Source organism: Pseudoliparis swirei, chromosome 10 (genome assembly GCF_029220125.1).
Source record: "Pseudoliparis swirei isolate HS2019 ecotype Mariana Trench chromosome 10, NWPU_hadal_v1, whole genome shotgun sequence".
In the NCBI taxonomy this organism is placed as follows: Eukaryota; Metazoa; Chordata; class Actinopteri; order Perciformes; family Liparidae; genus Pseudoliparis; species Pseudoliparis swirei.
In genome coordinates, this window is record NC_079397.1 from 7,776,644 (window position 1) to 7,893,996 (window position 117,353).

At 43.1% G+C, this 117,353-nt stretch overlaps 3 protein-coding genes, 1 long non-coding RNA gene and 1 pseudogene across 6 annotated transcripts; 1 reads left to right on the forward strand and 4 right to left on the reverse strand.

The window, feature by feature from the left end:
* Positions 1-1,002: 1,002 nt before the first annotated feature.
* LOC130200888 (uncharacterized) lies at positions 1,003-3,015 on the reverse strand. The gene is given in 1 exon segment (XM_056425461.1): positions 1,003-3,015. A coding segment is annotated over 1 exon segment (2,013 nt).
* An 8,393-nt stretch (positions 3,016-11,408) lies between these two features.
* On the forward strand, positions 11,409-61,213 carry tmtc1 (transmembrane O-mannosyltransferase targeting cadherins 1). Of its 3 annotated transcripts, none has more exons than XM_056424778.1 (19): positions 11,409-11,823; positions 20,574-20,751; positions 27,317-27,390; positions 28,359-28,535; positions 34,000-34,081; positions 36,174-36,277; positions 39,574-39,763; positions 41,286-41,407; positions 43,196-43,363; positions 44,095-44,208; positions 50,548-50,691; positions 51,391-51,499; positions 51,782-51,884; positions 55,264-55,399; positions 55,802-55,946; positions 56,247-56,384; positions 57,486-57,608; positions 59,217-59,294; positions 59,490-59,619. In XM_056424778.1, exons 1-19 carry the CDS (start codon positions 11,528-11,530, stop codon positions 59,523-59,525), a joined length of 2,517 nt encoding a protein of 838 aa, XP_056280753.1. In that variant the 5' UTR covers positions 11,409-11,527; the 3' UTR covers positions 59,526-59,619. The 3 variants fall into 3 exon arrangements, with proteins under 3 accessions (XP_056280753.1, XP_056280752.1, XP_056280754.1); XM_056424777.1 differs by having other exon boundaries at positions 11,413-11,823; positions 59,477-61,213; XM_056424779.1 differs by having other exon boundaries at positions 11,413-11,823; positions 39,574-39,652; positions 59,477-61,213.
* On the reverse strand, positions 55,482-55,821 carry LOC130200462 (uncharacterized). The gene is made up of 2 exons (XR_008833020.1): positions 55,733-55,821; positions 55,482-55,559 (listed from the first exon to the last, which is right to left on the reverse strand). It is a non-coding gene; the product is annotated as an uncharacterized LOC130200462 (long non-coding RNA).
* A 2,405-nt stretch (positions 61,214-63,618) lies between the features above and the next one.
* Positions 63,619-69,524, reverse strand: LOC130200889 (NXPE family member 3-like). Its single transcript, XM_056425462.1, has 5 exons — positions 69,012-69,524; positions 66,853-67,145; positions 66,151-66,221; positions 65,613-65,816; positions 63,619-65,529 (listed from the first exon to the last, which is right to left on the reverse strand). Exons 1-5 carry the CDS (start codon positions 69,522-69,524, stop codon positions 64,976-64,978), a joined length of 1,635 nt encoding a protein of 544 aa, XP_056281437.1. The 3' UTR covers positions 63,619-64,975.
* A 20,523-nt stretch (positions 69,525-90,047) lies between these two features.
* Positions 90,048-108,255, reverse strand: LOC130200890 (NXPE family member 3-like; annotated as a pseudogene).
* Between the last annotated feature and the right edge of the window lie 9,098 nt (positions 108,256-117,353).

Here is a 117,353-nt window from a genome sequence, read left to right on the forward strand (position 1 = left end):
GGTCTGATACGGATCCGTATTGCCCTCTTACGTCATTTTCAAAATGAGCGATATTGATATACATCAACCCAAGAGCAGTGGTCCTCAAACTAAGGCCCGCGGGCCGGATACGGCCCACCTCCACATTTGGCCCGGCCCTCTGAACAATACTAGAGTCAGTCAGTCTGGCCACGCAAATCCTAGACTAGCCCCTGTTAAATAGAACGGAATAAGAATTCTCTCTCTCTCTCTCCTCTCTCTCTTCTCTCTCTCTCTCCTCTCCCTCTCTCTATTCTCTCTTCTCTCTCTTCTCTCTCTCTTCTCTCTTCTCTCTCTCTCTCTCTTCTCTCTCTTCTCTCTTCTCTCTATTCTCTAAACATCAGTAAACAGCTGGACAAAGCTTTGAAATCACAGATTTCGTGAGTTTTTGTTTGTTTATTTTTTTAGGAATGGTTGGACCAGTTGTGCGAGGAGCACTGCGCGGAGGAGGAGGAGGGAGGAGGGGGCGGGGGGAAGAGAGGGGGGGGGGGGCTCGTGAGCGCCGTGGAGCATGTCGGGGCGAAATTCTCACAAGAACTCAAATAAATGCCCTGTTGGATATTAAAACACGTTTGTGGGGAATTTATGACAGAGAGAGTAACTTTTATTCTTAAATACTGATGAATGAAAAAAATGTGTCTCCAGCAAAAAGGGCACTTTTCTCATCCAGGGCAAAAGGGCTGGTGCTTGAGTATCACTAGGGCTCTATCTGTGCATGTGCCTGGTCTGTGTCACTGGTGATTTGTTTGTCAGAGGAATAAACGGCCACAGAGGTGTGCAGGCAAAGAGATCAACCTTGTCTGCTGTGTTCATTCCTGCACTCCTACAATAGTGTGTACATACATCTACTGATGCCTAATCTGGACACATTTTCAGTGATGTTCCTGGGATCATTGGACGTTTCGGGTCTTTCAACATCATACGCCCTCCTCCAGGTGACCCAGCCGGGGCTGATCAGACCCCAGCTTGTGTCCAGATGGCCAGCTAGCTACCATGACTCCATGGCTCCCCTCTTTTGAGCCACAGCCATCTTGAGGCTCTCTCTGCCGCATCGGTGGTACTGCGGATGGCTCTCCTCTTTCACTTAACCTCGATGCTTAAACTACTGAAGGCTCTGGCCAAGGAACGGGCTGCAAATCCTCTGCATCCAACCTCCACAGGGAAACACCGTGCTCTCCAGCCAGCCTGCTGGCAGTCACTGACCAGTCCTGTGTACTTGGAGAGCTTCCTCTCAAAGGCTTCTTCCAAGCGATCTTCCCACAGGACTGTCAGCTCCAGCAGCACTGCTTGCTTGGTGGACTCAGACACAAGGACAATGTCTGGTCGCAGGGTGGTGACTGCAATATGGCTGGGGAACTTCAGCTGATGTTCAAGGTCCACCAACAACTGCCAGTCTCTTGCAGACATCAGGATGCCTGCAGATGATGTTCTTCTGGCAGGAGTTGGCTTGTCCCCAGCTCTGACAAAGGCGATGGTTTTCTTGGAGGGTCGGAACTGCTTTGCCCATGCCAGTCCTGCGCTGATAGCTTCAGCAATGGTCTTGAGGACTTGGTCATGCCTCCACCTGTACCAACCATCTCCAAGTGCACTTGTACAGCAACTGAGGATGTGTTCCAGGGTTCCTCGCTTGGAACACAGTGGGCATGTTGGTGTCTCTGCTATGCCCCATATGTGCAGATTTGACGGGCTTGGAAGCACATCATACACTGCCTGGATGAGGAATTTGATGCGGTGAGGCTCGGCTTTCCAAAGCTCAGCCCAGGTCACTTTCCTTTCAACCGCATTCTCCCATCTCGTCCAAGCTCCCTGTTGCTTCATTCCCACTGCCTTGCAGGTTCTCGTCTCCTCCACTGCTGCTCTCACCCCCGCCTGAACAAGTCGTCACCCTTCCTTCCCCCTGGTGTTCATTTGGGGAGTTGGAAAGGATCCTAGCCCTGCTCGACCTCGTGTGACCACTCCCACCAGGCTCCTGTGACGCAGCCTTGCATCTGCCTCTTGAACTGCTTCCTCTGCACTCCATTTCCTGCCAGTCCTCACTTGGATCCCTGCTTTAGCCACCTTCGGATCGCTTGAGTCCCTGTACTGAACCACTTCTCTGGCTCTAGTTACCTTGAATTCCTCCTCCAAGGATTTGAAAGGCAGTCGCAGTTTGTTGGTGTTCCCGTAGAGTGCAATACTGCTCAGGCTCCTTGGTAATCCAAGCCATCTCCGGAGGTGTTGGCTGACTTTCCTCTCCAAGGTCTCAACTGTTGAGATAGGGACCGCATAGACAAGGAGGGGCCACAGGATCCTGGGAAGAATGCCATGTTGGTAGACCCAGGCTTTAAACTTCCCAGGTAGGCCTGACTTGTCCACAGATTTCAGCCAGCCATCCAACTCAGTGCAGGTCGACTGGATAGATGTTGTGTCTCTCAGAGAGCAGTCAAAAACCTTGCCCAAGCTCTTGACTGGCTTCTCTGTGATAGTTGGAATGGCTGTGCCTGTGATGTTAAAACGGAACTTGTCCTCCACCTTCCCTTTCCTCCGCGCCATTGATCTGGATTTGGCGGGTTTGAAACGCATCCGGGCCCACTCCACCAGCTTCTCAAGTCCCTTCAGAATCCACCGGCAGCCTGGGACGGATTCTGTCATGACTGTGAGGTCATCCATGAATGCCCTGATGGGTGGTTGCCGTTGTCCGGAATTCGTGCGGGTCCCTCTGCACTCTGGCTCAGCAGACTTAGTGAGCATGTTCATGGCTAGGGAGAACAATGTCACAGAGATAGTACACCCTGTGATGATACCGATCTTCACCTTGTGCCAACTGGATGTTATTGCTCCTGAAGAGACCATCATCCTGAAATTGCTGTAATAATCAGCGATGAGGTCTCTACACCTGCTGGGTACATGATGTTTTCTCAAGGTGAGCTGAACCAGCTCGTGTGGAATGGAACCGAATGCATTTGCCAGGTCAAGCCACAACACTACATATAGTGAGTATATTGTGATATTTTGCATCATTTCTCTTTATTAATGAACCAAATGTTTCATGTTGTTGAGTTCCGAGTTACCTGTGTGGTAATGTTTGTTGTCTTTTATTTACGTGTTGACAGAAGAGCTACCACTACCGTTATTTATGTACTGAAGTTATGCACTTGACTTACACACTGATTATTTGTACTGAGCGACAGTTTCAAGGCACATTGAGTTTTAATTAATTTCGTCAGATTTGGACCATATAAGTTAGTGACCCAGATTTGTGAAACATTTTAAAGTGGGATTTATTGGTTCACGTGTCAATGTACTGGAAAATCTTTGTTAAATCTAACACACATTGAACATTCCAAATGAATGAAATATTTTTTTAAGAGTAGTCAAGAAATAAAGATCCCTGAAGATGGCTGTGGTGTTGTGTCAAATTTCAACTTCCTCCATATGTAAATGGATCTTATGTTGGTCAGATACCCCCTATAGTCTTCAGTTTAAATGAAGACCACGTCCTCACATGACTGTGAAGTCGGTGTTTGTCCTCTCTGTAAACCAGAGTATTGAGTCATTGGTCCTGTCCTCTCATATCTTTCCACATTGTCCTTCATTTGATCCAAATTTGCACAGATGGCCTCCGTCCCAGCCTGTCTGCTCTCTTGTGTCCTGTCATTGGTCGGACCTTAGGTCTCTCTTTGCTTGAAGAAGGATTGAGTCCTTTGTAAACCAAATGTGTCTGTTCTTCTTCTCCGTAAAAAATCCAAGCAGGTCTAATATCAGTTCATCAAAGTCTCTTTCAACAAAACAGTCATTTTTGTCTTATAATTATGAGATACTATCTCATAATTTCAACTTATTATCTCATAATTTCGATTTACTATCTCATAATTAAGATTTAGCATCTCATAAGGTTGGCTGGAGCTCATGGAGATGAGTCCCTGTCTCGTAAGCACAAGGTACTAGGATTCTCGCTCTCCCCATAGTTGCATGTTGAAGTGTACTTGAGCAAGACACTGAACCCCCCAGTTACTCCCCGGGCGCTGCAGCCCACTGCTCCTTAATAGCTAAGGATGGGTCAAATGCAGAGAATAATTTACCCACGGGGATCAATAAAAGTGTACATTTCTTTCTTATAATAACTTCAGTCAATAGTTATATAGGAGCACGCAACCACCATCTCATAATTTCCACCTATACTATCTCAGAATTATGGTATGGTATGGTATTCGGTTTTATTGTCATTGACTAGAGTACAGGTACAAAAGCAACGAAATTGCAAAGAAAGGGTGGATGGAAGATTACAGCATAACATGAGGGAAGAGAGGCGAGAAAAAAACAACCCCCCGACTATGCCCCTAGAGGGGTACAGTGTGGGAGCAGGAAAAAACACCTTAGCACATAAGCACATACATCTTAAACATGACTTGCAACGAGTAGGAAGGGGGGAGGGGAGGTAAGCCAAAGACTGGGTGATCTAAGCCCAGCCATTGGGGGCAGAAGGTGACCAGCACCAACAATCAGCCAGCCCGGTCCGTCAGCCATTACAGCGCCAGCCACAGACCCCGTCCTGTCACACTGGGGGGACGAAGCAGGCGAAGGCGTGGGATGGGGGTGAGGGTAGTGAATGCATATCAGTGTGTGGAAGTTCGTGTGTGAGTGGCCTGGTATGTCGTCCTCCCCCAGGCCACAACAGACAGAGTTCTCAGTCCGCAAGATGGTCGTTGCCATGGAGATAGCCTTGAAAGGTCCTGGGGAGACAACAACCACAGGTGTCTGTGGATAGGGGGAAGGGAATGAGAGAGATTCTCGCTTCAGTGATCTTCGGGGGAGTTGTTGTTCCAGTAACGGCCTTGGCCAAGGCCCGTCCTGGTAGAGGGAGCCGAAAGCAGATAAGATTGGGATTGTTTGGTCTTCCAGTAGCTGCATTTCAATTTGCGCAACTACTATTCCTCCATTTTCCTCCCATTTCCCAATAGGATTTCAAATCGATCCAATTTCATTTGCAGAGCCGTCAGCTTCTCCACAATGTTGTCATTCTGGCGGTTTAATGCCACAGTCTGAGTGCCAACCACTCTACCCAACGCGTCAATCATGTCGGGCAGCCTTAGGGGGCTTTTAACAGCTGTCACTGTTTCCTTAATTTTCCGATAAGCCAGGGCAGCGCCAAATCCAAACAGCAGAAATCCTGTAATCAAAGTTCCGAATAGGTAGATGTCTTCTACGTCCTCCACGGAAAGGGCTGCTAGGCACAAGACACGCCACTTCCCCCACGCGTCCATCGTGTAACCAGCAACACACGTCCCGGCAGGACAGGCAGGTTCCCCCGAACCCGAGCTTCTCGTCGAGAAGACGGTGTCAATTGCGTTAAGAGACCAGTTGATCAGGTCCATGGTTTTTAGTTCGAAGAGCGATGCGGAGAGAGTCTCTCAAGTATAAAACAAGACGATAGGAGCCACGCAGGGAAGGGAAGGTCATGGGGAGGAGAGGGAGAGAAAAATGCGACCGCCTTCGAAGAGAGCCAAAAGAGAAATAGATGACAGATAGATAGATATATACTTTATTAATCCCCAAGGGGAAATTTGTCGTGACAGTAGCAGCACCAATAAACCAAACACACAAGAATAAAAAACAAAACACAAAATATAAGAAACAGGGATGAAAGATATAGAAGTATACAAAGTAAAATACAAAACAAAACAAAATATATATGTACATATACAACACACATACATACACAACACACAACACCAATGACAAATCAAATCAAATACAAAAATATTAAATATAGACAGTGTGCAAAAAGCAAAGTGTGTGTATATGTGCAGAGCAAATGAAATGAAATGTGTGTGTATGTGTGTAGTGCAAACAAATGAAATGTGTGAAGTGCAGATCAACATAGTGTAAATATTAAGTTATTATTGCACTACGATCTGGCAAGAGGTGATCTGTTATAGAGCCTCATAGCCGTCGGCAGGAATGTTCTCCTGTATCTGTCCTTGTGGCAGCGGAGCGTGAGGAGACGTCTGGAGAAAGTACTCCTCTGACCCTGTAGTAGGTGGTGGAGAGGGTGGTCCGGGTTGTCCAATATGGACACAAGTTTCTTCAACATCCTCCTCTCCACCACCTGTTCCAGGTGCTCCAGCTGGCAGCCGATGATGGAGCCAGCCTTCCTAACCAGTTTGTTAAGACGGCTGGTGTCACCGGCTCCGATGCTGCTCCCCCAGCAGACAATGGCAAAGTGCAGCACACTGGCCACAACCGACTGGTAGAATAACTCCAGCATCTTGCTGCACACGTTGAAGGATCGAAGCTTTCTCAGGAAAAAGAGTTGACTCATCCCCTTCTTGTATACAGCGTTGATGTTGGCCTTCCAGTTCAGTCGGCTGTCGATGGAGACGCCCAGGTACTTGTACTCCTCCACCATGTCCACGTCCACTCCCAGGACACTCAGAGGTGGAGGAGCTGTCGCCTTCCTCCTTGAAGTCCACCACCATCTCTCTGGTCTTGGCCACGTTCAGCCGCAGGTGGTTCTCATCGGCCCACTTTACAAAGTCACTCACCACTGCCCTGTACTCCTCCTCCCGTCCATCCCTAATACACCCGACCACTGCAGAGTCATCTGAGTACTTCTGCAGATGGCATGACTCTGTGTTGTACTGGAAGTCAGTCGTGTACAGGGTGAAGAGGAAGGGAGACAGAACAGTTCCCTGTGGGGCTCCAACATCACTGACCACCGTTCCAGACAGCACACGGCCCATTCTGACAAACTGTGGCCTGTGAGGTAGTCAGTGATCCAGGAGATGGTGGACGCGTCCACACCGACCACCCGCAGCTTCTCACTCAGTAGCAGTGGCTGGATGGTGTTAAATGCACTGGAGAAGTCGAAGAAAGTGACTCTCACAGAGACACCGGTTCCATCCAGGTGCCACTGAGCTCGTTGCAGCAGGTAGATGATGGCGTCGTCCACTCCCACATGAGGCTGGTAAGCAAATTGCAGAGGGTCCAGCGATGATTTCACCTGCGGCCGGAGGTGGGCCAAGACCAGCCTCTCCAGCACCTTCATCACATGGGAGGTGAGGGCGACCGGTCGGTAGTCGTTGAGGCCAGATGGTGTTGACTTCTTTGGGACAGGGACCAGGCACGACATCTTCCACAGCACCGGGACCTCCCCCTGCCTCAGGCTGAGGTTGAAGAGGTGCTGCAGGACACCAGACAGCTGGGTGGCGCAGGTCTTTAGGACCCTGGGGCTGATGCCATCAGGACCTTCCGCCTTGCGCTGGTGTAGTTTCTCCATTATGACTTTGCATCGCACTAGTATGACTTTCTATCTCGGAATTCTGAAATACTAACTCATAATTTAGATTCATAGGATCTGCCTAAAATATTTTTTCAATATTGGGAAATTATTAATGTAATTTCCTCTTTTTTAGCTTACTTTGACTTAGATTTGTTCAAAGACTACTGTAAAATCTCATAAAAATAACCATGGACATAAAAAGAGGTCTTCGTGAACATAGTGGAAATAGAATATAACCTTTTAAAGATATGCTTTAATAACAGTTAAAATATTTGAACATTATGAATATCATCTTTTAATTTGAGCCAAGTTTGCCTTTAATTATCACAAAAAATGTATAGTAAAATCTCAAAATAATAGACATGAACATAGCAGGGGACATCATGAACAACAATCAAGTGAAAATAGAATAAAACCTTTTAAGGATCTGCTTTAATAACAGTTATAATATTGTGATATTATGAATATAATCATTGGACTTGAGCTGACTTTCAATTAAAAACAATACGGTAGTGTAAGTTAATATGTTATTATAATATTATTTCGCATAATGGCCAAAATAATGTTGTTTTTGACTTGTTCTATCAAATTGGATAAATTATTGCTGAGAAATGGGTCCCTAGTGATGCTTTTTGGTCCGTACATGCCCTCGCACCGTAACACCATGAAAAGAGGTGCACTACATTTCAAGCGGCGGCTCACATGACCGAGTATCCGCAGATGCTGGCTCACATGACCGCAGAGTCTCTGCCGGTAGCTGAGTTTACAAGAGTTTGCCATTTTTAAGATAGCATAGCTATGTTACAAACTAAGCTAAACAGGTAGGTCACATCCAAACGGCTTTAGATTATTTATTTTACAACAAAGCTTAACTAGCGTAGGCTACTGTGATTTAGTAAAACACTGCGGTGAAAATAGTTTAACATATCGCTATTCTACATGTAGTTGGGATAGTATTTCATAATTATGAGATGCTAAGTCATAATTATGAGATAGTAAATTGAAATGATGACTTACAGAATCCACATTTTTTTTCTCACAATGGTGGAAATGGGCTTCAATCAGTGCCGTCGCTCCCATAACACGCACTACGCGATGTGCGTAGGGCACCAAGTCCTGAGGGCAGGGCCGGAGTGGGGCCACTTTTCAGCCCGGGAATCTCAGGCTCAAGACCAGCCCACTTTTTTCATGGTAGGCTATAGTGGAAATTGGATAAATGAAGCAACAGTTCAGCTCTTACTATCCTGTAGTTCTTTTATTAATACCATGGTCCAACAAATAATGTAACGGTTAAATACAACAATAATAATCCACTTAAGATAAGAAGTTAACAAAAAATATGCACAACATTAAAAAAGGCAGAAGGGCGTAGCAGGGGTGTCAGACTCAGATTAGGCAGTAGGCCAGATTTGTTGGAGTGAGACCTCGTGGGGGCCGTCATTGTCATGGTCATTATCATTTTTCTGCATGAGTATTATATAGTGGTGATTTACTCCTTTACTACACCCACTTCTGAGCAAACAATCCATATTGGTTCATCAAGTACTGTCCTGCTCTTTCTTAGAATATATAACTTTTGTCTTATCTGCTGCTCCGAAGCTACAAAGAAAAATTAAGAGTGATATTACTGCATACTTCAATATCAATATCAATAGTATATATCAATATTTGCATAATATTTGCAAAGTCTATGGATCGCCATATTTTGGGTGATATAAAAAGGCTAATATTTTAATTCAATTACATATTTTGCTTGGGAATAGGTTGACAACGCTACAATGATATTAAACAAGGCTACAACGTTAGCCGAATAGTTATGTTGCTAATCATTAGGCCTTTGTCTCTCTTTACCAGTTGCCACTTGTGTTTGTCCTCTTGAAAATAAATCTGTAAGCTTGGCACATTTGGCAGCATCCTCCTCCAATGCCTTTCTTTTTTTCAACCTGGCTTTTTCAGCCCCTCCTGCCCTCTTCCTCCCGTCCATCCTCCCTGACGCGTATCGTTGCGGTCGGGCCGGCCCAGCTATCCGTAGCTGAGAAAACTTTTTGGAAAAGACGGCTAAGGACCGAACCAACTCTATTTTGGAGGGGTGAAGTTCTCCTCTCCCAAATTGAGTTGGTTGGGTTCCATAATGGACTGAACCAACTCTATTATTTGGGAGGGGTGAACTTCCTCGCATGGTACAACCCATGCAGAGGCTGCGGTGTCAGAATGCTGAACGTGTGTAGCCCACTTTAAGAGAAGATGGACTAACGTGACAAATGTCAACAAATAAAATTCTCGACCGGCCCAGAAGTGAAGCGGCCCACCGGGAACTCTCCCGATTCTCCCGATTACCCACCCCGGGCCTGCCTGAGGGGGCACCAAAAAATAGGCAACTAAAAAAATCATCATAGTTATAATAATTATAATGCCGGTATTATTTCAGTCTAGAAATATTAGGCACCTTTTAGGTAGTGTTGTTACGAGATGTGCCGACGCTTCGAAGCGTGTGTCGAGTAATGGAGGGGGCGTTTCCTCGAAGCGCGTATCGAGGCTTGCTTCATTTAGGGGAGGAGCCAAAAATGATGACGTCCGAAGCCTCGCTGCCCGGCTGTACCACGTGACTGCTTCTGGAAGTGGTTCAGATATTGCCGGGAGGTTTGACAGCAATATAAACCCCTCAGGCTCCATTCAACATGTGGGTTGTTGGTTGAGAGTTTGGAGAGTTTAGAGAGAGAGAGATATTTTTGGAGAGTTAGGAGAGTGCGGAGAGAAGGATAGGTGATAAGATGGAACTGTTGAGAAACTGTTATTTCTGAATAAAAATGAATAAAATGTCCCCTGTCCTGTACATCACTGTCCAAGTTATACAAGCATATTCAGTCCCCTCTTCCTAGTTACACACACACACACACGTTCACTGTCCTCTGCCTGCTTAAGCCCATGCCATTTTCCTAAAGTGACATAATAACATTATTACACAACCTGCCATATCATATGCTACTACCATTTTGGGAACATTTAGACACACAGAATACATTCAAAAAATATTTTATTATGCACATATGTGATCATTTATGTACAGAAATGATTTGGTCAAACATTTTTGTCATTCATAGTCATTCCCAACAGCCATAACAGACACACACACATTCAATGCATCACATGATGTGGTTCAGAATGCCTGTGATTATACACTTGGCCAGTAGGTGGCTTCGTGTGCACATGAAGCTTCGAGAAATGAACCCTTTCTCGAACCAATTGGCTGAAGTGGTTCGATGCCTCATGAGGCTTCATCTCACCATCACTACTTTTAGGCATGTATATCACGAAACAGGCAGAACAAGAGATATATTTAATTGCTCAAAAAAAGTTACAATGGTAACCCGAGTTTCATTGATTTTCTGCAGCTGATATTTCTGTCGCTCCACAGTAGCAACGTCCTCTTGCGCATGCGTCTGCAGTCAGGTTCTCAATTGCTGATGTTGAGTTCTCGTACTCCTCTTAAACTCAAACATTCTAAAGGCGACTGGGGTTAGTAGGTCCGTCTTTCAATCAGGAGGTTGGCGGTTCAATCCCAGCTCTAGTCGTTGTGTCTCTTGAGCAATTAAACGTAACCCTGAATTGCTCCCGTCTACGTTGTATTAATGTAACATGATTGTAAGTCCCTTTGGAGCGTCAGCTAAAAGGACATGTAATTGTGGCACAGCGTGCCTTTTTTCTAATACTCATACTAATTTAAATTGTCTGCTACTATAATATGTATACTATTCGTCATTTTCTTCCTTTTATTATCCTCAAACAAACTCCAAGGGGCTTGTCATAACTCATTGCACATGTAAATATGTCAATGCTGTTCGGGAATACTTCCCACTCTTTGGCTGACACCCATAAAGCGAAATATGTCAATGTTGGCTCAAAAAACGTAATGGTCTTTTAATTGTTGTGTTTTAATACAATAAAGAATAGTGTCCGTTAAATAATAATTATATGTTAATCAATCCATATGATAATAAACTAATTCATGTTCAGTAATAGGCCAAATGAAATAAAATACAGTAAAGATAAATATACAATGTTTTATTTGGAGCTCACAAAGCCTTAAAGTCTGACGTTCACAGACTGTACTTGAAGGCAACACCACAGCCACCAGTCTCCGCAGTCCGCACTCAACAGCAGACACAACCGCTACCTGCTAGGCGGAATGAACAACGCTCCTCGTTTTACTCTTCGCGCAGCGGAGCCGCGGGAGAAGCCAGGCCCGACATGACAGGGCTGGGACGGGAGAAGAAAGCCCGCCAGCAACCGCGGTTGAACGTCCGGGCAGAGGCAGTGTGGGTTGCGGGTCGCTACGCCCTGTTGGCCGCCCTGTGCGCCCTGTGCTACAATAACTCTCTCCGCGGGGAGTTGGTACACGACGATGTGTGGGCTATCGTCAACAATCCGGATGTCCGACCGGGCTCCAGCTTTAGGAACATCTTCAGCAACGACTTCTGGGGGAAGCGGATGGCGGACAATACAAGCCACAAGTCCTACAGACCGCTATGCATCCTCACCTTTAAGTAAGTTATGCCTGATTTCCCAACGGTGCTATTTTCACCTCACCTGGAGCTCTTGAACCAGTACGTGTACTAGTTCCAGCGCAGTGTTAGTGGCATTAACCCGAGGTAAGGATCATGTCGCAAACTAGGGCATGGGAATAGCATATAAACACGCAGACAAAGCTGACGTCATACAGCGCTCCCCTTGTGGAAAGACGCTGTTGCAGGCTCACAGTGAACTTTACAATAAAACCAGTTAAATTTAGCTGGTTTTATTGTAAAGTTCACTGTAAAAATAAAGTTCACTGTAAAAAATCAAACTGAATTGAAACTGAATTGAAAATTTCAATATGTTAGTAATTGTTCTAAAGGTGCACAATCCATATTTTTTTTGTATGAATCGAATGACTTTTGTAAAATTGGATGGTACAAGCACCTTTTATGGTCTTAACCTCTCAAAGCACTTTGCCACTACATGTCATCATTCACCCCATTCACACATTGATGGCAGGAGCTACCATGCAAGGGGCCACAATGTCTTGCCCAAGGACAAATCAACATTGATTGGAGGATCAGGATTTGCATTGATAGATGACCCCGATAGTTCTAGAACTCTGTGGTTCCTCTTTGCCTAGGATCAATTAAAAAATCCTTTCAAAAGTAAGTGTAAGTTCAGAAACTGATTTTTATATATTTTATATTAAATCAGATACTGATGCTGATACTGCGCTTGAATTACATCTTTTTTTCAACCAAAAAGGCTTTCCGCTGGTTAGAGAGTACCTGGCTGAAAACATATTTTACAGTGGGTACATCACTGGAAAAAGGTTGAGAACCACTGAACTAGGGTATACACATGTTTTCTAAAATGTTTACTTTAATATCATCATTATTGCACCGAATCAGCAGCTCTGCCCACTTTGGTTGGCCTGTGCTTGTGTGTTTCAAGCAGCCTGACGCTTTTATTATTCGAGGACGGTCATTGTAATGGCCAATCATCTGCTGGCCAATTCACCATCTGGTAATACAGTAAAGAACACATTGGTGCCCTGATATCTCTCCTGAGAACAGACAGTGTGGCTCAAAAACACACATTCAAAACAGGTTTGAGTATGTGTTGGAATCACTGTAATGGCCAGAGACGATGGAGGGGTAGATTATCTTTTAAATACTGAATTAAAAGGTGAATCGGGTCACTGCTCTTCCCCTCCCTGTAGACATTTACAAGCATTGTTCACCTCTAAATGCCATCAATACTTTACTCATTCCACGTATTAAGGGCCACTGTTGCTCAGTGTTGGAGCAGGGTCGTCCTTGAATCAAAGAATTGTCGATTCGATCCACGGCTGTGCTAGCTCATGTCCGTGTGCCTTTGGGCAAGATGCTTAACCCCAAATTGCTCCGGTAGATATGCATATGGTGTGGGAATATTATAGAAATGTTAGTTAGTCCTGATGGGAAGGGGGCACCTTGCATGGTAGCTCCTCCCATCAGTGTATGAATGGGTGTGAAAGGGTGAATGATGTCATGTACCGTAAAAGTGCTTTGAGTGGTCGGAAGATTAGAAAAGCGCTGTACAAGTACAGGTCCATTTGCCATCCAAAGGGCTTTGAGTGGTAGACAGACTAGAAATAAACAAGAACAGTCCATTTACCATTTAATCATAAGGCCACCATTAAAAAGCAGACTGTGTTCAAGCAGGATAGTTTGCATATGACACATTCAGGGACAAGTTTTTCCATTATGAGCATGTCTGCAAACTTTTTTAATACGAACTCCAGCAAAAATGGTTACAGGCCTCTTTCGCGACGCCTCCTGCCTCCGTTGCCCTGTCCCCTGCCATGGCCCTGCTGATGCACCTCCCCTCTCTTCTTCTGTTTCATGGATTTAGGGCTGCAACTAACGATTATTTTGATAATCGGTTGATAATTTTATCGATTAATCGGATAAAAAAACAAAAAAACTTTAATTTTCAACCCTTTATTCAAAACAGGGTCCGTACGGTCATGGAAAACCTGGAAAAGTCATGGAATTTTTAAATGGCTATTCGCAGGCCTAGAAAAGTAATTGAAAAAAATAAAATCCCAAAATATTTGGAAAAGTAATGCAAATTTGTTTTATTCAAATGTTAATTTACACGGTATATATACGGTATGCTTTGGAATTCTCATTGTTATTTTAAATATTACATCTTCTCACTTTGTCACGTATAGACAGAGTTCTCACAAAATGTTTAATCATGGAAATGTGGTTTAAAGTCATGGAAAGGTCCTGGAGACCCACTGGTCACCATGGTGATGAACCCGTCACAAACAGACTGACAGCTTTCCTCTCCTGAGCAGTGGTCCACATTTGGACCGGCACCCTGAACAATATCAGAGACGCGTTCAGATTTATTATTTTTTTCACCTGGCCCGCTGCCGTTGAGATTGCAGTGAGACGCGGAAAAAATGTGAAGTGGTGCTCTAAACAATAAAACATATTTGATGGACGTGTCGCGTCTCGGCCAATCAGCGTTCAGATGTCGACAGCGTTTGGGAAGTTAGGTTAGCTTGAATGTTCGTCCGCTACATCTGCTGCTGTCACGCTGCACGGTGTAGCGAAACTAACAAAGTCCATGCCTAATACTAATAATTCATACATTTCTGTCATACTCATTGAATGTGTTGTAACCCTGTAACGCTGTTCATCTGTACACATGACATCTATTGCTTCTGTCCATCCGGGAAGGGTTCTTTCCTTTTTTTCCCCTGTGAAAGGTTTTTTTGGGAAGTTTTTCCAGATCCAATGTGAGTTCCTGGGACAGGGATGTCGTTTGTGTACAGATTGTAATTTTGAACTGAATTGAATGAACTCAGTGAAAACTATCAAACTCAAAATCTCTTTTTTAAAATGTTCATCTAATAGGGATTTATTTTCTTATGGATACAGAAATTTGCAACTTAGCTGACCTAATAATCTAATACAAGATACCGTTCACAAATTTCACACTTTAAAAGTCTTTAAAATATGTTGATTACTTTTCAAAATCCTCATAAACCACTCTTTACACAGGGTGTCCGCGGGTCCTTAAAAAGTCTTCAATTGCTTTTCCAAAAAATAAGGCCTTAAAAAGTCTTAAATTGTCTTAAATTCAGATTGGATTGGTCTTAAATTTTTTGGGTGTCATGTCACTGCGAATATGAGGCAATCTGTTCTGCCAGGTCTCATATTTTGCTCCGGTCGCTCTGCGGTGTCTCTGGTGTCACCGGGGCCACGCCCCTTCTCTTAAAGGGGCCCCGCGTATTCGGTCCCATCCCCTACAACGTGAAGCATCGGCTACTTTAGAAAACATGGCAGGATGCAAGTTCAACAACGGCTTGAAAAGAACGAGTGTTTCTGGTCACGGTCGGTGAAATGCTTCTGAAGCTGCGTTATGTGTCGCGAGACTTTCCAGCGGTGGAATCTCACGAGCAGAGCAAGAAGCACAGAGACTAGCGAAGGCCGCCAGCAGCCCGCGGGGCTAGCTCCTGCTCCGCCGCTAGCTCCTGCTCCACCGCCAGCAACAACGTCAACGCTACAACGTCAACGCTACAACGCTGGAGGTCACCGGAGGAAATCCAGCGCCGTGTAACAAAGAGCTCATCACCGAAGACCAACGCTGCAGTGCGTTCTTCATTCTGTTTGACGAGACTCTGGACCAGACCACCGCGAGCAGAACGCTGGACTTCATGTGCGCTATTGGTGAAATGACCACGTCCTGTCAGAATCCTATGGAGCACAGCTCATGGGCCATGACATCACCCAGGACCTACTTCAGCATCTCAAAGTAAGTCTGCCATAAATATATATGTATTAACTAACCTCATGTATATGAGTATGTGTATCATATAGTTAAGCTTTACTCGTGTGTCAAGTTAATAACAGCTATGCATAGGCGCACTACACATTAATTAGACTAATTAAAAATAGTTTTAGAATGGTAGTAAGTAGAGTGGTGTTTACCTGTCAATATGTATACATAGTATATACACTAGGCTCAAGAGATGGCTCGCGTTGCTTAATTTGTAAAAATAGTTTTCATTCATATTTATATGACATTAATCTGACGTGGTGGTGTCATGAAGAGATGTGTTGACTGTTGTTTGGCTAATATCTGCCTTTTCTTTCTTTTTTCCAGGAGAATGGACCAAATGTCAACTGGAAGTTTTTATATTAATACAGTTTGACAAGGATTGTTTTCCTAGGCTGTGTCTACTACCGCGCACTTTACGAAGTACACTGCAATGCAGTGCACTGCGTCGCTGATGAAGTGCTGTCTCAAATGGAACACTTAACTGTTAACCACTTGGCGGAAGTGACGGACGCAAATCTGTTCACGGCACCCGCGAAATTAAGCCGGGAGTGACATATGCAAATCAGCTTGCGATACCCTAACCCTTAAACTGACAAAATTAATGTACTTCTTGCCCTCTTGTTGTCCCTTGTTTACCCCTTTCTCCACCCCATGTGGAAACTGCGATACCTCCACAATCGCGGCAGGAGCCTCCGTGGTCTACCGCTTGTGCTACCGTAGCCATCTCGTCCGCCATTGTTTTAGAAATAAAATGAAAAGCTGGCGAAAGGGCTCCTCCTCTTCCGCTACGTCACCAAGATGGCGGCCGCTTAGGGCGAGTAGTGTCCATCGTTTTACACTACATTTTTTGCCCGTTTGCAGTGCACCATCCGGGTACTTTCAGTGCACTGAATTCTGCTGGTTTTTTCAGTGGCGCACTTCGAACACTGAAAGTCAGTGCTCGAAGTGCTCAAGTGCGCGGTAGTAGACACAGCCCTAGTATATTCACAAAAGCTCAGGAGTAGACGTATGAACCTGTGCACAAAAATCCATCACATAGAGACATGAGAACTCACTCACTCACTCACACACACACACACACACACATACATTCTATTATGTAAATGTGTTTGCATTTTAAAAGTAGCTGGAATTGTTATTTATGTTATTTTATAGATTTTTTTTTTTGTTCAAAAGGAACTATGTTGCTCGTATTTAAAAAAATATATTTACTTGATGTTATAAGCATTTGTTCATGGGACCTAAATGTTCTGAAAATGTTGTATTAATAAATATAATTTACAACAGCAATGACATTTTTGTGTTATCCTTTCGCATTACACCATACTGTTCATTTTGAACAAACAGTGTGTTTAGATTAATGTATATTTCCACTTTTGATTTGTATTTCCATCACAAGTTCGGTCTTAAATTTTATTTAAACGTGGTCTTAAAAAGTCTTAAATTTCACTTGTTTATTGCTGTAGACACCCTGTTTACATCTCATAATAAGATATATTATCATGCAAGTCTCATTGTTATTCATGTTTAAGAGTAGTGGTTACACAGGCCCATCTCACAAAGGTCACAGATCAGATTCCAGCCACACTTCCTGAAAAGATTTCCTTGCGTGGGACATTGAACTCTGACCTGTGCCATCATTGTAAGTCTCTCTAGATCTGCACATCAGCTAAATGCATTTTAATTTTTTTTTAAAATGTCTCTGAAGCCTTCATGGCTGGGTCGAGATCCCAGCATGGCCCTCTGGGAAATTTAATTTCACAGCCCTTCACTTGTTCTACACTCTTCTCAGCATCAGCTATTATGGCAGATCAGAATCAGCTACGGTGAGGTGAGATAATGTTGAGGGTTAACGCTCTCTTTCAAGCAAGTTTTACCAGCCCTCCTCATTCAATTCTAAATAAAAGATGGGTAGTGGAAACCTGAGTCTCCATTACATAATGGACTGGACGAGGGCTCTCAGAAGACCCCTTTTAGAACTAATAACAATCCCAGATAAGAAGTTAAGATGTGAAGCCATGATCTGTTCAGCTCTCCCTTCTTTTGTTTCTACAAAACCTAACATGAAATCGTTAATGATAAAGTGTTCACTCTTTTTCCTTTTTTAGTATTCTTAAGTAAGAGAAATTGTCATATTCCACTCTGACTGACAGTATCATATATGTTCTTTACGATCTTGTTATACTGCTATACTGACTGGATTGAGATTCTGTTCAGGAAAATAAGACACTTCATCACAGAAAGGTGTTTTGACCTTTAAAGATTCCCACTGTAATGTTATCTGATAAGTTCGTTTTTTTAAAACAATGATTGTCTTTAGATGGTTAGGTTTGATGGGAAACTGACTCACACCAAGTAGACGTATTTATCTATCTGGTCGGCTGTAGCTCGTGGAGATGAGTGGTCATACCTAGGGATGAGAATTGATACGATTTTAACGATTCCGATGTCGAATCGATTCTCTTATCGATTCTTATTGGGCAAGGGGTGAAAAAAAAGAGCACAAACGGGTTTATTTACATTAATTTTCTATAATGCTGCACACACCATATACAGTATGTATACATACACATTTACATTTTTTTAAATAACCAAAAACATTTATACATATTCCAATTGAACTTAAAATAAAACTTACATAACTTAAATAAAATGTATTATGTTTAATTTAAACATGTTCCTAGAAATTACAGTGCTCCTTCCTTTTTTTAAAGGGTATATGAACTGAGCTGCCAAAAATGAAACTAGCAGTGGCAAATACCAAGTGTGCAACCATCAATTGTATGGATCATCAACAATTCTTGTGCAGAAAAATAAGCATGTCTGCTTTCTCCGGGAGGATACGCGATCTCTCAGGACTTATTGTGTCTCCAGCCGTGGAGAACACTCTCAGATGGGTGGAGGATGCCTGAACACAAAGATATGAGGTGTACAAGACGTGCTAGCTGTAGCCTGTGACCCAGACAGACGACCAGCCTCTGAACCGGTCTGACTCTGAACGTCATCAGCTAAATTGGATGGCAATGGAGATTATTTATATAGTGAAAGCTGGTTTACACAATGAACGCCTCCACATTTGATCCGGCCCGCCTCCACATTTGGACCGGCCCCCTGAACAATATCAGAGACGCGTTCCGATTTATTATTTTTTTCACCTGGCCCGCTGCCGTTGAGATTGCAGTGAGACGCGGAGAAAATGTGAAGTGGTGCTCTTCGCAACAAAACATCTTTGATGGGACGTGTCGCGTCTCGGCCAATCAGCGTTCAGATGTCGACAGCGTTTGGGAAGTTAGGTTAGCTTGAATATTAGTCCGCTACATCTGCTGCTGTCACGCTGCACGGTGTAGCGATACTAACAAAGTACCCGTACGTTAAAAACGATGTGATTTAGCATAGTTTTAGTATCGATACTTCATTAAAAGAGCGATCAGAGCGCACGCAATGCTCCGCTGCGTTAAATGCTGTCTGCGCGCGCAGCGCTCAGCCGTAATGCGCGCACACAGGTGAGCACACTCACCTCACACTAGCACTTTTTGTCGTGTGAAATAGAGCTAAACTTTAGTACGCCTCTGCCTAGTTGCCATGTTTGCTGCAGTCTGAAGAAGAAACTAAAAAAGTTCGCGCATGCGCAACGCCACAGAGGACCGTTGGCAGAACCGTTAAAGAATTTGGCTGACAATCGGTTCACTGGGAACCGGTTAACCGGTTCTCGATGCCCATCCCTAGTCATACCGCAACAAGGGACCCGGTTTTGATCCCCACTCTCCCTAAAGTTGCATGTTGAAGTGTCCTTGAGCAAGACACAGGGATTGTACGGTCGTAGAAAACCTGGAAAAGTCATGGAATTTTGAAATGGTTATCTCCAGGCCATGCAAAGTCTTTGAAAAAAATGAAATCGCAAAGGTTTTTGAAAAGTCATGGACATTTGTTATATTCCTATGTTCATTTCCGTAGTTTGATTACAAGAATAAACATGTTTATATATAGTTATTCTTTGAATCAAACTATTGTCTCTCATTCATTTGTGTCATTTATGGTATACTCATGTATTGCACCGAGATTTCACAAAATGTTTGGTCATAGAAATGTGGTTTAAAGTCATGGAAATCCATTGGTCAACATAGTGGTGGACATTAATGTTCCTTCACCTTGTGAGGAATCCAAAGTAGTTTAAGCATGGTTGTTTTATAACACTTTATTACAGGAACAAGTCTACAAGTAATCAACAATGAGTTAAGTACAAACAAGCCATGAAAACATTTAGCTGAATGGAGCAGAGATCCCCGAGCCTTTTCTCAAGAACGTCAGAAATTAATGCTGTTGTTTAGTCCTAGTTTCTTGTCCTTTATACATTCCAGAAGCCCATTAAAATATCCGTGTTTAACCTACTTAGCTGATCTACTCAAGCAGAGCGCAATGATAGGACACGGCAGTCTTGAATTGATAATGTTTAGCTTAAGTCCATAAAGATAACCCCAGGATATGTTTGGTCATCATTGGTGTCTTGAACCCAGGACATGTCGGTCATCATCATCTTGTCACCCCACCCGTGAACTTGTCTCGGTTCTTCTGCCACATGTACACAAATGGTATATCGAAGAAGTCGCGCAAGTTATTATAACATAATAAAACAATGATAAGGATTTTCCTCTTACAAACACGTGTATGAAACCTGAAGACACTGAACCCCCAGTTGTTCCCCGGGCGCTTCACTGCATCCCACTGCTCCTTAATAAGTAAGGATGGGTCAAATGCAGAGAAGACTTTACCCACGGGGATCAATAAAAGTGTACATTTCTTCTTCTTTCTTTTCGTCTGAAGATATATAATTTTAATCGTATCTGATATCTTTTACTCACTTTCACAGATTCAGATGTAATGCAAATGTAGCGCCCATCTAATTCCACAGTACTGAATATTTCTCTCTCTCTGCCAGGTTGAATATCCTGCTGGGCGGCATGACACCTCTCTATTTTCACATTGTCAACGTGTGTTTGCACTGCGCTGTAACCTGCCTGCTCATGTACACCGGTGAACACTTTGTGTTCGAAGACTCTCGTCTGGCATTGGTCACAGCGCTCCTCTTTGCTGTGCATCCTGTCCACACCGAAGCTGTGAGTACAAAACACACACACGCTGTAATGCTGCGTTCACACTAAAAGCGTTGCGAATCTTTTCGCGTGAGTAGATCCCATGTGAACAATTCGCCTCATTCGCCTTAAGTTGAAATATTTCAACTTCGATGGAAAATTCGCCGGATGCCTAGTCGCGAAAGCCAATCAGCATTGAGATACTCCGCCGTTTGTGAATCTAACTGGCTGCTGTTGCTCTAATGGCGCTGGAAGCAGCAGTCATTCAGAAGTAGTCGGTGAAATTCACCGAGCTCTGTGAGCCTCCGGGTGATGTTATGTCTAAATATATATATGGTATTAATCTTATGAATCCAAACTATTCGCAACGCTTTTGGTGTGAATGCAGCATAAGAGTTCATGCGGGAGATGAACCTTAAATGTTCCATTTTAACAGTTACTACTGGTTTGCTTGTTACTCTTGTTATTTCCTTTTCTCAAAACACTGGCAATGAACAGCAGTAGTAGCCATTTTTCAATTATTTATTTTATACTAAAAAGTAAAGTGCTACATCATTTTTTGTTATTCAATGTATAGTCATTACAGCATAAAGTTTCTCTTTTTGTATAACACAGTAACAAAGTAGACAATAAAACACCCACTCAGTAATATATTTTGCCTTATCAGTGTCTCGAGGGAATTTCTTTCTCCCTATTATTAAAGTGTCCTACAGTATTATTGCTTAGTTGCAGATGTGTGGCCCTCATTAACAATAGACACAATAACAGGAACTGGACATTGAATGTATGTCGGAGTTGCGCAAGTGGAATTTCATGTCGAAGGGGATATAGTGCATCACCTATCAGTGCGTGCTAGTGAACGAGAAACAGCATAGCAGCTGTAACCTGTGAGAATGAGAGTTGTGTGAATGTGCTGAATTTCGCCAGCGTGAAGGAAGTTGTTAAAGTGACAGTATATAGATATGTTCTTTGTATATGTATAAGAAAAGAGCTTTCATTCAGTAGTTGACCTGCAGCATGCAGTTGCGTTGCTGATCTGAATGTATTTTTGTGCTTTCAGTAAAACTGTAAATGAGATCAAACACACACACGCACACACCGCTCAATACAATGGAAGAGAAATGGACAGTCGAGAGTTGAAAAGTTAATATTGGCTGTACTTGATGCGTTGTGCTTGAACGTTTTGCAAGTATTGAACCTTTTATTCAACCACGTCTAAACTATTGAGACCTGGCCTAGAAGGCAGCAAGAGTCATAGCATACAATAAAAAACAAAAGAATTAGTGCTGTGAAAAATAACGAGTTAACGCGTTATGATTAAATTACAGGATTAATTAGTTTTTTTTAACGCATTTAACGCATGCGCAGAATGAGCTTCCAATCCGTCTGTTGTTGGTCGTCTCTAACCAGCAGCATGTCATTCTGTCTCTACGTGTCGTGTTAACACGACTCCGATCTCCGTCTCGCGCGCCGCAGAGCTCGGATGCCGGCGTGTGCGCGCACATCGGGCCGAAAAAAGTCACTTCGGTTAAAAAAACAAAAACACTGTAATTTTCAACCCTTTATTCAAAACAGGGTTCATACGGTCATGGAAAACCTGGAAAAGTCATGGAATTCTTAAATGGCTATTTCCAGGCCTAGAAAAGTAATTGAAAAAAATTTAATCCGAAAATGTTTGGAAAAGTAATGCAAATGTGTTATATTCAAATGTTAATTTACACGGAATATATACGGTATGCTTTAGAATTCTCATTGTTAGTTTAAATACTACATCTTCTCACTTGTTCATGTATACACAGAGTTTTCACTAAATGTTTAATCATGAAAATTTGGTTTAAAATCATGGAAAGGTCTCGGAGATTCATTGGTCAGCATGTGGATGAACCAGTCACAAGCAGAACTGGCAGTGCTTTACTCTCCTGAGTTGGCTATTTATGGGTTAAACGCCTCATATGGTGAGGGGGCGTGGCTTATCTCCGTTACCTTTCTCCATGTAAAAATATTTTCAGCCCTCCGCTCCGCTCTTGTTTCTCCTGCGCCGCTCTGCGCTCAACTCAACTTTTGTTATACTCCGCGACTTATTGAGCGCCGTAATAATCGCGCGACACAATGAAGCGATAATGAAATTCGTTGCCAACTATTTTAATAATCGATTTTTATCGATTTTATCGATTCGTCGTTGCAGCCCTAGCTGTTTATTTCACTTTCTGCCCTTACTTCGGAAACACACCAAGCACTTTGACCAATCATTCTGTGAGGATTTGTTGGCTGAAGCCAAACCCCTTTTGACACATGACTTTTCAAACTTGTCTAACATTTAGGTAAGCATGCATTACCATTGGATCATACCGAAACATTATTTAAATATGTACTTTCATTATCTCCTGTAAAAAAAAAAGAAGATTTTTTTCTGGGCTTCAACTAGGTCTGAAAAAGAGTCAAGACACACAGCCAAGACGCACAATATCCAAAACACACAAAGTGAGCAAACTTTTTTCCCTATTAAGAGCTAACAAAACTACTGGTACACACAATACTGAGTACCTCAGTTACTGCGTAAAACAGTTTTCTTTAACTTTGACTGTTTTGGATAGTGTGGTTGACGAAGAGCTCTAAAACAACCAATGCAACAAAAGTTTTTATGATATTTTTATTATTATACAAAAGACAATACATAGACATAACGCCTAAAGGACAAGAAAACAGTGCGGTCGACAAAACAGTGGACAAAACATAAAGTCAGAGTATTGAAGATACAAATAAGAAGAATATATAAGAATATACACTTTTATTAATCCCCAAGGGGAAATTAGTTCTCTGCATTTAACCCATCCTTAGTTATTAAGGAGCAGTGGGCTGCGGTGAAGCGCCCGGGAAGCAACTGGGGGTTCAGTGCCTTGCTCAAGGACACTTCGACTTGCAACTAATGGGGAGAGCGAGGATCGAACCCACAACCCTGCGGTTGCAGGACGGCCCTCTTACCCCACTGAGCTAAAGCCGCCCCATTGCTATGCAGACTGGCAGCTTGTTGTGTTTTCCAAGATTGTGTGACGTGTTTTATACCACAACTTGTGAGTCGATAGCCTGCATACATCCTTGCTTGTTTTTGAGTTTCAATGACTTTGCGATGCCTTTAAAGCCCATCCGTGTCTAAATGGGAGGTTAGCTAATTCTAGGCTGTGTTCATTCAATCACAACATACAGTAATTAATGCTAATCTCCAGATCACATATTTTTAATTAATATTGGCTGATAATAATTGGCTGCTAATGAATCGGTGCGTCTTTACAAAAGGACAACAACCTCTTTTATTTGACTCCGAAGGTGGTGAGTCTAGTTTTGCAAATTGTAGAATCTGTTTAAAAAAGACACCTTCAAGCGTAGCTTATTATTTATCTATCTCGCTTTTACTGGTGAGATGAAATTATAAAAGTCTCAGTTCCAAGGAAAATTGCCAATGAGCTTGTTGGGAAGGGTATGATATTAATAGAGCAGAGCAGATATTAATGTGAAGCATGGGGAAATAGTTGAGCGAGGAAGGAGAAATGCACGAAAAGAGGTGGAAAAGACAATGAAGGGAGGAATCGGGCGAGGGAGAGTTTAATGAAAAACGGCAGGGGTTGTAGCAGGACAGGTCTCCTGCGAGCTTGCTCCCCTGACTCTGTACAGAGAGATGCTAAGACACAAAAAGGAGAGGGTAAAGGGAAGGTTAAGAGGAGAGGGAGAGCTACTAGGCAGTGAGGGAAGCAAGACTACGAGAGAAGAAGAAGCATGAAGGAGACCGATAGGAGTTTTCTAAGTCTCCAGGCTGGGAAGGAGATCATTTGATTTTCCTGCTCATCTCCCAGCATCCCAGTCAAACTGCCAGAAGAGGAAAAAACACTTGGGACTGATTGTAACCGGGAGATCTAGTGACTAGCTTTGTGTACCAACTAATTTGCTCAATGATCATATACCTGCAAATTAATGACATTTCCTTTAAATGGTAAATGGACTGTACTTGTATAGATCTTTTCTAGTCTTTCGACCACTCAAAGTCCTTTTTAACACTACATGTTACCCATTCATAAACTGATGGCAGGGGCAACCATGCAAGGTTTGACCTGCCCATCTGAACAATCTAACATGTATACTCATTCCTCCAATTTGGGGTTAAGTGTGTTGCCCAAGGACACATCGATATGGAGTAGTGGAGCTGGGGATCAAACCGCAGATCCTCTGATTAAAGGATAACCATGCTCAGCAACATACTAAACTATGATGGTGACCTTAGTACCTAAACATTAGCATGTATAGCTCAAACTCGGTAATTTGCGAAAGCCAATCAGTGTGTGAGCTGCGTTCACACTAAAAGCCGAGTGAATTGTTTCGCGCGAGTAGATCCCATGCAAAAAAATTGGCTTTGAAAGAATATGTGAATATGTCTTTCCATCCATCCATTTTCATCCGGCAACAGGTCGCAGTTGCAGCACGCAGACCCAGGCTTCCAGTTCATTCTAGAGGATCCCGAGGAGTTCACAGGCCAGCTGGGAGATATAATCCCTCCAGTTTGTGCTGGGTCTTCCCCAGGGTCTCCTTCCAGTTGGCCGTGCCCGTAACACCTACAGTGGGAAGTGCCCAGGACAGGCATCCTGACGAGATTCCCGAAGCACCTCAGCTGACTCCTTTCGACACAAAGGAGTAGCGCCTCAACTCCAATGTCCCTCCTGATTGCAATCATTTATGTTCTTTGTCAGCTATCATTGTTATGCATACATAACGTAAACAAACAAGTCCTCCATAAACAGCACTCATTATTGTGCAGTCATAGAAAAGCTTTAATACTCATTATTGGCTTGATAATGGCCTGCTGTTTGAGCCATGATCACAGTATCCAGATTCCAAAGAAACAGTGGTGTGCAGCAGGTCTGTAACGACGCACTGCCGTTACCTAGAAAACGGATAGTGTCTGAGATGTAGTGTCAAGGAGGACACAAGTTTATTGTATGTATTTATTGTTGGACTGTAAATGCTGGGAGCCATGTGTCGTTATATTTCCAGGAAATACCAACTGGAGGAAGCGGGTAGGGGGAAGTAAAAATATGTGTTGTGATAATTTAAATCAAACTATGGAATTATAATTGACTTTAGTTATACTTATACTTATAGTAAGTATAAATAGGGGTAAATCAATATCAATATTTTGGGGGTTAGTAAAATTGGGTACATAGTGATTGTACATATTTCTTTTTAGATAAACTGACCTATAGAGCATATTCACGTGACGTCAGCATCTCAATCGCGCCATCTTGGGGTCCATTTATTAAATGTCAGAAGAAGTTGACTTATCGTGTCCGCTGTTTGATTATGCGAGAGCCCAGCAACCTCATGTCCTTCTGCATTACCAAAGAAAGATTTCAGCGGTTGGAATTGAATATTCGCAACGCTTTTTTACCTGATTTTACTCGCTGGTTAATTCGCTAGTTACCCCTAGTTACCAGCACATAGCCCGGTCACATTCCTGTAAAACAGTTTTCATTTCCTCTATCGACCATGGGACATTAACAACTATTTCTGCGTTATACTTGCTGTGGAAATACCACAAATGTCGGAACATCAAGCGCCCCGTGTCTGGGTTCATACTATGATCCGTAGTCGCACAGCTCCGCCTCCAGGACGAGTGTCTGGATGAAGCCGCTTCCAGCTCCTTCAGGACCAGCAGTGCCTGGCTGGCCGTGCTGAGTGCTGTTCCCATGTAGCCAGTGTTTTATTTTATCTTGAAATTAATCAGAGTAAAGGCAGACATCTCCCGACAGAGTTGCCATGTTCATGGCTTCCTCCCAAGTTTCCATCCACAGCTCCTTTTGCGCAAGTGAAAGACATTGATTTTCGCTCGGTGAAAAAGCAAAAAGAGATTATTGACGAGAGTGTGTCAATGGAAACGTGCCCACAACCCGATGTATCAACAGAAACGCATGAGAACAGTCCTAACGTTCATACGCCGAGTGAAGCCGAAGTAGATGCATGACAAGTTGAAGAAATAGCCTGTCTTGTTGAGCTGATAAACCCATATTCTGAATCATTAGTCCCACATCCAACAGTGAGGCACAGTACCATAATCACAAGGCACACCGTTTTGAACTGAAATTGTATCTCCTTCAGGATATGATGGTCATTTCTAAAGAAGAGCGGCATAAAAAAAAGCAAAACAATGCCGTGCATGGACCCCAATATGGCCGCCAAAGGTTGTTGTGGTCACGTGAGTGAATACGCTCTATAGATGGTCGGTCTGGTCTAATTAGAGTCACCAGGGGTATAAAAATAGCTCAATTTGTTTGTGGATGGGAACGGGTGGAGACCAGTAGAGACTGGCAGAACTAGTGTGTGGTGGTTGAATGTAAAGAGAAATTAAATTAAACCTAATCCAAAACTGCTTTTTTGACGCCTGATCAGCTCATTTGCTTCCATGGCCGCTGGGGCATCCTAAGAAAAGTCAAGTTGCGAATCTCATGTTGGTGTCTCAACCTCATGGACATTCAGCACAGTCTCCTCCCCAGAGCTGGCAGACACGTGCGCTATCTCTAACATCTGTGTGTATCTGTGTTTGTAGGTGTCTGGTATTGTAGGCAGGGCTGATGTCTTGGCCTGTCTGCTGTTCTTGCTGACGTTCCTCTCCTACATCAGGTAAGATGACTTTGTAGAACCGCCAGACCTTGTACACAGTACACAGTACACACACACACACACACACACACACACACTATGACTCATAGGCTAACATTATACTTTTTACATCTGTTTTGTATTAAGTGATCATTCTGGTTTACGACGTGGGTCTTATTCCCTAGTTTTGACCATCCTTTGTATCTGTAATAATAAAGAGTTTACTCGACAAAACAAAAGCTGAGATCTGGGAGCCTTGTGACTTGCAATATATATTCATGATGAATCAAGAAACATGAACAATTAAATGTACAGACATGTTTAGAAACAAAATTCATAAACAACAATTCTGCTAGTTTCAGGTTCCAGTTTCTCCAATGTGTAGACTTGCTGCTATAGTTTTATACTATTGTAAATTGAATATCTTCAGGATTTGCGTGATTCTTCAGATAAAACAAAATATTTAGGATTTTCAATTTTTTGACTGTTTTCTGAAAGTTTATTAAGTCTATTGTGTAACCTGTTCAATTCAGTTTATTTTGTATACCCCAATATCACAAATTACAATTTTGCCTCAGCAAGCTTTACAATCTATACCTACGACATCCCTGTCCCTGGACCTCACATCGTATCAGGAAAAACTCCCCAAAAATGTAAAAAAACATTTCCCTTCAGGAGAGAAAGAGAGGAGGATCCCTCTCCCCAGATGGAACGAAGCAATAGACGTCATCTATACAGAAGAAAACATTACAGAGTTACATAAACACATTCAATGAATATGACAATGCATGAATAGTTCGTAGTAGGCATGGTCCACGATCCAGAGGGGGCAGGGCACATCAGCAGGGCCACGGCAGTAGGCCGGCCCACCAGGCAGGAGTCATCCAACACAGCCAGGTCCAATGGAACCTATGAGACGTGAAGTCACAAAGACTCCGGGGAGGAAACAGAGTTAATAATGTGTTCATCTGTTTCTTTCTGTCTCTCAGGAGTGTGGGTGTGTGTGCCTCCGAGGACTCTCTGCCCTCCACGGTATCGGTGTGGTTTCTGCTCGTCAGTTTGTTGCTGGGCACTTGTGCCATGCTGGTGAAGGAGACCGGCATCACCGTGTTCGGAGTGTGTGTGCTCTACGACGCCCTTGTGCTATGCCGCAAGCCTCTTGTCAAGTAAGAATGCAGGGTTTTTGCTCCGTTTTCATTCATTTATTTTTCGTTTCTTTTTCTCCTTCACATCATTAGAAGCCTGCTTTATTAGAATTGAAAAGTGCGAACACTAGAACAGGGATTTTTTGTGTGTGTTATATTTGTCTTTATTGTTTGAATATTTTGTATTTATTTTGGTAAACACATACTGAAATGAAGAGTAATGCCACCCCCAAGTAGTTGGGTATACAGAACATTACACCGTCAGTTGCTTGGACGTTGTCTAACTGTTACACGCTGTCACTATTTGCTTGTTTTTAAAAATCTTGATTTATCTGTCAATGGTTTAAGAAATGTTTGACTTTATTTATATAACTTCTCTGCTCCTGGGAGCTGCCCTAAGCCACAATCAACATATTCATTTTTTCCTTTGCATAAATAACTGGGATGAGGAGCACTCTTCTGCAGTTTTATTGCATATGTGGGTGTGTACTTTTATCCATGTGGAAACCAGTTTGACACTTTTGATGCTAGAACATTGGTCCACTGCCTTAGCGGACTAATTTTATTTTTGGGTTTAGGTTTAATTGAGGCAAATTGAGTCTTGTTTAAAACTGCTGGCTAAGGATAAGCGTAGATAAAGTAAGATTGGAATACACGCCGGTGATAATGACTCCCGACTACGCCGGTCGGAGGTCACTAAAATGAATGTGGAATCGGTGTGTGCTTATGCCAAGACATTGTCGGACACCGTAGTTTTCTCTGGTCCTCTCCCCAATTTGCTCAATGACGAATTCTATAGCCGAATGTCGTCATTCAACCGCTGGCTGTCGAGGTGGTGCCCAGCGAATAATGTGGGCTACGTAGACTTTCTGGGGAAAACCTGATCTGATGAGGAGAGACGGCATCCATCCCACTTTGGATGGAGCGCTTCTCATTTCTGCGAACATGACCAAGTTGATCGCCGGACTTAATCCATGACAACCCAGGGTTCAGATCAGGAACCGGGAGCAGAGTTGTAGTCTTACACCCTTCTCTGCTCTTCCATTAGAGCAGTTACCCACCCACAACTCTAGAGTAGAGACTGTGTCTGTCCCACGGCCACTTCAATTAAATAAAACAAAAGTAAGCAGGAGAGCATAACCTTATATAAGTTAACACCATTATTTCAGCAGTGCAACAAAACAGGACTATTAAATGTGGTCTCCTAAATATTAGATCTGTCATCTAAAGCTGTGTAAGTAAATGATTTAATAGATAATCACATTGATTTATGTTGTCTTACTGAAACCTGGCTGAGTCATGAAGAATATGTCAGCCTAAATGAATCGACTCCTCCAAGTCATGTTAATAGTTACATTCCTCGAGACACCGGCCGAGGAGGTGGAGTAGCAGCCATCTTTGACTCGAGCCTATTAATAAATCCTAAACCTAAATTAAACTACACCTCATTTGAAAGCCTTGTTCTTAGTCTTTCACATCCAACCTGGAAAACACTACAGCCAATTCTATTTGTGATTCTGTACCAGCCACCAGGTCCATATTCAGAGTTTATATCTGAATTTTCAGAATTTATATCAAGTTTAGTTCTTAAAACTGGTATTATTGTAGGAGATTTTAATATCCATGTGGATGTTGATAATGATTGCCTTACTGCTGCATTCATCTCATTGTTGGACTCGATTGGCTTCTGTCAGAGAGTACAGAAACCCACTTACAGCTTTGGCCACACGCTTGATCTTGTTCTTACTTATGGCATTGACATTGAGCATTTGAAGGTCTTCCCACAGAATCCTCTTCTGTCAGACCACAACCGTATAACTTTTGAATTTATACTACCGGAGTGTACTCCGTTAGTCAAAAGTTTCTACACCAGATGTCTAACTGACAGTGCTGTCGCTAAATTTAAAGAAGCGATTCCTTCTGCATTTGATTCAATACCACGTCTCAATATAACAGAGGACTCCTGGTCTAACTTTAGTCCGTTCCAGATTGATCATCTTGTTGATAGTGCCACAGGCTCACTGAGAATGACACTGGACTCGATAGCCCCTCTGAAGAAGAAGACAGTGAGGCAGAGGAGGTTTGCTCCCTGGTATAACCCTCAGACCCGCAAACGTCACGAAAGCTTGAAAGCATATGGCGTTCAACTAATCTGGAAGAATCCCACTTAGTTTGGCGAGATAGTCTTAAAACTTATAAGAAGGCCCTCCGTAATGCCAGAGCAGCCTCTTACTCATCAGTAATAGAGAAAAATAAGAACAACCCCAGGTTTCTCTTTATGATATGATATTCCTTTATTCATCCCACAGTGGGGAAATTTCAAAGTTTTTTTTTTAGCAACAAATTTCTTTAGCACTGTAGCCAGGCTGACAGAGAGTCACAGCTCTGTGGAGCCGTGTATTCCTATAGACCTCAGTGGTAATGACTTTATGAACTTCTTTAATAAAAAGATTTTAACTATTAGAGGCAAGATTAATAATCTCTTGCCCTTAACCAGTGCCAATCTGTCCTCAAGTGGAGTGGCCTTGGAAACCGCTGTATGCCCTGGTGTATATTTGGATGGCTTTTCTCAACCGTGACCAATTATCTTCAATAGTTTCTACTTCTAACACGTCTACCTGTCTCTTGGACCCCATCCTGACGAGGCTGCTTAAAGACGTTATGCCTTTAATTGGCAGCTCTCTATTAGATATTATCAATGTGTCTTTGCTAACAGGCCATGTACCACATTCCTTCAAAGTAGCTGTCATTAAACCTCTCCTGAAGAAGCCCACTCTGGATCCAGAGGTGTTGGCTAACTACAGACCGATCTCTAACCTCCCCTTCATCTCCGAGATCCTTGAGAAAGTGGTCGCAATTCAGTTATGTGACTTTCTACATCATAATTTGAGAAAATGTCAGTCAGGATTTAGAAAACACCACAGCACAGAGACGGCACTGGCGAGAATTACAAATTACCTCCTAATGGCATCAGATAAAGGATTGATCTCTGTACTGGTCTTGTTAGACCTTATTGCGTTCGACACTATTGACCATGACATCCTTTTACAGACACTGGATCAGTCTATTGGCATTTCAGGCACCGCATGAAGTTGGTTTAAATCCTATTTATCAGATCGATCTCAGTTTGTATTTGTAAACGATGACGCCTCGATAACCACCAACGTTAGTCACGGAGTTCCACAAGGTGCTTGGACCAATTTTATTTACCTTATACATGCTTCCTTTCGGCAATATTATCAGGAAACACTCCATAAACTTTCATTGTTGTGCAGATGATACTCGATTATATCGATCGATCAAACCAGAGGAGACTAACCAGCTCAGTAAAATGCAAGCATGTCTTAAAGACATAAAAACATGGATGACCTGCAACTTCTTGATGTTAAACTCAGAGAAAACTGAAGTAATTTTACTCTGCCCTGAGCGCCTCAGAGATCAATTATCTGGTGATGTGGTTTCTTTAGACGGCATTGCCCTGGCATCCAACACCACTGTAAAGAATCTTGGCGTTATCTTTGATCGGGACTTATCCTTTAACTCCCACGTGAAGCGACTCTCAAGGACTGCATTCTTTCATCTACGTAATATTTAAAAAATCAGGCACATCTTGTTTCAAAAAGATGCAGAAAAATTGGTTCACGCGTTCGTTACTTCGAGACTGGATTACTGCAACTCCTTATTATCAGGCTGCTCTAATAAGTCTCTTAGGTCCCTCCAGTTGATCCAGAATGCTGCAGCTCGTGTTCTCACTAAAACTAAGAAAAGAGATCACATCACTCCTGCACTAGCTGCTCTGCACTGGCTCCCTGTAAAATCAAGAATCACTTTTAAATTCTTCTCTTAACCTACAAAGCCTTGATTGGTGATGCACCATCATATCTTAAGGAGCTTGTAGTACCATATTGCCCCACTAGAGAGCTGCGCTCACTAAATGCGGGACTACTTGTAGTTCCTAGAGTCTTAGAAAGTAGGATGGGAGCCAGAGCATTTAGTTATCAAGCTCCTCTTTTATGGAACCAGCTTCCACCTTCAGTCCGGGAGGCAGACACGGTCACTTCATTTAAGAGTAGACTTAAGACTTTCCTGTTTGACAGAGCTTATAGTTAGGGCTGAATCAGGTCCACCTGGTCCAGCCCCTTGATATGCTGCCAGAGGCTTATAGGCTGCTGGGGGGACGTTTAGGATATACACCGAGCTCCTCTCTCCTCTTTTCTCTCTTCTTGTGGATGAATTTTCATCTCTCAATCACACATTATTAACTCTGCTTTCTCCCTGGAGTCCGTTTCACTTCACGTCTCATACGGTCATCGGAACCTATGAGACGTCATAGATCCTATCTGCCTGATGGATCATCGAGGTCTGGATCGTGGAATATGACTACTACCAACTATTCATACACTCTGTCATATTCATTGATTGTGTTGTTACTGTGTTTTAGTTTGTGTGTAATGATTCCTTCTGTACACATTACATCTATTGCACCTGTCCATCCTGGAGAGGGATCCTTCTCTGTTGCTGTCCTGAATGTTTCTTCCCTTTTTTCCCCCTGAAGGGTTGTTTGGGAGTTTTTCCTGCTCCGATGTGAGGTTTTGGGACAGGGATGTCTATATGTACAGATTGTCAAGCACTCTAAATTTGTAATTTGTGAAAATGGGCTATACAAATTAACTGAATTGAATAATGAGGAGTTTAACCCATACATTTGTACAAAACTAAAATGACTTTTTCACAATAGATGGTGTGTTATTTCTTGTGCATTCTATCTAAGTTCATGGTCACATGTGGAAGTGGAGTGAAATACTTGTTCCCTCGCTCTCCTGTCCTTTTTGAACATAACTAATAATACTTACAACTCCCATAACCAGATACCATACCATATATGCACTCACATGTAACATTCCATACACACCTGGTCTATTTAGGCTCTTTCAAAGAATAGAAACGGGGCGTCTGATAAAAGTTTCAGCACCAAACGCTCTCTAGATTACATTTTTCATAAACCTGTCTTGCTGGACTCTGCTTGCTAACCATTTGGCAGTAGGACATTTTTCTTAAATTAATTAAATAAAATTGCGGACACAATCAGTCAAAAATGATCCTAAGCCTTATGCTGCATTCACACCAAAAGCATTGCGAATATTTTTCACCAAAGTTGAAATATTTCAACTTGAGGCAAATTTTTCACTTTGCTCAATTCGGCTATAGTTGTGATTTTGATACAAACTAGAATTACAGGGCTACTTTGATTGCAGTGAGTGTTTTAAGGCTGCAGCTGCAGACCTGGATGAACTCTGTGACATCCTCCATGAGTTTTTGTTAGGATGCTTAAACTAATCATCAGGAGCTGCTGATTCTGTTCTATACTGCAATTATCATTCTGAGCTATTAAAGTACTTCTGATTGGAGGACCATGCACGTGCTGACTTCAGCCCAAAGAAGAGGTCTGACTGATCTTCTGTTTGTTTTTGTGTCCCTCACTCAGTCACCTGTCTGGCACCAGTTTCAAGGACCTCCACCACTTCTGCAGCCCCTTCATCAAACGAGCCGGTCTCATCTCAGGCTATGTGAGTTTTTGTAACATTCATATTATTTAGTATTATTATTGTGCTACCAATTGTATATACTTTATATCAGAATCAGAATCAGAAACAGGTTTATTGCCAAGAATGTTTTCACAAATGAGGAATTTTCTTTGGCGGAAGGTGCAAGATTCGCGCACCAAGACACGACTTGCAACGAGTAGGAAGGGGGGGAGGGGAGGTAAGCCAAAGACTGGGCGATAGCCCCGCCATTGGGGGCAGAAGGTAACCAGCACCGACAAGCAGCCAGCCCGGTCCGTCAGCCGTCACGGCGCCGGACACAGACCCCGTCCTGTCACCCTGGGGGGGCAAAGCAGGCGAAGGCATGGGACGGGGGGGTGGGGGTAGTGATTGCATATCAGTGTGTTGAAGTTCGTGTGTGAGTGGCCTGGTGTGTCATCCTCCCCCAGTCCACAACAGACAAAGTTCCCAGACCGCAAGATGGTCGTTGCCATGGAGATAGCCTTGAAGGGTCCTGGGGAGAAAACAACCACAGGTGTCTGTGGATAGGGGGAAGGGAATGAGAGAGAGTCTCGCTTCAGTGATCTTCGGGGGAGTTGTTGTTCCAGTCATGGCCTTGGCCAAAGCCCGTCCTGGTAGAGGGAGCCTAAAGCAGATAAGATTGGGATTGTTTGGTCTTCCAGTAGCTGCATTTCAATTTTGCGCACCTACTATTCCTCCATTTACCTCCCATTTCCCAATAGGATTTCAAATCGATCCAATTTCATTTGCAGAGCCATCAGCTTCTCCACGATGTTGTCATTCTGACGGTTTAATGCCACAGTCTGAGTGCCAACAACTCTGCCAACGCGTCAATCATGTCGGGCAGCCTTAGGGGGCTTTTAACGGCTGTCACCGTTTCCTTAATTTTCCGATAAGCCAGGGCAGCACCAACTCCAATCAGCAGAAATCCTGTAATCAAAGTTCCGAATAGGTAGATGTCTTCTACGTCCTCCACGGAAAGGGCTGCTAGGCACAAGACACGCCACTTCCCCCACGCGTCCATCGTGTAACCAGCAACACTCGTCCCAGCAGGACAGGCAGGTTCCCCCGAACCCGAGCTTCTCGTCGAGAAGATGGTGTCAATTGCGTTTAGGGACCAGTTGATCACGTCCATGGTTTTTAGTTCGAAGAGCGATGCGGAGAGAGTCTCTCAAGTATAGAGACAGACAAGACAGGACGAGAGAAGCCAAGCAGGGAGGGGAAGGTCATGGGGAGGAGGGGGAGAGAAAAATGCGACAGCCTTCGGAGAGAGCCAAATCCAAATATACCATTACTGTTTGCCATTTTCTGAGTTGCATTGTTGTTGCATGGTAATACAGATGAAAACAATAATAATAATAATAATAACTTTATTTATATAGCACCTTTTAAAAACAGAGATTACAAAGTGCTCTACAGAGAATTGAGGCATCACAAATGTAATCTTAAAATACAAAATAAAGACAAACTAAATTAGGGGTACCACAGAACTGAACCACAGAACATCACATAAAGGCAGTTATATAAAAAGAAGTGATTTAAAAGAAGTCACTGATTCTGTGAGCCTTATCCTTATATGATGACTGTTTGGAAAAGATTGCAAACTATTACATTGAAATGTTGTCAAGTTCCATTGGTTTTTACTTCTGTCAATATTTGCTTCCAGTTTTTTTTATTTATTATATTGTACACTAACTAGTCTACCAGAGGCCATTTAACTGTCGAGCAAAGTGGTTACCAATGGCAACCCTTACGGTTAAGCCCTGAATGTTTTATTGCTTTTTATTTAATTCTAATAATAATCATTTATTTTATATAGCGCTTCTCAAGGTACCCGAAGTCGCTTTACAGAGTCCAGTAGTCATACACACACACAGTCATACCGGTGGTGGTAAGCTACATCAGTAGCCACAGCTGCCCTGACTATTTGTATCAGTTGTGATAATAGACGTGTCAATTTTCAATTAAATAAATTCCTCATTTTATGATCTCCCCCTTCCCTCCATTCTTTTCTTAATATACATTTCAGCCCTGTAAATGGGAAACTAATCGTGCATTGGGACTGCACTTATACGTTTCCCCCTGCCTTTTCCAGGTGGCGATCATCATGTCGGTCAGGCTGTGGCTGATGGGAGGATCCATGCCCCTGTTTTCTGAACAGGACAACCCCGCCTCCTTCTCTCCACACCTGCTTACCAGGTCAGTGACACACACACACACACACACACAAATTAAATTACATTTTCAATTCAGTTTATTTGTATAGCTGTTACGACCTCTCGGTTACCTAGGGATGCACAGGCCGCAACATACAAAGAAGGGATACAGCTACGGGGGAAACAAAGGAGGCAAACAATGAAGTTAAATACATAAGCAAATAAGGGGTATTTATTTCACAGTTAGGGCTTAACAAAGGGTAGAATAATACAGAAGCAAAAGGAAAAGGCGTCAGGGTCTCCAAGGCCAACACAACAAACAAAACCCAGATGCTAACTAGAAATCAAAAGATACCACTGACCTACCATAGAAGAAAGGAAAAACAATACTAAGCTCCCTGTCTGACCACAAAACAGGAGAAAATGGACACAACAAAAATGGCAGAGAACCCCTGCAAGCTTGACCTGAAAATGCAAATAGGGCCTACACTTCGGCACCATACCACGGAATGGTCACAGTTTAGAGGTGAAGAGAGAGGGCAAGAGACACCTAGTCTGGGTGTATATATGTCCCACCCACTGATTAGGTGATCTCTCTCAGGTGGTGTTGCTCCAGGCATACCAGTCCTGAGAGAGATAGCTCCACCCTCTTCCTGAAAGAGGGCCCTCTCAGTCACGGGACGTAACAATAGCCCAATTTCACGAATTACAAATTTGTCTCGGAGTGCTTTACAATCTGTACACATCAACATCCCTGTCCCAAAACCTCACATCTGATCAGGAAAAACTCCCAAATAAACCTTCATGGGGAAAAAAGGGAAGAAACCTTCAGGAGAGCAACAGAGGAGGATCCCTCTCCAGGATGGACAGGTGCAATAGATGTCATGTGTACAGAAGGACAGATTTAGAGTTAAAATACATTCAATGAATATGACAAAGTGTATGAATAGTTCGTAGTAGGCATATTCCACGATGGAGACCTCCACGATCCATCAGGCAGATGGAGGTAGAGAGGAGGAGTGGGCGGAATTTCAACAGTGGGCGGAGTCTCAGCTGGGCCATGGCATAGGTGGTAGTAGGCATCCCACGATCCAGACCTCAATGCTCTTTGACTAACGGTGTACACTCCGGTAGTATAAACTCAAAAGTTATACGGTTGTGGTCTGACAGAAGAGGATTCTGTGGGAAGACCTTCAAATGCTCAATGTCAACGCCATATGAAAGAACAATATCAAGCGTGTGGCCAAAGCTGTAAGTGGGTTTCTGTACTCTCTGACAGAAGCCAATCGAGTCCAACAATGAGATGAATGCAGAAGTAAGGCAATCATTATCAACATCCACATGAATATTAAAATCTCCTACAATAATAACTTTATCAGTTTTAAGAACTAAACTTGATATAAACTATGAAAGTTCAGATGTAAACTCTGAATATGGACCTGGTGGCTGGTACAGAATCACAAATAGAATTGGCTGTAGTGTTTTCCAGGTTGGATGTGAAAGACTAGGAACAAGGCTTTCAAATGAGTTGTAGTTTAATTTAGGTTTAGGATTAATTAATAGGCTCGAGTCAAAGATGACTGCTACTCCACCTCCTCGACCGGTGCCTCGAGGAATGTGAGTATTAATATGACTTGGAGGAGTCGATTCATTTAGGCAGACATATTCTTCATGACTCAGCCAGGTTTCAGTTAGACAACATAAATCAATGTGATTATCTGATATTAAATCATTTAGTAACACAGCTTTAGATGACAGATCTAATATTTAGGAGACCACATTTAATAGTCCTGTTTTGTTGCACTGCTGAATTAGAGGTGTTAACTTTTATGAGGTTATTTTGGATGACTCCTCCTCTGCTTATTTTTGATAGAATTAATGTAAGTTTAAGTGGCTGTGGGACAGACACAGTCTCTATGGAGCTCTGGGGGGGGACTTGGTGAGAGAGGGTGGAGGGGGCGGGGGAGGGATGTGCTATGGGGGACACTGGGTGACAGGGGTGTGGGGCTACTCTGTTTCTGCTTTCTGACATGAACCAACATGAACACCAACTCTGCTAACAACATTAACAACTAAGCTGAATAAACCCATTTTTGAGTTTGTATCAACCGTCCAGTTTTTAAGTATTTAACCATGTCTTATTTATTTCTGATTATCTCATCAATGCAATGATGATTTTTTTTTTATTACAGAGAAGAGATAATCTTTTATAGATCTTTTCCACTGTGAACAACTGAGTGTTGTTTCAGATTGTGCGATCGTCCGAATGTTTTACCACAAACTGAAGAACTGATTGGCTTCACTCTTGTTTTGTCCTCTCTGTTGTCAGTTTGTGTGGACTTTTAGAACTGAGCTTCCTCTTAATCATCTTGACTCAGGAGGAAATGTGAACTTCATACCAGCCTCCTCCAGCTCTTGAAGCTGCTCTCCATCCTGAATGATCCTGAGTTCCTCCTGCTCCTCCTGCTCCTCAATGTGTGTGGGCTCTGGGTCTTCCTGGTCCAGACTGGAGCTCCAGTCAAGCTGCTCAGGGGGAACCTCTTGTTTAATCACCAACAGCTGCTGGACGTCTGTGGAGAATAATACATCTTAAGAATCTCATATTGAACTCTAATATTCAAGAGACTTATCAATGAGTGAGGACATGGTTTTGAGGGAGAACCGTAAAAAATAAACTTGCAAGTGAAATCAATGACAGTCATGACACAGAAAGACGAAGAGAAAAAAAACTATTCTGAAAAGTACACCATGTACCTCTGAGGTGTCGTACAGTAAAAAGTACATGTAACTCCGAGGTGTAGTTCAGTAAAAAGTAAAATACCTCTGAGATGAAATATGGTAACAAGTACAATACCGTATGTACATCTGAGACAATATGTGCCTTTGAGGTATAGTATAAAAAGTACAGTGTGTGCCTCTGAGGTGTAGTATAAAAAGTACAGTATGTGTCTCTGAGGTGTAGTACAGTACCAAGACACGTTTTCAAATGCCTGAGAGGAGGTCACGCGTTTGTGCACGTGTCTTTCCAAGAGCCTCTCGTGTTGATTTACGTTGTTATTTCACAGCCTCACTGACTGCTGACGTCAGTTTGGGATCTTGTTTCTGCAAAATAATATGTGTTTTATACATACTCTTTGTGTGTGTGTGTGTGTGTGTATGTGTGTGCGCGCACTCTGGTAAACTTTAGTATTGAGATAAGGACAGGATGATTCAAATGATTTAGACTTTATTACTGATCACCGTATGATTATCTTTCTTTTTTTTTCCATCCCTATATCTACCTCTCATACATTGTCTTTCTTCTTCTACATCCCTCATATCTCTATCCCCTCGCCACAGAATTTTGACCTATTCTTACCTGCTGTCCTTCAACGCCTGGCTGCTGCTGGCCCCCGTCATGCTGTGTTACGACTGGCAGGTGGGCAGCATTCCCATGGTGGAGTCTCTGGGTGACGTACGCCTCCTGGAGACCACGCTACTGGCCGCATTGATAGTTGCTCTATGCCTTCACTGCGTCTTCTCACTGCAGGTAAGAGCAATAACGTGCTAAGTAGCTGAGAAGGGCCTACACTTGCAATTCCCATAAACTCTTTTGCCTCCTGATGCCTGTCCTCATCACATCATTGGAAGAGTGTGAAGAGGTATAACACAACGATCCAGAGGAGGGTTGGGGGGGTGATGGGGGCATCAGCAGGGCCATGACAGGAGGTCGGCCCACCAGGCAGGAGGCATCAGACACAGCTAGGTCCAATAGACCCTATGAGACGTGAAGTCACACAGAGAGGAAGCAGAGTTAGTAATGTGCGATGGAGAGATGTAAATTCATCCATAAGGAGAGAGAGAAGAGGAGATAGGTGCTCAGTGTATCTTAAAATGTCCCCCAGCAGCCGATATGCCTATAGCAGCAAATCAAGGGGCTGGACCAGGGCAAACCTAATTCAGCCCCAACTATAAGCACTATTAAAGAGGAACGTCTTAAGTCTACTCTTAAATGAGGTGACTGTATCTGTATAAGAGTTGGTTAAGTCCAGAGTAAGATATCCCAACAGCTTCTGAACAAAATTCCATGATATTAGACATTCAGATAGATTCAGGGCCTCAACGTTTGAACACGAGGGCTACGGTCGAATAGTCATTAATATTACCTAACATCTCTTTCCTAACTACTTTTCCTTGATCTCTCTTGAAAATGTCACATGCTCATGGAAAGATGGGAAGGAGAATTCACGAGGACTTCGGAAAAGACAACTTCTGTGTTGAGAGAATCCGACTCCACTTTCACTAAACTACGTAGGTCTGATGTTACAGGAGGTGATTTTAGTGATGTCAGCGGTGAAACTACATTGTTCAGGAGATGGACTACAAAAAAGCACATCTTGGATACTTCTTCCGAGTTGTTATAGTGTTGTCTCATTCAGATGACATGAACAAGCCAGTTCAAAGTATTACTTTATTAACAAATGTCAAATCATTTGCAGTGAACTAAAAGTGACATAACCATTTATACAAGTAAAATTGGAATATGCATAGTAAAACGCTCAGAACGCTAACATTGTGCCTAATGTCTTTTACCACAGTGCTTCTTTCTTAATATGTAAGATGGGTGTAAAACACATCTCATTTAAACTGGACAGAAACATGTTTTTGTGGGTTTGTTTGAATGAAACGTATTACACGTATGTGCTTTTCATCCAAGCTGTTATAAGAGGTTTCATTTGGAGCCTTTTTACTTACCAATACTGCTAATTCTAAAATATAATATGCGTTTCTTCTTGTCTCTTGCGCCCTCTTTATCTCTCTGTGTGTGTGTGTGTGTGTGTGTGTGTGTGTGTGTGTGTGTGTGTGTGTGTGTGTGTGTGTGTGTGTGTGTGTGTGTGTGTGTGTGTGTGTGTGTGTGTGTGTGTGTGTGTGTGTGTGTGTGTGTGTGTGTGTGTGTGTGTGTGTGTGTGTGTGTGTGTGTGTGTGTGTGTGTGTGTGTGTGTGTGTGTGTGTGTGTGTGTGTGTGTGACCTTTTTCTCTTCCTTTTGACCTCTTTCCTTCTCTCTATACAGAGAAAGGAAAACAGACAGGTGTTGGTTGGAACGTTGTTTCTGGTCTTCCCCTTCATTCCTGCCAGTAACCTTTTCTTCAGGGTGGGGTTTGTTGTGGCCGAGAGGGTTCTCTACATGCCAAGGTGTGTGTCGGTGTGTCTGTGCACGCCTGTGTCTGTCTGTGGCTGTCTGTGTGTGTGCGTGTATCGTTGTTTCTTTATCATTCATCCTCTCACTCTTTTTGTGATATGACTTATTGTATCCATTCTGTAGGGTCTGATCAGGCTGGATATTCAATTCAATTCAGTTTATTTGTATAGCCCAATTTCACAAATTACAAATTTGTCTCGGAGTGCTTTACAATCTGTACACATAGACATCCCTGCCCCAACACCTCGCATCGGACCAGGAAAAACTCCCAAATAACCCTTCAGGGGGAAAAAAAGGGAAGAAACCTTCAGGAGAGCAACAGAGGAGGATCCCTCTCCAGGATGGACAGGTGCAATAGATGTAATGTGTACAGAAGGACAGATTTAGAGTTTAAATACATTCAATGAATATGACAGAGTGTATGAATAGTTCATAGTAGGCATATTCCACGATGGAGACCTCCACGATCCATCAGGCAGATGGCGGTGGGGAGGAGGAGTGGGCGGAGTCTCAACAGGACAGTGGCGTAGTCAGGAGCAGGAATTCCACGACCCAGACCTCGATGATCCATCAGGCAGATAGGATCTATGCCGTCTCATAGGGTCCGATGACCCCATGAGACGTGAAGTCAAAAGGACTCCGATATACATTGTTCAACTCAAATATATAACTTAAACAATCTGACATGCATAAAAATGTATGACACAGTTTACAATAAAGATTTTGGTGGAATAATTAGTGCCATCTAATAATCATTGGAGTTAATTATGAATATGATCCTCTGATCAAGTCACTGCCAGTCATTCTCATTGAGATTATTTTGAAAATAATTTTTACAACAGGAATCTCAATCTGACAAAGCAACATCACTAAAAAAGAACTTCATGAGAGAAAACCGTGACAAATAGTACAATTACAATACTAATTCATCGTAGTTCAGATCATAGTTTACAGACCCACCTTGCTGTACCTATTGTACTTGTTGTCGCTGTGATTATGGTTTTCCTATGCAATGGAATTTATTACTGACATTTAACACTTTTGGTTTGATCTCCAAATAAAATAGTTTAAATAATCCGGATTTACAACAGGAGTACATTTTTAGCACTGATTCATATGATTGGATGGACAAATGAGACCCAACTGGTAATAAACTGACTTGTTTCCTTTAAAATAAATGTTAACACACTGTCTCACCACATGGCCTTTTCCTCATACAGCCTAAAAACAATTAATAACTAATAACATATGATCAAGTGCAGATGCTTACTCTGTGGAAGAAGAAAAAAGATTACGACTACTGAGTGTTTTATTCAACATGTTAGGCTATTAATCATGAGTTATGATTCAAGATGTCCATCCTGGCTGTCTTCAGAATAAGCAGCTGTCACTAATTATCGGGTGTTTAGCTGTGGTCGAAGGTCAAGGTCACTGACCTCACAAACTGTGATTTGGGTCATAACTTCATATGCTATTTGTGACAATTTCCCACAATGCCGTTAAAAGTGATGACATTTCGGACAGACGTGGATGCAAACTGCTAATTGGTTGGTTGGCAAAGCCATACAACTGTGAGGCGGTAATTCTAGTTCCTATGTAATTCAGGTCAAAGGGTTTGGCAAAAGTGGTGAGAGATGTTTTATGGGAAGCAATGTGCACCCAGGGGATCATTGAGTGATGACAGTGTCAGTGAAAGGATGTAGGACTGCATTAAATAATACTTTTGCCTCATGTCTCACCACCAATCCCCCACTCCCACCCTTCCCCTTCTCCTCTTCTAGTATGGGTTATTGTATTCTGGTGGCTCATGGCCTCGGCCGGCTTTGTTCAGTGGTGGGCCGTTGGGGCACCACAGTCCTCAGTGTCTCCATGCTGCTGCTCATCCTGCTCTTCTCCTGGAAGACCGTCCAGCAGAACCATGTCTGGTTCTCCAGGGAAGCGCTCTTCCGGTAAGGAGACATCGAGACATAGTGTTGCTGTGTGTTTTTTGTGTTTGTGCATCTTTCACCTGTCATGTGGGGACATCAATCTGATAACAGTACAAAATTGAGTATGAAAATGAGGAGAATTGCATGTCCCAGGATGACAACTTTATACACTTCAGGATGATCCTGCAGTGTAAAACAATTGATAAAGTTCACCAGATACAACAGTTCCCTTTCCCAAAACATACTCTAGCATACTCATACACGGATTAGCTCAGTGGGGTAAGAGGGCCGTCCTGCAACCGCAGGGTTGTGGGTTCGATCCCCGCTCTCCCCATTAGTTGCAAGTCGAAGTGTCCTTGAGCAAGGCACTGAACCCCCAGTTGCTTCCCGGGCGCTTCACCGCAGCCCACTGCTCCTTAATAACTAAGGATGGGTTAAATGCAGAGAACTAATTTCCCCTTGGGGATTAATAAAAGTGTATATTCTATATTCTATAATCTGCAAGACAAGTTAACCCAGACACACACAGAATTAGCATTACATCTTACTTTCTTACCACATTTTTTATATATATGCTCTGTGTTCCTTGGCCTGATCTTACAGTCCAGTATATATGTTGTGCACTCAGGGCAGATCTTCTGGGATCTGAACTTTACGTGACAGAGCTTATTGTGGCTGTCATTATGTCTTTCTACAGACTGAAATCATTCCTCCTCTGCCCTCCTTCTCCCTCCTCTTCTTCCTTGTTTCAGCTCCGGTATCCAGACTCTGCCACACAATGCCAAAGTCCACTACAACTACGCCAACTTCCAGAAAGACATTGGCCGGCACCAGGAGGCCATTTACCACTACACCACTGCTCTCAGGTCTGACTGAACTAAAGCTCTCTGACTGTGACAATCCAATGCTTTCGAAGTCACAGAGGATGTTGGCGAAGTTGTTTCCTGTTGCTAATATAATAATAATAATAATACATTTATTTTATAAGGCGCCTTTCAAGGCACTCAAGATCGCCGTGCAACACATTAATTGTGTCTATAACTGTTTCATTCATGTCAAGCACTCTGTATTACGTCACAAAGGGAACGATTGCTTCATTTAAACCATTGGTGTGCCCTGTGGCCCCCCTGAGCTTAGTCATATTGAAAATGCTTCAAAATGTTTAATTAACAGTGTGCTGCTGATCAGCTTCAGAGCCTCTAGTTAAGTAACAGCTGACTGGCAACTTAAACATATAAAGCTAGGGATGAGAATTGATAAGATTTTAACGATTCCGATGCATTATCGATTCCTGCTTATCGAATCGATTCTTTTATCGATTCTTATTGGGCAAGGGGTGAAAAAAAGAGCACAAACGGGTTTATTTACATTAATTTTCTTTTATATAATTTTCTATAATGCTGCACACACCATATACAGTATGTATACAAACACATTTACATTTGTTTAAATAACCAAAAACATTTATACATATTCCTCTTGAACTTAAAATAAAACTTACATAACTTAAATAAAATGTATTCTGTTTAATTTAAAAATGTACCTAGAAATTACAGTGCTCCTTCCTTTTTTTTAAAGGGTATATGAACTGAGCTGCCAAAAATGAAACTAGCAGTGGCAAATACCAAGTGTGCAACCATCAATTATATGGATCATCAACAATTCTTGTGCAGAAAAATAAGCATGTCTGCTTTCTCCGGGAGGATACACGATCTCTCAGGACTTATTGTGTCTCCAGCCGTGGAGAACACTCTCTCAGATGGGGTGGAAGATGCCTGAACATAAAGATATGAGGAGGTGTACAAGACGTGCTAGCTGTAGCCTGAGACCCAGACAGACGACCAGCCTCTGAACCGGTCTGACTCTGAACGTCATCAGCTAAATTGGATGGCAATGGAGATTATTTATATAGTGAAAGCTGGTTTACACAATGAAACAAATGGCACTAACAAAATCGCTGAATTTGCTGAGCTGACATAAAGCCACAATAAGAGGGTAGGCAAACACTATCTCTGCCTCAATGTAGGGGGCCGAAAATGGAAGATTCTGTAGCTAAACTAGCGTAGCTATATGCTAAATTTAATAATGGATTAAAAATCGATATGCTCAGTTTAATAATGGGTTAACACGATAACGCAAACGTTTGCTGATAACACACGCCCTCCGATAATTAACACCGTTACGATCAAACATTTCTCAAAACTGGACTTTCAATCCAAACGTGAAGTGATCAATAATGGGAGACCAATGCCGGAGCTAAAATGTATGCTTCAAACGAAGGGACAGAAGATAACTTCATCAACTACACACAATAAAGGCAAATTGCTTCACACAGTGAGTGGTTGTGATCACTTTTGAAGAGTTTACCTTGGACAGAAGGAGATGAAGCGCCGACGTTAGCTGAGCTGCTGCATCGAACACGTGACATTCCTGTCATTTAATTCCATGCTGTGTTCAAATGCTTATTCATATTTGTTGTATTTCCTCCCTTCGACGCAATATACTTTTTACACACGTTACAAGTGGCGTAGTTGTCATTTTGTCGTGTGAAATAGCCAAACTTTAGAACGCTTCTGCCTCGTTGCCATGTTTGCTGCAGTCTGAAGAAGAAACGAAAAAAGTTTGCGCATGCGCAACGCCACAGAGGACCGTTAGCAGAACCGTTAAAGAATTTGGCTGACGATCCCAAACAATCGGTTCACTGGGAACCGGTTCTAAAACAGAACCGGCATGTGTCAAATTCAAGGTCCACGGGCCACATCTTTGGTTCGCGTGATAAAATCTATTAACTATTAGAGCTGGCCTGCCTGTATATCGCACGCACCACCAAAATACTACAAATCTCACAATGCACTGTCCGCGTGTCGGCACGTCAATCATGGGCCCGCGAATACTCGCCTCAGTCTGTATTACATACCACTTGTGTCAACTTTTAACTATCCCTCTCCCCAAAAAATGGCTAGACGAAAGGTGGAATTTGAAAATAGGAGTTTTCAAGACAGGTGGGAGGCACTGTATATGTTTGCGGATGTAAATGGCAAAGCTGTGTGTCTTCTGTGTGGAGACAATGTGGCTGTAATGAAAGAATACAATATAAGAAGACACTATGAAACGAAGCACCAAGACAGATACAAGCATCTGGACACAACACAAAGCAGGGTTTTTCCTGGGTCAAAATTGGTCTTCGGTGCTCCCAAAAAAATGTTTTGCGCGTACCGCGCAGCGTTTATTCGTGCACGTCGGGCTGTTGAGTGAGTGATCAGCAGCTGGCCGCTCGGTCCATTCGCACACCTCACAGTTGCGTATTGACCAGACAAGAAGACACACTTATCAACTCCAGTGTCTCCCCTACCATTATAACAGGGTGAAATCTCCGCAGTCTCACTCCCCCCCCCCCCCCCCGTTAACAACTCTTCTCAGCTCGCGCGCGCCAGAGCTCCGATGCCGGCCCGCGCCTCGCTCAGCCGTGATGGTGCGCACACAGGTGAGCACACCTCAGTGTTAAATTAAGCTCAGGGAACCAACATGGCTAGCGGCACTAGTCCCGCCCCCCTGAAGCTGTAAACCTAGGGGAAACACTGAACTCGATTACTATTGATCCAAACAGAACGAGGGTTCGGTTGTAGCCTCCTTGAAACATACTATTGAGAACATATTCGCTGACATGCACGTGATGAACACAGTTTTTTTTTTTTTTTTTCCATCGCAGACTTTTTTTTGCCTTAGGCGCTCGGGATTTGTCATAGGCGCTCGGGAAAACGGCTTAGGCGCGCGCCCAAATGTTCTCTATGCAGGAAAAACCCTGCAAAGGCTACAGAATGTAGAGGAGTTCAAAAGAAGTCTGGTGTCACAGCAGGCTATGTTCTCTAAAGCCCAAACTACAAAGCGAGGCTGCTCTTAAGGCCAGTTTTATTGTAGCAGCAGAGATTACTAAATCAACCCAGCCCTTTACGGAGGGGCAATTTGTAAAAAACTGCATGATTAAAGTTTGCGACGTCGTGTGCCCAGAAAAAAGGCAAGCATTTTTAAATATGAGCCTAAGCTGAAACACCGTTGCTGACCGTGTGCGTCACCTTGCTGACAATCTTCAACAACAGCTTGTGGGAAAGGGAAAAGATTTCATCGCATACTCTCTTGCTGCGGATGAGAGCACCGACACTTCTGATACTGCCCAGCTGTCAATGTTCATCCGTGGAGTGGAATCAAACCTGTGCGGAACAGAAGAGCTTTTTGGATTACACCCATTGCATGGCAGAACTACAGGGAAAGATCTCTTTGAAGAGGTGTCCAGATGTGTAGATAACATGGGGCTGCCGTGGGATAAACTTGTGGGATTGACAACAGATGGAGCGCCTGCGATGTGCGGTCAAAAGAGTGGATTGGTGGGGAGGATCCGAGAAAAGATGAAGGAGAAAAACATCACAAGTGAGTTGACAGCTTATCACTGCATCATACACCAGGAGTCGTTGTGATGCAAAGCCTTGAAAATGGAACATTTGATGAGCATCATAACATCAGCGGTTGACTTTATCAGAGCCAAAGGTTTAAATCACCGCCAGTTCAAGTCTTTTCTGGAGGAGTTGGGTTCAGAATACGGTGACTTGCCCTATCACACAGGTGCGATGGCTAAGCCAGGGAAAGGTGCTGGAAAGATTTTTCCAGTTGCTTGAGGAGATCTGTGAGTTCATGGAAAGCAAAGCACAACAGAGCTCCGAAATAAAATGTTTCTGTGTGAAGTGGCGTTATTGTGTGACATCACAAGCTACCTGAATGCACTCAACGTGCAGATTCAGCGGCGGGGCTGTGTCGTCATTATTACATTACATGTCATTTCATTTAGCTGACGCTTTTATACAAAGCGTCTTACAATCCTGTTACATTCATACACCGTAGATGCAGCTACAAGGAGCAATTCAGGGTTAAGTGTCTTGCTCAAGAACACATCTACTAAGGGCGGGGATTGAACCTCCAACCCCCTGACTGAAAGACGGACCTGCTACCCGCTGACCCATAGTAACCCTATCACTGACATGTACGCTACAGTGAGGGCTTTTAAAACCAAGCTGCGCCTGTGGGAGACGCAGATGCTGCAAGAAAGCTTGAGCCATTTTCCGCACTGCCAAACAATGAAAGAGCAGGTCGCTGCCTTCCCAACTGCACAGTTTGCTGAAAAACTCGGCATACTTGGTGCTGACTTAACTCGGCGATTTGCCGATTTTGAAGCCCAAAAAAGCCGCTTTGAACTGCTCGGTAATCCATTTGCAGCTGACGTGGAAAACGCACCATCAAACCTCCAAATGGAGCTGATTGAGCTCCAATGCAGTGACACGCTGAAGGCAAAATATGAGTCTGTGGGCGCTGCAGAGTTTCCACGTTTATCCCCGACACAATGCCCCAGCTGCCTCCCAGGCTGCTCACACCTTTCTGTGTGGCAGCACATACCTGTGTGAACAACTGTTCACTTTGATAAAGATCAACACAACTTCACACAGGACTCGTCTGACTGATGAGCACCTTCACTCAATCCTGAGGACATTGATGAACTCGTATCCAAGATGAGACGCCAAGTGTCTGGCTCAGACCAGTGAGCATCACAGAGCAGCAAACGGTGCTTTGACGCATTTTCAGTTTTTAATGTAGTTTCATGTTTGCATTTTTTTTTCTCTTGTTACTATAGCACATTTGATTTTTCTTTGAATAAATTATTTTTGGCTGTTTGCTTGTTGAAAATGTTTTCACTTGAAATTACTCCATAAGCAATTATTGAAACTGATTTTATTACTTTTATTTTTATTTAATTGTTTATAATTAATGTTTCATTTATTTCATAATTAATGTTGTTTTATAGGCAATACTCTATAGGCCTTGTTAGTTCCAGGTTCAATATATGCACTAAGGTTCTTTCAATAAGTTTTCAATAAATGTTGAACCCATCTGGCCCTTGACTTGTATCAATTTCTTTATTTCGGCCCACTGTGTATTTGAGTTTTACACCCCTGATATAGAGGAAGTGTCCAAGGATAACTCTCAAATGAAGAAAAAAATACATTAATTCAGCAGTCAAACTGATTTTTGGACCAGTGTTTATTAAGAATCTCAGAGAATCTTGAATTGTAATCTTGAGGAACTAGCAAGAAAACGGTATTATAAAATGTTTTAAAAAAAGATTTACCCTAGACATATTCTGTGTGAGTATATTGTATACGTTTTAATGCTTTACTGCTTTTTTGTTTTGTATATTCTTCCAATTTTGAAATATCTTTTCAACTTTATGAAAATATCTTGAAAAGAAGAATAAGGGTTGACAATTATAGGGGGAAGAAATTTTAGGAAAATATCTAAGTATGTTCTTTCTGCCCAATGTTGCAATATACTGTATATTTGTGATGCATTGCTTGCATTTGTGGATAGGCATTGGATTAAGCAAAACAACTTTGAAGTTTGAACTAAGCATAATCAACTACTTCTTTGATTATATATTAATACAATCTGACTAGTTGATGTTATGGAGGTCCTCCTAGCTCAAGTAAGCTTTATTATTGTTTTACTTGCTGTCACTCTAATTTAGTTGGCCAGTTACTTAGATTGTGAACTACTGAACCAAAGCAATATTATATAATTTACTCATTACCCAACGAGCCAATGTAATCAAATATAATCTCCCTCCCTCCAGGAGAACCAGGACCTCAGCCTGTTTAATGGCCTGGATCCATAAGCTCCTTCTATTTTATTCTAGCTAATGTGATCCCCTTGGAGTATTAAAAAACAGTTTACATCCATTTATCCATCTTCTTTGCTGTTGGTGCAGTTTAGAATCTATTAACTCATAACAAGTTTAATACCAAAGACAATGCATAAGTATGCCATGGAATAACATTATTTACTTGGAAGACATTTCATAAACACAAGTGTAGCATTTTTCCTTGGACTTTAAAGACTTTAGAGTTTAGACCAACTGGAAAAGAAAATTGTTTCGGGTTATTATGCACAAATGAAATGATAATAATAATGAATATTATTTTTATTTTCTGCCAATAAATTCCCTTTAATCCAGACACGGTTGGCAGAGACCTAATGCATAGAAAAATAGTGTATATTGAATTAGTGTTTCGTACAAAAAGGTTCTCAATAAATGTCTTGTCTTCTTATTGTCTCTCTTATTCTTCCCTCTACTGTCTTTTTCTTCTCTTCTCTCCTCCAATCAGGTTATTCCCACGCCATGCCAGCGCCATGAACAATCTCGGCACTCTGACTAGCCACCCTGAGGAGGCGGAGCGCTACTACAGGAAGGCACTGGACACCAACCCCCAGCATAACCGAGCTCTCTTTAACCTGGGAAACCTCCTCAAGTAAGACACACAAATACGCTCTCTGGCACACAATGCGGAGGATTATTGGTAAACGGAAGTATTGTTACATCACCCACTTTTGATCACACAGAACAAAAGCTTGGCCACCACTTTGTGAAATGTGACAGAAACTGAAGACACCTATTGTAGCTGGACACTGCTAATATCATGCGAACAGCTCTTAAACCGTTTATAGTGGAAAGAGTATTTTTCGGCAAGGCTTCTCCCTCTGCATCAATGGCCCCTCTGTTCTTGCTGCCACATCGACCTGTAACTTTGGTGTCATCTTTAATCCAACCCTCTCCTTTTGAGCTTTTTTTGGTGTGATGTCAGGCACATCACAAAAAACGCCTTCTTTCATCTTAAAAATATCGCCGCTCTACGCCTCTCCTTCTCCTTTAGCAGCAGAAAAACTCAACCTCGTCTTCAGCTGCCCGTCTCCTCTCCCTCTGCTACCAGAGATCACATGACCCCAGTCCTTTAAAAGCTCCACTGCCTCCCCCATATAGCAGATAATCTTGTTCAAGATTCTCCTCGTCACCTGCAAAGCCCTTCACAACCCTGAACCCCTTCATACCTTTCTGACCTCCTGCACAAACACGCTTCCCCGTTTTTTTTTCTCACTATTGTTGTCTTTTTAGTTTTGTTGTGCAAATGCGAATGTAGTATTATTATAATTAAAAGGATGATGTGTTGTAGGTCTCAATGCAAGGAGAAAGAGGCGGAGACTCTGCTGAAGGACTCCATACGCTTCGGTCCACACTTTGCTGATGCTTACTCCAGTCTAGCATCACTTTATGCTGAGCAGGTGAAAACATTCACAATACAAATAACACCCTCCTCCCTCTTTCTTTCATACTCGCACACATTAAGGTGTGTAGCTGCACTTGACTTTGGGTCCTGCAAGCGTGTCACAACTCATCAACACTTAATAACACCATACTCAAATTAGCTTTAGCTGTCGATGATTAATCTCTGCAGCAATACATTACCATCAGAGAAGCCTGTTTACACTCCAGCTTCCTGTAACCTCGGTCTAGTTTGTTTCTGATTTTAATCCTGTAATTATTTCACCTGCCCTCTCCTGCAGAAACGCTTTGCTGAAGCCAGTGAAGTGTATCTGAAAGGAATCGGGAACTGCCCGGACAGCTCCGACCTGCATAATAACTACGGAGTGTTTCTGGTGGATACGGGTGAGGTGAAGCTCTGGTCCCAGCAGGGCTGATGGTCTTTTACTGCATCGACATGCATATCTTATATCTATTTTAGCAAAAGGATTTAGCTACTGCCAAAATGTTCAGCTGCTTTTTTTCCCCCACGGGTTCTGGTTTTTACAGATGAGATATCGCAAAGTGATTTATTTATCATGATTTGGCCCATTCACAATAAATTGCCCATTTTGTTCATCTTACTTGACATTTTAAAGTCTTTAGCACATTATAAAAAATCTATTTGCAGCCAGAGAATTAAAAATAGTTCTGCAGAGAGCTAATCTGTCAGTGGGGAACATTCTATGTGATGTTAATGCCATTAATTGTTTGCACATTTTATACTGGTCCCTTTATTAAAAATGCCATCCAATCAATATGTGTTCTGCCATAAAGTTTGCTTTTAAATGAAATAATAAAACTAAATTCCTAATAAACAGACTTAGAAAAGAACATTTTCACCATAGCAATAAATCTGGTATAAATTTGGCAAATCAAATTAAATGTAATAAGGAAAATACAACAATCTTAATCATTAAAGACTCAACAGGGAATCCCACAAATTCACCCGATGACATCAATAAAATCTTCAGAAGTTTTTATGCTAATCTTTATTCATCTGTAAAGGACCCAAATTAAGAAGACATGAATTCATTTCTCAACAGCATTGTTCTACCACAGTTTAACAAAGAACAAACAAACATACTTGACTCACCATTAGCACAGAAAAAACTTTTTGCTGCCCTTTTTACTTCATGCCCAATAATAAAGCACCAGGACCTGCTGGCTACCCTGCAGAGTTCTATAAACACTTTGGGTTCATTATAGCCCAATTTTTAACAAGATGATAGCATGAATACAGCCTGTATATCACTCCTCCTCAAACCAAACAAAGATCCAACTCTTCCATCTATCTTCCGTCCCATTTCGCTCCTCAATGTAAATTACTCATCATTACAACAAGCCGGAACCATCATAGCCTCCTTAGATGCAGAAAAAGCTTTTGACAAAGTAAATTGGACATTTCTCACAAACACATTACAAAGATTTGGTTTTGGGGAGTCATTTATTAAATGTGTTAATATTCTATACACTGCACCTACAGCCACGGTCATCACCAATGAACACACATCTCAAAGCTTCACACTGCACAGGGGGACTAGGCAAGGATGCCCACTCTCTCCCTCACTTTTCACCATTTATATTAAACAATTAGCTGCAGCCATTCATCAGAACACCTTTATAAACGGAATCCAAACACTTAATACCCATCACAAGATCAGTCTATGCAGATGATTATTGCTCTTCCTCCAAAACCCCTATTCATCATTACAGGAAACTATTAAAATTATTGAAACAATCTCTGACTACTCCATTACCTGGAACAAATCATCCATCCTTCAATTAGATAGTAACAGTTGGGATAGGGCAGGCACTACCTATCCCTTTTTGCACCGGTGTCATCACTTATTTAGGAACAAATATTTCCCTCAGACTGTCAGAGCTGCTCACACTCAACTTCACTCCACTACTTAAAACAATAACTGACGACCTCCTCCGCTGGATGAAACTACCACTATCACTCATGGGCAGAATAGCTACAGTTAAAATAACAATTCTTCCTAAAATAAAATATCTATTTACAATGATTCCATCTCAACCGACCCACTCCTGGTTCAAATCTCTTGACTCAATCAGATTGATTAATTAATTGATCTTAATTTAAATTGTTTTACATTTCCCTTGCCTGAAAAAAACAATTAAATTCCATGTACATGCATATACACATAAATAGAAATCTGCCCTCATCCATGTAATTTGTTTCTTTGATTTTAAAAAGGCTCAGATACACATGCACACACACACACACACACACACACACACACACCATTCTCCAATACTCTGACTTTATGATATTTTGTCCACTGTTTTGTCATCCGCACTGTTTTTTCATCCTCTAGGTATTGTCTTTTGTCTTATAATAAAACCTTCTTTTTTTTTAACAACAAACAAAAAATTAACATAACAACTTCTTTTTTTTAAATACAACAAATACAGTTTTGAGATGCCTTTTATATTCAGCAGACTCTGTCATTGAGGTGTGACGACTGAGCAGCGAGACACAGGACAGGTTTATATTCTGCCAAAACAATTCATAAGGCAAAGCAACATACAGCTAAATGTGTCCCTAAATGAGGTAAATTTAACATAAATACATGATACTAACCTCAACAATGAAAACAATTTACTCAATATTAACTTTGCAAATGACAAAATGCACTTACAAATACACAAACAAAAGGCTCTCCTAAAACCATAACGATAAGTCACAAGAAATACATTATTTTGTATTATATATTGACGTGGCAGCGTGCAGCTTCTTGGCTGTTCATGAAGTCATTCTGAACTAATTTGTCATCTGTGGTCCCTGGGCATGAAATGTGAATGACATATCTGTTAAAAAAATAAGCATAAGCAGAAGAATGTTCGTACTGTTGAAGAGACTGAATGAGTTCTAGCTGTCTTGCTTCCTAAGTAAATATTTGCGGGAAGTTTTACAAACCTGATGTTAGTCACCAACAACACAAATATCAGGTTTCTTCGTTTAAGGGTTTCCGTTGTAGATTGCGAGCTTCAACCGGAGGGTTGGGTTAATGAGCTGTGCAGGTGCACTGAGTGATTGATTTCCTGAGTTGATGCTTGTATTGGTTGTTGTCACAACACAAATGTGCCCAGAGAGGCTACTCATGCCCAGTGTTACTCTAACTTTAAATGAAATCATTTTAAAAATCGTTCAAGTATCTACAATCAAGTGGATGCCATTTTTTTGCAAGTCTCTGCAATACCAGTATGTTTCAGGCACTTTCTGTATTTCTTAAACCAAAACACAGCAGCGTGGTCCAATAGAGGGAGTACAGAGTGTGGTATCATTGTCACTAATCCACCTTGGCTATGAGGGATTCAAACATTTGGTTTGATTTTTTAAAATGTGTTTAGAATTCATTGGCGCAATACTCCACAAGCTATGCACAGTATGAGAAGCACTTAAACTGAACTCATTCTAATGGGACATAATAGTCATCAATACTGAATATTTTACAAATCTGTAGGATATAAATGAGTAGAAGCAAGTATTTCATAAAAATAAATAAATGTGATCACATTTAAAATAGATATCTATTGTCTTTATCTTTATCTTTCCTTTTATCTGTCTCCTCCCTCATTATTTTTCATGTACTTACTATTTTCTCCTGCATGTTTCTTACCTCATTCCTTATTTCTCTTCAACCCTTGTTTATTCCTTCAATACTTTCATTCAGTCTCCCACGGTCCTTTTCTTACTCTTTGCTCTCATGATCTTCAGGAAAGGGAGAGCTGGCAGCCGCTCACTACCAGCAAGCAGTAAGACTCAAACCAGCACACTACGTTGCCATGGTGAACCTGGGCCGCCTCCTCCGATCATCCAATGAGAATACAGAAGCTGAGTCTTGGTACAAGAGGTGAGTAAATAAATGAAGGGGTTTTTTCGACTCGGGGAGGCCTGAAGCCAAAATATGAAAAAGGATGAGCATGCACAAAGGATATATTCGGTAATATACTTTATTTCCAGCAGGCTGTGCCTCTGCTTCCCATTCTGTCGCTCCTCAGTCCCTACTGCTCCTTTATGGGGACAGAAACACACACACAGAGATTGGCCTCAGTTGGTGACTAATTGTTAATCAGCCGCCAGCTGAGGCCAATCTGGAGGATACCAGTCTGAAGTACAATGATATGAACTCCATGATATAAAATAGTTTTTGTTACAATCTAAATGTCGTTGTGCATTAATGTACCTAAAACACTTAATTTAAAGAGCACTGCAATTGTGGAAAGATCTTTATCCTTTGACCTTTTCCCTGCAGGGCGCTGCAGGTGACGAGGAAGGTGGACATCCTGACTCCGCTTGGAGCTCTGTATTACAACACGGGGCGCTACGAGGAGGCGCTGCAGGTGTACCAAGAGGCTGCCGCACTGCAGCCGGACAGCACCGACATCTGGCTGGCTCTGGTGAACAAACACACACACACTCAAACACTTGTGTGTGTGTATGAGCGCTTGTTTGTGTGAGTGAGCGCTTGTGTGTGTTTGTGTGAGTGAGCGCTTGTGTGTGCGTGATTGAGCACATGTGAGTGAGCGTGTATGTGTGTTTGAGTGAGCTTGCGCTTGTGTGTATGTGAGTGAGCGCTTGTGTGTGTAAGAACAACACCCGACTGTTTTTACATTTTTTGTCAAAACCTGAAAACATTATCTCTTACACAAATACACACACACACACATACATATTCACACCTGCTGTAACTGTCCCAGGCTCAGGTATTAGCCATGGCCGGTCATAGCAAAGAGGCAGAGAAGTTGACCCTCGACATCATATCCAGAGAAGGCAGCTGTATCGAATGTTACCGCCTCCTGTCGGCCATCTACAGCAAGCGTGGAAACTACACAGAGGTGTGTATGTTTGACTGTAGATGTCTCTTTTCACTTTCCCTGTGACCCAGTTGTACAATAAATATAAATTATGCGGGACGTGTTTACACTAGAAATCTATCGTGCAATAAAATGCCAGTAGTCATATTAATATCAATGCCAGTGTGGTGCATTAATTTAGAATTTACCACCAAAAATGCAATATATATGTTAAGTCTGTAAAGTAATTCAATTGAAACATTCAAGAAAATGTTTCCAAAATTATGCTTGTACAGTACTTGAGTAAAATGTACTTAGTTTCTTTCCAAGACTGACCATGCAATGAGGAGGTTCACTGTCAGTCACTGGTGTGTAAATGATGTGGCCAGAAGACTGTGGCCCTGTTGAAGGGCCCTGAGGAGTGTTTGCAAAATCAGGGGAAATGTGTGTGTGTGTGTGGGGTGGGGGGGGGGGGGGGGCATAAAGAAGACCATCTGGCCATTTGTGAGCCAGGGCATCTTGACCCAGAGGACTGGTCCTCTCCATCAAATAGAACTAGTGGGGGAAGTGGGTTGACATCTCCCAGGCAAAGAGATGCCCTAAGGCAGAGGTGGAGGCCCCTGGACACCCGGAGCAGCTTTGCAAATCTGGTGCCACCCTGATGGACTCTGCTAAAGTGAGACACAAATTGAAAAACACAAATCAATTCAATGCAATTCAGTTAATTTTAGATAGCCCAATATCACATAGGCAGAGCCATGACAGGAGGCCCTAACTATAATATATTATACAGTATATATTATCAAATTCTTAATTCTGTCACTGTCAGTGTGGCAGTGATAAAGCTGACGCTAACGGGATTAAATTATCACACTCTTCCTCTCCGTACTCCTCACCTTTCTGCTCAGTTTCAAATTTCTATTCTCTTTATTGTCGTCTTCTTCTTCTTCCCTCCATCCCTGTCTCCTTCAGTGGCACTCGTGGTTCAAAGGACCAGGTAGTCATAGGGGCCTTTTTGTAGAGCCTGCTGGGATTCCTGATCTAAACCAACAGTGATAACATTTGCATAGCAAGACGCTTAACTGTAAGAGAGGGGAGGGGGTACTTTTAGTGTGAATGTTCATTTCTGTGTGTCCATGCCAGGCGCTGGATGCTCTGGACAGGGCCCTGCAGCAGAGTCCCGGTGATCTGACAGTGAGAGCAGAGCTGCACTTCTCCAAAGGAAACCAGCTCAGAGAGATGAACCAGCTGGACCAAGCCTTCGAGGTACGACTCCCTTCTCATTCTCCACACATGCTCTGACTCACTCTCTTTACAAAGGCTTCTTTCCAAAGGTGGCATACATTTTGACCTGAACTTCCCAAAACTTGGCAAAGGAACATGGAAATTTACTCTTATGCTGTGTTCACACCAAAATCGTTTCGAATATTCGCATCACTTTACTCACGTGAGTTTACTCGCTTGACTATTTGTGGCTTTTTTAATATATATTTATATTTAAACATAACATCACCCGTCGGCTCACACATCTCGGTGACTTTCACCGACTACGCCTGAGTAACTGCCGCTTCCAGCGCTCCTAGAGCAACAGCAGCCAGATAGATGTACCAACAGTGAAGCATCTCCACACTGATTGGCTTTCGCAACTGGTCGTTGGGCAAATTTTTCGCCAAAGTTGAAATATTTCAGAATGAGGCAAATTTTTTACGCTGCGCAAATCGTGTGATTCGGCAAAGATTCGCGTCAATTCCAATCATTCGCGTCTGTACGTTGACTTTGCATTGGATATACTATATAATTTGCAACTCCTTTGGTGTGAACGCAGCTTAACAAGGTTCATCAGGACATATTAATATGTGAACATGTTCTATTAGATTTTATATACATGTGATTTGTATTACAATATTAATATTTTTTTATTATATGGTATTTATATATCATATTATACTGAATATTAATGTATAATATATATATATATGTATTTAGAGAAAGGGGGATGTAATGTTCACATAGAATATGTTGGTGAGACTTTTTTTCCAATGTTTGAACTAATAAGAGGATACAAATTATCCCTATTAAATACTGACCGGTGCTTAACCCGTACAAAATAAACATTGAGTTATAGAACAACATCTGGAGTAATATTTGTACGTTTTGTACAACACAACAAAAACAATGTTCAAGCAGTATGCAAGTTGGCCACAGACAGACAGATGGACGGACAGATGTAGATTTGTATTGGTTCTTGGATGTGCTATCACCTTCCCATTCTTGATCATGTGAGAGATTTGAATGTCAGTTCTGAGCTGGGCCCAGACCAATGTCTTCAGACATTTAGAAATACAATTGGGCATTCGACAATATGAAAACCTCATGACACAGTTATCCTTTTGATCATCAAAATATGCTTAAAACTCATGAAATGACTTCACTTTTTCTTACATTTTTAAGACTAGAAAAGTGCAATACAAGTGGATTTACTATTTACACACATCGCAGCATAGCAGTCGCTTCAGTTGCATTCATTAAAAACCTTTGTGCAGGGTTGTGTAGAAGTTTGAGTAGTGCTTTAGAACGTCAATGCCGTGATACAATCAGAAGAAGGTTTTCATTCTCTGATTCACTGCTTTGTTCGCACTCGCGCCTCTCTCTCTTCATTCAAAGCGGAGGACTGAGCAATGCTGCATAATTACCTTTAAATCAAGCTTTATTCTCTTTATGATAGAGAACTTTTCAAGACACTTGTGACAATATTTACAATTGACCGGATAATGGAAACTTATTGAGTGTTTTGTATCTTAATCCTTTATCGTCTCCTCCCTAGTTGTTCCTTGAGTGGAATATGACACTGACCAGTCTATTTTCTCCCACCAGAGCTACAAGCTGGCAGTGGAGCTCAAACCTGACCAGTCCCAGGCCTGGATGAACATGGGAGGGATTCAGCACATGAAGGTAGCAAATGTCTATTAATTTCTGAAGTCAAAACCTTTCCTAGTATTTAGGTGGTTAGTGCATCACCTGGGTTTATATTAAAAACATCTTGTGGTCAAGCTATTGAAAGAGCAGCAGCCCAAGTTAATTCCGGATTGAACACATAATGCCGCATACATGTATTGTTCTCTCTGTGTGTGCAGGGAGACTATGCAGCAGCCAGGATGTACTATACACAAGCCCTGCTTCTGAGCCCTGGCTCCAAACTGCTGAAAGAAAACTTGGCCAAGCTGGACCGATTGGAGAGAAGACTGACGGGGGAATTGTAACCCACCACTTTACCATCCCGGGCACAGATAAGGGGAGCAGGGCACAGCCCAGTCCCTCTGAAGCCCAAACACCAGCCATCAGGCAGCTGGATAAAACGGACCTGACCTGGGTACTGAAATGACCAGCCTTAGTAAGAGTGAGACGAAGATGAACCTGTCGGGTCTACAACATGTTTGGAGGTGGTCAAAGAGACTGGTCGAGCTACAGTTCAGACACCTTTCCTTCTCGGAGGAAACTAAATTGAGTGGGCTTGTGTGGAACATGTTTTTATTATTGTTATAAAGTAAATGAGCATGGGAAAAGTAATGTAAAAAAATATATATCTGCTCAAAAGTCTCAGCATTGACCAAAAAGGAGTCAAAACCACTGACCAGTCCAGGAGTCAGTTTCACGGTCACAGAAAAATCACAGAAGACATTCATATTTAACACCAGGGGTTGGGGATGCTGCTTTGAAGATGTCGTTAATGAAGATACAGGATACTCTTCAATGAAAGTAATTAACTTCCCACTCTCTGCTCCATAATGTCAAAACCAACCCAGTTGCTTGTGATTCTCTCCCAAATCCCAAGACTGGGAAACACTAAACAAAATCTGCACAACTGTAGCATTTGGTGGTGCTACAGCCTGCAGATATAAATGTTGCATACCATTGAAAACACAAACACTATGGTACTATATGAAGTGCTACTGTTCGATATTGGTTACAAGTCAGCTCAAGTATTATACTCAAGTTGAGAGATCATGAGCTGAATCTCCATCTACGATTTCTTAACATTCATGACGACATTGGCATGATTTAAATATATATTAGTGGTGTTTCTTTTTCCTCACAAGAACCGAACACACACAATCAACCAGATGCTGGCAAGTGCGGCATTAAAGCGAGGGTTGAGAATCTTTAGAAACTAGTGATATTCCACAAAATCATCCTTTAAATGAAATATTCTACCAAAAAATCCCCGGCCAATGCTGCCAACTGACTTTTCCTAAAATATTAGCAAGCAGATTAGCTCCAAAATGTGCTAAAAGTAGTTGGCAACACGTACCCTTCATGCCTCTTGAAGGCCACTCCCCCCAAAATCTTCATAATGTACAACAAAACGTGCCTAATATTTGTACTCACAGCTGTTCAGCTAGCATCTTGTGAAAGACATGTACTTTGGCCCGAATTAAATCTGAATTATTAGTCCTATGAAAAACGTTGGTCTGCACTTACTGTCCACTTGATGACATGAGTCGCTTCATTCTCCGAAGACACACAGTTGAAAGGAAAATATTTAAAGATCTCAGATTATATGATAAATGTAATACGATTCATAACCGCCGCATTTTCTTTAAACGTAAACTCTGGAAGTTCATCTGACCTCCATTTCCAGAACTAGGAACAAGATTATATTGCGAGCCTTCTGCGACGACATTAAGCTAGTTTATCTACTCCTGTGTGAGGAGTCATTCGTACTCTAACCTCTGAAGGTTACTGTTTGGTTTCTTGTTGTAGTTTTGTTGACTATGAAAAATTATTGTTGTGGAATGACAATGGGATGAAAATGAAGTGACGAGTGCAATGACTGACTTGCACCAAGAAAATAAAGTATATGTTTTATTAAATGGTGTTTGGAGTTATTACTATATTATAAATGTTTATGAGGAATTCAATTCAGTTTATTTGTATAGCCCATTTTCACAAATTACAAATTTGTCACAGAGTGCTTTACAATCTGTACACATAGACATCCCTGTCCCAAAACCTCACATCGGATCAGGAAAAACTCCCAAACAACCCTTCACGGGGACAAAAGGGAAGAAACCTTCAGGAGAGCAACAGAGGAGGATCCCTCTCCAAGATGGACAGGTGCAATAGATGTTATGTGTACATAGGGACAGATTTAGAGTTAAAATACATTCAATGAATATGACAGAGTATAAATAGTTGGTAGAAGGCATATTCCACGATGGAGACCTCCACAATCCAACAGGTAGATGGAGGTAGAGAGGAGTGGCGGAGTCTCAGCAGGGCCATGGCATAGTTGGTAGTAGGCATTCCACGATCCAGACCTCGATGATCCATCAGGCAGATGGGATCTATGACGTCACATAGTGTCCGATGACCCCATGAGACGTGAAGTCAAAAGGACTCCGGGGAGACAGCAGAGTTAGTAATGTGCAATAGAGAGATAAAAATGCATCCATAAGGAGAGAGAAAAGAGGAGATGGGTGCTCAGTGTATCCTGAATGTCCCCCAGCAGCCTATAAGCCTATAGCAGCATATCCACGGGCTGGACCAGGTGAACCTGATTCAGCCCTAACTATAAGCTCTGTCAAAGAGGAAAGTCTTAAGTCTACTCTTAAATGAGGTGACTGTCTGCCTCCAGGACTGAAATTGGAAGCTGGTTCCATAGAAGAGGAGCTTGATAACTAAAGGCTCTGGCTCCCATTCTACTTTTTAAGACTAGGAACTACAAGTAGTCCCGCATTTAGTGAGCGCAGCTCTCTAGTGGGGCAATATGGTAATACAAGCTCCTTAAGATATGATGGTGCATCACCAATCTAGGCTTTGTACGTTTAGAGAAGAATTTTAAAAGTGATTCTTGATTTTACAGGGAGCCAGTGCAGAGCAGCTAATGCAGGAGTGATGTGATCTCTTTTCTTAGTTTTAGTGAGAACACGAGCTGCAGCATTCTGGATCAACTGGAGGGACCTAAGAGACTTATTAGAGCAGCCTGATAATAAGGAGTTGCAGTAATCCAGTCTAGAAGTAACGAACGCGTGAACCAATTTTTCTGCATCTTTTTGAGACAAGATGTGCCTGATTTTTGAAAAATTACGTAGATGAAAGAATGCAGTCCTCGATATTTGCTTTATGTGGGAGTTAAAGGACAAGTCCCGATCAAAGATAACGCCGAGATTCTTTGCAGTGGTGTTGGATGCCAGGGCAATGCCAACTATAGAAACCACATCACCAGATAATTGATCTCTGAGGCGCTCAGGGTCGAGTAAAATTACTTCGGTTTTGTCTGAGTTTAATATCAAGAAGTTGCAGGTCATCCATGTTTTTATGTCTTTAAGACATGCTTGAATTTTACTGAGCTGGTTGGTCTCCTCTGGTTTTATCGATAGATATAATTGAGTATCATCTGCATAACAATGAAAGTTTATGGAGTTTTTCCTTATAATATTGCCCAAAGGAAGCATGTATAAGGTAAATAAAATTGGTCCAAGCACAGAACCTTGTGGAACACCGTGACTAACGTTGGTGGTTAACGAGGCTTCATCGTTTACAAATACAAACAGATTGATCTGATAAATAGGATTTAAACCGGTGCCTGAAATACCAATCGACTGATCCAGTCTCTGTAATAGGATGTCATGGTCAATAGTGTTGAATGCAGCACTAAGGTCTAACAAGACCAGTACAGAGATGAATCCTTTAACTGATGCCATTAGGAGGTCATTTGTAATTTTCACCAGTGCTGTCTCTGTGCTGTGGTGTTTTCTAAATCCTGACAAACTCTTCAAATAAACTATTATAATGTAGAAAGTCACATAACTGATTTGCGACCACTTTCTCAAGGATCTTGGAGAGGAAGGGGAGGTTAGAGATCGGTCTGTAGTTAGCCAATACCTCTGGATCCAGAGTGGGCTTCTTCAGGAGAGGTTTAAAGGAATGTGGTACGTGGCCTGTTAGCAAAGACACATTGATAATATCTAATAGAGAGCTGCCAATTAAAGGCAAAACATCTTTAAGCAACCTTGTCGAGATGGGGTCCAAGAGACAGGTAGACATGTTAGAAGTAGAAACCGTTGAAGATAATTGGTCACGGTTGATGGGAGAAAAGCCATCTAAATATACACCAGGGCATACAGCGGTTTCCAAGGCCATTCCACTTGAGGACAGAGTAAGGCTCGACAACCTACAGTTACACATTTGTGTACAGATTTTTGAGACTTTAGAGATCCACAAATAAATGCAGTGCGATCCACAAATAAATACATATAAATCCACAGACAAATAGACAAATCCACATAGAAATGCCTAAATATATTTGGGATTTTTCTTTTAAATTGATATAAATCGTAATTTATTTACGTGTGTATTGGAATGTATTTGTGAATCTTTCTGGGTGCATTTATATATTGTATATATTCGTGAACTTTTTTGCATGCATTTGTGAATTTGTGTGTTTACATTTGTGAGTGTGTGCATTTGCAATTATTGAGACTGATCTGACCCCATAGAGGGCAGATGCAAGGAATGAAACAATCATGAGACAGGAGTGGCTGAGGGCATTTGCTGTTACGGGTTGTCACGGGGTGACGCTCAGGTGGAGAGAAACAAGGCTGGACTCCAGGTTTGATTAGAAACAAAAAATACTTTTTACTGAGAAAAAGGACATCGACACAATGGTCATAGGCGCATTGGCACAAGAGACAAAACACCCAGGAACAAGGAGATTAAAGAAGGCAACAATCCGACAGGAGACAAAGGAAAGACAGGCACAATATATACGGGGGGGAAACAGATGTACGTCATGAGACAATAACGGGATAAAAATGTCTGAGGGCAGGTTCAGGCCATGAAACAATCAGAGGAACAAGTGTGGCTGAGGGCAGGTGAAGGGAATGAACAATCAAGACAGAGGAGACAAAGATAAGAAACAGAACAGGGCGTTACAGTTGCAGGGAATGATCAATCAAGCTACACTGGGGAGACACAGAACAGGGCGTTACAAAATCACATTCTTTTGATGAAAGAAACCCCAATTTTGCCACTTGGAGAAAAAAAAATCTATATATGTGTATATAAATTGAAATTGAGACTCAGTATTTAGCTTATCTTTTTTGTAAAGATGAAAACAGGAAAACATACCATTGTTGTAAGAAAGGCAAAAATAAAACAATATGTCATTGTTGTTGATTCAATAGGATCCTTGATATTTGGACATGTGGAAGGATATTCTGTGTGCATTTTGTTCATCTACAAATGCCATCATAATCGAAAGACCAGGGATAAAGATGTCTCTTCTTTGTGAAGCAACTAAAAGAATAATGATTAAGTCCCACAACCATGTTTCTGAGACGAGGGAACACAGTTTCTGAATCTTAAACCACTGACCCACAACCACCTTTGGCAATTCTGTGAGGCAATGCCAAGACACATTATGTTGTGTGTGATCATTCAGCAGTTTTTAATACCCATGCAGTCTGCTGAATATAATAAATTGTATTCATCAGATTAATACATTTGCCTCAGAAGGCTTTACCATCTGTACACATACATCCTCTGTCCCAGGACCTGACATTGGAACATGAGCTAACATGTAAACTCATGATCTTCAATCCCCGAATTCCCCTCCCCTATACAGAGCAGAACTAGCCAGCCTTCTGAGGACATATGTAGGACAAGATATGGTTGATCATATTCTTAATAATGGGAGGTTGTGGGTGGAGGTTATGCGGCAGATAGTGGGCCAGGCTCATCTCCCAGGCATCGATTAGATGGACATTCAGTCCTTTGAACATGGCTCTGAGCACCTTATCACGCTGCAGTGAGAACCAGTCGCTGTTGGTAATTGTCTCATAAAGTGTCAAAGCTTTAAGGTTTGCTGTCCGGATGACGACCTGCGTGTCTGGAGCCCTGTCCAGCAGCCGCACCACCGCCCTGCGGATGCTCTGCAGCCTCCTGATGTAGATCACCATGGGAAAAGTGCTGAAGTGAGACCAAATGCCAATGACTACAACAGTGTTGGTGCCTCCAACTAAGCCATTTAGCTCATTGGCAATGTAACGAAGCTCTCTAGTTGGGATGTTGGAAAAACGGAGAGGAGGACCATGGCAGCGGAACGTCACCAAGATGTTGTTTGCATAGTCTAAGGTCATTAAAGGTCCGCCTTGCTTTGAGCTGTGAAGATCAAACTCCGCAAGACCTGAAAATGTTACAGGGGGAACATATTAGGCTGCAGTGGGAACAAAACCAAACTGTTGCATGAAATCTGTGTGAATCAGCTACCTGCTAGGGCTTTGTTGAGGAATTCAAACCACTGCCTGATGGTGGAGTCTCCATACATGTGGACCGCCTTGCCTTTCAGACACGCAGTGATGGCAGACGTGTTGAATTGGCGAATTGTGGTTCCACTTAGTGCTCGCCACAAACCCTGGTAGTAATAACCAGAAGGTCCAGATGTCACAGTGCTGCTCTTCACCTTCAGGTGACCTGACGAAGGAAGTGAAATAATAGGGCAGGGTTTATGCCCTGAAAAAAACGAACCAATTTGATTGTATGAACCTCTTATGGATGATCAGTCCTCCCAGCACACTTTCTTAGTCAGTAGGACATTCAGTTTTGACTTATTGTTATTATAGTCGGCAGTAAAGTTCTTCACATTCAGCTGAACTGACAGGAAGTGAAATAATAGGGTAGGGTTTATCCCCTGAAAAAAAAAAAAGATTTGATTTGATTTGTATGAACCTCTTATGGATGCTCCGTCCTCCCAGCACACTTTATTTTCTTATTGTTATTATAGTCGGGGGTAAAATCATGCTCTAACCTCTCTTGTTTGGCAACACAGTGACATTGGAAGGTCCTGAAGCCCGAATGGAGACTTTCATATTGACATCACTAAAGAAAAAAAGCACAAATAAAATGTCTTAAAAATGCTACAACTCAATACAAGATAAGGTGACAGACAATTTAAATAATTTATAAAGGTTAAAATTGTTTTGTGGGATGTACTTCAACATCCCACAAAGCTTTACCCTGAAAAAAATCAATTTAGTAAGTTAGTGACGCCCGTATCAATATTTTCATACAAGCAATGGGTCAATGGGTCAACGACAGGGTAATCTGCAATAGTAAAACACACTTCAATTAAACTCAAAACCAAACGCATTGAATACAGGCCATCAACTCAAAGTTCTCAAATAACACATGTCATCTTATCCAAAATAAAATTAAGCACTCCGCTGTGGTTCCTATACTGGCCAGAAGCCAGTTAAGAGTAGCCAAAACTGGGCACCAAAACAAATTGTGCAGTTCGCTGCATCTGAATGCGAGATCAGCCATGGCAAACACCGAGGTGCACACTCACTCAAGGACAGACGGTTGCCTACAATGGCATAATAAAATATACATTATTAACAGAATAAAAAATGTACAAGTAAAGTAGTTTATAAAGTAAATTATTCGTTTGATCCTTACATTTCAAAGTTCTTCAGGGTCAAAAGATTTGATGCCTCTCTTTGTCCCTCACCTTTGAAAGAGCTTCTCCTCCTCGTCCTTGAGGTTTTGTTTATATCCTCCCCCAACATGATTGATCCTGGCATCACAGCTCAGATTCTTTGGCTTGTAACAGAACCAAGGCTCCCCTGTACGGAGGTCTGTGTAGTTACACAGCGGCTGGGTTGGCCGTAGGCAGACGTTACAGATGGTGACTTCAGAGAGTGAGCCTGAGTTGAAGAGGCTCTTAAAGTAAATCCGGTCTGGCTGTTCTCTGGTCAGCCTGTCGAGCACTGAGATGGCCTCACTAGAGTGAACCAGCGTAACCTGATTGGATACAGAACCAGAGTTTTCAATAATAATCTACAATTCGTGGCAAGAAATTAGCCCTGTCATTTTTTAAATACAAGTGTTTTTTATCTTTTAATAGACTGAAAGCAGAAGTAATATTGTTATAGTCAATACAAAGTTGCACATTATTTTCCTCATATTGTGGAGCCCCAATGTATTGGCAAACATGTATATAATATCCATAACTTTGTTTTCATTGGAGTATATTCACCCTTGAACAAAGAATCATTGTTTTTTTGTTACCTTAGAATGAGTCCTTCATCTCTACATAGACAGCAGGTCTCATCACAGAGTCTCTAGCACAGGGGTGGCCAACCAGTCAGAGACTAAGAGCCACATTTTTTACTGTGTTACCGCAAAGAGCCATATCATGCGCACGCGCACACACACACACACACACACACACACACACCCCTCTGCTCAGCCAGATTTATTGTAAATGTCACACACCAACATGATGACAGAAATGGACTCCTACAGTACTAAGACCACAAGCCAGTCACTCACACACACACACACACACACACACACACACACACACACACACACACACACACACACACACACACACACACACAGAGAGAGACTCTCAGTTCAACAAAGTCCACAAACACAAATATATTAATTTACAATAGCGTTTTTCTTTTACTATGCATGTTGCTTAGTGGGACGTGTGTCATCTGCAGTAGATCGCTGGAGATCCTGGCAAACTCTGCACTTTACTTTACTCAGCACATTACTTTATTTCCCCCCTGTATATTTAGTATTAGTATTTAGTTTTTAATATTTTGTTTTGTGTTTTATATTTATTTTCATTGATGCTCTGATGTGCACCGCTGCTGTGATTTTTGAAATGTCCCCACTGTGGGACGAATAAAGGAATATCATATCATATCATCATATCATGGACCCTATGTCAGTTGGGATCGGCTCCAGCGCCCCCGCGACCCTAATGAGGATGAAGCGGTATTGATAATAGAATGGAATAGAATCATCATATCATATTCTTTGAACAATCCTCTTCAAATCTGGCTTAATTCTGTTGTTGCCACTCGAAGCAATTCTTTCACGTGGGTGTCAGAATAGGTCGACTACAGCTTTGACTTCACGTGTTTCAGGAAACAGACTCGCACACGCACGATTTTCATCGGATTAAAGTCCGCGAAACCGCCTCCGGAGAACCGCCACTCCACGCAGAAATACCACATCCGAATGTCGAGTGGGCCGTTCTACGGAGGGTTTGGCGGACGCGGATGAAAGTATCCGAAAATCGAATGCTGCACTTACGCCATGAACGCCGCATTATGGGCGACTGGATGTCGGGTCCTACTAAAACTCCTTTAGCCGAGGAGCGGGACATCAGCTGCCCATGGTGCGGCGTCCATGGCGTAAGTGCAGCGTTTGATTTTCGGACACTTTCATCCGCGTAACCCTCTGTAGAACGGCCCCTCGACATTCGGATGTGGTATTTCTGCGTTTGGCCCGCGGGCCGCGAGTTTGAGCTCCCTGCCTTACTTGGAAACTTTGTGGTATTTTCATCTCACGCACATGCGCTTTTGACGAAAATAACCTGATCAACTCACATTAAAAAAAATATAAACTTCGATTTGAACGTAAGAGCCATATGAAGCCAGACAAAGAGCTGCATGTGGCTCGCGAGCCGCGGGTTGGCCACCCTTGGTCTAGCATGTTACACCACCATGTTGCCCTGAACCATTGGATTTAGGGAGAGCCTTTTTATATTTTTGCGTTACCTGAAGGCCAGTGTAATTCTAAGAAACCTCACCACTGCCACTAAACCCCACACACAGAACCGTTACCATGATATTTTTTTAGCATTACCTCAACCTGTGCGTCTCCTTTCCAGAGTAAAGAGAAGACAGCTGAGTAGCTCCCATTTAGATGATCCACCACTTGCCCAGCAACACCAGCTTCAAGCTTCCGGTTGTGCAGCCGGGCGAGTAGGAAGTCCCCCCCAGACATCTTGGCACGACCCTGGAAGTCAGAGGTTTGTATCATGACCTCCAGCTGATCCCCTACATGCCACTGTCCTCCTCTCCTCCCTGGGTGAATGGTGAAGTTGCTGTGAGCTGGATCACTGGTCTGCTCCAAGGAACCAAGAGCTGGCAAAATTTGAGTTTTAGGCCAAGCGGTGGAACCTAGTAAGAGGCGTTCCTCCAGAGCGTCCTGAGGGGACAGCGGCTGGAAGGTGCAGAAGCTGCGATCCATGTCAGGGTCAGAGGAGACTCTCGGGGTGAATATGATGGAGTTGACTTTAGGCTGAAACTGGCAGAGGGTCGAGAGAGAGATGTTGACAAAGATGCAACAACAACAAAGACGGAAGATCTTTCCCATACCAAAACTCAAAATTACTGTCAGTGCTGTATTTATATTTTCATTCTCTTTACATTTTTTCCAACAGCAACAATCTGTAATGTAGACAGAAGATGATACTCAATTGTAGTTGTTGGCAACAGCAGGCTCAGGATCAGGTTCTGCACAGCTGTGTAAGAAGAAAGTCTGTAACTGGACTCCCTTTAAGTAAACCCACCACATTTAAGTAATGTATGACTTCTTCGGTTTCAAAACTCAATCAAGCCTAAAGGAGCTCTTCAATCTACAATTGAAAACCTCTTACTTCAAATGGTTACTTCTGTCTGTTTAATTCTAGTTTCATTATTGTTTTGATTATTTGCAAATATACTGTATATGTGACATGTGCGTGATGAAACCTTTCAGCCCATCTTTTTGCTTGAGCTATTGTCATTTGTCCAACAGATGGCAGGATAGAGATATATTTGTACAACCGACAGTGTGGGTTATGTGAATCTGGTTTCATTCTTTCTCTCTCTGCCTCATAAATAAAGTAAATGATACTGTTCATTGCTTGGGTGTGTCTGTCTGTGTCTTGTTTATTTTTCTGTGTGGCAATTTTTCATATTTTAATATGTTGCTTAATCGTCTGTTAACATGATATGCACCACCAAAGCTATTGAGAACCATAATAGTAGGGGACCTGACACAACATCTATTTTGATGGCCTTTAATATTTCAGATTGGGGCCTCCTACTGAGTTAATACGGCTCTGGGATCTCATCATGGCTGTGAAATAAAACCATTTTAGTGTTTTGTACAGGCTGATGTTTGACAGAAATCACAAATTACAAATTTGCCTGAGAGGGATTTACAATCTGTACACATACAACATCCCTGTCCCAGGACCTCACATCGGATCAGGAAAAACTCGAGGCCCGGAAGGCCTCCTTCTTCAGCTTGATGGCTTCCCTGACCCCTGGTGTCCACAACTGGGTTCTCGGGTTGCCGCCACAACAGGCACCGATGACCTTCCGCCCACAGCTCCTATCTTCCGCTTCCACAATAGAGGCTTTGAACATGGTCCACTCGGATTGCATGTCCCCAACCTCCCTCGGGATGTGTCAGAAGTTCATCCGGAGGTGGGAGTTGAAGTTCACCCGCAGTACACGTTTGGGCTTGCCAGGTCTTTCTAGCCGACTCCCCCGCCATCTGATCCAACTTACCACCAGGTAAGTTCTCTGTCATTGCCCACGTGAGCGTTGAAGTCTCCCAGGAGAACTGTGGAGTCAGCAGGCGGTGCCCTTTCCAGGACCCCTCCCACCGACTCCAAGAAGGCCGGATACTCTGAACTGCGGTTTGGTGCATATGCAAATAAATAATAATAATAATAATAATAATACAAATAAATATTACATTTCAATTATACCCTGAAAAAACCCCCTAAGAAACCCTATGTCCTTTAAGAACGTGAACAGTACTCTAATCTGTGCTCTCCCACCCATGCTCAGAATTCCCTTCAGTGTACACTCATGCACGCCCAATTCCTTTAGTTTCTTCCTCATCAACTCTCTCCGAGTCTCATGCACCTTACAATTCACCACCACATGCTCCACTGACTCCTCTTCTCCACATCCTTCACACAGCCCTGTCTGGTGTTTCCCTATCATTTTCAGTGTCATGTTGAGTGCAGTATGGCATAACCGTAGCCTTGTCAGCACTGTTTCCTCTCTCCTGTTCCAACTTCCCACCCTGGTTGCCTTAACACTCCTTTGAATAACATATAAATGTTTCCCTTTCTTCTCTCTGTCCCACCTATTTTGCCACATTTGGTTGACGTTTTCCCAGTTAATGCTCTTGACCTCCGCCTTACTGATGCTAATCCTTATTTCTATGTATCCTTTCTTTAAAGCCCTCTTTGCCAACTTGTCCGCCCTCTCATTCCCACTCACCCCTGCTGGAACCCACATGAATTTAACCTGACCTCCCTGGTTGGTTACGCGTCTGGCCGACTGAAGGACCTCATAAGGTATGTCTTGACGACTGCATGAACGAAAAGATCTTAGGCTTGCTAAAACTGAAGCTGCATCGGAGCATATTAATACCTTTTCCTGTTTTGCCTTTTCCACCCATCGTAACGCCACTAGCACTGCCACAATCTCCATTGTGTAGACCCCTAGCCTATCAGATGTTCTCCTGTTGATCCCTACTCCTTTATCTGGTATTGCTACCCCAAATCCTGTCACTCCTGTCTCAGGTTTCTTAGCACCGTCCGTATACATCATAGTATATTTACTGTATAGTTTCATTACTCGATATTCAAATGCACTAAACAAATCCCTTTTTCCTTTCTCTTATCTTTTTAAATCTAACAGATACCAGTCAACTTCAGGCCACACAAGTGTCCATGGAGCCATCACCGGGTAAACCACAGAGGGGCTTATACTTAGACCAAACACATTAAACTCCCTTGCAATGTCATTGCCTATCCGACCAAAGTTATCTTTCTGGCTCCTCCCATTCTCCCAGACCGCCTGCAACACTTCTTTTGCAGGGTGAGTATCATTGTGTCTCTGCAAATTAGCCCAGTAGTTTTCCATTAGTTGTTTTCTCCTTAAATCCAGCGGCATTTCTCCCATTTCTACCTGCAGGGTAGGGATTGGCGATGTTTTAAAAGCTCCACTACATACTCTTAATGCCTGCGCCTGAACCACATCCAATATACCAATTAGAGATTTAGCTGAAGACCCATATGCTAATCCAATGCGGATCTTATCAAGGCCACATACATGGTTTTCAATGATGAACAGCTGGCTCCCCACTCCCTACCACTCACACATCTCATCACATTTATTACTTTTTTGCATTTTTCCTCTACTCTCCTGATGTGATCTGCTCATGTTAACCGTGAATCAAAAAGAACCCCCAGAAATGTAAATGTTCCAACCCTTTCTAATTCTTTCCCAGACATTGCTAGCTTCATCCCATCTTTGATCATTTTCCTGGTGAAAAAGACCATTTGTGTTTTTTCCACTGAGAACCTGAACCCCCAATCATATCCCCACTCCACCACCTCATCGATTGCTTCTTGCACTTTCCTGACTGCATGTTCCATGTTCCTTCCTTTCTTCCATAATGCCCCATCGTCAGCAAACAGAGACCTACCTATCTCTATTGGTACCTTTGTGAGTGTGGCAGCAGGGGGTGTTTAGGCTCGGCTGCAGAGTGGGTGGAGCGGGGGTGTGGTTCAGGGAACGGTGTCTGATTGTCATCAGCTGGACTGATTGGTAATCAGATTGGTAATCAGTCCAGCTGATGACGATCTGTGTTGGTGTATCTGAGTCTGTCTCCATAAAGGAGCTGGACAGACGGAAGTTTGGAGGAGCGTGGAGAGCAGAGACACAGTCTGCGGTCGGAATAAACTTTGTTACCGAATATCAGTGGCGGTGCGTCCATAGAGGGCTTTAGGTAGTGATGGTGAGATGAAGCCTCATGAGGCATCGAACCACTTCAGCCAATTGGTTCGAGAAAGGGTTCATTTCTCGAAGCTTCATGTGCTCACGAAACCACCTACTGGCCAAGTGCATAATCACAGGCAGCTGTATCTGATCCACATAATGTGATGCATTGAATTTTTGTGTCTGTTATGGCTGTTGGGAATGACTATGAATTACAAAAATGTATGACCAAATCATTTCTGGACATAAATTATCACATATGTGCATAATACAATATTTTTTGAATGTATTCTGTGTGTGTAAATTTTCCCAAAATGGTAGTATCATATGATACGGCAGGTTGTGTAATAATGTTATTATGTCACTTTAGGAAAATGGCATGGGCTTAAGCAGGCAGAGGACAGTGAACGTGTGTGTGTGTAACTAGGAAGAGGGGACTGAATATGCTTGTGTAAACTTGGACAGTGATGTACAGGACAAGGGACATTTTATTCATTTTTATTCAGAAATAACAGTTTCTCAACAGTTCCATCTTATCACCTATCCTTCTCTCCTCACTCTCCTAACTATCTCTCTCTCTAAACTCTCCAAACTCTCAACCAACAACCCACATTTTGAATGGAGCCTGAGGGGTTTATATTGCTGTCAAACCTCCCGGCAATATCTGAACCACTTCCTGAAGCAGTCACGTGGTACAGCCGGGCAGCGAGGCTTCGGACGTCATCATTTTTGGCTCCTCCCCTAAATGAAGCAAGCCTCGATACGTGCTTCGAGGAAACGCCCCCTCCATTACTCGACACACGCTTCGAAGCGTCGGCACATCTCGTAACAACACTAGCGCTAGGGCGCCGCCCCTCTTAAAATGTTGAGATGGAAAAAAAAAGAAGAAAAAAAAAAAAATATCCTGTCAAAAAACATATACCATCCATCTATCCATCCATCCAGCAATTATACCGTGTTGACGCGCTAAATGTGTGTGGGAGACCGTCAGCCTGTCAACAACCACTTAAGTTAAATGAGACATAAATAATATATCGCCACTCATCCTCACGGAGAGAAGCCCCTCCCCATTTTCGGGGCACCGGCCCAACGTGTGTGTGCGGCAGCGAGCAAACATTTCACGGTCGTTTCGGCAAGGACGGCTTCTCATTGGCGGATGAAACGTGAATCTTGGGGCGCAAACATATGTGCCCTGGCCAATGACATCGTTTCTTATTTCACGTGACTGGACTATTCGGCAAATGAGAGACCGGTATCGTTCCCTCAGCCCAGAGAGCTCCACGGAGCTACGCGAGCAGGTTGCTAACCGGAGCTGGTTAGCTGGAGGCTCAGTGTTTAGTTTCCCCTGTCTGTTGTTCCAAAGTCCTGGGACTGAAACTCTCTGGACTACAACGGGGTGAGGGATCTAAAGAGCTGCAGACAAGTGTAAAGCATGAATCTTGCCGCAGCCATCTAGCTCAGGGTCTCAACCCCGGGCCACGGCCAGACGTCCGCGCTTGGTTGGAACCGGCATGGAAAAAGTGAATAAATATATATATATATTTTAATCAGTCGGAAAATATATTATTTTGAAAAAGGACCGGATACACCCGTGTGTACGTCTGAGCCGCGTTCAGGAGCCTTAAAGTTCGGGTTTATCGCTGCAGGCGAGTCTCACACGCCAAACCCTCTGCTGGCGGCACATTTCAGTGACAAAGAATCTTAAAACATATTCAACCTGCTCAATGAATTCTGTCACTTCAGAGAAATGACAACTGTTTTCAAGTTGGCCGATAAAGTCGCTGCTGTGTGGGCGAGTGAACAGCGGAATATTCTACATGTTCTAATGACAGCGACCAGAACTCGGTTAGGAGCAGCGGACCAAACACACGTCTGTGTCGCCGTCTCCATCAGCGGCTCGTTGCAGGTAAACAAGCGCACGGCTCACACTAATTCGGCGTAATGATGAGTTGTAGTTTTGGCACTTTATGCCCTTCGTATAATTGTATGACGTCATATTTATTACGTCATTTATATTGCCGGTCCGTGAAAATAATTTCTGACACAGAACCGGTCCGTGGCTCAAAAAAGGTTGGGGACCGCTGATCTAGCTAAAAGCATGGAGCTAACTAGCTAACAGCATGAAGCTAACCCTGTTTGCAGAGCAGAGCAGCAGAAGGAGACCGAACTGGCATCGAAAACACAACGAAGAAGTTCTGAAAAACAGACACATTCCCTCAAGAATAATGGAAACAGGCTGGTTACAGACATGATTGACTTTAACCAGAGAGTTATTGAGAAGTTTGCCAACTTTAAAGAGAGGAGGGCTACTTTTTTTTTTTACATGTAGTGGGGTCTACTCTGTCAAACAGTTAGAAATGCACTCTGTCATTTCTTGTTTTCAATGTATTGTATTTTATTTTTGTTTGTTGTTCAACGATATTGTTGAGTGTTTGTGAATTTATTTTAATGAGCTATTTTTATTTAGCGTTATTTTTAAAAATCAGTTTCCTGCGGAAATTGCTTTGCATCTCTGTTGCACTTCCTGCTCCTGAGTCCCGTCTTTCCCTCACAATGGTTTTATATTGCTGAGGGTGAGTTGAGTGAAAAACGATGTCACACTATTTTGGCTATATTTTTTGATAAAAATTAACCGTTTATGTTACATACAGTAATGGAATGCTAATACGATCACAGCGTCCAGCTGTCGTGTCATTTAGACCGTCAAAATATACGTTTGGTGGCGGTTTCATTGAGCCACTTTGGCACCGTTTGTTTAGCTACATCCGGTCGCCCCGACGTATATTTTCCTTGTGTAAATTGTGTTGTTTTGCGTGTATAGGAAGTGGAAGTGCAGAGACAGATCAGAAGGCAAATGTGTGTGTTCTGTTGTCTTCTGCAGGTATGTGTTTCCCTTTTGTTCAAAGTTAGAATTTTCGCTGCTTCTGCTGAAATGACTAGCTCATGTAGTTATTTATTTTGTCCATTAGGGGTCATGTCATGGTTTTTGATGATAATTGTTATTATTTAGATTTAATGTGGTCCTGTCTTCCATGGACAATGGTTTTATATTGCTGAGGGAAGTGGAAGTGCAGAGATAGATCAGAAGGCAAATGTGTGTGTTCTGTTGTCTTTTGCAGAATAAATAAGTGCTGGGAAAATCCACCATCTGAGCCGACTTCTTCCATGCCCGTTCCACATCTGTTACATCTGCTCTGAACCTCTTTCATGTGAGGGTGAAACTCTTTTATTTTGCAAACCTCTGAAACCCAACCCAATGTTTCTTAAAGCATTCTGCTCTGAACCTCTCATGCCCAAAGTTAAAGTTTGTTGATAGTTGTTATTGGACAGTGTTGAGCACGGTGTCTTCTTGAAATAAAGCTTTGTTTTTTACAATATTCTACTCAAAACCTCTTTTCTTCTCATTGTTGAGTGCTATTTAAACCGCGTCGCCCAACTACACCCCCCCCAAAAAAAAAAATCACCAGCCGCCACTGCCGAATATCCCTCTGGCTGCTTATTGCTTATTGGTGCTTTAGGGGGGGGGGGGGGGGGGGGGACCTACGAGTGACGGCTACACACTTGTCACACTGGAGCCAAATGTGGAGCCCTTTTTTTTTTTTTTTTTAAACAAAGCACATGGAGAGCATCCAGCAGCACCCAGATCAGCCAACCCAGCTAACGCAGTCATTCTTAGAGACTTTTGAGTATGTGGCGGAGGCATGCGGCTGGCCAGCGGGGGAGTGGGCGATTCGCCTCCTGCCCCTGCTCACCGGGGAGGTGCAGACTGCCGGCTTCCCCCAGCAGCACGCCACAGTTACGCGGACGTGCGAAATGCGGTGATGGATAAGCTGGGTCTGACTCCGGAGGATCACCAGCGGAGGTTTCGCGAGGCCACGATGGGGCCAGACGACCGGCTGTTCGCCTACGCGCAACGGCTGAGGGACGCCGCGACAAGGTGGCTGCAGCCCGGGAACACAGGAGAGTCGCAGGCAGTGGCAGAACGGGTGATCCTGGAGCAGTTTGTTGGGGGGCTGCCGGCCGAAACGTCGACGTGGGTCTGCTGCCACCGCCTGACATCGCTGGAGGCCGCCGTCACTCTGGCAGAGGACCACCTGGAGGTTTATCCCAGCAGTCAGGTGGACAGCAGGGGCGCACTGGCTCCAGCTAGGCCGACGCAGCTCCTGACGCCACCCACACCGGCCCCAGCAAACACCGGCACCCTTCCCAACCCGCAGGTAGTCCCTCAAACACCAGGGCAGGAGTGTTGGAGGTGCGGGCAGCCCGGACACGTCCGGCGGGAGTGTCCGCTGATGGAGGTGGGCCAGGTGATCTGGGTTGCCGGCTCTCCAACGCCCTCCCCAGGTCTGGGAGCGACGCATCGCTGCACGGTAAGAATCCAGGGGGGTATACATCAGGCAATGGTGGATTCCGTCTGTACACAGTCTATGATCCACCAGAGCCTGGTTCGACCAGGGGCATTGGTGGAGGCATTGTGGGTGAAGAGAAGGTGTGTGCATGGGGACATTCACGAGTATCCCATAGTGTCAGCGGAAATTAGACATGGGGGTAAAAAGCATAACGTGAAGGTCGCGGTTAGCTCCCGCCTTACGCACCCCGTAATCTTGGGAACCGATTGTCCTGGGTTTGATAAGTTAATGGGGGCTGCGGGGGTGCGTTCACGGCAGACAGGGTCATGCGATGTGTGCGCCGTGCTCAGCGGTGACGCAAGGTTGTCCGACACTGCAGACGGGGAGGGGGAACCGGCGGAGCCTCCTAGGGAGACTCCTCCGGCTCCCGAGTTTCACTCCATGGAAGATTTTCCACTCGAGCAGTCTCGGGACGATACTCTACGCTCAGCCTTTGACCAAGTGATATGAATTGATGGTCAGCTGGTGCACCTTGACGCAGCGCAGACATATCCGCACTTTACATTGATCAGGGACAGACTGTTCAGAGTGAGCCATGACACTCACACAGGGCAGGAAAGCACCCAGTTGCTGGTGCCGAAGAGCCGCCGGGAAATTCTTTTTCAGGCGGCTCACTATAACCCGATGGCTGGTCACATGGGGTATGATAAAACTCTGGACCGGATAATGACCCGATTCTATTGGCCGGGCATCCGGGCGGCTGTGCGCCGTTGGTGTGCGTCCTGCCCGGAGTGTCAATTGGTAAATCCTCCGGCCATTCCGAGGGCACCTTTGCGCCCTCTGCCATTAATGGAGGTTCCATTTGAGCGAATCGCTATGGACCTCATCGGGCCATTTCACCGGAGTGCATGCGGATATCGCTTTGTGTTAGTCCTCGTGGATTACGCAACACGATACCCGGAGGCAGTGCCCTTGCGCAACATTTCTGCAAAGAGTGTCGCGCAGGCGCTGTTTCAGGTCATCTCCCGAGTCGGAATCCCGAAAGAGATTCTGACTGACCAAGGCACCCAGTTCATGGCAAGAACACAGAGAACTTTACGGGTTACTGGGCATCAAGTCTATTCGGACCAGTGTGTACCACCCACAGACCGATGGTCTGGTGGAGCGTCTGAATAAGATTTTGAAGTCCATGATCCGTAAATTTATTAATGATGATGAACGTAATTGGGATAAATGGCTTGACTCTGTTGTTTGCAGTACGGGAGGTTCCCCAGGCCTCCACGGGATTTTCTCCCTTTGAACTGTTGTTTGGCAGGACTCCACGGGGGGTGCTCGACCTCATTAAGGAAAACTGGGAGGAGGGGCCGAGCACCAGTAAAAGCGAGATCCAACACGTCCTGGACCTGCGAGCAAAGCTCCACACACTGGGTCAGCTGTCACGTTAGAATTTGCCCCAGGCCCAGGAGCGTCAGCAGCGGCTGTACAACAGAGGTGCCAGGCTGAGACAATTCACACCGGGAGAGAAGGTACTTGTATTGCTTCCTTCTTCCAGCTCTAAACTCCTCGCCAAGTGGCAAGGGCCCTTTGTGGTCACACGGCGAGTGGGGGATGTCGACTATGAGGTGGTGCATTCTGATAGGGGCGGAGCTACACAGATTTACCACCTCAACCTCCTAAAAGCATGGAGGGAGGCGGAGTCTGTTTCTCTGGTGTCCTCGGTATCTGAGAGAGAGGAGCTGGGGCCTGAGGTCCCAAAATCCACCAATCCGGCCTCGCTCCTTTGTGAAGACCGTCTCTCCGGGACCCAGAAAACAGACATTACCCGGTTGCAAAAGCAGTTTGCTGATGTGTTCTCTCTCCTTCCAGGACGCACAAACCTCATAGAGCACGAGATTGAGACTCCTCCGGGCGTGACGGTGCGTTTACGACCCTACAGGTTACCTGAACACAAGAGAAAGGTGGTTCAGCGGGAATTGGCTGCAATGCTGTAGAAGAGTCCCACAGTGCCTGGTGTAGCCCCATTGTTCTTGTGGTCAAGAAGGATGGGTCTATACGGTTCTGCGTGGACTATCGCAGGGTGAATGATGTGTCACGGTTCGATGCTTACCCAATGCCCCGGGTCGACGAGCTCCTGGACCGACTGGGCACTGCGCTTTTCTTTACGACACTGGATTTAACCAAGGGCTACTGGCAGATTTCTCTGTCGCCAGAGTCTAAGGAAAAAACAGCCTTCTCCACTCCGTTTGGATTATACCAATTCACCACGCTTCCCTTTGGGTTGTTCGGGGCCCCAGCCACCTTTCAACGCCTCATGGACAGGGTGCTGCGTCCGCACGCTGCATATGCTGCCGCCTACTTGGATGATGTGATCATACACAGCACCACCTGGGCGGAGCATGTGCAGCGGGTGGGCGTGGTGCTGGAGTCCCTGAGGCAGGCGGGGCTTACGGCCAACCCGGGGAAGTCTGCAGTTGGACGGAGGCAGGTACGGTATCTGGGGTACCACTTGGGCGCCGGGCAGGTGCGCCCTCAGGTGGACAAGATCAAAAAAGAGGCGAGGCAGTTTTTGGGGCTGGCGGGCTATTACAGGCGGTTCATCCCGAACTTTGCAGAGCTGACCAGCCCCTTGACTGACCTGACCCGGAAAGGTGCCTCAGATCCGGTCCAGTGGACGGAGCAGTGCCAGTTGGTGTTTGAGGAGGTAAAGCAAGCTCTCTGTGGGGAACCACTCCTTCACACACCTGACTTCTCTCTCCCTTTTACTCTGCAGACTGATGCGTCGAACAGAGGGCTGGGGGCCGTTTTGTCCCAGCAGGTAGATGGGGTTGACCGCCCCGTGCTGTACATCAGCCGCAAGCTGTCGGAGAGGGAGGGCAGGTACAGCACGGTGGAGAAGGAGTGCCTCGCCATCCGGTGGGCGGTCGACTCCCTGCGCTACTACCTCCTGGGACGCTCATTCACCCTCTGGTCGGACCACGCCCCGCTCCAATGGCTCCACCGCATGAAAGATACCAACGCCCGAATCACTCGGTGGTATCTGGCTTTACAGCCTTAATTTCAAGGTGATCCATAGGCCGGGGACGCAGATGGTCGTGGCCGACTTCCTCTCCCGCTCTCATGGGGGGGAGGGGGAGTAGGTTAGGCCGGATGTTGCCCCGGCCTGAGTCGGGCGGTGGAGGTATGTGGCAGCGGGGGGTGTTTAGGCTCGGCTGTAGAGTGGGTGGAGCGGGGGGGGGGTGGTTCAGGGAACGGTGTCTGATTGTCATCAGCTGGACTGATTGGTAATCAGTCCAGCTGATGACGATCTGTGTTGGTGTATCTGAGTCTGTCTCCATAAAGGAGCTGGACAGACAGAAGATTGGAGGAGCGTGGAGAGCAGAGACACAGTCTGCGGTCGGAATAAACTTTGTTACCGAATATCCCTCTGGCTGCTTATTGCTTATTGGTGCTTTAGGGGGGCTACACACAGTGAGTATGTCATTCATAATAATGATGAAGAGTAGCACGCGAATCACACTGCCTTGAGGCGTGCCATTATCGACTAAGTATTAATTTGACACGTCTGACCCTATCCGTATTTTAATTTTCCTTCCAAACAGAAAATCATTTACCCAGTGATAGACTCTCCCACCAATTCCCATTTTGTGCATCTTGATTAGCAAACCTTCCTTCCACATCATGTCATAGGCTTTTTCAATGTCACTGCAATGACTGACTATTTGCCAGGGCCTTTCTAATATTAGTCTCTAGCTTTATCAGTGAGGCCATGATGTTTCTATACTTCCTAAAACCACTCTGAAAACTTGCCAGCATTCCTCTCTTCTCAAGCGTATATGAAAATCTTTCCGTTATCATCCTTTCCATTACCTTACACACATTAGATGTTAGTGATATTGTTCTGTAACTGGTGGGTTTAGATGGATCTTTGCCAGGTTTTCTAATTGGGATCACTACTGCCTCCTTCCATACGCTCGGTAACTTTCTTTCCTCCCATACTCTGTTATAAAGGTACAGCAGCTTAAAAAGTGCTCCTTTTCCCAAATGCCTTAGCATGACGTAGCATACCTGATCGTCCCCTGGCGATGTGGGTTTTGATCCATTTATTGCTCTCACCATCTCTTCCAGAGTGAAAGGTTCATCAATGTTATCATGTGTTCTTTCCCTCCTATCTAGCACACCTGGATACTGATTCATTCTTCTTTCCCTTCTCCTTCTTTCTTCTTCCGACAACTTATCCGAACCATGAATCTTCACAAATGCTTTTTCCATTATCTCTGCTTTTCCCCTATTGGAGACCGCTGTTTCCTTGTCAGAAGTCAACACTGGGTATTCCCATTCCCTTCTATCTCCTCCCATCCTCTTTATCATTCCTCATACCTCTCCCACAGGAGTAGTTCTTCCTATTTTATTGCAAAAATGTCTCCAACTCTCTCTCTTAGCTTGTCATATTGTTCTTCTTACCACTGCTGGTGCCTTTTTGTATTGAATAAAATGCTGCATCTTATGGGTTCTTCTGACGAGTCTAAATGCTTTGTGCCTGCTTTTAACTGCCTTGCCACAGTCCTGTCCACCAAGGAACAAGTGTCTTACTTCTCCTATATTCTTACTCCTGGGTATAGCTCCATTGGCTGCCATACTAATTGCTGAAGTTACCTGTTTGTTTATGTCGTCTATATCTCCAGATCCATGTCAATCTTTGTCATTGTTCCATCACTTAATGTTTGAAACTCCTCCCATTTTGCTTTTTGAAAGATCCATCTTGGGATTCCACCTCCTGGTCTAACTTCCACTTTTTCTCCTATCAAACATGATACTGGATAATGATCACTGCCTACTGTCAAAACTTCCCATTTACCTACTCCAGCCAATGCATTGGACACTAATGTGATATCTAATGCTGACTCTGCACCTGTATTTATATTTAAGATAAGATATATACTTTATTAATCCCCAAGGGGAAATTAGTTCTCTGCATTTAACCCATCCTTAGTTATTAAGGAGCAGTGGGCTGCAGTGATGCGCCCGGGAAGTAACTGGGGGTTCAGTGCCTTGCTCAAGGACACTTCGACTTGCAACTAATGGGGAGAGCTGGGATCGAACCGTCAACCTTGGGGTTGCAGGACGACCCCCTTATCTCACTGAGCTACAGCCGCCCCTCCTTGTTCCTCTACCATCATTCATACAGATCAGACCCCTATCATACATCAAATCTTCAATTACCCTTCCATTTTAATCTGTTTGCATACCCCCCCCCCCACATTGTACTGTGAGCATTGATATCTGCGCACCATACAATTCTATTTCCGTTTTGTCCTTGAATTTTATGCAGGCTGTCCAAATCCACCTGCTTAACTTTTTCCCACACTTCCACCACTATATAATCTTGACTGTCTCCCTTTTCCAGTACCCTATATGGAATATTTTGTTTGATAAATGTAGCACAGCCTCCCCCCACTCCATGATCTCTGTCATTCCTAATTATTGAATATCCATGCATTACAAAGTCTAAAATAGGTTTCAACCAAGTCTCCTGAACACACATTACATCTGGTTTTACACCCATTTCTTTAATGAAATGCTTGAATTCCTGGCCATTGGCCAGTAGACTTCTGGCGTTCCATTGAAGTAATATGACCATTATCAGTACTAACCAACCCATGGTGCTTCCTGGCTTGACTGATTAGTAAGGTTCTCCCCATGCCAGTCCCACTAATCCCAAGTGGTTCACTGCTACTTTGACAATCTGCTGGATTTTATAATAATAATAATAATAAATTTAATTTATAACGCACTTTACATCCAACGAAGGATCTCAAAGTGCTACATTGCACAAAAAGGGGAAAAACTAAAAACAAACAAAGGAGAAGAATTAAAATAAATAAAATAAAACCAAACATAAATGACTTTAGAGTTTAAAAAGTAGTCAATCAAACGCTTTTCTAAAAAGATAGGTTTTCAGGCCTTTTTTAAAAGAATCCACAGTCTGCGGTGCCCTTAAATGGTCGGGGAGAGCATTCCACAGACTGGGAGCAGCTGTACAGAAGGCGCGGTCGCCCATGGTTCGGAGCCTTGTCCTCCGAGGCTGGAGGAGGTTGGCCAGTCCAGAGCGGAGATGGCGTGGGGAGGATTGGGGGGTGATGAGTTCTTTAAGGTAGAGGGGGGCAGTGCCATGGAGGCACTGGTGGGTCAGCAGGAGACTTTGAATTTAATCCTGTACTGGACCGGTAGCCAGTGGAGGGATTTGAGGCGGGTGTGATGTGGTCGCTTCGCACCCTCATCAGGATCCTAGCAGCACAGTTCTGGATGTACTGCAGCTGCTGGATGTTCTTGCTAGGGATCCCGATGAGGAGTGCGTTGCAGTAATCCAGCCTGGAGGAGACAAAGGCATGGACAAGTTTTTCGGCATCAGAGAGAGTGAGTGTGGGCGGAGTTTTGCAATGTTCCTGAGGTGGAAAAAGGAGGTCTTGCAAAGATGTTTGATGTGGGCCTCATAGGTCAGGTGAGGGTCCATTCTGACACCGAGGTTAGTGACTGAGGATGAAAGGTGGATGTCGTGGCCGGAGAAGTTGATGCTGGTGATAGTGGATGACCGGTCTGGTGTGGGTGCCAATGAGAATGGCTTCCGTTTTGAACTGTTAAGTTGCAGAAAGTTAGCCGTCATCCATGCCTTTATCTCCTCCAGGCAGGTGGAGAGTGTGGATAGGGCTGCAGAGGGGGTTGGGTTGGTTTTGATGTAGAGTTGGGTGTCATCAGCGTAACAGTGGAAAAATATTCCATGCCGGCTGATGACACGACCAAGGGGGAGCATGTACAGAGTGAAGAGGATGGGGCCAAGGACTGATCCTTGAGGGACACCACAGCTGACAGGGTGCATTTCTGACTTAGCACCTCCGAGGGACACATACTCCGTTCTGTCCGTGAGATATGATGTGAACCAGGCCAAGGTAGAGTCAGAGAGTCCGATGGAGGAGTGGAGGCGGTGTAGAAGAATGCAGTGGTCCACGGTGTCAAATGCTGCGGTGAGGTCAAGAAGGATAAGTAGTGATGGAGAGCCAGCATCAGCCGTCATCAGCAGGTCATTTGTGACCCTGACCAGAGCAGTTACAGTACTGTGGCCAGAGCGAAAACCAGACTGGAATTTCTCATACAGACTGTTTGATTTGAGATGGTTGTGGAGTTGGGCAGAAACTACCCTTTCCAACACCTTTGATAGGAAAGGGAGGTTGGAGATTGGGCGGTAGTTGGCAAGTACTTGGGGGTCAAGGCTGGGCTTTTTGAGTAGCGGCTTGATGACAGCAGTTTTCAGAGACGTGGGGACATGGCCAGACCGGAGGGAGTGGTTGATGATTTTAGTGATCAGGGGACTTATTGCAGAGGAGTGGTTTTTTATCAGGGCTGAGGGAAATGGGTCCAGGGCACAGGTCGAGGGCTTCATCTTCCTCAAGATGACTTCAACCTCATGCTGTGTGATGTCCGTGAAACAGCAAAGGGGCTGAGTAGTTCCGGACAGAGGGTCAGCGGATGTGACTGGAGATGCAGGGGGGGCAGAGAGGCTGGAGAGAAGAGGGAGCAGGGGAGCAGGGACAGCGGGGTGGCTGGAGAGATGGGGGGGCAGGGAGGTAGGAAGGGGGGGGGCTTGGGAGAAGGGGGCGGTGAGGCAGGGGCAGGGGCTGGGGGCAGGGGCTGGAGAGGGAGGCGGGGGCGGGGAGGCTGGAAAGAAGGGAGCGGATGATGCCTACTTTTGTTTTGAAGAAAGAGATGAAGCTGTTGCATCGCTCCTGCGTGTTGTCTGAGTGTAGGGGTCCGAGGTTTAAGGAGATGATTAATGGTTGAGAAAAGTTGCTTGGAGTTACCAGGGCTATTGTTAATGATGTGGGAGTAGAACCGGGACCGTGTGTCACTGAGGGATTTGCTGTAGGCCTTCTGATGTTCCCTGTAGGCTAGTTTGTGCTCAGCAAGATCTGGGTCCTTGAAACGCCTTTCAAGGACACGCCTGCCTCTTCAGTAGCCGCAGCTCACTGGTGTACCAGGGAGCTGAACATGTGAAGTTGACAGTTCTGGTCTTGACTGGGGCATGGCAATCCAGGAGAGTGCTAAGTGATGAATTGTAGAGCTCCACGAGTTCAGTGACTGAAGGGAGGTTGGCAGCAGAGAGATGGCGGAGGTCAGTAGTCAGGGTGACTGGGTTGATGTTTTTAAGGTTCCTGAAACTGATTTGTCTGTTGGGTTTATTGAGGGGGGACAGGGTAGGTAGCTCCATTGAGATGGCTTTATGGTCGGACACGCCCAGATCGTGCACTGACAGATTGCTGGGGTGGGAGTTGGTGATCAACAAATCAAGAGTGTGGCCTCTGGAGTGTGTTGGGACATTGACATGTTGAGTGAGGTTGAGACTGTCTAGAAGATTGAGGAATTCAGCTACAGAGTAGGAAGAGGGGTTGTTAACATGAATATTAAAATCACCGAGTATGATGATATTCCCTGGGGTTATACAGAGTGTGGTTATGATGTCATGTATCTCGGAGATGAAGGCTGGGTTCGGTTTTGGGGGCCGGTAAATCAGGAGAACTGTAATGGAAAGTGGCGATTTGCATTTAAATGCAAGGCATTCAAAGGAGGAGTGAGCAGGCAGGGACAGGGGGGACAACTCAAAGTCTTCCCGGTACACAACGGCAAGGCCCCCACCGCGGCCAGTGGTGCGGGCCTTGCTAAGGTAGGTGTAGCCAGGGGGACAGGCTTCATTGAGACTAGAGTAAACCTCTGGTTGTTGCCAGGTCTCAACTAGGCACATGAGGTGTATCTCCCTGTCGGTGATGTGATCATGAATAAAAGATGCCTTGTTATTTAGTGATTGTGTATTTAAAAGTTCAATTTTGACAGGGGGTGCTGGGGTGGTGGTGGTGGTGGAGTGTCTCTGTAGGGGCCGGAGTAGGCTGTGATCCACTCCACGTTTTCTGTCCTGCTTGGAGTGAAATAGCCTCGTAGTGGCCGCGCTCTGATGACGTGTCAGTTGTACGACGGGCGTCCAGATGGAGGGAATGCACTGCTCAGACTGCTGGTGGTAAACAAAGTTTCTGCGTGCACTCCGGTGGGCATAACGGGGGCGACGCAAAAGTCCGAGTTCGTTTGAGTGTCTCTGTAGGGGCCGGAGTAGGCTGTGATCCACTCCACGTTTTCTGTCCTGCTTGGAGTAAAATAGCCTCGTAGTGGCGGCGCTCTGATGACGCGTCAGTTGTGCGACGGGCGTCCAGATGGAGGGAATGCACTGCTCAGACTGCTGGTGGTAAACAAAGTTTCTGCGTGTACTCCAGTGGGCATAACGTGGGCGACGCAAAAGTCCGAGTTCGTTTACGATGGGGATGTTGAGTCCAGGAGTGATTGCGGAGTTGAGTTTGCGGAGCTGTAGGAAGGAATAGCTGAAACGCCATGCCGACATGCCAGGGACCGGCGAGCGACGTCCCCCGGAGGTAATTCCTGCTTGTTTACCGCTCAATAAAACCTTGCAATCCACTGGTTGCAATCCTTGGCTTTTCCACATAAAAACAAATAAGTAAAACACGTAATCCAAACTGCAAAATGAAGCGTAGACTAGCGTAGATCCCAGATCCCAGCGAGCGAGCAGCGGCAGACAAACACGCCATCTTGCTTCTGCGTCATCATGGGACGGGCGTATCATTTTTGGATTAAACTTCTGCCATGAAAGTTACTAAATTCTTCTTGTCCACATTTATCCTGTCATTTACTTTCTGTAGCACTTGATCCCCTTGTCTTGCTTGAATCCTGGTAACATTGTTCCTTACTATAGTGTTTCTCTTACAGCTTCTGCCTTCTACATAAGTGATCCTTCTTTCCACTCTTACTTTTTGGATTTCAGTCTCCCGTCTCATCACTTCACATGGGCTCCTCCACAGTTACAACATTGTGGCTGTGTCCCTGTTCCACACTTTCCATACTCATGGTCGCCACCACACCAAGCACATCTCCTCTTTTCTTTACAGTTGTTGGCTATATGCCCAAACCTCTGGCATTTAAAGCACCTCAGTGGCTTTGGCACATACACTCTCACTGGGTAACTCAGATAACCCAGGAATACCTTATTTGGCACATTCTTTTCTTCAAACTCTATCAGTACTGATTCACTGTCCATTTTAACTCCCTCTCGTCATTTTCAGACTGTGAGCATTCACAATTGCTCCTCCTTTGAGATTCCTCTTTAGTTCCTCCATATCAACACTCACTGGCACCCCTGTGATAACTCCGTTACCCCCACCATTTTGTGCTCCCACCCTCCCTGTGCTCAACACCTTCTCTGGCTCTCGACGAAGGCGGTCGCATTTTCTCTCCCTCTCCTCCCCATGACCTTCCCTTCCCTGCTTGGCTTCTCTCGTCCGTGTCTTGTCTGTCATATACTTGAGAGACTCTCTCCTCATTGCTCTTCGAACTAAAACTATGGACCGATCAACTGGTCATCTGATCAACTGGTCTCTCGACGAAATTGACACCGTCTTCTCGACGAGAAGCTTGGGTTCGGGGGAACCTGCCCGTCCTGCCGGGACGTTGCAGCTGGTTACACGATGGACGTGTCGTGTGCCTAGCAGCCCTTTCCGTGGAGGACGTAGATGACATCTACCTATTCGGAACTATGATTACAGGATTTCTGCTGTTTGGATTTGGCGTTGCCCTGGTTTATCGGAAAATTAAGGAAACGGTGACAGCCGTTAAAAGCCCCCTAAGGCTGCCCGACGAAATTGGATCGATTGAAAAATGGGAGGAAAGTGGTGGAATAGTAGGTGCGCAAATTGGATGTAGCTGCTGGAAGACCAAACAATCCCAATCTTATCTGCTTTCGGCTCCCTCAACCAGAACGGGGCCTTGGCCAAGGCCGTTACTGGAACAACAACTCCCCTGAAGATCGCTGAAGTGAGAACCTCTCTCATTCCCTTCCCCCTATCCACAGACACCTGTGGTTGTTGTATCCCCAGGACATTTCAAGGCTATCTCCATGGCAACGACCATCTTGCGGACTGAGAACTCTGTCTGTTGTGGCCTGGGGGAGGACGACTTACCGGGCCAATCACTCACGAACTCTACACATACACTGATATGCATTCACTACCCTCACCCCCATCCCACGCCTTCGCCTGCTTTATGCCCCCAGTGTGGTCTACTGGCGCTCTAACGGGCTGCCAGATGGCTGGCTGCCTGTCTACGCTGGTTACCCTCTGCCCCCCTACGGCTGAGCTTGACCACCCAGTCTTTGGTTTACCTCCCCTCCCCCCTTCCTCCACGTTGCATGTCTTGTTTAGATGTATGTGCTTTTGTGCTGAGGTGTTTTTTCTGCTCCCACACTGTACCCCTCTAGGGGCATATTCTGGGGTTTTTTTATTTTTATTTTCTCCTCTCTTCCCTCGTGTTATGCTGTAATCTTCCTGGATCTGCCTGTAATTTCCCGCTTGCGGGATCAATAAAGTATACATCTATCTATCTATCTATTTTTACTATTTCTTTTAGACTGAGTGCTTTCTCAAGTTGTTCTTCATTTGCACACCTCACCAGTAAATTGCCATCACTTAGGAAATTTGCATACATAATCTCCCTTATTTTATTTGCCAGAGCTGTTAGTAAAAACGGACTGATTTTCTTCATGTTCTCTTGATCCTTCTCATGGAACCTTACTATGACAGTACATTTATCTGTTTTTCCTCTCTGCCCTTGCTCATATCCTTCTCTCTCACTTTCTGAATTATCATTGTCGGCTTTTGTTTGTTTATTAGTCTGCACATACTTGCCTCGACCATTACGTCTCAGCCCCCCTAACTCCCCCTCACTCTCTTCTTCACTCCTATGACCACACTCCATGTCTGCCCAGCTGCCTATGCCTGATACCTTCACGGAGCAATCGTGCCCAACTGCCTCCAAAGAAGCAGTCTCCTCTTGATTCAAATGTCGCTCAACCTGCCGACTAGCTCTTCCTCGTGCACGTCCTGTCGATGACGCCGCCATCTCTTTCTCTCGATCACGGTTCCTACTTCGAGAGCGTTTTTTTCGGTAACTTTGCAGGTTTGTCGACACGTCACCCCTCCCTCTATTTCGGGAGCGTCCCGCCATGTTCTTCACCCCACACACACCTCTACGTGTGACCCTCCAAAAACACAGCAGCTCGACTCGTCTCCTTCCAAGCTATGTTTTTTTTCTTCTTTCATTTTTCATCATCTTCTCTCACCGCTGTCACTACTCTCCGCCAACACTCCAAGACTCCACTCCCTCTCTCTGTCTCCCCCCTTCCTCTCCTCCCTGGGCTACTCCTGTTTCCTTGATTGTTTCATTCCCTTCACCTGCCCTCAGCCATTCCTGTCTCCTTGATTGTTTCATTCCCTGCACCTGCCCTCAGCCACTCTTGTCTCGTTACTGTCTCATGTCGTACACCTGTTTCCCGCCCTATATTTTGTGCTAGTCTTTCACTTGTCTCTTGCTGGATTGTTTTTTTGTTTTCCGTATTCCTGTCTTTTGTGTCGCTAGTGTGGATTCTGCCTGCCGGCCCTGACCTCCGATCCTCTGTCTGCCCCTTTTTGGACCTTGTTGTTTTTTGTAACCTTTTTTGGCCTCAGTAAAGAGTTTTTTGTTATCCACACTGAGTCCAGTCCAGTTCCTCTGCGCATGAGCTCTTGTACCTCGCTACCCATGACAGTTTTGATGGACAAAGAACAACCAATTAGAGGTACTGAAGATGACATGTGAAAAATAATGTTTTGCTTTCGATAGCGAGAGTTCCACTGAAATAAAGTGATGCCCCACATTCTTTATTCCTCCATAATTATATTCCCATTAACACTGGGTATACAGCCAGGATCGTTGTACATTCCACACATCTGCTAACAATCCCCAGTTTTGTGCTACGAAAAGAACGATCTTTTGGAAACCCGAAAACTCTTGACCACTCATTCCCATATTTCTGTTTTATCACATCTACAATGGGTCCCTCGGAGGACTCATTTCCTTTTTACTTCTTCCCTTGTGTACCACCCATCTTTCAGGTGTGGTAGAAGTATACTCCATCTTAAATATAGTCATCGCTTTAAGTCCCGATTTTCTTAAAGTAAAGTTTTTTTAAAAGGTTCTACATTTTCAGAGTTTTTTCTGAATGCAATTAACTGTCCACTGGAGAACCTCGAAAGCTCCTCCACTGTACTCCCTGAAGGCCACCAGAATGATGACCAAGTCTGTGTGACAAGAGCTGGCTTCCTGGCTTTTCTAGTTGCCTGTCCAGGCTGGTATTACATTTAAGCAATAGGACTTTATTTTTATGTCGAAATCAGTTCACTTTTTAAGAAACTGGGCCTACTGGTTATTTCACACTTCCAGAGTGTTTCTTACTTTGCAGATTGATTATTGTTGTTTCTTCACGTTACCGCATGAGAGGAAACCATGTTAACTGGTCTGTGACGTCATCATCAAGGTTTGATTGATTGTATTAATGAAAGTTCACATACAGAGCACAGTTTGTAAATGCTAAGTGCATTTATTAAGTAAAACCCTGCATATGAAGACATACCTATTCAATAAACGTGTTTGCAGAACCCTTGATCTGTCTAATTCTTTAACTTCCTGACAGAAAATCATCCTATTTGATTAACAATGAGTACACTTCTTTACTTCATGAGGACATTTCTGAAAACAATGTTTGGCATCAATACCCTTACAACCTTTATATGAAAAGCTTACTGTGGCAGCTGTCTCTGATTTGGCCTTGGCTGCTGATGATTGGCAATCAGCCAGCAGCCGAGGCCACTCTTATAAAAGCTCCCACTTGAGAGTGGAGAAAGGGGAGAGGGGAGCAGAGGCACAGTGTTGCGGTCTGCTCGGTGTGTGTTTGGTTAAATAAAAGATGTCATCGAAAGAAACCTCTTGGTGCCTGGCTGATCCTTGGTGCTGGTGGGGGAAACTCACGGGTAGCGGCATGAGACTTGCTACAGTTACATCATGTTATATTTTATTGTTACATCGTGATAATAATCTATGTTGCTGTTAACACATTAATTTATCTGGAGTGAGACTTTAATCAACATGGGGCTATTAAAGCAAGGATAGAGGTGAATGTTAAGGCGTTTATATGATATATGATATTCCTTTATTCGTCCCACAGTGGGTAAATTACAAAAATGATATATTATTTTTATATATTATTATTATTATTATATTATACATTTTCAAGAAAAAAATCAACTCACCATGCTGGATAACACAACTGCCTGGTGTATATGTCATATTGAGACAGATATAATTGTTTTTGTTGACTGTACTCAGACAGTAAAAGGAGATAGTGTTATTTATTGTACTTAAGTGTTAAAGATGGATTTTGTTACCTTAGAAAAAAGACAGGCTGGCTGTTACCTTGCACAGCAGCTGGATTCTCGTGATGCCACGGGATCATGCGAGAATTGCGGGATCGTATATCAAACAAAAATCCATCTTGTCAAACCTCAAGTGATACGTTTGTGAGGTAAGTCAGAGCACGAACCAATCAGCAATCTGTGTTGAGCTACTGGCAGCTATGGGAGGGGCTTTTGTGTGTACGAGGCCACTGTTTGTTCTGAACAACCATGGCAGCCCCAAAGAGGTTAGCGCAGATGCTGCAATAGCATCAGTTATTTCAGTATTTTTTCAGGGAAGAGGAAAGAATGTTTTGATTGACGGATGGTTCATCCAATCACCTACCAGGTATTTTTTTAAGTGCCTGCCCTTTTCTAAACAACTAGCAATGACGGCTTCTCAGATGGGTCTATGAAACAAATCATGTCGGGCCAGGTTACTTTTTTGTACTCGCTCAATGCTCCCTAATTAGAGATAGATTGCTAGTCCGAGCATGGACTGCTTTTAGAATGCAGTTGAAAGAATTACAGAATTAACCTAACATAACAAACACCAAACCTCACCAATCAAACAGAACACAACTCTTCAATTCAATTCAGTTAATTTGTACAGCCCATTCTCACAAATTCTCCGATGACCCTATGAGACGTGTCGCGATTTAACCAATCCACGACTACGCGTGCAGGAAAGACCAGCCGTAATGCAGGAGGATTTTAGTTGAACTTCAATCAGGTTTCTTCAACAGAGTATCACACAAGCTGAATATATGTACACGGGTCTGTAGGAAGGGCCTCCGCTCGCTCGATTCCTGACAGACTGAAATTAAAAAAGATTAGTTATGAATATAAAAAGTCTCTAAGAGCATTTGTGATTGGATCATAATAAGTTGGGGCTTCTCCTGGTATTAGACTTTGAGAGCCCGTGATTGGTGCGCATAATAAGTTAGAGGCGGCCCGTGGTTTAGACTTCGGAGCCTCATTGGAGCACAGGGTGTAGTCCAACCCTCTAGGCCCCACCCGTCTTCCTTCTCCAGCCATCAGTAGTGTGTGCATGTTGTTTCTCGTTTCAGTGTATATGGGGTTAATTGATTCTGCTTGAAGACAAAGACATGATTCACTTGTTGCTTTTTGATGATTCTTCTACTGGGCTCGGGAGTCTTTTAAGATAGTCTTATCTCTTTCGGGATGGGACGAACTTGCTAGAAGGTCGTTCCCAGGATATTTACGAAGGGCCATTGTAGGTGTGTGTGTGGGGGTGGCAGAGAGAGAGCCAGTGTGTATGTGTGTGTGTGTGAGGCCAACACAGGGCCAATGTGCTCAGTGTTCCACTATAATTCTAAGGTGTCTATTTACGACCTATTTTCTTTTAATCTATTTCTACAGACGTGAAGTCAAAAGGAGTCCGGGGAGAAAGCAGAGTTAGTAATGTGCAACTAGCCAGCCTTCTGAGGACATATGTAGGACAACATATGGTCGATCATATTCTTAATAATGGGAGGCTGTGGGTGGAGGTTGTGCGGCAGATGGTGGGCCAGGGTCATCTCCCAGGCATCGATTAGATGGACATTCAGTCCTTTGAACATGGCTCTGAGCACCTTATCACGCTGCAGTGAGAACCAGTCGCTGTTTGTAATTGTCTCATAAAGCGTCAAAGCTTTAAGGTTTGCTGTCCGGATAACGACCAGTGTGCCTGGAGCCCTGTCCAGCAGCCGCACCACCGCCCTGCGGATGCTCTGCAGCCTCCTGATGTAGATCACCATGGGAAAAGTGCCCAAGTGAGACCAGATGCCAATGACTACGACAACCTTGGTGCCTCCAACTAAGCCATTTAGCTCATTGGCAATGAAACGAAAGTCTTTAGTTGGGATTTTGGCTAAGCGGAGAGGAGGACCATGGCAGCGGAACGTCACCAAGATGTTGTTTGCATAGTCTAAGGCCATTAAAGGTCCACCTTGCTTTGAGCTGTGAAGATCAAACTCCGCAAGACCTGAAAATGTTACAGGGGGGACATATTAGGCTGCAGTGGGAACAAAACCAAACTGTTGCATGAAATCCGTGTGAATCAGCTACCTGCTAGGGCTTTGTTGAGGAATTCAAACCACTGCCTGATGGTGGAGTCTCCATACATGTGGACCGCCTTGCCTTTCAGACACGCAGTGATGGTAGACGGGTTGAATTGGCGAACTGTGGTTCCACTTAGTGCTCGCCACAAACCCTGGTAGTAATAACCAGAAGGTCCAGATGTCACAGTGCTGCTCTTCACCTTTAGGTGACCTGACAAGGAAAATGAAATAATAGGGCAGGGTTTATCCCCTGAAAAAAACTAACCAATTTGATTGTATGAACCTCTTATGGATGATCAGTCCTCCCAGCACACTTTCTTAGTCGGTAGGACATTCAGTTTCGACTTATTGTTATTATAGTCGGTAGTAAAGTTATGCCGTACCTCCCTTTTTTGCCAACACAGTGACATTGGAAGGTCCCGAAGCCCGAATGGTGACTTTCATGTTGACACGACTGAAGACAAAAAGCACACATAAAATGTCTTAAACATACAACAACTCAATACAAGTAAAGGTGACCGATATTTTAAATCATTTAATAAGGTTAAAACCAGTGGCAGCTGGCCAATAGAGTGCCACAGGGCCTGGCCCCACCCACCTTGATCCACACCAAAAAAAATGATGTTAACAGTTATCCATCCATCCATTATCAATACCGCTTCATCCTCATTAGGATCGCGGGGGCGCTGGAGCCGATCCCAGCTGACATAGGGCGAAGGCAGGGTACACCCTGGACAGGCCGCCAGTCCATCGCAGGGCACACATAGAGACATACAACCATTCACTCTCACATTCACACCTACGGGTAATTTAGACATCAATTAACCTGAGCTGCATGTCTTTGGACTGTGGGAGGAAGCCGGAGAACCCGGAGGGAACCCACGCTGCCACGGGGAGAACATACAAACTCCACACAGAAGGACCGCCCCGACCGGGAATTAAACCCACGGCCCTCTTGCTGTGAGGCGACAGTTCTAAGAAATGGTTGGAAAGTTAGGGGTGAGCAGAGGGGGATTCATTGCAATGTGCTACGTCACCACTAGTTGCCACTAAATCCCACACACAGAACCTTTACCATGATGGCTTTTTGCATTACCTCAACCTGTGCGTCTCCTTCCCAGAGTAAAGAGAAGAATGCTGAGTAGCTCCCATTCAGATGATCCACCACTTGCCCAGCTTCCGGTTGTGCAGCCGGGCGAGTAGGAAGTCCCCCCCAGACTTCTTGGGACGACCCTGGAAGTCAGAGGTTTGTATTTTGACCTCCAGCTGATCCCCTACATGCCACTGCCCTCCTCTCTTCCCTGGGTGAATGGTGAAGTTGCTGTGAGCTGGATCACTGGTCTGCTCCAAGGGAATAGGAGCTGGCAAAATTGGAGTTTCAGGCCAAGCGGTGGAGTCCAGGAGGAGGCGTTCCTCCAGAGCGCCCTGAGGGGACAGCGGCTGGAAGGTGCAGAAGCTGCGATCCTTGTCAGGGTCAGAGGAGACTCTCGGGGTGAATATGATGGAGTTGACTTTAGGCTGAAACTGGCAGAGGGTCAAGAGAGAGATGGTGTCAAAGATACATTAATACCCACTGAAAATAAATGAACCAAATAAAGTAAAAAGCGCCATGATTGAATATTCTATGGGCGTTTGATAACAACTGTTCTTAACATTGACTAATGCGAAAAGCTTCAAGTTACTCTTGTTTTATGTTTTACATAAGGCAAGAAAGTGAATGTTAAATTTAAAGTTTTTTGTGGTTTGAGGTTTTGTTTCCTGAAATTCCTGTTTTGGGAAATCTGTCAGAGTTTTAACACAGAGGGTTGATCTAAAGCACAGGTGTCAAACACAAGGCCCGCCACGGCAATCATATATGATTGCCTTTTCTTAACTCCTTGAACCCCACCCGATTGTTGAGGTTTCTGCTCGAAATGACATGCCCAAAACTAAAAAGGGTGTAGCTCTGCAACCACAAAAGCTATTTGAATAATGTTGGTGTTATAATAAAAGCAACACATGTGAGCTTTTTCAGATGTGTAAACATTAGTATATATGTTACTGGTTAAGAGTAAATAAAGATGAAACTTCTATTTTCATAGAAGTTTCAGGTTCGACCAGAAAAAAAAGCACTTTTAGGATGAATATCTTCTGGATGGATGCACAGCAAAGGCCTAAAATCACCCATATAATAACACAACTTGTGAACAGTCTCTCTGAAAAGTATTACTTCGAAAAAATTAAGCAGAACAATAGTTGCAGTTTTTAGTAAAGAGAATTTAGGTGAGGTCTCTAAAATGTCCATTTGACTTTTCTCATGTACCAAACCATATATTTTACTTTCACTTTTATTTTTGGTGTTCAATACATCCAAATACATCATTCTGTGGCTTTATAACAGTAAATCAAAGATAAAAAAATGATCGAACAAAGTGGCGCTGTGCGCGTCCGTGGTGCGCGTAAAGCCAGTTTTTGGATCTGTCCTAGCATTTCTCCATCGTGGAAGGGCGGATTTTAAAATGTGACATGTCATTGGAATCCTTAGAGCCAATAGAATCGATTGGTACCTAGAAAGGCAAGATTGACAGCACTGTGAGCCAATAGGAGACAGAAAGGCGTCGCCATTTATGAAACGTGAAATCTGATCGCTGAAATTAAACTTCCTGACAGCTGACTATGACGCTTGCCCAAAGGTCCGCCTGGTTTTTAAAGGGACAGATACACACACGGAACACATGCCAGCTTCATTCCATGGGAGAACATTGTTTTGTCTTCTTCTAATGAACAAAAGTAGGTTGATTTGCTGGCTGTAATGCGATGAAGCTATTAATGTGACTGTGTTCTTTGGCTCATAGCTCCGTAATATTACTAATATTCCCTTTTACAGTCCATTATAAACCAACAAGTGAATCTTAAGGACACAAGGTAATACAACATAAATAACTTTTCAGGAACAAACATCCGACTTAAAAAAATACTAATCCTGATTTTTTAAACTCGGGTGGTACAAGTACGTGAGACGTTGAAATGCTCCGCATGGGTTCCGGTGACGTCAGCACAGTGAATGGCTGCTTGAGAACACAGCTCCTCCAAGAATCAATATATTTCGCCCCAAAAATACTCAAATAATATTATTTTTTACTTATACACGGTCAATATGTCGGGGCCGAAATCAAGAACAAGGGAAACAACAGGAAAAAAAGGTACGGAAAAGCAAACCGAGTTAGTTGGCCGAGTAAATTCTAGCTCACCTCATGGAGATGCTAGCGCAACCCAAGTCACAGCAGCTAGCCTGGCTAAGTATTAGAGGAGATTCGGGATTTTCGTCAAGATATGAATAAACAACTTAACAACATCAAATCTGAACTCACTAAAGGTGACCAAAAAGTTGAGGAAGTGGAGAATCGCGTTGGTGAGGTAGAAGACCGCACCCAGAATATGGAGCAAGTGATAACAAAACTGCTAAAAGAAGTCACCCAGCTCGAGAATAAACTGCTAGACCTAGAAGGTAGGTCCAGACGGAGAAATATCCGAATGTTCAATGTACCAGAAGCTCCTGCGTGATAAACTGAAAATACCCGAAGCAACGGAAATTGACATCGAGAGAACACACAGGGCACTTGTTGCTAAACCTACTGGGGAAGACAAGCCACGGTCAATAGTGATTCGATTCCTGAGATACAAGACTAAAGAAGAAATCCTACGGAAAGCATGGGCTTATGAACAATAAGAGACAGATATTTTTTTACCAGGATTATCCCCCAGCAGTTCTACAGAAGCGCAAGGAATACTCCGAGGCAAAACGAGTTTTGAAACACAACAGTATTCGCTTCCAGACTCCATTCCCACGCAAACTGCGAGTGCACTACGAGAATGGGACACAGGTCTACCAATCAGCAGAGGAAGCGACGACAGATATGAAGAACAGAGGACTTCCCATCAATGTGTTCAGGGCTGAACCGAAGGAGGATTTAGCCGCGCAGCTGTCTCGCACTGCATGGGAGAGAGTGGAAGCGCGAGGACGGTGACGGGTGGACACATAACAAGAGCCGGAGGACCAATTGTAACGTATTTCCAAAATTGGATGTCTGGTAAAGTAATAATTCAGCCAACAACCTTTTCTCGTTCTCTCCTTTCCAACGGGAGGATTTATTCTCTGATCACACATGTAAAATACAAGCTCGATGCGATTGCAATCACAGCGAGAGTCCTTCTCGGTCAGCACATGTCAAAACCCAAAACGACTCTGCCTTTCCCAAAACAAGTCCGGCTCTTCAAGCATCCACATTTCGTGACGTCGTCCTGACCTCGGATCTGCTCGTTTGCTTCTTTCTCACAGGAGGGGGGCCCTCGTCCCCCTCTCTCTTTGAAACAACGTGTGTGTGTGTGTGGTGCTTTGGCTGAGGCAGAGTGGCTAACCTTCGACAGGCAGACATAACACGTATCGGCACATACTTCAGCTGCTACGTGCTGTTTATTCTGAGGTTTGAAGGGACCTGGACAATTCAATAATTCAGATTAATATTAACACCGTGAATGGACGGAAGATGTTGTGAAACGGTGGTAACTGTACCGATTAAAACAAATTCACTATAAACACAAGTATAACCATAGTGTGGCAGCGGGGGGTGTTTAGGCTCGGCTGCAGAGTGGGTGGAGCGGGGGTGTGGTTCAGGGAACGGTGTCTGATTGTCATCAGCTGGTCTGATGACAATCAGACCAGCTGATGACAATCTGTGTTTGTGTATCTGCGAGGCTTTGTCTTCAAAAGGAGCTGGATGGACTGGAGACGAGGTGGAGGGCCGAGCAGAGACACGGTCTGTGGTCTGGATGAATAAAAGATATTGCCAAATATCACCCCGACTACTCATTTCATGGTGCTTATAGGGAGAACCTACGAGTGACAGCTAGCAACTTGTCACACATAGATTAAGTCTATACATCTGTATGCTTAAACACATTTCAAATGATTTACTCCCTGAAAAAACAATCAAGAACATGTTCCCACAATAAAACAAAAAACACAATAACATGGATTCCAAGGTGAGGTCCTGAAATGACCCTTAACTAAGCTAGAAGCAGTGGTGTATAAAGTACCCAAAAGTCATACTTGAGTAAAAGTAAAGATACTTGACTGGAAAATTACTCAAGTAAAAGTCACCTATGAGAATACTACTTGAGTGAAAGTATTAAAGTATCTGATTTTTTTTTTTACTTAAGTATCAAAAGTAATTTTCTGATATTAAATGTACTTAAGTATTGAAAGTAAAAGTAAATGCTGTTAAAAAAAACAACAAAGGGTCAGAATTTTGAGAATTATGAAGTTTATTTGTTTGGGTGCAGTGGCCGCCATGAACAAGGAGTATGAGCCAGGATGAACTTAACAATATATGAATACTATGAAATTACAAACCAAAAGTAACAACCAGAATCATCACTTGAAACTGAACAAATTCCTGTTCATCTTCAAAAGAAGTTGATTTTCAAAATGGACAGATTTCAGTCTCGCTCTTCTTGGACTGAAGACGAGTCCTGCGATGCTGAAGAGCCGTTCACAGGCCCTGGTGCAGGTAGAGTGTCTAGCTTCACAGACAGCAGCACACAGTTGGGAAGCATTTCAGCAAGTCAATGTGATCTGCTGAACAGGTCACGTCTCCATCCAGCTGTTTGCTGCTGTCATGCCCTTGAGATGAATTGGACCTGGTGGCATCACCTAGCTGCAGGGAGGGTTTTTCCATGTGCTGCTCGATGTAGTCCATTCCTGAAATAAAGTGAGGGTATTAAATACATGATAGAATTAATAACACTTCCTAACATGTCATGACCCCAACCTAAAGTTTTGTACAAAATAGTTTGTTTTAATTTGAGGTTTATACATTTAGTTTAATGCACTGTCCGTGTATCCATAGTTGATTTGTGAATATGTACTTGTATCTCTGTAGTTAAACACAACAGTCCCAAATCAATATCGTCGGCATTACTGGACCGTCACTCTTATAATATTAATACAAATCATAATAATAATGCTGTAATGATTAGCATTATATTAAAGCCAAGACGACTCAAATCAACAAATTCTCACAACTGTCAACACTTCTTCAGCTCATTAACTCACTAGCAATCTGTCTACTGCACTAACGCTAATTGTCTCATTTAATTGACGATAGCTAGCGAACGTTAGCCTAACGTACAACATGTGTAGGACAACCAGACACCTGCCTCCCCCTCTCCTGCCAAAGATATACTAACAGGTTTATGATGATTATCAAAACTAAACATTATCGTTGCGGCTCATGGGATTAATCTTAATTTACCTCAATGTGTTTCCTGAGGTTGGATAGTGAGTTGTTGAAGGCCATATCTCCGTAGCTTTTGGTCGGCATAAGAGACACTTCATCCGGTAGGAAGAAACTTTCACTCCGACAAAAGAAAAGAGTTCGCCCAAATATGGCCACGGACGTTGATCTTGGTCACCGTGGTTGTTCGAGTAGCCGGCGCTTCCATTGCTGCTTCCACATGAAATGAGTCGTATCTGTAGCCGCTCGCTCGCTAGCATCCTGGGCATCACTGGGAATAGAAAGAACGCGGCAAGGACCACTGATGCCCAACCTGGTGTTCGTGTTGCGTTCAGGTGCGCTGCGGTGTGTTCCACCGCAGTCCCCGATGTTTGTCTCATGATTATTTTTTTTCCGTAGTAACGAGTAACGATACTATTTCAGGGGAAATGTATCGGAGTAAAAGTACAAGTTTATTTCAAAATGTAGTGAAGTAAAAGTAAAAGTAAACAGAAATATAAGTAGTAAAATAAAGTACAGATACCCAAAATAACGACTTAAGTAAAGTAACGAAGTATTTCTACTTCGTTACTATACACCACTGGCTAGAAGGAACATCTAGCTTGGGAGGAAAGCCTCTCCTTTCTATAGGTTGAGGGCCTCCGCTGAAGTTTCCCAAAAGGTAGAGAGAAAAGAAAAAAAATCTTTGTCTATCAGTGCAAAGGATAACTTAAGGTCTGATCCCTCCATTATACTTTATATTTTTTAATTTGTCAGGGAAGGGAATGACAAGGTTAAATTTCTTAAAGTGTTAACGGGCTGTTAAATCCAATCAAACACTCTAAAATTCTATCTAAAATGAAGAAAGAGAGGGCACATGTGGTATATTTACAAGAACCCCACTTAAATGATAAGGAGCACGAAAAACTGAAGAGAATGGGCTTTACTAACTTGTTTTCTCATCATATAAGCTAGGACATAGGAGAGGAGTAGGCACTCATTTCTAAACAGGTCAATTTTGAAAAGATATCTGAAATAAAAGATAAGGGTAGGTATGTTTTAGTTGAGGGAAATATAATAACTTTACTCAATATCTATTTACCTCCGGGAAGTGATATGGGATTAATAATGAATTAAGATTCTTCTTCTTCTCGTTTCACTGAAGCGTGATAGTTATATGGCAGTTTCCCATTTCTTTACACAGTCCTTTGCGTTTTTGTTGAATACTACAAGGTCTTTTGGGCTGCAAGGGTTAGGTAGTAGAGTGCAGACAAGGCAGTGCTCCATTGTATGGTCTGCTTGTCCATATTCACAGGTGGTTGGGCCAGTCTTGTAGCCCCATCTGACCAGAGCATCTTTGGATCGTCCCGTTCTTGTTCTAAGGCGGTTGAGTGTTTTCCATTGAGCCCATGATGCTTCTTGGCCAGGGGATAGGTTTTCAGTGGGGGGTATTCCCATGTCAGTTGGAGGTGGGTCATTCTCAAGTTTTTCCATCCAGAGTTGTATTCTGGTTTCTTCCCGAGACTTTGTTAGGGCCTGGACCTGGCTGAGAACACTTTTTCTTGACTTTAGCCGTTGGGCCGGAGGGTGACATTCATGGAGGAGATGGCGTTCATCGCTAGTAGCTTTTGTTTTCTCGACTCGGCTGGCAACTTTCCGTCTAATATCAGCAGGTGCAATGCCAGCGAGGAGGTGCAGGTTGCTTGTGTTGGTGGGTTTCAAGCAGCCAGTGATCAGACGGCAGGTGTTGTTCAAGGCTGGGTCAAGTTTCTGGGCATGGGTTGACCTCTCCCAAACAGGGCATGCATATTCTGCAGAGGAATAGCACAGGGCCAGAGCAGTAGATTTGAATGTGTGTGCTGTGGCTCCCCATTTGGAGTTGGTCAGTTTCCGTAGAATGTTGTTTCGGGAACCGACTTTGGATTTTGTGTTTTTGATGTGTTAAGATAATTAATCCCATATAATTAATTAAGATAATTGATATAACAAAAACAAAAGGCCTACTAATATGTGGGGGGGATCTTAATATCCATCTACAACCACAACTTCAAGTGGGAAAACATACACTACCGTTCAAAAGTTTGGAGTCACCCAGACAATTTCGTGTCTTCCATGAAAACTCACTTATTTATCAAATGAATTTAACATTTCATAGAACATAGTCAAGACATTGACAAGGTTAGAAATAACGATTCATATTTGAAGTATGAATTTTGTTCTTCAAATTTCAAGCTCAAAGGAAGGCCAGTTGTATAGCTTATATCACCAGCATAACTGTTTTCAGCTGTGCTAACATAATTGCACGGGTTTTCTAATCAGATATTAGTCTTCTAAGGTGATTAGCAAACACAATGTACCATTGGAACACTGGAGTGATAGTTGCTGTAAATGGGCCTCTATACACCTATGGAGATATTTCATTAGAAACCAGACACTTCCACCTTGAATATTAATTTACCACATTAACAATGTAGAGTGTATTTTTGATTAATTTAATGTTATCTTTATTGAAAAAAACAGTGCTTTTCTTTGAAAAATAAAGACATTTCTAAGTGACCCCAAACTTTTGAATGGTAGTGGATGAAATAAAATCTCTATATAGAAAAGTCAACACACTTTTCAAGGATGTGGGACTTTTTGATATATGGAGAGAACTATTGCCACAAAGAAGAGATTACACCCGCTACTCCGCTCCTCATTCCATTTACACAAGAATAGATTTTATAATATTTGGGGGGGATAGAGATAAAATACATACATGTGATATTGGGACGATTGATTTGAGTGACCATGCACCTATTTATCTAACTGTTGACCTTGACCTACCACCCCGAAATACTTTATGGAAATTAAACTCTGGCCTACTCAATTATCCTCGTTTCAAACAAGATATTAGAAAATAAATGAGTGTCTTCCTAGAATTTAATGATAATGATGAGGTCTCGCCTCTTATATTGTGGGATACTATGAAAGCTGTTTTAAGAGGAACAATTACAGCAATAGTCTCACATAAGAAAAGAAAAAAGGCTAGAGGAGTTACAACAAAAATTAGAATCAAAACATAAGTCCAGGTCAAATGGAAATACATTTCAGGAAATTGAGAAAATCAGAAATGAAATTAGAAGTTTAACCACACAAGACATTAAAAAAACCTCATGTATCTGAAACAGAGACATTATGAAAGTGGCCCAAAATCAATGAAAATACTGGCATGGAAACTGAAGAAAAAACTAGCTGAAAATACAGTTCATAAAATACAATACTCTAGAACAAAAGAGATCCAAAACAAACTAAGTGAGATTCTTGAAGCATTTTACAAAATGTGTTATACAAGAGTCCCAGGAGGAGACATAGCCCAGATTGATACTTTCTTGAACACCCTGAAATTACCCACTCTTAATGAAGAGCAAAACCAAGAGCTAATCGCTGAGATAACAGAAAATTAACTGCAAGCGGTAATTAGCAGACTTAGGCCACATTTACACATAGCCGGGTATTTACAGAAACGAATATTTCTGCCCCTCCAGTTTCAAAAATAACGTTGTACACACAAGGTCGTTTTCAAAAAAGTTTCTGTTTATATGATCCCGCATAAATACGCCCCCGGGCGCCATCATAACTATGCCAAACCTGTAGTTGGCAGTGTAACGAGAAGGATAAAGACATGCAAACCAATCAGAATTCTCAAAACCAACAACAACTACGAAAAACACGATCAACTTCCTTTTCCTTAAGAGTAAATATGGCGCGAGGTTCATTTGTATGGACAGACAGCGAAGTGGAGCTGCTGCTTCGAGTCGCCTTAGATTATAAGGCAAATAAAGCACTCGATAATGTGGATTGGGAATCATGCCAAACTAAATATAGGGATATGTTGGCATTGTTCTGAGAACAGTACCCGTCCGAGACCTCCGAGGAGTATCCTCATGTCAAGGAGGAAATAACTCGGGCGCACCTGACAACGAAAATGAAGGCAGTCAGAGGAAAGTACCGGAATGTAGTCGACACTGGACGTAGGAGCGGCCAAACTAACTGTAAACATAGGACACTCACATGACCTAGTTCACACACAAACACAAAAACAGAGTTTTCAGAAATCTCCACTTTGGCCGGAGTTTTTAGAAATGATCGTTTTCCGTGATAAAAGCTCCGTTTTTGTGTAAATGAAAGGCCAACACGCATGAAAATATATATGCGTTTTCCCATCGTGTAAACAGGGTTTTAAAGTAGGTACGGCTCCAGGTTCCGATGGCTATACAGCCGAGTGGTACAAGGAGTTTTAAAATGACTTGATTCCTATCATACTTCCTACACTAAACTGGGTCCTGGAAAAGGCAAAACACCTCCTAGTTGGAAGGAGGCCATTATTTCTGCCATTCCAAAAGAAGGCAAGGATAAAACGGAGTGTGCGTCATACAGACCAATATCTGTTGTAAATATAGATTATAAGATGTTCACTTCTATTATGGCCAGAAGACTTGAAAAGTTTATGACTAAATTGAGCCACAACGATCAGACAGGTTTCATACACCAACGTCAAACACAAGACAATATACGAAGGACGTTACATATTATTAATCATATAGCAAAAAACAAATTGGAAGCAATAGTAATTAGTATAGATGCTGAGAAGGCTTTTGATTCCGTCAATTGGGATTTTCTTTACAGAACTCTTCATAGATTTGGTTTCCATGCCAGGATTATTAAAACTATACAATCATTATACAATAATCCTACTGCAAGGGTCAAGGTCAATGGTTATTTATCAAATAGGTTTATTCTGGAAAGGGGTACAAGACAGGGCTGTGCATGGTCACCAACATTATTTGCACTTTTCTTTGAACCACTAGCCCAATATATAAGACAAAACAGAGAAATAAGAGGCATTCAACTTGCGGAAAGAGAGCATAAACTAGCATGCTACGCAGATGATGAACTAGTTTATCTTAGCCAGCCAACACACTCTTTGCCCCAGCTGATGCTGGCACTTGAGAAATATAGGCAATTATCAGGATATAAGGTTAATGTGGGTAAAACCAAGTGCTATCGTATAACTATAATCCAACATGAGAAATGGAGAGGTCATGGCAAGCAAAATCCTTTAAGTACCTAGGCATAACTATTCCAAAAGATCTGTCAAAACTATCAGAATATAACTACTCACCTATAAAAATTAAAAAAAGAAGATATCACAAGATGGAACCTCGTACCTTTCTTTAGTTTCAGCTCAAGAATACAATCTATTAAAATGAACATATTACCCCAATTGTTTTATCTTTTTCAAACCCTACCAATAGAAGTTTCTCAGGGCCAACTTAACAAATGGGATAAAATGTTGTCTAGATACTTGTGGCAAGGCAAGAGACCAAGGGTTCGTCTCAAAACACTGCAGTTAGTAAAGGAGAAGGGAGGATGGGGTCTGCCATCCCTCAAGGAATACTACTATGCCGCCCAGACAAGAGCTATAATATGCTGGTGCAATCCTTCATATGAAGCACAGTGGAAAGGCATTGAAGAAAAAATATTTCCCATTCCAATACAAGCAATCATAGCTGACTCTAAACTGCAACACTACATAAACGGTATTGATAATCCATGGGTCAAATTGACCCTTAAGGTGTGGAAAAATATCATTAGAGAATATAAACTAGAAGGAGATCTACTGTCGCTTAAATGGTGTGGATATGACTCAGACTTCACACCAAATAAAATGGACACCAGATTCAAAAAATGGAGAGATAATGGATTAACAGCTTTATGCAATATTATGAATGGAAACATACCGTTTAGTTTTGAAATGATTCAAGAAAATTATCTGTTTGAGAAACAGGACTTCCTTAGATACTTACAGTTGCGGCATTTTGTCAATGAAAATGTTAAAAAGGTAACAGAGGTAAACTACAATCTCATAAAACTGTTTAAAAGAGCATATAAGTCAAATTGCAGTAAAGGGGCGATATCAGCCATATATAAACGCTTTCTAGATCTTAAAACTCATTCAATAATAATTCAACAGCATGAATTAAAGCAAAATGGGAAAAGGAATCTGGGATATATATTTCTGAGGAAGAATGGACATTAATATGGGGTTACCAATGGAAATGTACCAGTTCAATGAGCTGGCGAGAGTTTAACCCTGTAAGACCCAAGCATAGAAATAATATCTAAATCTTTTTTTTTTAAGTCAGATGATGTGGTAAGAGTCTTCTGATGCAGATAATGAAGGATTAATTTAAAAAAAGTTGTTGTAAGTTTTTAGGGAAACGTTGTAATATTACAACGTTGGGCCTAGTTGGTAGCAGAATTTCAGCATTTGCTCTCCTTGCTGGTGGCATTCTGAAATGGAAACAATAGTTAGAGAATGTTCAAGTATAACTAATTCCAATGCAAATTAATCCTATTCAGGCAATGCACTCCACTGATGGCACACAATACTGTCTGGCTAGCCTAATGTGCTCTCGACTTACATTTACAAAAGGAAAATACAACCCCCCCAGAACTCTTACATCCCCATATTCCAGAACATTTACACCTCTCCCTGAACAATGCATTATAAATGCAACCACCATATTCCAGAACATTTACACCTCTCCCTGAACAATGCATTATAAATTAAACCCCCACATTCCAAAACATTTACCCCTCTCCCTGACCAATGCAAAATACATGCAACTCCCACATTCCAAAACATTTACACTTGTCCCTGAACAACCATCCTCCAAAGCATTCTACACACATTATCTGGCTTGTGTAACAAGGAGATATTTGGGCAAACCAACAAAGTCCAGATAAAAAAAAAGTTGACTATCTCACTGCGAACATAGAAATAATAGGGTTTGGGTTACCCTAACCCATTTAGAATTATTCAAATATGGTCTAAACTTAAAATTATAACATAACCCTTTTGTAAAGTGTGAATCATCAAATACATTATATTTATCCCTATCTGAACATCCGAGAAGTGGAATGTCTCAATGTAGTGTGCAAGGTGCACCTGCTATTTTAGCTACCATTTTCACCCAACGTTGTAAAATTACAACAATGACATAACAAGCTGAAAATCTAATGTGATGCATTAATTCCACAATAACTTAGTATTTACATGAACTACATATTCTAACAATCACCAAAAAAAATATTTCATGGAATTTACTTACTTCAATGTTGATATAACCAGTTGAATGAAACAAGGATATGTGCTTCCGGGAAAGTTTTCAGGTAGAGTGAGTTCATGGCCTTATGGACACACCTTATATTCACATTTACAATCCAATTGCATTGCAAGGCAAGACAATAGGACCCATTGACTATGTAAATATAGTCTTTCCCCAAAAAACGTTTTTGCAAATGTGTTTTTTAGAGAGATAAAAGTGACGTAATATTACAACGAGGGGTCTGGAAAAATGGTATAAGATATTTCATGACACCATTTCAGACATCTCATTATAGCGATAACATTCCTGTGTGCTGGAGAAATTGTGGACACCAAAGCGCAAACCATTACCACATCGTCTGGGACTGTCCCATCATTAAAAACTTTTGGAAGGCGGTACACAATGCTTTACAGGAAATCTTTCGGGAGGACATTCCTTTGGACTTTAAGATTCTGTACCCTGGCAATATACCTCAAAGTTGGCCGAAAGGGGACAGACACTTGATAAATGCAATGCTGGTGGCCAGTAAAAAGACTATTACCAGAGTGTCCTACAATTACATCATGGAGAGACATTGTCACATAAATCTACAGAATGGAGCAGATTACCGCTCATGTTATCCAAAGAATGGAAACATTTCTTAAGCAAAAAGTGGTGCAACTATGTCACAGATAAATGGCATGACTATTTCTTTACTCTATGGAAAATGATTTCGCCCTGCTTTATTTATAGTTTTGTTACTATGGTATTGTTTTTGTTTCTTTATTTGTATATGTGTTGTTGTTTTTTTAACTTCTCTTTTTACATAGAATCAGAAAAATGGAAATATGTGTATGTGAGATTCTGAACACTAATAAAATATAAATAAAAAACTGACGTCATGCCGTTGAAATCAGAAACTACAGAGGATAGTTGATCGTCTGGAAGTGATCCAGACGCAGTTCCCAGAGAAGAATAGAATATTGCCAGCTTTGCCTTTAACTACAGGATATGCTGCTGTACTGAGAGAAAATACAATTAAACTCAAATTATATTTATTCTATGCAATTAAGAACTCTGACATATTTCAAAACAATGCACAAAAAACTGCATAAAATAGAAAATGTCTTACCTCCACAGCGCCCATGTTACGTAGCACTAAGATTAAGACAAAAAAAGCCATAAAGAGGAAGATGGCGCCATACCCACTTCTTCTACATGATAGGACCTGCATGATCAGGGATTAGACTTCACCTTCAGCGTCTGCATATAGCTCTTACTCTGGTACTGGATAAAAATATCTATATAACAAATAAATGTCTTAGTTTCCAGGAGCCGAAAGATAAATATTCACAAAATAACCAGGACACATCGACTGGAACCGCCAACCCCCTGATTGAAAGACAGACCTGCTGAGCACTGAACCACAGTCACCGCATGATGCAAATAACTTTGCTATTGAGGCAGCAACATAATAATGACAAATATTTGCCAGGTGTGTTTGATATACAACATTCCAATCATCCAGCACGACGCCCCGCTTAGAAGGATGAAATAGAACAAAAGCTATGGAGGACTTAAAATGACTTATGTATAAATAAATAAATGCTTAAATAAATGTATAATTAAATATATAAATGCTTAAATAGAGGCCATTATTTGCTTTTTATTGAGTTTTGCCAAGCAGAGGAATGCTGTTTATCAAACACACCTGTTCCACTCCTTGTCACAGGGAGATGTTTTTATGAATCAAATATTGCTGCCTCAACAGCAAAGTTATTTGCATCATGGGGTGGCTGTGAGTCAGTGGTTAGCAGGTCTGAAAGTTCACATACAGAGCACGGATAGTAAATGCTAAGTGCATTTATTCCAATGTAAAACAACTGCATATTCAATAAATATATTTGTTTGATCCGTCTAATTCTTTAATTTCCTGACTCCTAAATATTAGACTCCTAAATATTAGATCTCTGTCATCTAAAGCTGTGTTAGTAAATGATTTAATATCAGATAATCACATTGATTTATGTTGTCTAACTGAAACCTGGCTGAGTCATGAAGAATATGTCTGCCTAAATGAATCGACTCCTCCAAGTCATATTAATACTCACATTCCTCGAGGCACCGGTCGAGGAGGTGGAGTAGCAGCCATCTTTGACTCGAGCCTATTAATAAATCCTAAACCTAAATTAAACTACAACTTTTTTTATAATGGTTTATTTAATAAGGGACAGTGCACATTGATAAAAACTTTGCTGTAAATGTGCCAGAGTTAGCCAAGAGGCTATTTTTCATCTGTAGTCCCAATGTTGCTGATGTTAAGAACAAACCTAAAAACATAAGATTACAAATACAATCTACAGATAAAGCAAATAAAATAAGGGAGAACAATGTTAAAATGGACAGAATAAAAACATAATGTCAGAGATACAACGTAAAAGCTTACAGACTAAATGTGACATATAACTGCAAACAGGTGAACGACAAGAGAAGACACGCAGGTGGAGCAAACGGCCGACCAGCAAGTCAAGACATACAGAGACCGGACAACAGACAGACAACAACTGACAGACAGAAAAAATGAAAGTCCAACCTGGGCAGATGGAGGAGGGAGTAGCCGTTACAGTCTAGTGCTGACAGAGCTGGGTAGTAATGTACCATTTCTTTGTTTCTGCTTTAAAAGAGTTGAATGATTGTAGCTCTCTGATAGATCCTGGAATGTAGTTCCAGTGAACTGCTGCTTGTACTGAGAAAGCAGCGTGACTGAAAGCACTTTTCCTGAGAGGGACGATACAATCCCCTCTCGCTGCTCCTCTTGTGAGCCGATATCCAGTTCGTGTGGTGACAAATTGTTTGAGAGGAGGAGAGGTCAATCCATGTATGATTTTGTACATCAGACAGACGTGCACATATTTAATCAAGTTATCCCAACTAAGCAAGTTGTATTTTTTTAGTATAGGACAATGATGTGACAGATCTTTTTTTTTTATCAAGAGTTTTGAGCGTCCGCTTGTATAATGACTGTAATGGTTTGAGCGTAGTGGCACTAGCATGTGACCAGGTTGTTAAACAGTAGGTCATGTGGGAAATAACCATTGAATGCATGAATGTTTTAGCTGCCTCTGTTGACATGTAGTTGCGCGAGAATCGGAAATTGGATAGATTGTATTTTACCCGATTACAAACTTTTTTCACCTGTGATTTGAAAGACAAATTAGAATCAAAAAGTACTCCCAGGTACTTGTATTCAGATACAACCTTTAGCCTCTCCCCAGATACAAAAACATCCGGTTCTACACTATGTTTCTTTTGGTAAAAAACACAGTTTTGGATATATTGAGTTGTAAACAACATTGCGTTAACCAAGTAGTCACATTAGCCATGGATGTAGTGAGTTCTTTTGCTACATCTCCCAAATTGCTGCCATGCAAATAAATGACAGTGTCATCAGCATACATTTGAATATTGGAATGAGGACAAACTGATGGCAGATCATTAATATATAAGGAAAATAATAATGGGCCCAGGACTCATTTGAAAGCCTTGTTCTTTGTCTTTCACATCCAACCTGGAAAACACTACAGCCAATTCTATTTGTGATTCTGTACCGGCCACCAGGTCCATATTCAGAGTTTATATCAAGTTTAGTTCTTAAAACTGATAAGGTTATTATTGTAGGAGACTTTAATATTCATGTGGATGTTGATAATGATTGCCTTAGTGCTACATTCATCTCATTGTTGGACTCGATTGACTTCTGTCAAGAGATTACAGAAACCCACTCAACTGCATTTAAAGAAGCGATTCCTTCTGCATTTGATTCTATACCACGTCTCAATATAACAGAGGACTTCTGGTCTAACTTTAGTCAGTCCCAGATTGTGAGTGCGGCTGTAGCTCAGTAAAGTATGGGGGTCGTCCTGCAACCCCAAGGTCGTCGGTTCGATATCCCCATTAGTTGCAAGATGAAGTGTCCATGAGCAAGTCACTGAACCCCCAGTTTCTCCCCGGGAGAGAATACATTTTGTTGCCTGTGTACTCTGTGCAATGACAATAGTTTGAATCCAATCATCTTGTTGATAGTGCCATAGGCACTATCACTTAACTTGATTTGCTTTCTATAGAGTTTTGCCAAGCAGAGGCATGCTGTTTATCAAACATTTACGGCTATTATTACCTACCAATGGCATGGACCCAGAGTTTAACTAGGAACAAAGCAGGCATTAGATAAATAGTTTCGAAGGTATAACAGCCAATTAAAAAAATAAAGGATGTGCTTTCCATAACACAAGTTGAGTGGAGAATGCTTTGACATTGTCATAGCAGCACTGACAAACTGCCTAGCCTTGAAGCTTCTTGTTCAGTACATTCAGCTCCTGTTTGACGTCCATTGACCTCACATCGGATCATTGGTCCATGAGCCATTTGGGATCACAGCTCAGGATCGGCCGTTCTACTTAGGGTTTCGCTGACTTCTATCGGATGGAAGTGTCCAAAAATCAAATTCCACACTTACGGCATTTACGTCGCATTATGGGCGGCTGGATATCACGCACTTCAGCTGGAGAAAGTACTCAAGCGTGTACCAGTAAACCATTTCAGCCAAAGAAAGTACTCAACATTCGGATGCTGCACTTACACCGTGCTCGCTGAATTATGGGGGGCTGGATGTTACGCTCTTCGGCTGGAGATGGCGTAACCGTAAACTACTTTGAACGAAGTGCGGGACATCCAGCTGCCCATAATGTGGAGTTCATGGCGTGAGTGCAGCGTTTGATTTTCAGATATTTTCATCCGTGCAGACCGACCATTCTCCGGATTGGGTTTCGCGGACTTCAATCCGATTAAAGTGTCCAAAAATGGTGCATGTGACCAACGCAGCAGCAGAGGAAGAGAAATTGGGTTACTCCTGGGAGGCACGTGTAACCTGTGGCTCAATTTAAATATTTGTTTACCAAAGTCTATGGATGTTGTTTCCAGATTCGGCTATGGAGCTCAATTAGTGTGGAAAAAACACAAACAAATAGTTGCGTTTTAACTAAACAAAGAACATAAATCAAGTACACATATTTATAATGAAAAATAAACTGTCTTAGTGGAGAGTCATCGTATTCATCGAACTCGTGGGTAGCTCGCCATCTTCATCTGATTCAAGTTTGTATAATCTCAAAAACCTGACCTGTACAAAAGGTCACATAAAAACAGTTAATTCAAAACACACACAAAAAGTTAATAGCAGTAACCAAAAGCGCTGACAGTCAGGGAAACACAAAGGAAAAGAAAAACCCCATGTAATATAAAAAAAAAGGGGGTCTAACATTTACACAAAATATACTAAGCACATTGCACAGTTTACAACACAAAGTTCACTTAAAAGTTATCAAGGTGTCGCACTGCACTCACCTCTGTCTGCACCCAAACGAAACAGGAAGTGACTTCCATTGACCCGTATATTTATTAGGACTCGGGTCCTGGATTGGCCAATTTAAAGATTTTCCTCCCTGAGCCAATCAGTGGGTTACACACGCTGCCCTTGATAGCGTGCTTGTTGGCACTGCCTTCACCGCCCTGTGCGGTCACGCGTCACCCCGTTTACATTTTAAAAAAAGTTTAACAGCTTGGACGAATAATCCTAACTCCGTTGGATGACAGAAACGCAAATAAATAGGTAATTCCTTCCAGAGTGTGAGAGGCTGTTTGTAGCAGCTCTCACGCCGCTACCCGTGGGTTTCCCCCAAAAGCTCCAAGGATCAGCCATGAACGACGAGACCAAGGTTCTGTTCGGCCTCGGCTGCTGACTGATTGCCAATCACCAGCAGCCGAGGCCAAATTGGAGACAGCTGCCACATATCCCCACCACCCCATTTAGGCCGGGGCTCCATCCGGCCTAACCTACTCTCCCCTCCCGCCGCCCCCCCCCCCCATGAGAGCTTGGGCAGAGGAGGGGGCTCTGGGAGACCGGGCACAGGACGTGGGGGCTCTGGGGTTCGGGACGGGGAACGGCAGCTCCGACAGGTCCCGGGGCTCACGGTTCTCCTCCTCCTGTGCCCGCCGCATCTCCTCCATCCGGGCCAGCATCTGCCCCAAGCTGCCGAATGGATCCTCTGGCCAGTCCAGGTGCTTTGTTCCACGGGGCCCCACGTTGGGCTCCAGTGTGACGGGTTTCTGGCCATCACCCGTGGGTTTTCCCCAAAAGCTCCAAGGATCAGCCATGAACGACAAGACCAAGGTTCTGTTCGTGAACATATTTATTCCCAACACACACAGCAGACCGCAAACCTGCGCCTCTACTCACTCCCTGCTCCACTCTCAACTGAGCTTTTATGAGGGCAGCCTCGGCTGTTGACTGATTGCCAATCACCAGCAGCCGAGGCCAAATTGGAGACAGCTGCCACACTGTTCTTCAGAAATAGTTCAAGATTACGAGTCCGATCTGGAACTTGAAAATAATTACAGTTGCGTGAAATGTTGTTTCATAAGAAATTGGTTTAAGATGTAATAGACAGTTTGAAGGTGTAAACTTGTAATTTCGCATGAGGGTACTGGACAGACGTGAACTTGTAGTTTTTGAAAAAAAGAAACGTTTATATGTATCTTTTCAAGTTCAACTTGATTAAAACAGATTGTTATATGAAACTTCCATAAATAATGTACTATAGAAGATGTAGTACAACCAGTGATGGTGAAGTTTGAGAAGAAGATATTGAGTGTATGAAACAAAAAATCAAGTGAATGTGATGAGTGAGAAGAATTTGAGGAACAACATGATGAATGCATTAGGTGCATAGGCACAAGACTGGTATGGAAATGAATAAATAAAGGGAGTAATGCAAAAAGAGGGTAAGTGACCACGAAATGTGAAAATAAATTGTATTGTAGATTTGAATTTTTCAGTCAGACGTAGTCAGACATAACGACCACAGCCAGAGTCCGGTCCGGAACCTTTCCCTCCTCCCTCTCCTTCCGCCTCAGCCGCAACAAAATTCACACAACTCCTATCTGTCCTCCACCGACCTCCATCCTCTCCTCACGGACCTGTCAGGCCACACCATCAAGCCTCGCCACCTGGCCTCGCCATCAGTCCGGGGACTCCAGCGGTCTCCTTGGAACACTGGCCTGGCTGACCTGCACACAATTCAATTCAATTCAGTTTATTTGTATAGTCCAATTTCACAAATTACAAATTTGTCTCGGAGTGCTTTACAATCTTCACAACGGGACAGATGTATATTTTCGAGACAATCAAAGACTGAAGGCAAATATTAGAACTACAGCAAACAGAGCTATGTCTAACACTGAATTTTTTTAATTAAAAACTAACTTAAAATCTAAAACAGAGACAAATTATTTATTTCTCAGAAATAAATAATTTGTCTCTGTTCTAGATTTTAGATACTGCAGATGCTGGTTTCCTTATGATGCTGAATTTGTGAACCCCTTATCACGATTAATTTTGGTAAACCTATGGGAACACATGACGATCTCAGATGGAGTTAACAAATGTATCTGTAATAGGTGTACCAAAATACGTAAATCCCTATATAGATATGTAGCTTTTTTGAGCCATGGGTTGGACCATGTCTCAACACGAGGGATGGTATCTGATAAATGTAGTATTTACAGCACATGGCTTCACGAACTACAAACCCAATTTTTTTTGCATGCATGTGCAAAACATTTGGATGGATTTCATTTAATTAGAGCAATGTGAACACATTTATTTCAGGGGACTCTATGGCAGACATTGATTTTTACTACCGTTTGTTCGAAAGGATTAGCACACTGCAGAGCTGAGGGATCATTTTGGATTTGCTTTACCTCCTGTGAAAAGGTACACTGGTTGTCTACAGAAAAATACATCACTGATAATTCCTTAACAGAGACCCATCTCCTCTGTGGTGAAGTCTGGTTACAAAGGTAGGTGGAATCATTATGAATGCGTGTCTCAAAGTCCAGTGAAGAATACAAGCAAACACCCAGAGGCCTAGGGAGTGTCTGTTGAGGGGAGCTCAGTGTCGTGTTTTAAAGTAGCAACAGGTGAACAATTAGATATGGTCCTGGCACCCATTTAGACACCCAGTTGTGCACACTAAAGGTGCGTTCACACCAAAAGCGAAAATATGTTTTCGCGCAACCGAATCCCATGAAAAGTCAACGTACAGATGCGTGTGGCTGCGATAGACGCGATATTTCCCCGGGCGGCGCGTTTGGGGCATTTGGGGCGACGCGCTGCGGGCGTCGCGTTTGCAGCGCCGCAATTTTCGCCCCGAGTTGAAATATTGCAACTTTGAGGAGGTAATCTCGCAACTCATAACTACTGGTTAGTTATTTTGTGGCGGATGAAGGTGATGATAACGGTCTTTACGGAGACGAGACACGAAGATAAGCCCCGCCGCTCGCGGAGCATCTCGACGCTTATGGCCTGAACATGGCAAATGGTCGAGCGAGTAAACTCACGCCTTTTGGGCGACGCGAAAAATCGCTTCGCTTTTGGTGTGAACACACCTTCAGAGGACCCTGTGATATTTGGCTTTAGTAACTTTACTAATGGTTGATCCTATATTATGGGGGGAAATCACAGCATTTGAAGAAAGAGAACAACACCACTAGCAACTGATATGAATGTGTGACTCGAATGGATGTTGTATTCAGCTGATCATATGCATTTTTTTCATTGCAACGATGGAGAGATACTGAACCTAATTAAACAATCTTCAGTGTATCAACAGATTTCTCAACAAGAGGACAAGGATTCTAAGAGTACAATGTACAGAGAAACCTGGGGTTTTTCTTATTTTTCTCTATTACTGATTAGTAATAGGCTGCTCTGGCATTACAGAGGGCCTTCTTATATGTTTTAACCCAGTTAGGACCCAGACTTCCCTCTCACTCGCAACATTTTCCAGCTCATTCTAACAATTAGTCAGCTTTTCTTTAAAGACTAAATTACCAAAAGTGTTACTTTTCAGATGTGTTAGCCATTCTACCGTATGACCTATTGGAGGTACTGAACTCTGCAAGCTTCATGCATTTAGTGCATTCGCCGAACCCTTCATAATTGGAAAAATAAAATTCACCAACGGCACAACGTCAAACGGGCAGAGCGTCTCGACGCTAATTGGCTTTCGTAACTCAGTGTCGGGCACATTTTTCACTTCGCTCAATTAATTCCATTCCCATCTGCGCATTGACTTTGCAACGCTTTGGTTGTGAACGCAGCATAACAGAGAGAAGAAAAATGACGTGTTGCCAAAATGTCGGCAGCCAATTTTTTGATGACCGACAAAAATGGCCCGACATTGCTAGTGTGATGTAGCTCAGGAGTAGCTATAATGTAGCTTGTGAGTATTTATGATGTAGCTTGTAAGTAACTAGAATATAGAATATACACTTTTATTAAACCCCAAGGGGAAATTAGTTCTCTGCATTTAACCCATCCTTAGTTATTAAGGAGCAGTGGGCTGCGGTGAAGCGCCCGGGAAGCAACTGGGGGTTCAGTGCCTTGCTCAAGGACACTTCGACTTTCAACTAATGGGGAGAGCGGGGATCGAACCCACAACCTTGCGGTTGCAGGACGGCCCTCTTACCCCACTGAGCTAAAGCCCCTATGATCTAGTGAAAGCGTGTACTAAAATTGGATGCCTAGTAGAGCCTTCAGAAGAATTCAGCCAACAACTTCTCTCATTCTGGTAGATTTATTCTCTGATCACAAGCAAGTACAAGTGCCCGCTGCGTTTGCAAACACAGGGAGTAAAACCTAACAGGTTGATCAAAACTCTAGCTCCCAAGCAAAGAATGGCATCTCCATATACATGTATATACACATATATATTATCTACTTGTTCTGCCGACTGCAGAACAAGTAGATAATATCTGGTTAATTTAAGCTGGGTAATAGGATAGAGAGAGAAAAGGAGATAGGTGCTCAGTGTATCCTAAAACATCCCTGAGCAGCCCATAAGCCTAGAAGCATATCTAGGCACTGGACTAGGCCAAACCCGATTCAGCCCTAACTATAAGCACTATTAAAGAGGAAAGTCTTTAGTCTACTCTTAAATGAGGTGACTGTGTCTGCCTCCCGAACTAAAAGTGGAAGCTGATTTCATAAAAGAGGAGTTTGATAACTGAAGGCTCTGGCTCCCATTCTACTTTTTAGGACTCTAGGAATCACAAGTAGCCCTACATTTAGTGAGCGCAGCTCTCTAGTGGGGCAATATGGTACTACAAGCTTCTTAAGATATGATG

Coding starts and splice junctions, on each gene's coding strand:
- tmtc1 (XM_056424777.1), top strand. CDS start 11,528: ATGACAGGGCTGGGACGGGAGAAGAAAGCCCGCCAGCAACCGCGGTTG. Junction 51,500..51,781: donor CATCACTTTATGCTGAGCAG/GTGAAAACATTC, acceptor CCTCTCCTGCAG/AAACGCTTTGCTGAAGCCAG. Junction 57,609..59,216: donor AGCTGGACCAAGCCTTCGAG/GTACGACTCCCT, acceptor TTCTCCCACCAG/AGCTACAAGCTGGCAGTGGA.
- LOC130200889 (XM_056425462.1), bottom strand. CDS start 69,524: ATGGGAAAGATCTTCCGTCTTTGTTGTTGTTGCATCTTTGTCAACATC. Junction 67,146..69,011: donor AAGGAGACGCACAGGTTGAG/GTAATGCTAAAA, acceptor GTATCCAATCAG/GTTACGCTGGTTCACTCTAG. Junction 65,817..66,150: donor TGTGTTGCCAAACAAGAGAG/GTTAGAGCATGA, acceptor TTCCTTCGTCAG/GTCACCTGAAGGTGAAGAGC.